This window comes from Leptodactylus fuscus, chromosome 6 (assembly GCF_031893055.1).
Source record: "Leptodactylus fuscus isolate aLepFus1 chromosome 6, aLepFus1.hap2, whole genome shotgun sequence".
NCBI classification, from domain to species: domain Eukaryota; kingdom Metazoa; phylum Chordata; class Amphibia; order Anura; family Leptodactylidae; genus Leptodactylus; species Leptodactylus fuscus.
Window position 1 is genome coordinate 97,878,627 of NC_134270.1, and position 144,179 is coordinate 98,022,805.

Here is a 144,179-nt window from a genome sequence, read left to right on the forward strand (position 1 = left end):
TCTGCCCTCAGATTCATGTCCTCTCCATCTCTGCCCCCAGATTCATGTCCCCACATCTCTGCCCCCAGATTCATGTCCCTCCATCTCTGCCTCAGATTCATGTCCCACATCTCTGCCCCCAGATTCATGTCCCTCCATCTCTGCCCCCCAAATCATGTCCTCTCCATCTCTGCCCCCAGATTCATGTCCCCCATCTCTGCCCCCAGATTCATGTCCCCCATCTCTGCCCCCAGATTCATGTCCCCACATCTCTGCCCCCAGATTCATGTCCCTCCATCTCTGCCCCCAGATTCATGTCCCCCATCTCTGCCCCCAGATTCATGTCCCCCATCTCTGCCCTCAGATTCATGTCCCTCCATCTCTGCCCCCAGATTCATGTCCCCCATCTCTGCCCTCAGATTCATGTCCCTCCATCTCTGCCCCCAAATTCATGTCCTCTCCATCTCTGCCCCCAGATTCATGTCCCCCAACTCTGCCCCCAGATTCATGTCCCCCATCTCTGCCCCCAGATTCATGTCCCCCATCTCTGCCCTCAGATTCATGTCCCTCCATCTCTGCCCCCAGATTCATGTCCCCCATCTCTGCCCTCAGATTCATGTCCCTCCATCTCTGCCCCCAAATTCATGTCCTCTCCATCTCTGCCCCCAGATTCATGTCCCCCATCTCTGCCCCCAGATTCATGTCCCCCATCTCTGCCCCCAGATTCATGTCCCCACATCTCTGCCCCCAGATTCATGTCCCTCCATCTCTGCCCCCAGATTCATGTGTCCCATCTCTTCCCCCAGATTCATGTCCCCCATATCTGCCCTCAGATTCATGTCCCTCCATCTCTGCCCCCAGATTCATGTCCCCCATCTCTGCCCCAGATTCATGTCCCCCATCTCTGCCCTCAGATTCATGTCCTCTCCATCTCTGCCCCCAGATTCATGTCCCCCATCTCTGCCCCCAGTTTCATGTCCACTCCATCTCTGCCCCCAGATTCATGTCCCCATCTCTACCCTCAGATTCATGTCCTCTCCATCTCTGCCCCCAGATTCATGTCCCCCATCTCTACCCAGAGACTCATGTCCCCCATCTCTGCCCCCAGATTCATGTCCCCACATCTCTGTCCCCAGATTCATGTCCCCCATCTCTGCCCCCAGATTCATGTCCCCCATCTCTGCCCTCAGATTCATGTCCCTCCATCTCTGCCCCCAGATTCATGTCCCCCATCTCTGCCCCAGATTCATGTCCTCCATCTCTGCCCTCAGATTCACGTCCTCTCCATCTCTGCCCCCAGATTCATGTCCCCCATCTCTGCCCCCAGTTTCATGTCCACTCCATCTCTGCCCCCAGATTCATGTCCCCCATCTCTGCCCTCAGATTCAAGTCCTCTCCATCTCTGCCCCCAGATTCATGTCCCTCCATCTCTGCCCCCAGATTCATGTCCCCGATCTCTGCCCCCAGATTCATGTCCCCCATCTCTGCCCTCAGATTCATGTCTATCCATCTCTGCCCCCAGATTCATGTCCCCCATCTCTGCCCCAGATTCATGTCCCCCATCTCTGCCCTCAGATTCATGTCCTCTCCATCTCTGCCCCCAGATTCATGTCCCCCATCTCTGCCCCCAGTTTCATGTCCACTCCATCTCTGCCCCCAGATTCATGTCCCCCATCTCTGCCCTCAGATTCATGTCCCTCCATCTCTGCCCTCACATTCATGTCCCCCATCTCTGCCCCAGATTCATGTCCCCCATCTCTGCCCTCAGATTCATGTCCTCTCCATCTCTGCCCCCAGATTCATGTCTCCCATCTCTGCCCCCAGTTTCATGTCCACCCCATCTCTGCCCCCAGATTAATGTCCCCCATCTCTGCCCTCAGATTCATGTCCTCTCCATCTCTGCCCCCAGATTCATGTCCCCACATCTCTGCCCCCAGATTCATGTCCCTCCATCTCTGCCCCAGATTCATGTCCCACATCTCTGCCCCCAGATTCATGTCCCTCCATCTCTGCCCCCAAATTCATGACCTCTCCATCTCTGCCCCCAGATTCATGTCCCCATCTCTGCCCCCAGATTCATGTCCCCATCTCTGCCCCCAGATTCATGTCCCCACATCTCTGCCCCCCAGATTCATGTCCCTCCATCTCTGCCCCCAGATTCATGTCCCCCATCTCTGCCCCCAGATTCATGTCCCCCATCTCTGCCCTCAGATTCATGTCCCTCCATCTCTGCCCCCAGATTCATGTCCCCCATCTCTGCCCCAGATTCATGTCCCCCATCTCTGCCCTCAGATTCATGTCCTCTCCATCTCTGCCCGCAGATTCATGTCCCCCATCTCTGCCCCCAGTTTCATGTCCACTCCATCTCTGCCCCCAGATTCATGTCCCACATCTCTGCCCTCAGATTCATGTCCTCTCCATCTCTGCCCCCAGATTCATGTCCCCACATCTCTGCCCCCAGATTCATGTCCCTCCATCTCTGCCCCAGATTCATGTCCCACATCTCTGCCCCCAGATTCATGTCCCTCCATCTCTGCCCCCAGATTCATGTCCTCTCCATCTCTGCCCCCAGATTCATGTCCCTCCATCTCTGCCCCCAAATTCATGTCCTCCCCATCTCTGCCCCCAGATTCATGTCCCCCATCTCTGCCCCCAGATTCATGTCCCCCATCTCTGCCCCCAGATTCATGTCCCCACATCTCTGCCCCCAGATTCATGTCCCTCCATCTCTGCCCCCAGATTCATGTCCCCCATCTCTGCCCCCAGATTCATGTCCCCCATCTCTGCTTTCAGATTCATGTCCCTCCATCTCTGCCCCCAGATTCATGTCCCCCATCTCTGCCCCAGATTCATGTCCCCCATGTCTGCCCTCAGATTCATGTCCTCTCCATCTCTGCCCCCAGATTCATGTCCCCCATCTCTGCCCCCAGTTTCATGTCCACTCCATCTCTGCCCCCAGATTCATGTCCCCCATCTCTGCCCTCAGATTCATGTCCTCTCCATCTCTGCCCCCAGATTCATGTCCCCACATCTCTGCCCCCAGATTCATGTCCCTCCATCTCTGCCCCAGATTCATGTCCCACATCTCTGCCCCCAGATTCATGTCCCTCCATCTCTGCCCCCAAATTCATGTCCCTCCATCTCTGCCCCCAAATTCATGTCCTCTCCATCTCTGCTCCCAGATTCATGTCCCCCATCTCTGCCCCCAGATTCATGTCCCCCATCTCTGCCCCCAGATTCATGTCCCCATCTCTGCCCCCAGATTCATGTCCCCACATCTCTGCCCCCAGATTCATGTCCCTCCATCTCTGCCCCCAGATTCATGTCCCTCCATCTCTGCCCCAGATTCATGTCCCACATCTCTGCCCCCAGATTCATGTCCCTCCATCTCTGCCCCCAAATTCATGTCCTCTCCATCTCTGCCCCCAGATTCATGTCCCCCATCTCTGCCCCCAGATTCATGTCCCCCATCTCTGCCCCTAGTTTTATGTCGACTCCATCTCTGCTCCCAGATTCATGTCCCCCATCTCTGCCCTCAGATTCATGTCCTCTCCATCTCTGCCCCAGATTCATGTCCCCACATCTCTGCCCCCAGATTCATGTCCCTTCATCTCTGCCCCAGATTCATGTCCCCCATCTCTGCCCCCAGATTCATGTCCCCCATCTCTGCCCCAAGTTTCATGTCCACTCCATCTCTGCTCCCAGATTCATGTCCCCACATCTCTGCCCCCAGATTCATGTCCCTCCATCTCTGCCCCCAGATTCATGTCCCACATCTCTGCCCCCAGATTCATGTCCCTCCATCTCTGCCCCCAAATTCATGTCCTCTCCATCTCTGCCCTCAGATTTATGTCCCTCCATCTCTGCCCCCAGATTAATGTCCCCCATCTCTTCCCCAGATTCATGTCCCCCATCTCTGCCCTCAGATTCATGTCCTCTCCATCTCTGCCCCCAGATTCATGTCCCCCATCTCTGCCCCCAGTTTCATGTCCACTCCATCTCTGCCCCCAGATTCATGTCCCCATCTCTGCCCTCAGGTTCATGTCCTCTCCATCTCTGCCCCCAGATTCATGTCCCCACATCTCTGCCCCCAGATTCATGTCCCTCCATCTCTGCCCCAGATTCATGTCCCACATCTCTGCCCCCAGATTCATGTCCTCTCCATCTCTGCCCCCAGATTCATGTCCCTCCATCTCTGCCCCCAAATTCATGTCCTCTCCATCTCTGCCCCCAGATTCATGTCCCTCCATCTCTGCCCCCAAATTCATGTCCTCTCCATCTCTGCCCCCAGATTAATGTCCCCCATCTCTGCCCTCAGATTCATGTCCTCTCCATCTCTGCCCCAGATTCATGTCCCCACATCTCTGCCCCCAGATTCATGTCCCCCATCTCTGCCCCTGATTCATGTTCCCCATCTCTGCCCTCAGATTCATGTCCTCTCCATCTCTGCCCCCAGATTCATGTCCCCCATCTCTGCCCCCAGTTTCATGTCCACTCCATCTCTGCCCCCAGATTCATGTCCCCCATATCTGCCCTCAGATTCATGTCCTCTCCATCTCTGCCCCCAGATTCATGTCCCCACATCTCTGCCCCCAGATTCATGTCCCTCCATCTCTGCCTCAGATTCATGTCCCACATCTCTGCCCCCAGATTCATGTCCCTCCATCTCTGCCCCCCAAATCATGTCCTCTCCATCTCTGCCCCCAGATTCATGTCCCCCATCTCTGCCCCCAGATTCATGTCCCCCATCTCTGCCCCCAGATTCATGTCCCCACATCTCTGCCCCCAGATTCATGTCCCTCCATCTCTGCCCCCAGATTCATGTCCCCCATCTCTGCCCCCAGATTCATGTCCCCCATCTCTGCCCTCGGATTCATGTCCCTCCATCTCTGCCCCCAGATTCATGTCCCCCATCTCTGCCCTCAGATTCATGTCCCTCCATCTCTGCCCCCAAATTCATGTCCTCTCCATCTCTGCCCCCAGATTCATGTCCCCCAACTCTGCCCCCAGATTCATGTCCCCCATCTCTGCCCCCAGATTCATGTCCCCCATCTCTGCCCTCAGATTCATGTCCCTCCATCTCTGCCCCCAGATTCATGTCCCCCATCTCTGCCCTCAGATTCATGTCCCTCCATCTCTGCCCCCAAATTCATGTCCTCTCCATCTCTGCCCCCAGATTCATGTCCCCCATCTCTGCCCCCAGATTCATGTCCCCCATCTCTGCCCCCAGATTCATGTCCCCACATCTCTGCCCCCAGATTCATGTCCCTCCATCTCTGCCCCCAGATTCATGTCCCCCATCTCTGCCCCCAGATTCATGTCCCCCATATCTGCCCTCAGATTCATGTCCCTCCATCTCTGCCCCCAGATTCATGTCCCCCATCTCTGCCCCAGATTCATGTCCCCCATCTCTGCCCTCAGATTCATGTCCTCTCCATCTCTGCCCCCAGATTCATGTCCTCTCCATCTCTGCCCCCAGATTCATGTCCCCCATCTCTGCCCCCAGTTTCATGTCCACTCCATCTCTGCCCCCAGATTCATGTCCCCATCTCTTCCCCCAGATTCATGTCCCCCATCTCTGCCCTCAGATTCATGTCTTCTCCATCTCTGCCCCCAGATTCATGTCCCCACATCTCTGCCCCCAGATTCATGTCCCTGCATCTCTGCCCCAGATTCATGTCCCACATCTCTGCCCCCAGATTCATGTCCCTCCATCTCTGCCCCCAAATTCATGTCCTCTCCATCTCTGCCCCCAGATTCATGTCCCCCATCTCTGCCCCCAGATTCATGTCCCCCATCTCTGCCCCCAGATTCATGTCCCCACATCTCTGCCCCCAGATTCATGTCCCCCATCTCTGCCCCCAGATTCATGTCCCCCATCTCTGCCCCCAGATTCATGTCCCCCATCTCTGCCCTCAGATTCATGTCCCTCCATCTCTGCCCCCAGATTCATGTCCCCCATCTCTGCCCCCAGATTCATGTCCCCCATCTCTGCCCTCAGATTCATGTCCCTCCATCTCTGCCCCCAGATTCATGTCCCCCATCTCTGCCCCAGATTCATGTCCCGCATCTCTGCCCTCAGATCCATGTCCTCTCCATCTCTGCCCCCAGATTCATGTCCCCCATCTCTGCCCCCAGTTTCATGTCCACTCCATCTCTGCCCCCAGATTCATGTCCCCCATCTCTGCCCTCAGATTCATGTCTTCTCCATCTCTGCCCCCAGATTCATGTCCCCACATCTCTGCCCCCAGATTCATGTCCCTCCATCTCTGCCCCAGATTCATGTCCCACATCTCTGCCCCCAGATTCATGTCCCTCCATCTCTGCCCCCAAATTCATGTCCTCTCCATCTCTGCCCCCAGATTCATGTCCCCCATCTCTGCCCCCAGATTCATGTCCCCCATCTCTGCCCCCAGATTCATGTCCCCACATCTCTGCCCCCAGATTCATGTCCCTCCATCTCTGCCCCCAGATTCATGTCCCCCATCTCTGCCCCCAGATTCATGTCCCCCATCTCTGCTTTCAGATTCATGTCCCTCCATCTCTGCCCCCAGATTCATGTCCCCCATCTCTGCCCCAGATTCATGTCCCCCATGTCTGCCCTCAGATTCATGTCCTCTCCATCTCTGCCCCCAGATTCATGTCCCCCATCTCTGCCCCCAGTTTCATGTCCACTCCATCTCTGCCCCCAGATTCATGTCCCCCATCTCTGCCCTCAGATTCATGTCCTCTCCATCTCTGCCCCCAGATTCATGTCCCCACATCTCTGCCCCCAGATTCATGTCCCTCCATCTCTGCCCCAGATTCATGTCCCACATCTCTGCCCCCAGATTCATGTCCCTCCATCTCTGCCCCCAAATTCATGTCCCTCCATCTCTGCCCCCAAATTCATGTCCTCTCCATCTCTGCTCCCAGATTCATGTCCCCCATCTCTGCCCCCAGATTCATGTCCCCCATCTCTGCCCCCAGATTCATGTCCCCATCTCTGCCCCCAGATTCATGTCCCCACATCTCTGCCCCCAGATTCATGTCCCTCCATCTCTGCCCCCAGATTCATGTCCCTCCATCTCTGCCCCAGATTCATGTCCCACATCTCTGCCCCCAGATTCATGTCCCTCCATCTCTGCCCCCAAATTCATGTCCTCTCCATCTCTGCCCCCAGATTCATGTCCCCCATCTCTGCCCCCAGATTCATGTCCCCCATCTCTGCCCCTAGTTTTATGTCGACTCCATCTCTGCTCCCAGATTCATGTCCCCCATCTCTGCCCTCAGATTCATGTCCTCTCCATCTCTGCCCCAGATTCATGTCCCCACATCTCTGCCCCCAGATTCATGTCCCTCCATCTCTGCCCCAGATTCATGTCCCCCATCTCTGCCCCCAGATTCATGTCCCCCATCTCTGCCCCAAGTTTCATGTCCACTCCATCTCTGCTCCCAGATTCATGTCCCCACATCTCTGCCCCCAGATTCATGTCCCTCCATCTCTGCCCCCAGATTCATGTCCCACATCTCTGCCCCCAGATTCATGTCCCTCCATCTCTGCCCCCAAATTCATGTCCTCTCCATCTCTGCCCTCAGATTTATGTCCCTCCATCTCTGCCCCCAGATTAATGTCCCCCATCTCTTCCCCAGATTCATGTCCCCCATCTCTGCCCTCAGATTCATGTCCTCTCCATCTCTGCCCCCAGATTCATGTCCCCCATCTCTGCCCCCAGTTTCATGTCCACTCCATCTCTGCCCCCAGATTCATGTCCCCATCTCTGCCCTCAGGTTCATGTCCTCTCCATCTCTGCCCCCAGATTCATGTCCCCACATCTCTGCCCCCAGATTCATGTCCCACATCTCTGCCCCCAGATTCATGTCCTCTCCATCTCTGCCCCCAGATTCATGTCCCTCCATCTCTGCCCCCAAATTCATGTCCTCTCCATCTCTGCCCCCAGATTAATGTCCCCCATCTCTGCCCTCAGATTCATGTCCTCTCCATCTCTGCCCCAGATTCATGTCCCCACATCTCTGCCCCCAGATTCATGTCCCCCTTCTCTGCCCCTGATTCATTTTCCCCATCTCTGCCCTCAGATTCATGTCCTCTCCATCTCTGCCCCCAGATTCATGTCCCCCATCTCTGCCCCCAGTTTCATGTCCACTCCATCTCTGCCCCCAGATTCATGTCCCCCATATCTGCCCTCAGATTCATGTCCTCTCCATCTCTGCCCCCAGATTCATGTCCCCACATCTCTGCCCCCAGATTCATGTCCCTCCATCTCTGCCTCAGATTCATGTCCCACATCTCTGCCCCCAGATTCATGTCCCTCCATCTCTGCCCCCCAAATCATGTCCTCTCCATCTCTGCCCCCAGATTCATGTCCCCCATCTCTGCCCCCAGATTCATGTCCCCCATCTCTGCCCCCAGATTCATGTCCCCACATCTCTGCCCCCAGATTCATGTCCCTCCATCTCTGCCCCCAGATTCATGTCCCCCATCTCTGCCCCCAGATTCATGTCCCCCATCTCTGCCCTCAGATTCATGTCCCTCCATCTCTGCCCCCAGATTCATGTCCCCCATCTCTGCCCTCAGATTCATGTCCCTCCATCTCTGCCCCCAAATTCATGTCCTCTCCATCTCTGCCCCCAGATTCATGTCCCCCAACTCTGCCCCCAGATTCATGTCCCCCATCTCTGCCCCCAGATTCATGTCCCCCATCTCTGCCCTCAGATTCATGTCCCTCCATCTCTGCCCCCAGATTCATGTCCCCCATCTCTGCCCTCAGATTCATGTCCCTCCATCTCTGCCCCCAAATTCATGTCCTCTCCATCTCTGCCCCCAGATTCATGTCCCCCATCTCTGCCCCCAGATTCATGTCCCCCATCTCTGCCCTCAGATTCATGTCCCCACATCTCTGCCCCCAGATTCATGTCCCTCCATCTCTGCCCCCAGATTCATGTCCCCCATCTCTGCCCCCAGATTCATGTCCCCCATATCTGCCCTCAGATTCATGTCCCTCCATCTCTGCCCTCAGATTCATGTCCCCCATCTCTGCCCCAGATTCATGTCCCCCATCTCTGCCCTCAGATTCATGTCCTCTCCATCTCTGCCCCCAGATTCATGTCCTCTCCATCTCTGCCCCCAGATTCATGTCCCCCATCTCTGCCCCCAGTTTCATGTCCACTCCATCTCTGCCCCCAGATTCATGTCCCCATCTCTGCCCCCAGATTCATGTCCCCCATCTCTGCCCTCAGATTCATGTCTTCTCCATCTCTGCCCCCAGATTCATGTCCCCACATCTCTGCCCCCAGATTCATGTCCCTCCATCTCTGCCCCAGATTCATGTCCCACATCTCTGCCCCCAGATTCATGTCCCTCCATCTCTGCCCCCAAATTCATGTCCTCTCCATCTCTGCCCCCAGATTCATGTCCCCCATCTCTGCCCCCAGATTCATGTCCCCCATCTCTGCCCCCAGATTCATGTCCCCACATCTCTGCCCCCAGATTCATGTCCCTCCATCTCTGCCCCCAGATTCATGTCCCCAATCTCTGCCCCCAGATTCATGTCCCCCATCTCTGCTTTCAGATTCATGTCCCTCCATCTCTGCCCCCAGATTCATGTCCCCCATCTCTGCCCCAGATTCATGTCCCCCATGTCTGCCCTCAGATTCATGTCCTCTCCATCTCTGCCCCCAGATTCATGTCCCCCATCTCTGCCCCCAGTTTCATGTCCACTCCATCTCTGCCCCCAGATTCATGTCCCCCATCTCTGCCCTCAGATTCATGTCCTCTCCATCTCTGCCCCCAGATTCATGTCCCCACATCTCTGCCCCCAGATTCATGTCCCTCCATCTCTGCCCCAGATTCATGTCCCACATCTCTGCCCCCAGATTCATGTCCCTCCATCTCTGCCCCCAAATTCATGTCCCTCCATCTCTGCCCCCAAATTCATGTCCTCTCCATCTCTGCTCCCAGATTCATGTCCCCCATCTCTGCCCCCAGATTCATGTCCCCCATCTCTGCCCCCAGATTCATGTCCCCATCTCTGCCCCCAGATTCATGTCCCCACATCTCTGCCCCCAGATTCATGTCCCTCCATCTCTGCCCCCAGATTCATGTCCCTCCATCTCTGCCCCAGATTCATGTCCCACATCTCTGCCCCCAGATTCATGTCCCTCCATCTCTGCCCCCAAATTCATGTCCTCTCCATCTCTGCCCCCAGATTCATGTCCCCCATCTCTGCCCCCAGATTCATGTCCCCCATCTCTGCCCCTAGTTTCATGTCGACTCCATCTCTGCTCCCAGATTCATGTCCCCCATCTCTGCCCTCAGATTCATGTCCTATCCATCTCTGCCCCAGATTCATGTCCCCACATCTCTGCCCCCAGATTCATGTCCCTCCATCTCTGCCCCAGATTCATGTCCCCCATCTCTGCCCCCAGATTCATGTCCCCCATCTCTGCCCCAAGTTTCATGTCCACTCCATCTCTGCTCCCAGATTCATGTCCCCACATCTCTGCCCCCAGATTCATGTCCCTCCATCTCTGCCCCCAGATTCATGTCCCCCATCTCTGCCCCCAGATTCATGTCCCCCATCTCTGCCCTCAGATTCATGTCCCTCCATCTCTGCCCCCAGATTCATGTCCCCCATCTCTGCCCTCAGATTCATGTCCCTCCATCTCTGCCCCCAAATTCATGTCCTCTCCATCTCTGCCCCCAGATTCATGTCCCCCATCTCTGCCCCAGATTCATGTCCCCCATCTCTGCCCCCAGATTCATGTCCCCATCTCTGCCCCCAGATTCATGTCCCCCATCTCTGCCCTCAGATTCATGTCCCTCCATCTCTGCCCCCAGATTCATGTCCCCCATCTCTGCCCCTGATTCATGTTACCCATCTCTGCCCTCAGATTCATGTCCTCTCCATCTCTGCCCCCAGATTCATGTCCCCCATCTCTGCCCCCAGTTTCATGTCCACTCCATCTCTGCCCCCAGATTCATGTCCCCCATATCTGCCCTCAGATTCATGTCCTCTCCATCTCTGCCCCCAGATTCATATCCCCACATCTCTGCCCCCAGATTCATGTCCCTCCATCTCTGCCTCAGATTCATGTCCCACATCTCTGCCCCCAGATTCATGTCCCTCCATCTCTGCCCCCAAAATCATGTCCTCTCCATCTCTGCCCCCAGATTCATGTCCCCCATCTCTGCCCCCAGATTCATGTCCCCCATCTCTGCCCCCAGATTCATGTCCCCACATCTCTGCCCCCAGATTCATGTCCCTCCATCTCTGCCCCCAGATTCATGTCCCCCATCTCTGCCCCCAGATTCATGTTCCCCATCTCTGCCCTCAGATTCATGTCCCTCCATCTCTGCCCCCAGATTCATGTCTCCCATCTCTGCCCTCAGATTCATGTCCTCCATCTCTGCCCCCAAATTCATGTCCTCTCCATCTCTGCCCCCAGATTCATGTCCCCCAACTCTGCCCCCAGATTCATGTCCCCCATCTCTGCCCCAGATTCATGTCCCTCCATCTCTGCCCCAGATTCATGTCCCCCATCTCTGCCCCAGATTCATGTCCCCCATCTCTGCCCTCAGATTCATGTCCTCTCCATCTCTGCCCCCAGATTCATGTCCCCCATCTCTGCCCCCAGTTTCATGTCCCACTCCATCTCTGCCCCCAGATTCATGTCCCCATCTCTGCCCTCAGATTCATGTCCTCTCCATCTCTGCCCCCAGATTCATGTCCCCACATCTCTGCCCCCAGATTCATGTCCCTCCATCTCTGCCCCAGATTCATGTCCCACATCTCTGCCCCAGATTCATGTCCTCCATCTCTGCCCCAAATTCATGTCCTCTCCATCTCTGCCCCCAGATTCATGTCCCCATCTCTACCCCCAGATTCATGTCCCCCATCTCTGCCGCCAGATTCATGTCCCCACATCTCTGTCCCCAGATTCATGTCCCCCATCTCTGCCCCCAGATTCATGTCCCCCATCTCTGCCCTCAGATTCATGTCCCTCCATCTCTGCCCCCAGATTCATGTCCCCCATCTCTGCCCCAGATTCATGTCCTCCATCTCTGCCCTCAGATTCACGTCCTCTCCATCTCTGCCCCCAGATTCATGTCCCCCATCTCTGCCCCCAGTTTCATGTCCACTCCATCTCTGCCCCCAGATTCATGTCCCCCATCTCTGCCCTCAGATTCATGTCCTCTCCATCTCTGCCCCCAGATTCATGTCCCTCCATCTCTGCCCCCAGATTCATGTCCCCGATCTCTGCCCCCAGATTCATGTCCCCCATCTCTGCCCTCAGATTCATGTCTATCCATCTCTGCCCCCAGATTCATGTCCCCCATCTCTGCCCCAGATTCATGTCCCCCATCTCTGCCCTCAGATTCATGTCCTCTCCATCTCTGCCCCAGATTCATGTCCCCCATCTCTGCCCCCAGTTTCATGTCCACTCCATCTCTGCCCCCAGATTCATGTCCCCCATCTCTGCCCTCAGATTCATGTCCTCCATCTCTGCCCCAGATTCATGTCCCCCATCTCTGCCCAAGATTCATGTCCCCCATCTCTGCCCTCAGATTCATGTCCTCTCCATCTCTGCCCCCAGATTCATGTCCCCCATCTCTGCCCCAGTTTCATGTCCACCCCATCTCTGCCCCAGATTAATGTCCCCCATCTCTGCCCTCAGATCATGTCCTCTCCATCTCTGCCCCCAGATTCATGTCCCCACATCTCTGCCCCCAGATTCATGTCCCTCCATCTCTGCCCCAGATTCATGTCCACATCTCTGCCCCAGATTCATGTCCCTCCATCTCTGCCCCAGATTCATGTCCCCATCTCTGCCCCCAGTTTCATGTCCACTCCATCTCTGCCCCCAGATTCATGTCCCCATCTCTGCCCTCAGATTCATGTCCTCTCCATCTCTGCCCCCAGAGTCATGTCCCCACATCTCTGCCCCCAGATTCATGTCCCTCCATCTCTGCCCCAGATTCATGTCCCACATCTCTGCCCCCAGATTCATGTCCCTCCATCTCTGCCCCCAATTCATGTCCTCTCCATCTCTGCCCCCAGATTCATGTCCCCCATCTCTACCCCAGATTCATGTCCCCCATCTCTGCCGCCAGATTCATGTCCCCACATCTCTGTCCCCAGATTCATGTCCCCCATCTCTGCCCCAGATTCATGTCCCCCATCTCTGCCCTCAGATTCATGTCCCTCCATCTCTGCCCCCAGATTCATGTCCCCCATCTCTGCCCCAGATTCATGTCCTCCATCTCTGCCCTCAGATTCACGTCCTCTCCATCTCTGCCCCCAGATTCATGTCCCCCATCTCTGCCCCAGTTTCATGTCCACTCCATCTCTGCCCCCAGATTCATGTCCCCCATCTCTGCCCTCAGATTCATGTCCTCTCCATCTCTGCCCCCAGATTCATGTCCCTCATCTCTGCCCCCAGATTCATGTCCCCGATCTCTGCCCCCAGATTCATGTCCCCCATCTCTGCCCTCAGATTCATGTCTATCCATCTCTGCCCCCAGATTCATGTCCCCCATCTCTGCCCCAGATTCATGTCCCCCATCTCTGCCCTCAGATTCATGTCCTCTCCATCTCTGCCCCCAGATTCATGTCCCCCATCTCTGCCCCCAGTTCATGTCCACTCCATCTCTGCCCCAGATTCATGTCCCCCATCTCTGCCCTCAGATTCATGTCCCTCCATCTCTGCCCCCAGATTCATGTCCCCCATCTCTGCCCCAGATTAATGTCCCCCATCTCTGCCCTCAGATTCATGTCCTCTCCATCTCTGCCCCCAGATTCATGTCCCCCATCTCTGCCCCCAGTTTCATGTCCACCCATCTCTGCCCCAGATTAATGTCCCCCATCTCTGCCCTCAGATTCATGTCCTCTCCATCTCTGCCCCCAGATTCATGTCCCCACATCTCTGCCCCCAGATTCATGTCCCTCCATCTCTGCCCCAGATTCATGTCCCACATCTCTGCCCCCAGATTCATGTCCCTCCATCTCTGCCCCCAAATTCATGACCTCTCCATCTCTGCCCCAGATTCATGTCCCCATCTCTGCCCCCAGATTCATGTCCCATCTCTGCCCCCAGATTCATGTCCCCACATCTCTGCCCCCCAGATTCATGTCCCTCCATCTCTGCCCCAGATTCATGTCCCCCATCTCTGCCCCCAGATTCATGTCCCCATCTCTGCCCTCAGATTCATGTCCCTCCATCTCTGCCCCCAGATTCATGTCCCCCATCTCTGCCCCAGATTCATGTCCCCCATCTCTGCCCTCAGATTCATGTCCTCTCCATCTCTGCCCGCAGATTCATGTCCCCCATCTCTGCCCCCAGATTCATGTCCCACATCTCTGCCCCCAGATTCATGTCCCCCATCTCTGACCCCAGATTCATGTCCCCCATCTCTGCCCCCAGATTCATGTCCCCACATCTCTGCCCCAGATTCATGTCCCTCCATCTCTGCCCCCAGATTCATGTCCCCCATCTCTGCCCCCAGATTCATGTCCCCCATCTCTGCCCTCAGATTCATGTCCCTCAACTCTGCCCCCAGATTCATGTCCCCCATCTCTGCCCCAGATTCATGTCCCCATCTCTGCCCTCAGATTCATGTCCCTCCATCTCTGCCCCCAGATTCATGTCCCCCATCTCTGCCCCAGATTTATGTCCCGCATCTCTGCCCTCAGATCCATGTCCTCTCCATCTCTGCCCCCAGATTCATGTCCCCCACCTCTGCCCCCAGTTTCATGTCCACTCCATCTCTGCCCCCAGATTCATGTCCCCACATCTCTGCCCCCAGATTCATGTCCCTCCATCTCTGCCCCAGATTCATGTCCCACATCTCTGCCCCCAGATTCATGTCCCTCCATCTCTGCCCCCAAATTCATGTCCCTCCATCTCTGCCCCCAAATTCATGTCCTCTCCATCTCTGCTCCCAGATTCATGTCCCCCATCTCTGCCCCCAGATTCATGTCCCCCATCTCTGCCCCCAGATTCATGTCCCCATCTCTGCCCCCAGATTCATGTCCCACATCTCTGCCCCCAGATTCATGTCCCTCCATCTCTGCCCCAGATTTATGTCCCTCATCTCTGCCCCCAGATTCATGTCCCACATCTCTGCCCCCAGATCATGTCCCTCCATCTCTGCCCCCAATTCATGTCCTCTCCATCTCTGCCCCCAGATTCATGTCCCCCATCTCTGCCCCCAGATTCATGTCCCCCATCTCTGCCCCTAGTTTCATGTCGACTCCATCTCTGCTCCCAGATTCATGTCCCCCATCTCTGCCCTCAGATTCATGTCCTCTCCATCTCTGCCCCAGATTCATGTCCCCACATCTCTGCCCCAGATTCATGTCCCTCCATCTCTGCCCCAGATTCATGTCCCCCATCTCTGCCCCAGATTCATGTCCCCCATCTCTGCCCAAGTTTCATGTCCACTCATCTCTGCTCCCAGATTCATGTCCCCACATCTCTGCCCCCAGATTCATGTCCCTCCATCTCTGCCCCCAGATTCATGTCCCCCCATCTCTGCCCCCAGATTCATGTCCCCCATCTCTGCCCTCAGATTCATGTCCCTCCATCTCTGCCCCCAGATTCATGTCCCCCATCTCTGCCCTCAGATTCATGTCCCTCCATCTCTGCCCCCAAATTCATGTCCTCTCCATCTCTGCCCCAGATTCATGTCCCCTATCTCTGCCCCAGATTCATGTCCCCCATCTCTGCCCCAGATTCATGTCCCACATCTCTGCCCTCAGATTCATGTCCCTCCATCTCTGCCCCCAGATTCATGTCCCCCATCTCTGCCCTCAGATTCATGTCCCTCCATCTCTGCCCCCAGATTCATGTCCCCCATCTCTGCCCCAAGATTCATGTCCCCACATCTCTGCCCCCAGATTCATGTCCCGCATCTCTGCCCCCAGATTCATGTCCCCATCTCTGCCCCCAGATTCATGTCCCCCATCTCTGCCTCAGATTCATGTCCTCCATCTCTGCCCCCAGATTCATGTCCCCCATCTCTGCCCCTGATTCATGTTCCCCATCTCTGCCCTCAGATTCATGTCCTCTCCATCTCTGCCCCCAGATTCATGTCCCCCATCTCTGCCCCCAGTTTCATGTCCACTCCATCTCTGCCCCCAGATTCATGTCCCCCATCTCTGCCCTCAGATTCATGTCCTCTCCATCTCTGCCCCAGATTCATGTCCCCACATCTCTGCCCCCAGATTCATGTCCTCCATCTCTGCCTCAGATTCATGTCCCACATCTCTGCCCCCAGATTCATGTCCCTCCATCTCTGCCCCCAAAATCATGTCCTCTCCATCTCTGCCCCAGATTCATGTCCCCCATCTCTGCCCCCAGATTCATGTCCCCCATCTCTGCCCCCAGATTCATGTCCCCACATCTCTGCCCCCAGATTCATGTCCCTCCATCTCTGCCCCCAGATTCATGTCCCCCATCTCTGCCCCCAGATTCATGTTCCCCATCTCTGCCCTCAGATTCATGTCCCTCCATCTCTGCCCCAGATTCATGTCCCCCATCTCTGCCCTCAGATTCATGTCCCTCCATCTCTGCCCCCAAATTCATGTCCTCTCCATCTCTGCCCCCAGATTCATGTCCCCCAACTCTGCCCCCAGATTCATGTCCCCCATCTCTGCCCCCAGATTCATGTCCCTCCATCTCTGCCCCCAGATTCATGTCCCCATCTCTGCCCAGATTCATGTCCCCCATATCTGCCCTCAGATTCATGTCCTCTCCATCTCTGCCCCCAGATTCATGTCCCCATCTCTGCCCCAGTTTCATGTCCACTCCATCTCTGCCCCCAGATTCATACAGTTTCATGTCCACTCCATCTCTGCCCCCAGATTCATGTCCCCATCTCTGCCCTCAGATTCATGTCCTCTCCATCTCTGCCCCCAGATTCATGTCCCCACATCTCTGCCCCCAGATTCATGTCCCTCCATCTCTGCCCCAGATTCATGTCCCACATCTCTGCCCCCAGATTCATGTCCCTCCATCTCTGCCCCCAAATTCATGTCCTCTCCATCTCTGCCCCCAGATTCATGTCCCCCATCTCTACCCCCAGATTCATGTCCCCCATCTCTGCCCCCAGATTCATGTCCCCACATCTCTGTCCCCAGATTCATGTCCCCCATCTCTGCCCCCAGATTCATGTCCCCCATCTCTGCCCTCAGATTCATGTCCCTCCATCTCTGCCCCCAGATTCATGTCCCCCATCTCTGCCCCAGATTCATGTCCTCCATCTCTGCCCTCAGATTCACGTCCTCTCCATCTCTGCCCCCAGATTCATGTCCCCCATCTCTGCCCCCAGTTTCATGTCCACTCCATCTCTGCCCCCAGATTCATGTCCCCCATCTCTGCCCTCAGATTCATGTCCTCTCCATCTCTGCCCCCAGATTCATGTCCCTCCATCTCTGCCCCCAGATTCATGTCCCCGATCTCTGCCCCCAGATTCATGTCCCCCATCTCTGCCCTCAGATTCATGTCTATCCATCTCTGCCCCCAGATTCATGTCCCCCATCTCTGCCCCAGATTCATGTCCCCCATCTCTGCCCTCAGATTCATGTCCTCTCCATCTCTGCCCCCAGATTCATGTCCCCCATCTCTGCCCCCAGTTTCATGTCCACTCCATCTCTGCCCCAGATTCATGTCCCCCATCTCTGCCCTCAGATTCATGTCCCTCCATCTCTGCCCCCAGATTCATGTCCCCCATCTCTGCCCCAGATTCATGTCCCCCATCTCTGCCCTCAGATTCATGTCCTCTCCATCTCTGCCCCCAGATTCATGTCCCCCATCTCTGCCCCCAGTTTCATGTCCACCCCATCTCTGCCCCCAGATTAATGTCCCCCATCTCTGCCCTCAGATTCATGTCCTCTCCATCTCTGCCCCCAGATTCATGTCCCCACGTCTCTGCCCCCAGATTCATGTCCCTCCATCTCTGCCCCAGATTCATGTCCCACATCTCTGCCCCCAGATTCATGTCCCTCCATCTCTGCCCCCAAATTCATGACCTCTCCATCTCTGCCCCCAGATTCATGTCCCCATCTCTGCCCCCAGATTCATGTCCCCATCTCTGCCCCCAGATTCATGTCCCCACATCTCTGCCCCCCAGATTCATGTCCCTCCATCTCTGCCCCCAGATTCATGTCCCCCATCTCTGCCCCCAGATTCATGTCCCCCATCTCTGCCCTCAGATTCATGTCCCTCCATCTCTGCCCCCAGATTCATGTCCCCCATCTCTGCCCCAGATTCATGTCCCCCATCTCTGCCCTCAGATTCATGTCCTCTCCATCTCTGCCCGCAGATTCATGTCCCCCATCTCTGCCCCCAGTTTCATGTCCACTCCATCTCTGCCCCCAGATTCATGTCCCACATCTCTGCCCTCAGATTCATGTCCTCTCCATCTCTGCCCCCAGATTCATGTCCCCACATCTCTGCCCCCAGATTCATGTCCCTCCATCTCTGCCCCAGATTCATGTCCCACATCTCTGCCCCCAGATTCATGTCCCTCCATCTCTGCCCCCAGATTCATGTCCTCTCCATCTCTGCCCCCAGATTCATGTCCCCCATCTCTGCCCCCAGATTCATGTCCCCCATCTCTGCCCCCAGATTCATGTCCCCACATCTCTGCCCCCAGATTCATGTCACTCCATCTCTGCCCCCAGATTCATGTCCCCCATCTCTGCCCCCAGATTCATGTCCCCCATCTCTGCCCTCAGATTCATGTCCCTCCATCTCTGCCCCCAGATTCATGTCCCCCATCTCTGCCCCCAGATTCATGTCCCCCATCTCTGCCCTCAGATTCATGTCCCTCCATCTCTGCCCCCAGATTCATGTCCCCCATCTCTGCCCCAGATTCATGTCCCGCATCTCTGCCCTCAGATCCATGTCCTCTCCATCTCTGCCCCCAGATTCATGTCCCCCACCTCTGCCCCCAGTTTCATGTCCACTCCATCTCTGCCCCCAGATTCATGTCCCCCATCTCTGCCCTCAGATTCATGTCTTCTCCATCTCTGCCCCCAGATTCTAGTCCCCACATCTCTGCCCCCAGATTCATGTCCCTCCATCTCTGCCCCAGATTCATGTCCCACATCTCTGCCCCCAGATTCATGTCCCTCCATCTCTGCCCCCAAATTCATGTCCTCTCCATCTCTGCCCCCAGATTCATGTCCCCCATCTCTGCCCCCAGATTCATGTCCCCCATCTCTGCCCCCAGATTCATGTCCCCACATCTCTGCCCCCAGATTCATGTCCCTCCATCTCTGCCCCCAGATTCATGTCCCCCATCTCTGCCCCCAGATTCATGTCCCCCATCTCTGCTTTCAGATTCATGTCCCTCCATCTCTGCCCCAGATTCATGTCCCACATCTCTGCCCCCAGATTCATGTCCCTCCATCTCTGCCCCCAAATTCATGTCCTCTCCATCTCTGCCCTCAGATTCATGTCCCTCCATCTCTGCCCCCAGATTCATGTCCCCCATCTCTGCCCTCAGATTCATGTCCTCTCCATCTCTGCCCCCAGATTCATGTCCCCCATCTCTGCCCCCAGTTTCATGTCCACTCCATCTCTGCCCCCAGATTCATGTCCCCCATCTCTGCCCTCAGGTTCATGTCCTCTCCATCTCTGCCCCCAGATTCATGTCCCCACATCTCTGCCCCCAGATTCATGTCCCTCCATCTCTGCCCCAGATTCATGTCCCACATCTCTGCCCCCAGATTCATGTCCTCTCCATCTCTGCCCCCAGATTCATGTCCCTCCATCTCTGCCCCCAAATTCATGTCCTCTCCATCTCTGCCCCCAGATTAATGTCCCCCATCTCTGCCCTCAGATTCATGTCCTCTCCATCTCTGCCCCAGATTCATGTCCCCACATCTCTGCCCCCAGATTCATGTCCCCCATCTCTGCCCCTGATTCATGTTCCCCATCTCTGCCCTCAGATTCATGTCCTCTCCATCTCTGCCCCCAGATTCATGTCCCCCATCTCTGCCCCCAGTTTCATGTCCACTCCATCTCTGCCCCCAGATTCATGTCCCCCATATCTGCCCTCAGATTCATGTCCTCTCCATCTCTGCCCCCAGATTCATGTCCCCACATCTCTGCCCCCAGATTCATGTCCCTCCATCTCTGCCTCAGATTCATGTCCCACATCTCTGCCCCCAGATTCATGTCCCTCCATCTCTGCCCCCCAAATCATGTCCTCTCCATCTCTGCCCCCAGATTCATGTCCCCCATCTCTGCCCCCAGATTCATGTCCCCACATCTCTGCCCCCAGATTCATGTCCCTCCATCTCTGCCCCCAGATTCATGTCCCCCATCTCTGCCCCCAGATTCATGTCCCCCATCTCTGCCCTCAGATTCATGTCCCTCCATCTCTGCCCCCAGATTCATGTCCCCCATCTCTGCCCTCAGATTCATGTCCCTCCATCTCTGCCCCCAAATTCATGTCCTCTCCATCTCTGCCCCCAGATTCATGTCCCCCAACTCTGCCCCCAGATTCATGTCCCCCATCTCTGCCCCCAGATTCATGTCCCCCATCTCTGCCCTCAGATTCATGTCCCTCCATCTCTGCCCCCAGATTCATGTCCCTCCATCTCTGCCCCCAGATTCATGTCCCCCATCTCTGCCCTCAGATTCATGTCCCTCCATCTCTGCCCCCAAATTCATGTCCTCTCCATCTCTGCCCCCAGATTCATGTCCCCCATCTCTGCCCCCAGATTCATGTCCCCCATCTCTGCCCCCAGATTCATGTCCCCACATCTCTGCCCCCAGATTCATGTCCCTCCATCTCTGCCCCCAGATTCATGTCCCCCATCTCTGCCCCCAGATTCATGTCCCCCATATCTGCCCTCAGATTCATGTCCCTCCATCTCTGCCCCCAGATTCATGTCCCCCATCTCTGCCCCAGATTCATGTCCCCCATCTCTGCCCTCAGATTCATGTCCTCTCCATCTCTGCCCCCAGATTCATGTCCCCCATCTCTGCCCCCAGTTTCATGTCCACTCCATCTCTGCCCCCAGATTCATGTCCCCATCTCTACCCTCAGATTCATGTCCTCTCCATCTCTGCCCCCAGATTCATGTCCCCCATCTCTACCCCCAGATTCATGTCCCCCATCTCTGCCCCCAGATTCATGTCCCCACATCTCTGTCCCCAGATTCATGTCCCCCATCTCTGCCCCCAGATTCATGTCCCCCATCTCTGCCCTCAGATTCATGTCCCTCCATCTCTGCCCCCAGATTCATGTCCCCCATCTCTGCCCCAGATTCATGTCCTCCATCTCTGCCCTCAGATTCACGTCCTCTCCATCTCTGCCCCCAGATTCATGTCCCCCATCTCTGCCCCCAGTTTCATGTCCACTCCATCTCTGCCCCCAGATTCATGTCCCCCATCTCTGCCCTCAGATTCATGTCCTCTCCATCTCTGCCCCCAGATTCATGTCCCTCCATCTCTGCCCCCAGATTCATGTCCCCGATCTCTGCCCCCAGATTCATGTCCCCCATCTCTGCCCTCAGATTCATGTCTATCCATCTCTGCCCCCAGATTCATGTCCCCCATCTCTGCCCCAGATTCATGTCCCCCATCTCTGCCCTCAGATTCATGTCCTCTCCATCTCTGCCCCCAGATTCATGTCCCCCATCTCTGCCCCCAGTTTCATGTCCACTCCATCTCTGCCCCCAGATTCATGTCCCCCATCTCTGCCCTCAGATTCATGTTCCTCCATCTCTGCCCCCACATTCATGTCCCCCATCTCTGCCCCAGATTCATGTCCCCCATCTCTGCCCTCAGATTCATGTCCTCTCCATCTCTGCCCTCAGATTCATGTCTCCCATCTCTGCCCCCAGTTTCATGTCCACCCCATCTCTGCCCCCAGATTAATGTCCCCCATCTCTGCCCTCAGATTCATGTCCTCTCCATCTCTGCCCCCAGATTCATGTTTCCACATCTCTGCCCCCAGATTCATGTCCCTCCATCTCTGCCCCAGATTCATGTCCCACATCTCTGCCCCCAGATTCATGTCCCTCCATCTCTGCCCCCAAATTCATGACCTCTCCATCTCTGCCCCCAGATTCATGTCCCCATCTCTGCCCCCAGATTCATGTCCCCATCTCTGCCCCCAGATTCATGTCCCCACATCTCTGCCCCCCAGATTCATGTCCCTCCATCTCTGCCCCCAGATTCATGTCCCCCATCTCTGCCCCCAGATTCATGTCCCCCATCTCTGCCCTCAGATTCATGTCCCTCCATCTCTGCCCCCAGATTCATGTCCCCCATCTCTGCCCCAGATTCATGTCCCCCATCTCTGCCCTCAGATTCATGTCCTCTCCATCTCTGCCCCCAGATTCATGTCCCCCATCTCTGCCCCCAGTTTCATGTCCACTCCATCTCTGCCCCCAGATTCATGTCCCACATCTCTGCCCTCAGATTCATGTCCTCTCCATCTCTGCCCCCAGATTCATGTCCCCACATCTCTGCCCCCAGATTCATGTCCCTCCATCTCTGCCCCAGATTCATGTCCCACATCTCTGCCCCCAGATTCATGTCCCTCCATCTCTGCCCCCAGATTCATGTCCTCTCCATCTCTGCCCCCAGATTCATGTCCCCCATCTCTGCCCCCAGATTCATGTCCCCCATCTCTGCCCCCAGATTCATGTCCCCACATCTCTGCCCCCAGATTCATGTCCCTCCATCTCTGCCCCCAGATTCATGTCCCCCATCTCTGCCCCCAGATTCATGTCCCCCATCTCTGCCCTCAGATTCATGTCCCTCCATCTCTGCCCCCAGATTCATGTCCCCCATCTCTGCCCCCAGATTCATGTCCCCCATCTCTGCCCTCAGATTCATGTCCCTCCATCTCTGCCCCCAGATTCATGTCCCCCATCTCTGCCCCAGATTCATGTCCTGCATCTCTGCCCTCAGATCCATGTCCTCTCCATCTCTGCCCCCAGATTCATGTCCCCCATCTCTGCCCCCAGTTTCATGTCCACTCCATCTCTGCCCCCAGATTCATGTCCCCCATCTCTGCCCTCAGATTCATGTCTTCTCCATCTCTGCCCCCAGATTCATGTCCCCACATCTCTGCCCCCAGATTCATGTCCCTCCATCTCTGCCCCAGATTCATGTCCCACATCTCTGCCCCCAGATTCATGTCCCTCCATCTCTGCCCCCAAATTCATGTCCTCTCCATCTCTGCCCCCAGATTCATGTCCCCCATCTCTGCCCCCAGATTCATGTCCCCCATCTCTGCCCCCAGATTCATGTCCCCACATCTCTGCCCCCAGATTCATGTCCCTCCATCTCTGCCCCCAGATTCATGTCCCCGATCTCTGCCCCCAGATTCATGTCCCCCATCTCTGCTTTCAGATTCATGTCCCTCCATCTCTGCCCCCAGATTCATGTCCCCCATCTCTGCCCCAGATTCATGTCCCCCATGTCTGCCCTCAGATTCATGTCCTCTCCATCTCTGCCCCCAGATTCATGTCCCCCATCTCTGCCCCCAGTTTCATGTCCACTCCATCTCTGCCCCCAGATTCATGTCCCCCATCTCTGCCCTCAGATTCATGTCCTCTCCATCTCTGCCCCCAGATTCATGTCCCCACATCTCTGCCCCCAGATTCATGTCCCTCCATCTCTGCCCCAGATTCATGTCCCACATCTCTGCCCCCAGATTCATGTCCCTCCATCTCTGCCCCCAAATTCATGTCCCTCCATCTCTGCCCCCAAATTCATGTCCTCTCCATCTCTGCTCCCAGATTCATGTCCCCCATCTCTGCCCCCAGATTCATGTCCCCCATCTCTGCCCCCAGATTCATGTCCCCATCTCTGCCCCCAGATTCATGTCCCCACATCTCTGCCCCCAGATTCATGTCCCTCCATCTCTGCCCCCAGATTCATGTCCCTCCATCTCTGCCCCAGATTCATGTCCCACATCTCTGCCCCCAGATTCATGTCCCTCCATCTCTGCCCCCAAATTCATGTCCTCTCCATCTCTGCCCCCAGATTCATGTCCCCCATCTCTGCCCCCAAATTCATGTCCCCCATCTCTGCCCCTAGTTTCATGTCGACTCCATCTCTGCTCCCAGATTCATGTCCCCCATCTCTGCTCTCAGATTCATGTCCTCTCCATCTCTGCCCCAGATTCATGTCCCCACATCTCTGCCCCCAGATTCATGTCCCTCCATCTCTGCCCCAGATTCATGTCCCCCATCTCTGCCCCCAGATTCATGTCCCCCATCTCTGCCCCAAGTTTCATGTCCACTCCATCTCTGCTCACAGATTCATGTCCCCATCTCTGCCCCCAGATTCATGTCCCCACATCTCTGCCCCCCAGATTCATGTCCCTCCATCTCTGCCCCCAGATTCATGTCCCCCATCTCTGCCCCCAGATTCATGTCCCCCATCTCTGCCCTCAGATTCATGTCCCTCCATCTCTGCCCCCAGATTCATGTCCCCCATCTCTGCCCCAGATTCATGTCCCCCATCTCTGCCCTCAGATTCATGTCCTCTCCATCTCTGCCCGCAGATTCATGTCCCCCATCTCTGCCCCCAGTTTCATGTCCACTCCATCTCTGCCCCCAGTTTCATGTCCACTCCATCTCTGCCCCCAGATTCATGTCCCCATCTCTGCCCACAGATTCATGTCCTCTCCATCTCTGCCCCCAGATTCATGTCCCCACATCTCTGCCCCCAGATTCATGTCCCTCCATCTCTGCCCCAGATTCATGTCCCACATCTCTGCCCCCAGATTCATGTCCCTCCATCTCTGCCCCCAGATTCATGTCCCTCCATCTCTGCCCCCAGATTCATGTCCCCCATCTCTGCCCCCAGATTCATGTCCCCCATCTCTGCCCTCAGATTCATGTCCTCTCCATCTCTGCCCCCAGATTCATGTCCCCACATCTCTGCCCCCAGATTCATGTCCCTCCATCTCTGCCCCCAGATTCATGTCCCCCATCTCTGCCCCCAGATTCATGTCCCCCATCTCTGCCCCCAGATTCATGTCCCTCCATCTCTGCCCCCAGATTCATGTCCCCCATCTCTGCCCTCAGATTCATGTCCCTCCATCTCTGCCCCCAGATTCATGTCCCCCATCTCTGCCCTCAGATTCATGTCCCTCCATCTCTGCCCCCAGATTCATGTCCCCCATCTCTGCCCCCAGATTCATGTCCCTCCATCTCTGCCCCCAGATTCATGTCCTCTCCATCTCTGCCCCCAGATTCATGTCCCCCATCTCTGCCCCCAGATTCATGTCCCCCATCTCTGCCCCCAGATTCATGTCCCCACATCTCTGCCCCCAGATTCATGTCCCTCCATCTCTGCCCCCAGATTCATGTCCCCCATCTCTGCCCCCAGATTCATGTCCCCCATCTCTGCCCTCAGATTCATGTCCCTCCATCTCTGCCCCCAGATTCATGTCCCCCATCTCTGCCCCAGATTCATGTCCCCCATCTCTGCCCTCAGATTCATGTCCTCTCCATCTCTGCCCCCAGATTCATGTCCCCCATCTCTGCCCCCAGTTTCATGTCCACTCCATCTCTGCCCCCAGATTCATGTCCCCCATCTCTGCCCCCAGATTCATGTCCCCCATCTCTGCCCTCAGATTCATGTCCTCTCCATCTCTGCCCCCAGATTCATGTCCCCACATCTCTGCCCCAGATTCATGTCCCTCCATCTCTGCCCCAGATTCATGTCCCTCCATCTCTGCCCCCAGATTCATGTCCCTCCATCTCTGCCCCCAAATTCATGTCCTCTCCATCTCTGCCCCCAGATTCATGTCCCGCATCTCTGCCCCCAGATTCATGTCCCCCATCTCTGCCCCCAGATTCATGTCCCCACATCTCTGCCCCCAGATTCATGTCCCTCCATCTCTGCCCCCAGATTCATGTCCCCCATCTCTGCCCCCAGATTCATGTCCCCCATCTCTGCTTTCAGATTCATGTCCCTCCATCTCTGCCCCCAGATTCATGTCCCCCATCTCTGCCCCAGATTCATGTCCCCCATGTCTGCCCTCAGATTAATGTCCTCTCCATCTCTGCCCCCAGATTCATGTCCCCCATCTCTGCCCCCAGTTTCATGTCCACTCCATCTCTGCCCCCAGATTCATGTCCCCCATCTCTGCCCTCAGATTCATGTCCTCTCCATCTCTGCCCCCAGATTCATGTCCCCACATCTCTGCCCCCAGATTCATGTCCCTCCATCTCTGCCCCAGATTCATGTCCCACATCTCTGCCCCCAGATTCATGTCCCTCCATCTCTGCCCCCAAATTCATGTCCCTCCATCTCTGCCCCAGATTCATGTCCCACATCTCTGCCCCCAGATTCATGTCCCTCCATCTCTGCCCCCAAATTCATGTCCTCTCCATCTCTGCCCCCAGATTCATGTCCCCCATCTCTGCCCCCAGATTCATGTCCCCCATCTCTGCCCCTAGTTTCATGTCGACTCCATCTCTGCTCCCAGATTCATGTCCCCCATCTCTGCCCTCAGATTCATGTCCTCTCCATCTCTGCCCCAGATTCATGTCCCCACATCTCTGCCCCCAGATTCATGTCCCTCCATCTCTGCCCCAGATTCATGTCCCCCATCTCTGCCACCAGATTCATGTCCCCCATCTCTGCCCCAAGTTTCATGTCCACTCCATCTCTGCTCCCAGATTCATGTCCCCACATCTCTGCCCACAGATTCATGTCCCTCCATCTCTGCCCCCAGATTCATGTCCCTCCATCTCTGCCCCAGATTCATGTCCCACATCTCTGCCCCCAGATTCATGTCCCTCCATCTCTGCCCCCAAATTCATGTCCTCTCCATCTCTGCCCTCAGATTTATGTCCCTCCATCTCTGCCCCCAGATTAATGTCCCCCATCTCTTCCCCAGATTCATGTCCCCCATCTCTGCCCTCAGATTCATGTCCTCTCCATCTCTGCCCCCAGATTCATGTCCCCCATCTCTGCCCCCAGTTTCATGTCCACTCCATCTCTGCCCCCAGATTCATGTCCCCATCTCTGCCCTCAGGTTCATGTCCTCTCCATCTCCGCCCCCAGATTCATGTCCCCACATCTCTGCCCCCAGATTCATGTCCCTCCATCTCTGCCCCAGATTCATGTCCCACATCTCTGCCCCCAGATTCATGTCCTCTCCATATCTGCCCCCAGATTCATGTCCCTCCATCTCTGCCCCCAAATTCATGTCCTCTCCATCTCTGCCCCCAGATTAATGTCCCCCATCTCTGCCCTCAGATTCATGTCCTCTCCATCTCTGCCCCAGATTCATGTCCCCACATCTCTGCCCCCAGATTCATGTCCCCCATCTCTGCCCCTGATTCATGTTCCCCATCTCTGCCCTCAGATTCATGTCCTCTCCATCTCTGCCCCCAGATTCATGTCCCCCATCTCTGCCCCCAGTTTCATGTCCACTCCATCTCTGCCCCCAGATTCATGTCCCCCATATCTGCCCTCAGATTCATGTCCTCTCCATCTCTGCCCCCAGATTCATGTCCCCACATCTCTGCCCCCAGATTCATGTCCCTCCATCTCTGCCTCAGATTCATGTCCCACATCTCTGCCCCCAGATTCATGTCCCTCCATCTCTGCCCCCCAAATCATGTCCTCTCCATCTCTGCCCCCAGATTCATGTCCCCCATCTCTGCCCCCAGATTCATGTCCCCCATCTCTGCCCCCAGATTCATGTCCCCACATCTCTGCCCCCAGATTCATGTCCCTCCATCTCTGCCCCCAGATTCATGTCCCCCATCTCTGCCCCCAGATTCATGTCCCCCATCTCTGCCCTCAGATTCATGTCCCTCCATCTCTGCCCCCAGATTCATGTCCCCCATCTCTGCCCTCAGATTCATGTCCCTCCATCTCTGCCCCCAAATTCATGTCCTCTCCATCTCTGCCCCCAGATTCATGTCCCCCAACTCTGCCCCCAGATTCATGTCCCCCATCTCTGCCCCCAGATTCATGTCCCCCATCTCTGCCCTCAGATTCATGTCCCTCCATCTCTGCCCCCAGATTCATGTCCCCCATCTCTGCCCTCAGATTCATGTCCCTCCATCTCTGCCCCCAAATTCATGTCCTCTCCATCTCTGCCCCCAGATTCATGTCCCCCATCTCTGCCCCCAGATTCATGTCCCCCATCTCTGCCCCCAGATTCATGTCCCCACATCTCTGCCCCCAGATTCATGTCTCTCCATCTCTGCCCCCAGATTCATGTCCCCCATCTCTGCCCCCAGATTCATGTCCCCCATATCTGCCCTCAGATTCATGTCCCTCCATCTCTGCCCCCAGATTCATGTCCCCCATCTCTGCCCCAGATTCATGTCCCCCATCTCTGCCCTCAGATTCATGTCCTCTCCATCTCTGCCCCCAGATTCATGTCCCCCATCTCTGCCCCCAGTTTCATGTCCACTCCATCTCTGCCCCCAGATTCATGTCCCCATCTCTGCCCTCAGATTCATGTCCTCTCCATCTCTGCCCCCAGATTCATGTCCCCACATCTCTGCCCCCAGATTCATGTCCCTCCATCTCTGCCCCAGATTCATGTCCCACATCTCTGCCCCCAGATTCATGTCCCTCCATCTCTGCCCCCAAATTCATGTCCTCTCCATCTCTGCCCCCAGATTCATGTCCCCCATCTATACCCCCAGATTCATGTCCCCCATCTCTGCCCCCAGATTCATGTCCCCACATCTCTGTCCCCAGATTCATGTCCCCCATCTCTGCCCCCAGATTCATGTCCCCCATCTCTGCCCTCAGATTCATGTCCCTCCATCTCTGCCCCCAGATTCATGTCCCCCATCTCTGCCCCAGATTCATGTCCTCCATCTCTGCCCTCAGATTCACGTCCTCTCCATCTCTGCCCCCAGATTCATGTCCCCCATCTCTGCCCCCAGTTTCATGTCCACTCCATCTCTGCCCCCAGATTCATGTCCCCCATCTCTGCCCTCAGATTCATGTCCTCTCCATCTCTGCCCCCAGATTCATGTCCCTCCATCTCTGCCCCCAGATTCATGTCCCCGATCTCTGCCCCCAGATTCATGTCCCCCATCTCTGCCCTCAGATTCATGTCTATCCATCTCTGCCCCCAGATTCATGTCCCCCATCTCTGCCCCAGATTCATGTCCCCCATCTCTGCCCTCAGATTCATGTCCTCTCCATCTCTGCCCCCAGATTCATGTCCCCCATCTCTGCCCCCAGTTTCATGTCCACTCCATCTCTGCCCCCAGATTTATGTCCCCCATCTCTGCCCTCAGATTCATGTCCCTCCATCTCTGCCCCCACATTCATGTCCCACATCTCTGCCCCAGATTCATGTCCCCCATCTCTGCCCTCAGATTCATGTCCTCTCCATCTCTGCCCCCAGATTCATGTCTCCCATCTCTTCCCCCAGTTTCATGTCCACCCCATCTCTGCCCCCAGATTAATGTCCCCCATCTCTGCCCTCAGATTCATGTTCTCTCCATCTCTGCCCCCAGATTCATGTCCCCACATCTCTGCCCCCAGATTCATGTCCCTCCATCTCTGCCCCAGATTCATGTCCCACATCTCTGCCCCCAGATTCATGTCCCTCCATCTCTGCCCCCAAATTCATGACCTCTCCATCTCTGCCCCCAGATTCATGTCCCCATCTCTACCCCCAGATTCATGTCCCCATCTCTGCCCCCAGATTCATGTCCCCACATCTCTGCCCCCCAGATTCATGTCCCTCCATCTCTGCCCCCAGATTCATGTCCCCCATCTCTGCCCCCAGATTCATGTCCCCCATCTCTGCCCTCAGATTCATGTCCCTCCATCTCTGCCCCCAGATTCATGTCCCTCATCTCTGCCCCAGATTCATGTCCCCCATCTCTGCCCTCAGATTCATGTCCTCTCCATCTCTGCCCGCAGATTCATGTCCCCCATCTCTGCCCCCAGTTTCATGTCCACTCCATCTCTGCCCCCAGATTCATGTCCCACATCTCTGCCCTCAGATTCATGTCCTCTCCTTCTCTGCCCCCAGATTCATGTCCCCACATCTCTGCCCCCAGATTCATGTCCCTCCATCTCTGCCCCAGATTCATGTCCCACATCTCTGCCCCCAGATTCATGTCCCTCCATCTCTGCCCCCAGATTCATGTCCTCTCCATCTCTGCCCCCAGATTCATGTCCCCCATCTCTGCCCCCAGATTTATGTCCCCCATCTCTGCCCCCAGATTCATGTCCCCACATCTCTGCCCCCAGATTCATGTCCCCCATCTCTGCCCCCAGATTCATGTCCCCCATCTCTGCCCCCAGATTCATGTCCCCCATCTCTGCCCTCAGATTCATGTCCCTCCATCTCTGCCCCCAGATTCATGTCCCCCATCTCTGCCCCCAGATTCATGTCCCCCATCTCTGCCCTCAGATTCATGTCCCTCCATCTCTGCCCCCAGATTCATGTCCCCCATCTCTGCCCCAGATTCATGTCCCGCATCTCTGCCCTCAGATCCATGTCCTCTCCATCTCTGCCCCCAGATTCATGTCCCCCATCTCTGCCCCCAGTTTCATGTCCACTCCATCTCTGCCCCCAGATTCATGTCCCCCATCTCTGCCCTCAGATTCATGTCTTCTCCATCTCTGCCCCCAGATTCATGTCCCCACATCTCTGCCCCCAGATTCATGTCCCTCCATCTCTGCCCCAGATTCATGTCCCACATCTCTGCCCCCAGATTCATGTCCCTCCATCTCTGCCCCCAAATTCATGTCCTCTCCATCTCTGCCCCCAGATTCATGTCCCCCATCTCTGCCCCCAGATTCATGTCCCCCATCTCTGCCCCCAGATTCATGTCCCCACATCTCTGCCCCCAGATTCATGTCCCTCCATCTCTGCCCCCAGATTCATGTCCCCCATCTCTGCCCCCAGATTCATGTCCCCCATCTCTGCTTTCAGATTCATGTCCCTCCATCTCTGCCCCCAGATTCATGTCCCCCATCTCTGCCCCAGATTCATGTCCCCCATGTCTGCCCTCAGATTCATGTCCTCTCCATCTCTGCCCCCAGATTCATGTCCCCCATCTATGCCCCCAGTTTCATGTCCACTCCATCTCTGCCCCCAGATTCATGTCCCCCATCTCTGCCCTCAGATTCATGTCCTCTCCATCTCTGCCCCCAGATTCATGTCCCCACATCTCTGCCCCCAGATTCATGTCAATCCATCTCTGCCCCAGATTCATGTCCCACATCTCTGCCCCCAGATTCATGTCCCTCCATCTCTGCCCCCAAATTCATGTCCCTACATCTCTGCCCCCAAATTCATGTCCCCACATCTCTGCCCCCAGATTCATGTCCCCATCTCTGCCCCCAGATTCATGTCCCCACATCTCTGCCCCCAGATTCATGTCCCTCCATCTCTGCCCCCAGATTCATGTCCCTCCATCTCTGCCCCAGATTCATGTCCCCCATCTCTGCCCCCAGATTCATGTCCCCCATCTCTGCCCCTAGTTTCATGTCGACTCCATCTCTGCTCCCAGATTCATGTCCCCCATCTCTGCCCTCAGATTCATGTCCTCTCCATCTCTGCCCCAGATTCATGTCCCCACATCTCTGCCCCAGATTCATGTCCCTCAATCTCTGCCCCAGATTCATGTCCCCCATCTCTGCCCCCAGATTCATGTCCCCCATCTCTGCCCCAAGTTTCATGTCCACTCCATCTCTGCTCCCAGATTCATGTCCCCACATCTCTGCCCCCAGATTCATGTCCCTCCATCTCTGCCCCCAGATTCATGTCCCTCCATCTCTGCCCCAGATTCATGTCCCACATCTCTGCCCCCAGATTCATGTCCCTCCATCTCTGCCCCCAAATTCATGTCCTCTCCATCTCTGCCCTCAGATTCATGTCCCTCCATCTCTGCCCCCAGATTAATGTCCCTCATCTCTTCCCCAGATTCATGTCCCCCATCTCTGCCCTCAGATTCATGTCCTCTCCATCTCTGCCCCCAGATTCATGTCCCCCATCTCTGCCCCCAGTTTCATGTCCACTCCATCTCTGCCCCCAGATTCATGTCCCCATCTCTGCCCTCAGGTTCATGTCCTCTCCATCTCTGCCCCCAGATTCATGTCCCCACATCTCTGCCCCCAGATTCATGTCCCTCCATCTCTGCCCCAGATTCATGTCCCACATCTCTGCCCCCAGATTCATGTCCTCTCCATCTCTGCCCCCAGATTCATGTCCCTCCATCTCTGCCCCCAAATTCATGTCCTCTCCATCTCTGCCCCCAGATTAATGTCCCCCATCTCTGCCCTCAGATTCATGTCCTCTCCATCTCTGCCCCAGATTCATGTCCCCACATCTCTGCCCCCAGATTCATGTCCCTCCATCTCTGACCCAGATTCATGTCCCACATCTCTGCCCCTAGATTCATGTCCCTCCATCTCTGCCCCCAAATTCATGTCCTCTCCATCTCTGCCCCCAGATTCATGTCCCCCATCTCTGCCCCCAGATTCATGTCCCCCATCTCTTCCCCCAGATTCATGTCCCCACATCTCTGCCCCCAGATTCATGTCCCTCCATCTCTGCCCCCAGATTCATGTCCCCCATCTCTGCCCCCAGATTCATGTCCCCCATCTCTGCCCTCAGATTCATGTCCCTCCATCTCTGCCCCCAGATTCATGTCCCCCATCTCTGCCCCAGATTCATTTCCCCCATCTCTGCCCTCAGATTCATGTCCTCTCCATCTCTGCCCCCAGATTCATGTCCCCCATCTCTGCCCCCAGATTCATGTCCACTCCATCTCTGCCCCCAGATTCATGTCCCCCATCTCTGCCCTCAGATTCATGTCCTCTCCATCTCTGCCCCCAGATTCATGTCCCCACATCTCTGCCCCCAGATTCATGTCCCTCCATCTCTACCCCAGATTCATGTCCCCCATCTCTGCCCCCAGATTCATGTCCCCCATCTCTGCCCTCAGATTCATGTCCCTCCATCTCTGCCCCCAGATTCATGTCCCCCATCTCTGCCCCAGATTCATGTCCCCCATCACTGCCCTCAGATTCATGTCCTCTCCATCTCTGCCCCCAGATTCATGTCCCCCATCTCTGCCCCCAGTTTCATGTCCACTCCATCTCTGCCCCCAGATTCATGTCCCCCATCTCTGCCCTCAGATTCATGTCCTCTCCATCTCTGCCCCCAGATTCATGTCCCCACATCTCTGCCCCCAGATTCATGTCCCTCCATCTCTGCCCCAGATTCATGTCCCACATCTCTTCCCCCAGATTTATGTCCTCTCCATCTCTGCCCCCAGATTCATGTCCCTCCATCTCTGCCCCCAAATTCATGTCCCTCCATCTCTGCCCCCAGATTCATGTCCCCCATCTCTGCCCCAGATTCATGTCCCGCATCTCTGCCCTCAGATCCATGTCCTCTCCATCTCTGCCCCCAGATTCATGTCCCCCATCTCTGCCCCCAGTTTCATGTCCACTCCATCTCTGCCCCCAGATTCATGTCCCCCATCTCTGCCCTCAGATTCATGTCTTCTCTCTCTGCCTCCAGATTCATGTCCCCACATCTCTGCCCCCAGATTCATGTATCTCCATCTCTGCCCCAGATTCATGTCCCACATCTCTGCCCCCAGATTCATGTCCCTCCACCTCTGCCCCCAAATTCATGTCCTCTCCATCTCTGCCCCCAGATTCATGTCCCCCATCTCTGCCCCCAGATTCATGTCCCCCATCTCTGCCCCCAGATTCATGTCCCCACATCTCTGCCCCCAGATTCATGTCCCTCCATCTCTGCCCCCAGATTCATGTCCCCCATCTCTGCCCCCAGATTCATGTCCCCCATCTCTGCTTTCAGATTCATGTCCCTCCATCTCTGCCCCCAGATTCATGTCCCCCATCTCTGGCCCAGATTCATGTCCCCCATGTCTGCCCTCAGATTCATGTCCTCTCCATCTCTGCCCCCAGATTCATGTCCCCCATCTCTGCCCCCAGTTTCATGTCCACTCCATCTCTGCCCCCAGATTCATGTCCCCCATCTCTGCCCTCAGATTCATGTCCTCTCCATCTCTGCCCCCAGATTCATGTCCCCACATCTCTGCCCCCAGATTCATGTCCCTCCATCTCTGCCCCAGATTCATGTCCCACATCTCTGCCCCCAGATTCATGTCCCTCCATCTCTGCCCCCAATTCATGTCCCTCCATCTCTGCCCCCAAATTCATGTCCTCTCCATCTCTGCCCCCAGATTCATGTCCCCCATCTCTGCCCCCAGATTCATGTCCCCCATCTCTGCCCCCAGATTCATGTCCCCATCTCTGCCCCCAGATTCATGTCCCCACATCTCTGCCCCCAGATTCATGTCCCTCCATCTCTGCCCCCAAATTCATGTCCTCTCCATCTCTGCCCCCAGATTCATGTCCCTCCATCTCTGCCCCCAGATTCATGTCCCACATCTCTGCCCCCAGATTCATGTCCCTCCATCTCTGCCCCCCAAATTCATGTCCTCTCCATCTCTGCCCCCAGATTCATGTCCCCCATCTCTGCCCCCAGATTCATGTCCCCCATCTCTGCCCCTAGTTTCATGTCCACTCCATCTCTGCTCCCAGATTCATGTCCCCCATCTCTGCCCTCAGATTCATGTCCTCTCCATCTCTGCCCCAGATTCATGTCCCCACATCTCTGCCCCCAGATTCATGTCCCTCCATCTCTGCCCCAGATTCATGTCCCACAGCTCTGCCCCCAGATTCATGTCCCCCATCTCTGCCCCTAGTTTCATGTCCACTCCATCTCTGCTCCCAGATTCATGTCCCCACATCTCTGCCCCCAGATTCATGTCCCTCCATCTCTGCCCCCAAATTCATGTCCTCTCCATCTCTGCCCCCAGATTCATGTCCCTCCATCTCTGCCCCAGATTCATGTCCCACATCTCTGCCCCCAGATTCATGTCCCTCCATCTCTGCCCCCAAATTCATGTCCTCTCCATCTCTGCCCTCAGATTCATGTCCCTCCATCTCTGCCCCCAGATTAATGTCCCCCATCTCTTCCCCAGATTCATGTCCCCCATCTCTGCCCTCAGATTCATGTCCTCTCCATCTCTGCCCCCAGATTCATGTCCCCCATCTCTGCCCCCAGTTTCATGTCCACTCCATCTCTGCCCCCAGATTCATGTCCCCCATCTCTGCCCTCAGGTTCATGTCCTCTCCATCTCTGCCCCCAGATTCATGTCCCCACATCTCTGCCCCCAGATTCATGTCCCTCCATCTCTGCCCCCAAATTCATGTCCTCTCCATCTCTGCCCCCAGATTCATGTCCCTCCATCTCTGCCCCAGATTCATGTCCCACATCTCTGCCCCCAGATTCATGTCCCTCCATATCTGCCCCCAAATTCATGTCCTTTCCATCTCTGCCCCCAGATTCATGTCCCCCATCTCTGCCCCCAGATTCATGTCCCCCATCTCTGCCCCTAGTTTCATGTCGACTCCATCTCTGCTCCCAGATTCATGTCCCCCATCTCTGCCCTCAGATTCATGTCCTCTCCATCTCTGCCCCAGATTCATGTCCCCACATCTCTGCCCCCAGATTCATGTCCCTCCATCTCTGCCCCAGAATTATGTCCCCCATCTCTGCCCCCAGATTCATGTCCCCCATCTCTGCCCCAAGTTTCATGTCCACTCCATCTCTGCTCCCAGATTCATGTCCCCACATCTCTGCCCCCAGATTCATGTCCCTCCATCTCTGCCCCCAGATTCATGTCCCTCCATCTCTGCCCCAGATTCATGTCCCACATCTCTGCCCCCAGATTCATGTCCCTCCATCTCTGCCCCCAAATTCATGTCCTCTCCATCTCTGCCCTCAGATTCATGTCCCTCCATCTCTGCCCCCAGATTAATGTACCCCATCTCTTCCCCAGATTCATGTCCCCCATCTCTGCCCTCAGATTCATGTCCTCTCCATCTCTGCCCCCAGATTCATGTCCCCCATCTCTGCCCCCAGTTTCATGTCCACTCCATCTCTGCCCCCAGATTCATGTCCCCATCTCTGCCCTCAGGTTCATGTCCTCTCCATCTCTGCCCCCAGATTCATGTCCCCACATCTCTGCCCCAGATTCATTTCCCACATCTCTGCCCCCAGATTCATGTCCTCTCCATCTCTGCCCCCAGATTCATGTCCCTCCATCTCTGCCCCCAAATTCATGTCCTCTCCATCTCTGCCCCCAGATTAATGTCCCCCATCTCTGCCCTCAGATTCATGTCCTCTCCATCTCTGCCCCAGATTCATGTCCCCACATCTCTGCCCCCAGATTCATGTCCCCCATCTCTGCCCCTGATTCATGTTCCCCATCTCTGCCCTCAGATTCATGTCCTCTCCATCTCTGCCCCCAGATTCATGTCCCCCATCTCTGCCCCCAGTTTCATGTCCACTCCATCTCTGCCCCCAGATTCATGTCCCCCATATCTGCCCTCAGATTCTTGTCCTCTCCATCTCTGCCCCCAGATTCATGTCCCCACATCTCTGCCCCCAGATTCATGTCCCTCCATCTCTGCCTCAGATTCATGTCCCACATCTCTGCCCCCAGATTCATGTCCCTCCATCTCTGCCCCCAAATTCATGTCCTCTCCATCTCTGCCCCCAGATTCATGTCCCTCCATCTCTGCCCCAGATTCATGTCCCACATCTCTGCCCCCAGATTCATGTCCCTCCATATCTGCCCCCAAATTCATGTCCTTTCCATCTCTGCCCCCAGATTCATGTCCCCCATCTCTGCCCCCAGATTCATGTCCCCCATCTCTGCCCCTAGTTTCATGTCGACTCCATCTCTGCTCCCAGATTCATGTCCCCCATCTCTGCCCTCAGATTCATGTCCTCTCCATCTCTGCCCCAGATTCATGTCCCCACATCTCTGCCCCCAGATTCATGTCCCTCCATCTCTGCCCCAGATTCATGTCCCCCATCTCTGCCCCCAGATTCATGTCCCCCATCTCTGCCCCAAGTTTCATGTCCACTCCATCTCTGCTCCCAGATTCATGTCCCCACATCTCTGCCCCCAGATTCATGTCCCTCCATCTCTGCCCCCAGATTCATGTCCCTCCATCTCTGCCCCAGATTCATGTCCCACATCTCTGCCCCCAGATTCATGTCCCTCCATCTCTGCCCCCAAATTCATGTCCTCTCCATCTCTGCCCTCAGATTCATGTCCCTCCATCTCTGCCCCCAGATTAATGTACCCCATCTCTTCCCCAGATTCATGTCCCCCATCTCTGCCCTCAGATTCATGTCCTCTCCATCTCTGCCCCCAGATTCATGTCCCCCATCTCTGCCCCCAGTTTCATGTCCACTCCATCTCTGCCCCCAGATTCATGTCCCCATCTCTGCCCTCAGGTTCATGTCCTCTCCATCTCTGCCCCCAGATTCATGTCCCCACATCTCTGCCCCAGATTCATTTCCCACATCTCTGCCCCCAGATTCATGTCCTCTCCATCTCTGCCCCCAGATTCATGTCCCTCCATCTCTGCCCCCAAATTCATGTCCTCTCCATCTCTGCCCCCAGATTAATGTCCCCCATCTCTGCCCTCAGATTCATGTCCTCTCCATCTCTGCCCCAGATTCATGTCCCCACATCTCTGCCCCCAGATTCATGTCCCCCATCTCTGCCCCTGATTCATGTTCCCCATCTCTGCCCTCAGATTCATGTCCTCTCCATCTCTGCCCCCAGATTCATGTCCCCCATCTCTGCCCCCAGTTTCATGTCCACTCCATCTCTGCCCCCAGATTCATGTCCCCCATATCTGCCCTCAGATTCTTGTCCTCTCCATCTCTGCCCCCAGATTCATGTCCCCACATCTCTGCCCCCAGATTCATGTCCCTCCATCTCTGCCTCAGATTCATGTCCCACATCTCTGCCCCCAGATTCATGTCCCTCCATCTCTGCCCCCAAATTCATGTCCTCTCCATCTCTGCCCCCAGATTCATGTCCCTCCATCTCTGCCCCAGATTCATGTCCCACATCTCTGCCCCCAGATTCATGTCCCTCCATATCTGCCCCCAAATTCATGTCCTTTCCATCTCTGCCCCCAGATTCATGTCCCCCATCTCTGCCCCCAGATTCATGTCCCCCATCTCTGCCCCTAGTTTCATGTCGACTCCATCTCTGCTCCCAGATTCATGTCCCCCATCTCTGCCCTCAGATTCATGTTCTCTCCATCTCTGCCCCAGATTCATGTCCCCACATCTCTGCCCCCAGATTCATGTCCCTCCATCTCTGCCCCAGATTCATGTCCCCCATCTCTGCCCCCAGATTCATGTCCCCCATCTCTGCCCCAAGTTTCATGTCCACTCCATCTCTGCTCCCAGATTCATGTCCCCACATCTCTGCCCCCAGATTCATGTCCCTCCATCTCTGCCCCCAGATTCATGTCCCTCCATCTCTGCCCCAGATTCATGTCCCACATCTCTGCCCCCAGATTCATGTCCCTCCATCTCTGCCCCCAAATTCATGTCCTCTCCATCTCTGCCCTCAGATTCATGTCCCTCCATCTCTGCCCCCAGATTAATGTACCCCATCTCTTCCCCAGATTCATGTCCCCCATCTCTGCCCTCAGATTCATGTCCTCTCCATCTCTGCCCCCAGATTCATGTCCCCCATCTCTGCCCCCAGTTTCATGTCCACTCCATCTCTGCCCCCAGATTCATGTCCCCATCTCTGCCCTCAGGTTCATGTCCTCTCCATCTCTGCCCCCAGATTCATGTCCCCACATCTCTGCCCCAGATTCATTTCCCACATCTCTGCCCCCAGATTCATGTCCTCTCCATCTCTGCCCCCAGATTCATGTCCCTCCATCTCTGCCCCCAAATTCATGTCCTCTCCATCTCTGCCCCCCAGATTAATGTCCCCCATCTCTGCCCTCAGATTCATGTCCTCTCCATCTCTGCCCCAGATTCATGTCCCCACATCTCTGCCCCCAGATTCATGTCCCCCATCTCTGCCCCTGATTCATGTTCCCCATCTCTGCCCTCAGATTCATGTCCTCTCCATCTCTGCCCCCAGATTCATGTCCCCCATCTCTGCCCCCAGTTTCATGTCCACTCCATCTCTGCCCCCAGATTCATGTCCCCCATATCTGCCCTCAGATTCTTGTCCTCTCCATCTCTGCCCCCAGATTCATGTCCCCACATCTCTGCCCCCAGATTCATGTCCCTCCATCTCTGCCTCAGATTCATGTCCCACATCTCTGCCCCCAGATTCATGTCCCTCCATCTCTGCCCCCCAAATCATGTCCTCTCCATCTCTGCCCCCAGATTCATGTCCCCCATCTCTGCCCCCAGATTCATGTCCCCCATCTCTGCCCCCAGATACATGTCCCCACATCTCTGCCCCCAGATTCATGTCCCTCCATCTCTGCCCCCAGATTCATGTCCCCCATCTCTGCCCCCAGATTCATGTCCCCCATCTCTGCCCTCAGATTCATGTCCCTCCATCTCTGCCCCCAGATTCATGTCCCCCATCTCTGCCCTCAGATTCATGTCCCTCCATCTCTGCCCCCAAATTCATGTCCTCTCCATCTCTGCCCCCAGATTCATGTCCCCCAACTCTGCCCCCAGATTCATGTCCCCCATCTCTTCCCCCAGATTCTTGTCCCCCATCTCTGCCCTCAGATTCATGTCCCTCCATCTCTGCCCCCAGATTCATGTCCCCCATCTCTGCCCTCAGATTCATGTCCCTCCATCTCTGCCCCCAAATTCATGTCCTCTCCATCTCTGCCCCCAGATTCATGTCCCCCATCTCTGCCCCCAGATTCATGTCCCCCATCTCTGCCCCCAGATTCATGTCCCCACATCTCTGCCCCCAGATTCATGTCCCTCCATCTCTGCCCCCAGATTCATGTTCCCCATCTCTGCCCCCAGATTCATGTCCCCCATATCTGCCCTCAGATTCATGTCCCTCCATCTCTGCCCCCAGATTCATGTCCCCCATCTCTGCCCCAGATTCATGTCCCCCATCTCTGCCCTCAGATTCATGTCCTCTCCATCTCTGCCCCCAGATTCATGTCCCCCATCTCTGCCCCCAGTTTCATGTCCACTCCATCTCTGCCCCCAGATTCATGTCCCCATCTCTGCCCTCAGATTCATGTCCTCTCCATCTCTGCCCCCAGATTCATGTCCCCACATCTCTGCCCCCAGATTCATGTCCCTCCATCTCTGCCCCAGATTCATGTCCCACATCTCTGCCCCCAGATTCATGTCCCTCCATCTCTGCCCCCAAATTCATGTCCTCTCCATCTCTGCCCCCAGATTCATGTCCCCCATCTCTACCCCCAGATTCATGTCCCCCATCTCTGCCCCCAGATTCATGTCCCCACATCTCTGTCCCCAGATTCATGTCCCCCATCTCTGCCCCCAGATTCATGACCCCCATCTCTGCCCTCAGATTCATGTCCCTCCATCTCTGCCCCCAGATTCATGTCCCCCATCTCTGCCCCAGATTCATGTCCTCCATCTCTGCCCTCAGATTCACGTCCTCTCCATCTCTGCCCCCAGATTCATGTCCCCCATCTCTGCCCCCAGTTTCATGTCCACTCCATCTCTTCCCCCAGATTCATGTCCCCCATCTCTGCCCTCAGATTCATGTCCTCTCTATCTCTGCCCCCAGATTCATGTCCCTCCATCTCTGCCCCCAGATTCATGTCCCCGATCTCTGCCCCCAGATTCATGTCCCCCATCTCTGCCCTCAGATTCATGTCTATCCATCTCTGCCCCCAGATTCATGTCCCCCATCTCTGCCCCAGATTCATGTCCCCCATCTCTGCCCTCAGATTCATGTCCTCTCCATCTCTGCCCCCAGATTCATGTCCCCCATCTCTGCCCCCAGTTTCATGTCCACTCCATCTCTGCCCCCAGATTCATGTCCCCCATCTCTGCCCTCAGATTCATGTCCCTCCATCTCTGCCCCCACATTCATGTCCCCCATCTCTGCCCCAGATTCATGTCCCCCATCTCTGCCCTCAGATTCATGTCCTCTCCATCTCTGCCCCCAGATTCATGTCTCCCATCTCTGCCCCCAGTTTCATGTCCACCCCATCTCTGCCCCCAGATTAATGTCCCCCATCTCTGCCCTCAGATTCATGTCCTCTCCATCTCTGCCCCCAGATTCATGTCCCCACATCTCTGCCCCCAGATTCATGTCCCTCCATCTCTGCCCCAGATTCATGTCCCACATCTCTGCCCCCAGATTCATGTCCCTCCATCTCTGCCCCCAAATTCATGACCTCTCCATCTCTGCCCCCAGATTCATGTCCCCATCTCTGCCCCCAGATTCATGTCCCCATCTCTGCCCCCAGATTCATGTCCCCACATCTCTGCCCCCCAGATTCATGTCCCCCATCTCTGCCCTCAGATTCATGTCCCTCCATCTCTGCCCCCACATTCATGTCCCCCATCTCTGCCCCAGATTCATGTCCCCCATCTCTGCCCTCAGATTCATGTCCTCTCCATCTCTGCCCGCAGAATCATGTCCCCCATCTCTGCCCCCAGTTTCATGTCCACTCCATCTCTGCCCCCAGATTCATGTCCCACATCTCTGCCCTCAGATTCATGTCCTCTCCATCTCTGCCCCCAGATTCATGTCCCCACATCTCTGCCCCCAGATTCATGTCCCTCCATCTCTGCCCCAGATTCATGTCCCACATCTCTGCCCCCAGATTCATGTCCCTCCATCTCTGCCCCCAGATTCATGTCCTCTCCATCTCTGCCCCCAGATTCATGTCCCCCATCTCTGCCCCCAGATTCATGTCCCCCATCTCTGCCCCCAGATTCATGTCCCCACATCTCTGCCCCCAGATTCATGTCCCTCCATCTCTGCCCCCAGATTCATGTCCCCCATCTCTGCCCCCAGATTCATGTCCCCCATCTCTGCCCTCAGATTCATGTCCCTCCATCTCTGCCCCGAGATTCATGTCCCCCATCTCTGCCCCCAGATTCATGTCCCCCATCTCTGCCCTCAGATTCATGTCCCTCCATCTCTGCCCCCAGATTCATGTCCCCCATCTCTGCCCCAGATTCATGTCCCGCATCTCTGCCCTCAGATCCATGTCCTCTCCATCTCTGCCCCCAGATTCATGTCCCCATCTCTGCCCCCAGTTTCATGTCCACTCCATCTCTGCCCCCAGATTCATGTCCCCCATCTCTGCCCTCAGATTCATGTCTTCTCCATCTCTGCCCTCAGATTCATGTCCCCACATCTCTGCCCCCAGATTCATGTCCCTCCATCTCTGCCCCAGATTCATGTCCCACATCTCTGCCCCCAGATTCATGTCCCTCCATCTCTGCCCCCAAATTCATGTCCTCTCCATCTCTGCCCCCAGATTCATGTCCCCCATCTCTGCCCCCAGATTCATGTCCCCCATCTCTGCCCCCAGATTCATGTCCCCACATCTCTGCCCCCAGATTCATGTCCCTCCATCTCTGCCCCCAGATTCATGTTCCCCATCTCTGCCCCCAGATTCATGTCCCCCATCTCTGCTTTCAGATTCATGTCCCTCCATCTCTGCCCCCAGATTCATGTCCCCATCTCTGCCCTCAGATTCATGTCCTCTCCATCTCTGCCCCCAGATTCATGTCCCCACATCTCTGCCCCCAGATTCTTATCCCTCCATCTCTGCCCCAGATTCATGTCCCACATCTCTGCCCCCAGATTCATGTCCCTCCATCTCTGCCCCCAAATTCATGTCCTCTCCATCTCTGCCCCCAGATTCATGTCCCCCATCTCTACCCCCAGATTCATGTCCCCCATCTCTGCCCCCAGATTCATGTCCCCACATCTCTGTCCCCAGATTCATGTCCCCCATCTCTGCCCCCAGATTCATTACCCCCATCTCTGCCCTCAGATTCATGTCCCTCCATCTCTGCCCCCAGATTCATGTCCCCCATCTCTGCCCCAGATTCATGTCCTCCATCTCTGCCCTCAGATTCACGTCCTCTCCATCTCTGCCCCCAGATTCATGTCCCCCATCTCTGCCCCCAGTTTCATGTCCACTCCATCTCTGCCCCCAGATTCATGTCCCCCATCTCTGCCCTCAGATTCATGTCCTCTCCATCTCTGCCCCCAGATTCATGTCCCTCCATCTCTGCCCCCAGATTCATGTCCCCGATCTCTGCCCCCAGATTCATGTCCCCCATCTCTGCCCTCAGATTCATGTCCTCTCCATCTCTGCCCCCAGATTCATGTCCCCCATCTCTGCCCCAGATTCATGTCCCCCATCTCTGCCCTCAGATTCATGTCCTCTCCATCTCTGCCCCCAGATTCATGTCCCCCATCTCTGCCCCCAGTTTCATGTCCACTCCATCTCTGCCCCCAGATTCATGTCCCCCATCTCTGCCCTCAGATTCATGTCCCTCCATCTCTGCCCCCACATTCATGTCCCCCATCTCTGCCCCAGATTCATGTCCCCCATCTCTGCCCTCAGATTCATGTCCTCTCCATCTCTGCCCCCAGATTCATGTCTCCCATCTCTGCCCCCAGTTTCATGTCCACCCCATCTCTGCCCCCAGATTAATGTCCCCCATCTCTGCCCTCAGATTCATGTCCTCTCCATCTCTGCCCCCAAATTCATGTCCCCACATCTCTGCCCCCAGATTCATGTCCCTCCATCTCTGCCCCAGATTCATGTCCCACATCTCTGCCCCCAGATTCATGTCCCTCCATCTCTGCCCCCAAATTCATGACCTCTCCATCTCTGCCCCCAGATTCATGTCCCCATCTCTGCCCCCAGATTCATGTCCCCATCTCTGCCCCCAGATTCATGTCCCTACATCTCTGCCCCCCAGATTCATGTCCCTCCATCTCTGCCCCCAGATTCATGTACCCCATCTCTGCCCCCAGATTCATGTCCCCCATCTCTGCCCTCAGATTCATGTCCCTCCATCTCTGCCCCCAGATTCATGTTCCCCATCTCTGCCCCAGATTCATGTCCCCCATCTCTGCCCTCAGATTCATGTCCTCTCCTTCTCTGCCCGCAGATTCATGTCCCCCATCTCTGCCCCCAGTTTCATGTCCACTCCATCTCTGCCCCCAGATTCATGTCCCACATCTCTGCCCTCAGATTCATGTCCTCTCCATCTCTGCCCCCAGATTCATGTCCCCACATCTCTGCCCCCAGATTCATGTCCCTCCATCTCTGCCCCAGATTCATGTCCCACATCTCTGCCCCCAGATTCATGTCCCTCCATCTCTGCCCCCAGATTCATGTCCTCTACATCTCTGCCCCCAGATTCATGTCCCCCATCTCTGCCCCCAGATTCATGTCCCCCATCTCTGCCCCCAGATTCATGTCCCCACATCTCTGCCCCCAGATTCATGTCCCTCCATCTCTGCCCCCAGATTCATGTCCCCCATCTCTGCCCCCAGATTCATGTCCCCCATCTCTGCCCTCAGATTCATGTCCCTCCATCTCTGCCCCCAGATTCATGTCCCCCATCTCTGCCCCCAGATTCATGTCCCCCATCTCTGCCCTCAGATTCATGTCCCTCCATCTCTGCCCCCAGATTCATGTCCCCCATCTCTGCCCCAGATTCATGTCCCGCATCTCTGCCCTCAGATCCATGTCCTCTCCATCTCTGCCCCCAGATTCATGTCCCCCATCTCTGCCCCCAGTTTCATGTCCACTCCATCTCTGCCCCCAGATTCATGTCCCCCATCTCTGCCCTCAGATTCATGTCTTCTCCATCTCTGCCCTCAGATTCATGTCCCCACATCTCTGCCCCCAGATTCATGTCCCTCCATCTCTGCCCCAGATTCATGTCCCACATCTCTGCCCCCAGATTCATGTCCCTCCATCTCTGCCCCCAAATTCATGTCCTCTCCATCTCTGCCCCCAGATTCATGTCCCCCATCTCTGCCCCCAGATTCATGTCCCCCATCTCTGCCCCAAGATTCATGTCCCCACATCTCTGCCCCCAGATTCATGTCCCTCCATCTCTGCCCCCAGATTCATGTCCCCCATCTCTGCCCCCAGATTCATGTCCCCCATCTCTGCTTTCAGATTCATGTCCCTCCATCTCTGCCCCCAGATTCATGTCCCCCATCTCTGCCCCAGATTCATGTCCCCCATGTCTGCCCTCAGATTCATGTCCTCTCCATCTCTGCCCCCAGATTCATGTCCCCCATCTCTGCCCCCAGTTTCATGTCCACTCCATCTCTGCCCCCAGATTCATGTCCCCCATCTCTGCCCTCAGATTCATGTCCTCTCCATCTCTGCCCCCAGATTCATGTCCCCACATCTCTGTCCCCAGATTCATGTCCCCCATCTCTGCCCCCAGATTCATTACCCCCATCTCTGCCCTCAGATTCATGTCCCTCCATCTCTGCCCCCAGATTCATGTCCCCCATCTCTGCCCCAGATTCATGTCCTCCATCTCTGCCCTCAGATTCACGTCCTCTCCATCTCTGCCCCCAGATTCATGTCCCCCATCTCTGCCCCCAGTTTCATGTCCACTCCATCTCTGCCCCCAGATTCATGTCCCCCATCTCTGCCCTCAGATTCATGTCCTCTCCATCTCTGCCCCCAGATTCATGTCCCTCCATCTCTGCCCCCAGATTCATGTCCCCGATCTCTGCCCCCAGATTCATGTCCCCCATCTCTGCCCTCAGATTCATGTCCTCTCCATCTCTGCCCCCAGATTCATGTCCCCCATCTCTGCCCCAGATTCATGTCCCCCATCTCTGCCCTCAGATTCATGTCCTCTCCATCTCTGCCCCCAGATTCATGTCCCCCATCTCTGCCCCCAGTTTCATGTCCACTCCATCTCTGCCCCCAGATTCATGTCCCCCATCTCTGCCCTCAGATTCATGTCCCTCCATCTCTGCCCCCACATTCATGTCCCCCATCTCTGCCCCAGATTCATGTCCCCCATCTCTGCCCTCAGATTCATGTCCTCTCCATCTCTGCCCCCAGATTCATGTCTCCCATCTCTGCCCCCAGTTTCATGTCCACCCCATCTCTGCCCCCAGATTAATGTCCCCCATCTCTGCCCTCAGATTCATGTCCTCTCCATCTCTGCCCCCAAATTCATGTCCCCACATCTCTGCCCCCAGATTCATGTCCCTCCATCTCTGCCCCAGATTCATGTCCCACATCTCTGCCCCCAGATTCATGTCCCTCCATCTCTGCCCCCAAATTCATGACCTCTCCATCTCTGCCCCCAGATTCATGTCCCCATCTCTGCCCCCAGATTCATGTCCCCATCTCTGCCCCCAGATTCATGTCCCTACATCTCTGCCCCCCAGATTCATGTCCCTCCATCTCTGCCCCCAGATTCATGTCCCCCATCTCTGCCCCCAGATTCATGTCCCCCATCTCTGCCCTCAGATTCATGTCCCTCCATCTCTGCCCCCAGATTCATGTTCCCCATCTCTGCCCCAGATTCATGTCCCCCATCTCTGCCCTCAGATTCATGTCCTCTCCTTCTCTGCCCGCAGATTCATGTCCCCCATCTCTGCCCCCAGTTTCATGTCCACTCCATCTCTGCCCCCAGATTCATGTCCCACATCTCTGCCCTCAGATTCATGTCCTCTCCATCTCTGCCCCCAGATTCATGTCCCCACATCTCTGCCCCCAGATTCATGTCCCTCCATCTCTGCCCCAGATTCATGTCCCACATCTCTGCCCCCAGATTCATGTCCCTCCATCTCTGCCCCCAGATTCATGTCCTCTACATCTCTGCCCCCAGATTCATGTCCCCCATCTCTGCCCCCAGATTCATGTCCCCCATCTCTGCCCCCAGATTCATGTCCCCACATCTCTGCCCCCAGATTCATGTCCCTCCATCTCTGCCCCCAGATTCATGTCCCCCATCTCTGCCCCCAGATTCATGTCCCCCATCTCTGCCCTCAGATTCATGTCCCTCCATCTCTGCCCCCAGATTCATGTCCCCCATCTCTGCCCCCAGATTCATGTCCCCCATCTCTGCCCTCAGATTCATGTCCCTCCATCTCTGCCCCCAGATTCATGTCCCCCATCTCTGCCCCAGATTCATGTCCCGCATCTCTGCCCTCAGATCCATGTCCTCTCCATCTCTGCCCCCAGATTCATGTCCCCCATCTCTGCCCCCAGTTTCATGTCCACTCCATCTCTGCCCCCAGATTCATGTCCCCCATCTCTGCCCTCAGATTCATGTCTTCTCCATCTCTGCCCTCAGATTCATGTCCCCACATCTCTGCCCCCAGATTCATGTCCCTCCATCTCTGCCCCAGATTCATGTCCCACATCTCTGCCCCCAGATTCATGTCCCTCCATCTCTGCCCCCAAATTCATGTCCTCTCCATCTCTGCCCCCAGATTCATGTCCCCCATCTCTGCCCCCAGATTCATGTCCCCCATCTCTGCCCCAAGATTCATGTCCCCACATCTCTGCCCCCAGATTCATGTCCCTCCATCTCTGCCCCCAGATTCATGTCCCCCATCTCTGCCCCCAGATTCATGTCCCCCATCTCTGCTTTCAGATTCATGTCCCTCCATCTCTGCCCCCAGATTCATGTCCCCCATCTCTGCCCCAGATTCATGTCCCCCATGTCTGCCCTCAGATTCATGTCCTCTCCATCTCTGCCCCCAGATTCATGTCCCCCATCTCTGCCCCCAGTTTCATGTCCACTCCATCTCTGCCCCCAGATTCATGTCCCCCATCTCTGCCCTCAGATTCATGTCCTCTCCATCTCTGCCCCCAGATTCATGTCCCCACATCTCTGCCCCCAGATTCATGTCCCTCCATCTCTGCCCCAGATTCATGTCCCACATCTCTGCCCCCAGATTCATGTCCCTCCATCTCTGCCCCCAAATTCATGTCCCTCCATCTCTGCCCCCAAATTCATGTCCTCTCCATCTCTGCCCCCAGATTCATGTCCCCCATCTCTGCCCCCAGATTCATGTCCCCCATCTCTGCCCCCAGATTCATGTCCCCATCTCTGCCCCCAGATTCATGTCCCCACATCTCTGCCCCCAGATTCAAGTCCCTCCATCTCTGCCCCCAAATTTATGTCCTCTCCATCTCTGCCCCCAGATTCATGTCCTCCATCTCTGCCCCAGATTCATGTCCCACATCTCTGCCCCAGATTCATGTCCCTCCATCTCTGCCCCCAAATTCATGTCCTCTCCATCTCTGCCCCAGATTCATGTCCCCCATCTCTGCCCCCAGATTCATGTCCCCCATCTCTGCCCCTAGTTCATGTCGACTCCATCTCTGCTCCCAGATTCATGTCCCCCATCTCTGCCCTCAGATTCATGTCCTCTCCATCTCTGCCCTAGATTCATGTCCCACATCTCTGCCCCCAGATTCATGTCCCTCCATCTCTGCCCCAGATTCATGTCCCCCATCTCTGCCCCCAGATTCATGTCCCCCATCTCTGCCCCAAGTTCATGTCCACTCCATCTCTGCTCCCAGATTCATGTCCCACATCTCTGCCCCAGATTCATGCTCCTCCATCTCTGCCCCCAGATTCATGTCCCTCCATCTCTGCCCCAGATTCATGTCCCACATCTCTGCCCCCAGATTCATGTCCTCTCCATCTCTGCCCCCAAATTCATGTCCTCTCCATCTCTGCCCTCAGATTCATGTCCCTCCATCTCTGCCCCCAGATTAATGTCCCCCATCTCTTCCCAGATTCATGTCCCCCATCTCTGCCCCTCAGTTTCATGTCCTCTCCATCTCTGCCCCCAGATTCATGTCCCCCATCTCTGCCCCCAGTTTCATGTCCACTCCATCTCTGCCCCCAGATTCATGTCCCCATCTCTGCCCTCAGGTTCATGTCCTCTCCATCTCTGCCCCCAGATTCATGTCCCCACATCTCTGCCCCCAGATTCATGTCCCTCCATCTCTGCCCCAGATTCATGTCCCACATCTCTGCCCCCAGATTCATGTCCTCTCCATCTCTGCCCCCGGATTCATGTCCCTCCATCTCTGCCCCCCAGATTAATGTCCCCCATCTCTGCCCTCAGATTCATGTCCTCTCCATCTCTGCCCCAGATTCATGTCCCCACATCTCTGCCCCCAGATTCATGTCCCCTCCATCTCTGCCCCAGATTCATGTCCACATCTCTGCCCCCTAGATTCATGTCCCTCCATCTCTGCCCCAAATTCATGTCCTCTCCATCTCTGCCCCCAGATTCATGTCCCCATCTCTGCCCCCAGATTCATGTCCCCATCTCTTCCCCCAGATTCATGTCCCCACATCTCTGCCCCCAGATTCATGTCCCTCCATCTCTGCCCCCAGATTCATGTCCCCATCTCTGCCCCAGATTCATGTCCCCCATCTCTGCCCTCAGATTCCATGTCCCTCCATCTCTGCCCCCAGATTCATGTCCCCCATCTCTGCCCCAGATTCATTTCCCCCATCTCTGCCCTCAGATTCATGTCCTCTCCATCTCTGCCCCAGATTCATGTCCCCATCTCTGCCCCCAGATTCATGTCCACTCCATCTCTGCCCCCAGATTCATGTCCCCCATCTCTGCCCTCAGATTCATGTCCTCTCCATCTCCTGCCCCCAGATTCATGTCCCCACATCTCTGCCCCCAGATTCATGTCCCTCCATCTCTGCCCCAGATTCATGTCCCACATCTCTTCCCCAAGATTTATGTCCTCTCCATCTCTGCCCCCAAAGAATTCATGTCCCTCCATCTCTGCCCCCCAAATTCATGTCCTCTCCATCTCTGCCCCCAGATTCATGTCCCCCATCTCTGCCCCCAGATTCATGTCCCCCATCTCTGCCCCCATATTCATGTCCCCACATCTCTGCCCCCAGATTCATGTCCCTCCATCTCTGCCCCCAAATTCATGTCCTCTCCATCTCTGCCCCCAGATTCATGTCCCCCATCTCTGCCCCCAGATTCATGTCCCCCATCTCTGCCCCCAGATTCATGTCCCCACATCTCTGCCCCCAGATTCATGTCCTTCCATCTCTGCCCCCAGATTCATGTCCCCATCTCTGCCCCAGATTCATGTCCCCATCTCTGCCCTCAGATTCATGTCCCTCCATCTCTGCCCCAGATTCATGTCCCCCATCTCTGCCCCAGATTCATGTCCCCCCATCTCTGCCCTCAGATTCATGTCCTCTCCATCTCTGCCCCCAGATTCATGTCCCCCATCTCTGCCCCCAGTTTCATGTCCACTCCATCTCTGCCCCCAGATTCAAGTCCCCCATCTCTGCCCTCAGATTCATGTCTCTCCATCTCTGCCCCTGATTCATGTCCCACATCTCTGCCCCCAGATTCATGTCCCTCCATCTCTGCCCCAGATTCATGTCCCACATCTCTCCCCCAGATTTCATGTCCTCTCCATCTCTGCCCCAGATTCATGTCCCTCCATCTCTGCCCCCCAAATTCATGTCCTCTCCATCTCTGCCCCCAGATTCATGTCCCCCCATCTCTGCCCCCAGATTCATGTCCCTCCATCTCTGCCCCCAGATTCATGTCCCCCATCTCTGCCCCAGATTCATGTCCCCGCATCTCTGCCCTCAGATCATGTCCTCTCCATCTCTGCCCCAGATTCATGTCCCCCATCTCTGCCCCCAGTTTCATGTTCCACTCCATCTCTGCCCCCAGATTCATGTCCCCCATCTCTGCCCTCAGATTCATGTCTCTCCATCTCTGCCCCCCAGATTCATGTCCCCAACATCTCTGCCCCCAGATTCATGTATCTCCATCTCTGCCCCAGATTCATGTCCCACATCTCTGCCCCCAGATTCATGTCCCTTCACCTCTGCCCCCAAATTCATGTCCTCTCCATCTCTGCCCCCCAGATTCATGTCCCCCATCTCTGCCCCCAGATTTCATGTCCCCACATCTCTGCCCCCAGATTCATGTCCCTCCATCTCTGCCCCCAGATTCATGTCCCCCATCTCTGCCCCCAGATTCATGTCCCCCATCTCTGCTTTCAGATTCATGTCCCTCCATCTCTGCCCCCAGATTCATGTCCCCCATCTCTGCCCCAGATTCATGTCCCCCATGTCTGCCCTCAGATTCATGTCCTCTCCATCTCTGCCCCCAGATTCATGTCCCCCATCTCTGCCCCCAGTTTCATGTCCACTCCATCTCTGCCCCCAGATTCATGTCCCCCATCTCTGCCCTCAGATTCATGTCCTCTCCATCTCTGCCCCCAGATTCATGTCCCCACATCTCTGCCCCCAGATTCATGTCCCTCCATCTCTGCCCCAGATTCATGTCCCACATCTCTGCCCCCAGATTCATGTCCCTCCATCTCTGCCCCCAAATTCATGTCCCTCCATCTCTGCCCCCAAATTCATGTCCTCTCCATCTCTGCCCCCAGATTCATGTCCCCCATCTCTGCCCCCAGATTCATGTCCCCCATCTCTGCCCCCAGATTCATGTCCCCATCTCTGCCCCCAGATTCATGTCCCCACATCTCTGCCCCCAGATTCATGTCCCTCCATCTCTGCCCCCAAATTCATGTCCTCTCCATCTCTGCCCCCAGATTCATGTCCCTCCATCTCTGCCCCAGATTCATGTCCCACATCTCTGCCCCTAGATTCATGTCCCTCCATCTCTGCCCCCAAATTCATGTCCTCTCCATCTCTGCCCCCAGATTCATGTCCCACATCTCTGCCCCCAGATTCATGTCCCCCATCTCTGCCCCTAGTTTCATGTCCACTCCATCTCTGCTCCCAGATTCATGTCCCCCATCTCTGCCCTCAGATTCATGTCCTCTCCATCTCTGCCCCAGATTCATGTCCCCACATCTCTGCCCCCAGATTCATGTCCCTCCATCTCTGCCCCAGATTCATGTCCCCCATCTCTGCCCCCAGATTCATGTCCCCCATCTCTGCCCCTAGTTTCATGTCCACTCCATCTCTGCTCCCAGATTAATGTCCCCACATCTCTGCCCCCAGATTCGTGTCCCTCCATCTCTGCCCCCAAATTCATGTCCTCTCCATCTCTGCCCCCAGATTCATGTCCCTCCATCTCTGCCCCAGATTCATGTCCCACATCTCTGCCCCCAGATTCATGTCCCTCCATCTCTGCCCCCAAATTCATGTCTCTCCATCTCTGCGCTCAGATTCATGTCCCTCCATCTCTGCCCCCAGATTAATGTCCCCCATCTCTTCCCCAGATTCATGTCCCCCATCTCTGCCCTCAGATTCATGTCCTCTCCATCTCTGCCCCCAGATTCATGTCCCCCATCTCTGCCCCCAGTTTCATGTCCACTCCATCTCTGCCCCCAGATTCATGTCCCCCATCTCTGCCCTCAGGTTCATGTCCTCTCCATCTCTGCCCCCAGATTCATGTCCCCACATCTCTGCCCCCAGATTCATGTCCCTCCATCTCTGCCCCAGATTCATGTCCCACATCTCTGCCCCCAGATTCATGTCCTCTCCATCTCTGCCCCCAGATTCATGTCCCTCCATCTCTGCCCCCAATTCATGTCCTCTCCATCTCTGCCCCCAGATTAATGTCCCCCATCTCTGCCCTCAGATTCATGTCCTCTCCATCTCTGCCCCAGATTCATGTCCCCACATCTCTGCCCCCAGATTCATGTCCCTCCATCTCTGCCCCAGATTCATGTCCCACATCTCTGCCCCTTGATTCATGTCCCTCCATCTCTGCCCCCAAATTCATGTCCTCTCCATCTCTGCCCCCAGATTCATGTCCCCCATCTCTGCCCCCAGATTCATGTCCCCCATCTCTGCCCCCAGATTCATGTCCCCACATCTCTGCCCCCAGATTCATGTCCCTCCATCTCTGCCCCCAGATTCTTGTCCCCCATCTCTGCCCCCAGATTCATGTCCCCCATCTCTGCCCTCAGATTCATGTACCTCCATCTCTGCCCCCAGATTCATGTCCCCCATCTCTGCCCCAGATTCATTTCCCCCATCTCTGCCCTCAGATTCATGTCCTCTCCATCTCTGCCCCCAGATTCATGTCCCCCATCTCTGCCCCCAGTTTCATGTCCACTCCATCTCTGCCCCCAGATTCATGTCCCCCATCTCTGCCCTCAGATTCATGTCCTCTCCATCTCTGCCCCCAGATTCATGTCCCCACATCTCTGCCCCCAGATTCATGTCCCTCCATCTCTGCCCCAGATTCATGTCCCACATCTCTTCCCCCAGATTTATGTCCTCTCCATCTCTGCCCCCAGATTCATGTCCCTCCATCTCTGCCCCCAAATTCATGTCCTCTCCATCTCTGCCCCCAGATTCATGTCCCCCATCTCTGCCCCCAGATTCATGTCCCCCATCTCTGCCCCCATATTCATGTCCCCACATCTCTGCCCCCAGATTCATGTCCCTCCATCTCTGCCCCCAAATTCATGTCCTCTCCATCTCTGCCCCCAGATTCATGTCCCCCATCTCTGCCCCCAGATTCATGTCCCCCATCTCTGCCCCCAGATTCATGTCCCCACATCTCTGCCCCCAGATTCATGTCCCTCCATCTCTGCCCCCAGATTCATGTCCCCCATCTCTGCCCCCAGATTCATGTCCCCCATCTCTGCCCTCAGATTCATGTCACTCCATCTCTGCCCCCAGATTCATGTCCCCCATCTCTGCCCCAGATTCATGTCCCCCATCTCTGCCCTCAGATTCATGTCCTCTCCAACTCTGCCCCCAGATTCATGTCCCCCATCTCTGCCCCCAGTTTCATGTCCACTCCATCTCTGCCCCCAGATTCATGTCCCCCATCTCTGCCCTCAGATTCATGTCCTCTCCATCTCTGCCCCCAGATTCATGTCCCCACATCTCTGCCCCCAGATTCATGTCCCTCCATCTCTGCCCCAGATTCATGTCCCACATCTCTTCCCCCAGATTTATGTCCTCTCCATCTCTGCCCCCAGATTCATGTCCCTCCATCTCTGCCCCCAAATTCATGTCCTCTCCATCTCTGCCCCCAGATTCATGTCCCCCATCTCTGCCCCCAGATTCATGTCCCCCATCTCTGCCCCCATATTCATGTCCCCACATCTCTGCCCCCAGATTCATGTCCCTCCATCTCTGCCCCCAAATTCATGTCCTCTCCATCTCTGCCCCCAGATTCATGTCCCCCATCTCTGCCCCCAGATTCATGTCCCCCATCTCTGCCCCCAGATTCATGTCCCCCATCTCTGCCCTCAGATTCATGTCCCTCCATCTCTGCCCCCAGATTCATGTCCCCCATCTCTGCCCCAGATTCATGTCCCCCATCTCTGCCCTCAGATTCATGTCCTCTCCATCTCTGCCCCCAGATTCATGTCCCCCATCTCTGCCCCCAGTTTCATGTCCACTCCATCTCTGCCCCCAGATTCATGTCCCCCATCTCTGCCCTCAGATTCATGTCCTCTCCATCTCTGCCCCCAGATTCATGTCCCCACATCTCTGCCCCCAGATTCATGTCCCTCCATCTCTGCCCCAGATTCATGTCCCACATCTCTTCCCCCAGATTTATGTCCTCTCCATCTCTGCCCCCAGATTCATGTCCCTCCATCTCTGCCCCCAAATTCATATCCTCTCCATCTCTGCCCCCAGATTCATGTCCCCCATCTCTGCCCCCAGATTCATGTCCCCCATCTCTGCCCCCATATTCATGTCCCCACATCTCTGCCCCCAGATTCATGTCCCTTCATCTCTGCCCCCAAATTCATGTCCTCTCCATCTCTGCCCCCAGATTCATGTCCCCCATCTCTGCCCCCAGATTCATGTCCCCCATCTCTGCCCCCAGATTCATGTCCCCACATCTCTGCCCCCAGATTCATGTCCCTCCATCTCTGCCCCCAGATTCATGTCCCCCATCTCTGCCCCCAGATTCATGTCCCCCATCTCTGCCCTCAGATTCATGTCCCTCCATCTCTGCCCCCAGATTCATGTCCCCATCTTTGCCCCAGATTCATGTCCCCCATCTCTGCCCTAAGATTCATGTCCTCTCCATCTCTGCCCCCAGATTCATGTCCCCCATCTCTGCCCCCAGTTTCATGTCCACTCCATCTCTGCCCCCAGATTCATGTCCCCCATCTCTGCCCTCAGATTCATGTCCTCTCCATCTCTGCCCCCAGATTCATGTCCCCACATCTCTGCCCCCAGATTCATGTCCCTCCATCTCTGCCCCAGATTCATGTCCCACATCTCTGCCCCCAGATTCATGTCCCTCCATCTCTGCCCCCAGATTCATGTCCCTCCATCTCTGCCCCAGATTCATGTCCCACATCTCTGCCCCTAGATTCATGTCCCCCATCTCTGCCCCCATATTCATGTCCCCACATCTCTGCCCCCAGATTCATGTCCCTTCATCTCTGCCCCCAAATTCATGTCCTCTCCATCTCTGCCCCCAGATTCATGTCCCCCATCTCTGCCCCCAGATTCATGTCCCCCATCTCTGCCCCCAGATTCATGTCCCCACATCTCTGCCCCCATATTCATGTCCCTCCATCTCTGCCCCCAGATTCATGTCCCCCATCTCTGCCCCCAGATTCATGTCCCCCATCTCTGCCCTCAGATTCATGTCCCTCCATCTCTGCCCCCAGATTCATGTCCCCCATCTCTGCCCCAGATTTATTTCCCCCATCTCTGCCCTCAGATTCATGTCCTCTCCATCTCTGCCCCCAGATTCATGTCCCCCATCTCTGCCCCCAGTTTCATGTCCACTCCATCTCTGCCCCCAGATTCATGTCCCCCATCTCTGCCCTCAGATTCATGTCCTCTCCATCTCTGCCCCCAGATTCATGTCCCCACATCTCTGCCCCCAGATTCATGTCCCTCCATCTCTGCCCCAGATTCATGTCCCACATCTCTTCCCCCAGATTTATGTCCTCTCCATCTCTGCCCCCAGATTCATGTCCCTCCATCTCTGCCCCCAAATTCATGTCCTCTCCATCTCTGCCCCCAGATTCATGTCCCCCATCTCTGCCTTCAGATTCATGTCCCCCATCTCTGCCCCCATATTCATGTCCCCACATCTCTGCCCCCAGATTCATGTCCCTCCATCTCTGCCCCCAAATTCATGTCCTCTCCATCTCTGCCCCCAGATTCATGTCCCCCATCTCTGCCCCCAGATTCATGTCCCCCATCTCTGCCCCCAGATTCATGTCCCCACATCTCTGCCCCCAGATTCATGTCCCTCCATCTCTGCCCCCAGATTCATGTCCCCCATCTCTGCCCCCAGATTCATGTCCCCCATCTCTGCCCTCAGATTCATGTCCCTCCATCTCTGCCCCCAGATTCATGTCCCCCATCTCTGCCCCAGATTCATGTCCCCCATCTCTGCCCTCAGATTCATGTCCTCTCCATCTCTGCCCCCAGATTCATGTCCCCCATCTCTGCCCCCAGTTTCATGTCCACTCCATCTCTGCCCCCAGATTCATGTCCCCCATCTCTGCCCTCAGATTCATGTCCTCTCCATCTCTGCCCCCAGATTCATGTCCCCACATCTCTGCCCCCAGATTCATGTCCCTCCATCTCTGCCCCAGATTCATGTCCCACATCTCTTTCCCCAGATTTATGTCCTCTCCATCTCTGCCCCCAGATTCATGTCCCTCCATCTCTGCCCCCAAATTCATGTCCTCTCCATCTCTGCCCCCAGATTCATGTCCCCCATCTCTGCCCCCAGATTCATGTCCCCCATCTCTGCCCCCATATTCATGTCCCCACATCTCTGCCCCCAGATTCATGTCCCTTCATCTCTGCCCCCAAATTCATGTCCTCTCCATCTCTGCCCCCAGATTCATGTCCCCCATCTCTGCCCCCAGATTCATGTCCCCCATCTCTGCCCCCAGATTCATGTCCCCACATCTCTGCCCCCAGATTCATGTCCCTCCATCTCTGCCCCCAGATTCATGTCCCCCATCTCTGCCCCCAGATTCATGTCCCCCATCTCTGCCCTCAGATTCATGTCCCTCCATCTCTGCCCCCAGATTCATGTCCCCCATCTCTGCCCCAGATTCATGTCCCCCATCTCTGCCCTCAGATTCATGTCCTCTCCATCTCTGCCCCCAGATTCATGTCCCCCATCTCTGCCCCCAGTTTCATGTCCACTCCATCTCTGCCCCCAGATTCATGTCCCCCATCTCTGCCCTCAGATTCATGTCCTCTCCATCTCTGCCCCCAGATTCATGTCCCCACATCTCTGCCCCCAGATTCATGTCCCTCCATCTCTGCCCCAGATTCATGTCCCACATCTCTTCCCCCAGATTTATGTCCTCTCCATCTCTGCCCCCAGATTCATGTCCCTCCATCTCTGCCCCCAAATTCATGTCCTCTCCATCTCTGCCCCCAGATTCATGTCCCCCATCTCTGCCCCCAGATTCATGTCCCCCATCTCTGCCCCCATATTCATGTCCCCACATCTCTGCCCCCAGATTCATGTCCCTTCATCTCTGCCCCCAAATTCATGTCCTCTCCATCTCTGCCCCCAGATTCATGTCCCCCATCTCTGCCCCCAGATTCATGTCCCCCATCTCTGCCCCCAGATTCATGTCCCACATCTCTGCCCCCAGATTCATGTCCCTCCATCTCTGCCCCCAAATTCATGTCCCTCCATCTCTGCCCCCAAATTCATGTCCTCTCCATCTCTGCCCCCAGATTCATGTCCCCCATCTCTGCCCCCAGATTCATGTCCCCCATCTCTGCCCCCAGATTCATGTCCCCATCTCTGCCCCCAGATTCATGTCCCCACATCTCTGCCCCCAGATTCATGTCCCTCCATCTCTGCCCCCAAATTCATGTCCTCTCCATCTCTGCCCCCAGATTCATGTCCCTCCATCTCTGCCCCAGATTCATGTCCCACATCTCTGCCCCCAGATTCATGTCCCTCCATCTCTGCCCCCAAATTCATGTCCTCTCCATCTCTGCCCCTAGTTTCATGTCCACTCCATCTCTGCTCCCAGATTCATGTCCCCCATCTCTGCCCTCAGATTCATGTCCTCTCCATCTCTGCCCCAGATTCATGTCCCCACATCTCTGCCCCCAGATTCATGTCCCTCCATCTCTGCCCCAGATTCATGTCCCCCATCTCTGCCCCCAGATTCATGTCCCCCATCTCTGCCCCTAGTTTCATGTCCACTCCATCTCTGCTCCCAGATTCATGTCCCCACATCTCTGCCCCCAGATTCATGTCCCTCCATCTCTGCCCCCAAATTCATGTCCTCTCCATCTCTGCCCCCAGATTCATGTCCCTCCATCTCTGCCCCAGATTCATGTCCCACATCTCTGCCCCCAGATTCATGTCCCTCCATCTCTGCCCCCAAATTCATGTCCTCTCCATCTCTGCCCTCAGATTCATGTCCCTCCATCTCTGCCCCCAGATTAATGTCCCCCATCTCTTCCCCAGATTCATGTCCCCCATCTCTGCCCTCAGATTCATGTCCTCTCCATCTCTGCCCCCAGATTCATGTCCCCCATCTCTGCCCCCAGTTTCATGTCCACTCCATCTCTGCCCCCAGATTCATGTCCCCCATCTCTGCCCTCAGGTTCATGTCCTCTCCATCTCTGCCCCCAGATTCATGTCCCCACATCTCTGCCCCCAGATTCATGTCCCTCCATCTCTGCCCCAGATTCATGTCCCACATCTCTGCCCCCAGATTCATGTCCTCTCCATCTCTGCCCCCAGATTCATGTCCCTCCATCTCTGCCCCCAAATTCATGTCCTCTCCATCTCTGCCCCCAGATTAATGTCCCCCATCTCTGCCCTCAGATTCATGTCCTCTCCATCTCTGCCCCAGATTCATGTCCCCACATCTCTGCTCCCAGATTCATGTCCCTCCATCTCTGCCCCAGATTCATGTCCCACATCTCTGCCCCTAGATTCATGTCCCTCCATCTCTGCCCCCAAATTCATGTCCTCTCCATCTCTGCCCCCAGATTCATGTCCCCCATCTCTGCCCCCAGATTCATGTCCCCCATCTCTGCCCCCAGATTCATGTCCCCACATCTCTGCCCCCAGATTCATGTCCCTCCATCTCTGCCCCCAGATTCATGTCCCCCATCTCTGCCCCCAGATTCATGTCCCCCATCTCTGCCCTCAGATTCATGTCCCTCCATCTCTGCCCCCAGATTCATGTCCCCCATCTCTGCCCCAGATTCATTTCCCCCATCTCTGCCCTCAGATTCATGTCCTCTCCATCTCTGCCCCCAGATTCATGTCCCCTATCTCTGCCCCCAGTTTCATGTCCACTCCATCTCTGCCCCCAGATTCATGTCCCCCATCTCTGCCCTCAGATTCATGTCCTCTCCATCTCTGCCCCCAGATTCATGTCCCCACATCTCTGCCCCCAGATTCATGTCCCTCCATCTCTGCCCCAGATTCATGTCCCACATCTCTTCCCCCAGATTTATGTCCTCTCCATCTCTGCCCCCAGATTCATGTCCCTCCATCTCTGCCCCCAAATTCATGTCCTCTCCATCTCTGTCCCCAGATTCATGTCCCCCATCTCTGCCCCCAGATTCATGTCCCCCATCTCTGCCCCCATATTCATGTCCCCACATCTCTGCCCCCAGATTCATGTCCCTCCATCTCTGCCCCCAAATTCATGTCCTCTCCATCTCTGCCCCCAGATTCATGTCCCCCATCTCTTCCCCCAGATTCATGTCCCCCATCTCTGCCCCCAGATTCATGTCCCCACATCTCTGCCCCCAGATTCATGTCCCTCCATCTCTGCCCCAGATTCATGTCCCCCATCTCTGCCCCCAGATTCATGTCCCCCATCTCTGCCCTCAGATTCATGTCACTCCATCTCTGCCCCCAGATTCATGTCCCCCATCTCTGCCCCAGATTCATGTCCCCCATCTCTGCCCTCAGATTCATGTCCTCTCCATCTCTGCCCCCAGATTCATGTCCCCCATCTCTGCCCCCAGTTTCATGTCCACTCCATCTCTGCCCCCAGATTCATGTCCCCCATCTTTGCCCTCAGATTCATGTCCTCTCCATCTCTGCCCCCAGATTCATGTCCCCACATCTCTGCCCCCAGATTCATGTCCCTCCATCTCTGCCCCAGATTCATGTCCCACATCTCTTCCCCCAGATTTATGTCCTCTCCATCTCTGCCCCCAGATTCATGTCCCTTTATCTCTGCCCCCAAATTCATGTCCTCTCCATCTCTGCCCCCAGATTCATGTCCCCCATCTCTGCCCCCAGATTCATGTCCCCCATCTCTGCCCCCATATTCATGTCCCCACATCTCTGCCCCCAGATTCATGTCCCTCCATCTCTGCCCCCAAATTCATGTCCTCTCCATCTCTGCCCCCAGATTCATGTCCCCCATCTCTGCCCCCAGATTCATGTCCCCCATCTCTGCCCCCAGATTCATGTCCCCACATCTCTGCCCCCAGATTCATGTCCCTCCATCTCTGCCCCCAGATTCATGTCCCCCATCTCTGCCCCCAGATTCATGTCCCCCATCTCTGCCCTCAGATTCATGTCCCTCCATCTCTGCCCCCAGATTCATGTCCCCCATCTCTGCCCCAGATTCATGTCCCCCATCTCTGCCCTCAGATTCATGTCCTCTCCATCTCTGCCCCCAGATTCATGTCCCCCATCTCTGCCCCCAGTTTCATGTCCACTCCATCTCTGCCCCCAGATTCATGTCCCCCATCTCTGCCCTCAGATTCATGTCCTCTCCATCTCTGCCCCCAGATTCATGTCCCCACATCTCTGCCCCCAGATTCATGTCCCTCCATCTCTGCCCCAGATTCATGTCCCACATCTCTTCCCCCAGATTTATGTCCTCTCCATCTCTGCCCCCAGATTCATGTCCCTCCATCTCTGCCCCCAAATTCATGTCCTCTCCATCTCTGCCCCCAGATTCATGTCCCCCATCTCTGCCCCCAGATTCATGTCCCCCATCTCTGCCCCCATATTCATGTCCCCACATCTCTGCCCCCAGATTCATGTCCCTTCATCTCTGCCCCCAAATTCATGTCCTCTCCATCTCTGCCCCCAGATTCATGTCCCCCATCTCTGCCCCCAGATTCATGTCCCCCATCTCTGCCCCCAGATTCATGTCCCCACATCTCTGCCCCCAGATTCATGTCCCTCCATCTCTGCCCCCAGATTCATGTCCCCCATCTCTGCCCCCAGATTCATGTCCCTCCATCTCTGCCCCCAGATTCATGTCCCTCCATCTCTGCCCCCAGATTCATGTCCCCCATCTTTGCCCCAGATTCATGTCCCCCATCTCTGCCCTCAGATTCATGTCCTCTCCATCTCTGCCCCCAGATTCATGTCCCCCATCTCTGCCCCCAGTTTCATGTCCACTCCATCTCTGCCCCCAGATTCATGTCCCCCATCTCTGCCCTCAGATTCATGTCCTCTCCATCTCTGCCCCCAGATTCATGTCCCCACATCTCTGCCCCCAGATTCATGTCCCTCCATCTCTGCCCCAGATTCATGTCCTCTCCATCTCTGCCCCCAGATTCATGTCCCTCCATCTCTGCCCCCAGATTCATGTCCCTCCATCTCTGCCCCAGATTCATGTCCCAGATCTCTGCCCCTAGATTCATGTCCCTCCATCTCTGCCCCCAGATTCATGTCCTCTCCATCTCTGCCCCCAGATTCATGTCCCCCATCTCTGCCCCCAGATTCATGTCCCCCATCTCTGCCTCCAGATTCATGTCCCCACATCTCTGCCCCCAGATTCATGTCCCTCCATCTCTGCCCCCAGATTCATGTCCCCCATCTCTGCCCCCAGATTCATGTCCCCCATCTCTGCCCTCAGATTCATGTCCCTCCATCTCTGCCCCCAGATTCATGTCCCCCATCTCTGCCCCAGATTCATTTCCCCCATCTCTGCCCTCAGATTCATGTCCTCTCCATCTCTGCCCCCAGATTCATGTCCCCCATCTCTGCCCCCAGTTTCATGTCCACTCCATCTCTGCCCCCAGATTCATGTCCCCCATCTCTGCCCTCAGATTCATGTCCTCTCCATCTCTGCCCCCAGATTCATGTCCCCACATCTCTGCCCCCAGATTCATGTCCCTCCATCTCTGCCCCAGATTCATGTCCCACATCTCTTCCCCCAGATTTATGTCCTCTCCATCTCTGCCCCCAGATTCATGTCCCTCCATCTCTGCCCCCAAATTCATGTCCTCTCCATCTCTGCCCCCAGATTCATGTCCCCCATCTCTGCCCCCAGATTCATGTCCCCCATCTCTGCCCCCATATTCATGTCCCCACATCTCTGCCCCCAGATTCATGTCCCTCCATCTCTGCCCCCAAATTCATGTCCTCTCCATCTCTGCCCCCAGATTCATGTCCCCCATCTCTGCCCCCAGATTCATGTCCCCCATCTCTGCCCCCAGATTCATGTCCCCACATCTCTGCCCCCAGATTCATGTCCCTCCATCTCTGCCCCCAGATTCATGTCCCCCATCTCTGCCCCCAGATTCATGTCCCCCATCTCTGCCCTCAGATTTATGTCACTCCATCTCTGCCCCCAGATTCATGTCCCCCATCTCTGCCCCAGATTCATGTCCCCCATCTCTGCCCTCAGATTCATGTCCTCTCCATCTCTGCCCCCAGATTCATGTCCCCCATCTCTGCCCCCAGTTTCATGTCCACTCCATCTCTGCCCCCAGATTCATGTCCCCCATCTCTGCCCTCAGATTCATGTCCTCTCCATCTCTGCCCCCAGATTCATGTCCCCACATCTCTGCCCCCAGATTCATGTCCCTCCATCTCTGCCCCAGATTCATGTCCCACATCTCTTCCCCCAGATTTATGTCCTCTCCATCTCTGCCCCCAGATTCATGTCCCTCCATCTCTGCCCCCAAATTCATATCCTCTCCATCTCTGCCCCCAGATTCATGTCCCCCATCTCTGCCCCCAGATTCATGTCCCCCATCTCTGCCCCCATATTCATGTCCCCACATCTCTGCCCCCAGATTCATGTCCCTCCATCTCTGCCCCCAAATTCATGTCCTCTCCATCTCTGCCCCCAGATTCATGTCCCCCATCTCTGCCCTCAGATTCATGTCCCTCCATCTCTGCCCCCAGATTCATGTCCCCCATCTCTGCCCCAGATTCATGTCCCCCATCTCTGCCCTCAGATTCATGTCCTCTCCATCTCTGCCCCAGATTCATGTCCCCCATCTCTGCCCCCAGTTTCATGTCCACTCCATCTCTGCCCCCAGATTCATGTCCCCCATCTCTGCCCTCAGATTCATGTCCTCTCCATCTCTGCCCCCAGATTCATGTCCCCACATCTCTGCCCCCAGATTCATGTCCCTCCATCTCTGCCCCAGATTCATGTCCCACATCTCTTCCCCCAGATTTATGTCCTCTCCATCTCTGCCCCCAGATTCATGTCCCTCCATCTCTGCCCCCAAATTCATGTCCTCTCCATCTCTGCCCCCAGATTCATGTCCCCCATCTCTGCCCCCAGATTCATGTCCCCCATCTCTGCCCCCATATTCATGTCCCCACATCTCTGCCCCCAGATTCATGTCCCTTCATCTCTGCCCCCAAATTCATGTCCTCTCCATCTCTGCCCCCAGATTCATGTCCCCCATCTCTGCCCCCAGATTCATGTCCCCCATCTCTGCCCCCAGATTCATGTCCCCACATCTCTGCCCCCAGATTCATGTCCCTCCATCTCTGCCCCCAGATTCATGTCCCCCATCTCTGCCCCCAGATTCATGTCCCCCATCTCTGCCCTCAGATTCATGTCCCTCCATCTCTGCCCCCAGATTCATGTCCCCCATCTTTGCCCCAGATTCATGTCCCCCATCTCTGCCCTCAGATTCATGTCCTCTCCATCTCTGCCCCCAGATTCATGTCCCCCATCTCTGCCCCCAGTTTCATGTCCACTCCATCTCTGCCCCCAGATTCATGTCCCCCATCTCTGCCCTCAGATTCATGTCCTCTCCATCTCTGCCCCCAGATTCATGTCCCCACATCTCTGCCCCCAGATTCATGTCCCTCCATCTCTGCCCCAGATTCATGTCCCACATCTCTGCCCCCAGATTCATGTCCCTCCATCTCTGCCCCCAAATTCATGTCCTCTCCATCTCTGCCCCCAGATTCATGTCCCCCATCTCTGCCCCCAGATTCATGTCCCCCATCTCTGCCCCCAGATTCATGTCCCCACATCTCTGCCCCCAGATTCATGTCCCTCCATCTCTGCCCCCAGATTCATGTCCCCCATCTCTGCCCCCAGATTCATGTCCCCCATCTCTGCCCCCAGATTCATGTCCCCACATCTCTGCCCCCAGATTCATGTCCCTCCATCTCTGCCCCCAGATTCATGTCCCCCATCTCTGCCCCCAGATTCATGTCCCCCATCTCTGCCCTCAGATTCATGTCCCTCCATCTCTGCCCCCAGATTCATGTCCCCCATCTCTGCCCCAGATTCATGTCCCCCATCTCTGCCCCCAGATTCATGTCCCTACATCTCTGCCCCCAGATTCATGTCCCTCCATCTCTGCCCTAAGATTCATGGCCTCTCCATCTCTGCCCCAGATTCATGTCCCACATCTCTGCCCCCAGATTCATGTCCCTCTATCTCTGCCCCCAAATTCATGTCCTCTCCATCTCTGCCCCCAGATTCATGTCCCCCATCTCTGCCCCCAGATTCATGTCCCCCATCTCTGCCCTCAGATTCATGTCCTCTCCATCTCTGCCCCCAGATTCATGTCCCCCATCTCTGCCCCCAGTTTCATGTCCAATCCATCTCTGCCCCCAGATTCATGTCCCTCCATCTCTGCCCCTAGATTCTTGTCCTCTCCATCTCTGCCCCCAGATTCATGTCCCACATCTCTGCCCCCAGTGTCATGCCGTCCTCTCCATCTCTGCCCCCAGTGTCATGCCGTCCTCTCCTTCATCTGCCCCCAGATTCACGTTCCACCTCCACATTAAACTTACCTTCTCCTCCGCTCCCTCGCCGCTCTCTGCCCGCCTCTCTCCCTGACATATGCGGCTGAAGCTGCTCGCGTGCTCGCTTCGCCGCTGCGTCTCTCTCTCGCTGACACATGTGGCTGAAGCGAGGAGCTGACCTGTGTCAGCTTCTCGCTTCGCCGCTGCCGCCGGCTCCTGGCTTGTACATCGCGTCTACAAGCCAGGAGCCAGCGGCAGCAGAAGCGAGGAGCTGACACAGGTCAGCTCCTCGCTTCAGCCGCATGTGTCAGCGAGAGAGAGACTCAGCGGCGAAGCGAGCACGCGAGCTGCTTCAGCCGCATGTGTCAGGGAGAGAGGCGGGCAGCGGCGAAGCGAGGAGCTGACCTGTGTCAGCTCCTTGCTTCAGCCGCATATGTGTTCAACTCAGATCTGCGTCCTCTGAACGCAGATCTGAGTTGAAATCGGGACATACCTCCCTCCAACCGGGACCGCGGGACATGTCACCCAAATCGTGACTGTCCCGCGGAAATCGGGACGGTTGGGAGGTATGAGTTTAGGTGTGTACTGTAAATACACAATGTGTTAATTTGTGTTTGTATATAGATTAATATATATAATGTCTATATAAGTGCTTAATGTCTATGTGCATATATAATGGGTATATGTGTACTGTATATATGCAGGTGTGTTGCTGTAGAGGTTGCAGAGGTAGCAATCACTACTGAGCTCTATACCCTGAGGAGGCCCCAGTCCCTATGCTGCATAAAAATACCATGCTTCCCAACCGTCCCGGATTCCGCGGGACATTCACGGATTCGGTGTCCTGTCCCGTGGTCCCGGTCGGCGGGAGGTATGTTCTGGTTTCAACTCATAGGCGCTGATGAGTTCAACACATATGCGAGTAAAGCAGGAGCTGTTACAGCTCAGCTTCTGCCTTACCGCTGCGCTCCGGCTTCTGTATGTGTAGGCGTGATGTGGTGACGTCACATCGCGCCTACAACTATGTGAGTGACCACGGAGAGAGCTGCGTGGGACTGTTGGAAGTGAGTATAAGTGTTTTTTTGTGTTAAACATTGAGGAGAACATAATGAAGGGGGCCCATGAAACTGGGGCAGATGAAGGGGGGGGGGGAATGGCATGACACTGGGGCAGATGAAGGGGGGATGGCATGAAACTGTGGGCAGAGACGGGGTACATGATACTGTGGGCAGAGATGGAGGACATGAAACTGTGGGCAGAGAAGGGGGGACATGAAACTGGGGACAGTGATGGAGGGGGGCATGAAATTGGGGGCAGAGATGGGGGGACATGAAACTGGGGGCAGAGATGGGGGGACATGAAACTGGGGACAGAGATGGAGGGGGGACATGAAACTGGGGACAGAGATGGAGTGGGCACATGAAACTAGGGACAAAGATGGGGGGACATGAAACTGGGGACAAAGATGGAGGGGGGACATGAAACTGGGGGCAGAGATGGAGGACATGAAACTGTGGGCAGAGATGGGGGGGACATGAAACTGGAGACAGAGATGGAGGGGGGCATGAAACTGGGGGCAGAGATGGAGGGACATGAAACTGGGGACAGAAATGGAGGGGGGACATGAAACTGGGGACAGAGATGGAGTGGGGACATAAAACTAGGGACAGAGATGGGGGACATGAAACTGGGGGCAGGTGAAGAGGTTATATGAAACTGGGGGAGAGATGGGGGGGTCATATAATTTATGGGTGACTGTAGGAGGATTATACTGTGTGGGAGCACATGAAAAATTAATGAGAACGGGCCGAGTCAACATAAAAGTGGGCGGAGCTAAATGATGCAAGGTATGTAAGAGCAGATTATTCTTCAGGCGGCCCTAAAGCTTCTGACTATGCCACTGTATATATGCCTACGTAATTTTTACTGTATATGCATAATACATACTTCACAACTTTCAAAGGACAGAATGAGGGAGAGAATATGTGGCAAGAGATGCATGCCATGTCAAATTTATCAGCCATGGCATCCGCAGCAAGATCAAGCAGTTTTTGAAGATGTTAAATACTGATTTCAAACGGATTTGCTAAATGCACATGTGAATTACCCCTCGTTCACGTCTGTGTTTGGTAATCCGTTTGTGGAGTCCGCATGGGGACCCCCTAACGGAATAACAAACGCATTGGATGCCCAAACGAATCATGTAGACATGAAAGTAGATTAAGTAGTACTTTTCTGTCCGCATGTTCCGCGGAGAGCTCACAGACCACCATTATAGTCTATGGGGTCCATGTACTTTCACTGCACACCGCTTGACAATGCGTTTGGTATTCCATTCGGGGAGGTCCCCATGCGGACTCCCCCGAACAGATTACCAATGCAGATATGAACGAGGTGTTAGACCAACATATGGAGGCTACCAGGTTTCCCTAGACTGACTAATACCATCTCCAATAACCACAGTATACCGAAGAAAGCTAGGGCAACAGCAGACTGAAAGAGGAAAACTTTGTAAAGGGATGACCAAGTAGCAGTAATAAATTAAAGGAACTAGACACCTCAACTTGCAGTGAACAACTTCCTTCTTCCAACTGCGCAAAGCTTGATATATAAAGAAATTATGCATCGCCTCCGACCAGCCAGGTAGTACACTTGTGCCAAAATCTTCCAGATCTGTAGAATCGACAGTGCCCCTCATTAAAGAACCAGAATGACCGCGTCTAGCGGTTTGTCTAGTGGTAGTGGGGAGAGATGAAGGAGTGGCGTTTGGGCAAGAAAGGGCTGCTATGACCTCCTCAATACATTTTAGTTGCTTTGGTGTCCCAACCAATCTCTGGTTTTAACGCTAGCCTCCTAAGAAATTCATCATAATTAGAGATGAACGAATACCGTTAGATTGAGTAGATATTCGATTGAATTTTAATGTATTTGACATATTCCATTCCAATCAAGTACCATGAAGTAAACGCAGTAAAAATTGGTATGCCCTCCCACCTTCCCTAGCGCATTTTTTTTAACCAATAACTGTGCAGGGAAGGTGGCACAGGAAGCAGGAAATCGTAGGCATCAAAAAAAAAAAAAAAATAGGAAAAAGTCATTGGCTGGCGAAATTAGCTGACCTCGGATTTATAAGAATAGTGTCAGCCATATTCGTGTCAGATGCAGTTTGGAGTTAGTTAGGGTGAGACATTGTGTTGAGGGTGAGAAAGATTGTAGCTTCTGCTAGGCAGGAAAACATTAACCAACAGCTCTTTGCAGAGCTACACTGCAGGAACAGTTTACACATTAGCCAGAACATGCCAAAGATGCCTCAGGGTAGCATCAAGAGACAGGGGCGGGCACGTGGACGTGGAAATCCAGCTGGAGATCCAGTCCACAGTCCAGGTACTGCAGAGGGGCTGCCAGTAGTGCCCCTCATCAGTAGCACAAGGGGGCGAAGATGTGGACGTGGAGATCCAGTCCACAGTCCAGCTACTGGAGAGAGGCTGCCAGCAGTGCCCCTTGTCAGTAGCCCAAGGGGGTTAGGATGAGGGGATCCAGGCCGCAGCAGCACGACTCCAATTATATACTGGAGAAGGGGCAACCAGCACTGCCACAACATCAAGCGGGGTGCAGTGTGTAGTGCTGACAAGGCCCGAGCACCAGGAACCTATACTAGGGTAGATAGCAGATAGAAAGATTATGAATGATAATCTGTTTTCCCTTAGCCCAAACAGCAGCACAACTGGGGTATTCCTGCCCCTATGAGCTGTTAGGACAGGTGGAATTTTTAATTACCTAACAGCTTTTGACCTCTATAAGAGGCCGGAAGACCTGCTCCTCCCTTGTGTTAGTAACAAGTATGATATACAGAGCAATCTATGCCAAGAGCTATACACACATACACAAAATCTGTACAATAGCACCTCTTAGGGAGGGAGCCTTGTGCTGCTGTTTGGGCTAAGGGAAAACAGATTATCATTCATAATCTTTCTTTCCCCCTACGCCCAAAAGCAGCACAACTGGGGATTTAGCAAGTATTATCTCCCCTAGGGCGGGACCTCCTGGCAGGCTGATGCCAAGACGGAGTGCCCAAATGCTGTAGCATCGGCCGTACGCCAGTCCAATCTGTAGTGTTTGGCAAAAGTCAGCTGTGAGCTCCAAGAGGCTGCAGCACATATCTGCTCTAGAGAGAGGAACCGTGTCTCTGCCCATGATGTCGCCACTGATCGGGTGGCATGGACTCGTAGGAAATCTGGAACAGGAAGATTCTGAGCCCGTAGGGAACAGCTGATAGCTTCTCTGATCCATCTAGACAGGGTTACCTTTGATGCTTTAGCGCCTCTATTGTGGCCAAACACATTAACCAGAAGATTCTCTGATCTTCGGAACGGTGCTGTACGATCCAGGTAGATACGTAGTGCTCTTACCAGATCCAGTGTGTGTAGCTTCTCCTCCTGCTCAGTGGCAGGGGAGGGAAAGAAGCCCGGTAGGGTGATCACTTGATTGGTGTTCTGAAGTGTGGGTACCTTCGGCAAGAATCCTGGGACGAACCTTAGCTGTACTCTGTCAGGAAAGAAAGTTATGAAAGGTTCGGAGGCTGCTAGAGCCTGCAATTCGCCAACCCTCTTGGCGGAGGTTATTGCCAACAGAAAGGTCACTTTAAATGACAGGTACTTCCAGTCCACTTCAGATAATGGTTCGAAGGGGGGCGCACATAGCCCTTGTAGAACCGCGGCCAGGTCCCACCTGGGGACAGGGGGCCGTACCTGGGGGCGGAGCCTGGCAGCCCCCCTAAGGAGCTGTTTGACAAGAGGATCTTGTGATAACCGTGTCTCCAGGAGAGCAGATAGAGCTGACACTTGAACCTTGAGGGTGGCAGGTGCTAGTCCTCTCTCCAAGCCGTTCTGTAAGAACTCTAGGACTGCATCTCTGTCTGGATCGCGGTGGCTGCCTGTACACCAATCTCGGAATATCCGGGCGATCCTTTGGTAGCTCTGATTGGTTGCCTCTGCTCTTGAATGGGCTAAGGTACTTAGCACTCCCTGGGACAATCCTCTGTCTGCGCGTATGGCGCGGTTAGCCTCCAGGCAGTGAGGTTGAATTTGTCTAGGCCCAGGCACGGCCGACTGTTCAGTGACACCAGGTTCCTGACTGGTGGAAGCCTCCAGTAGTTCCCGCGACTCATAAGGATAAGGTCGGTGAACCATGCCCTTTTTGGCCAGAACGGCATGATCACTATTGCCGAAGTCTGGTCCTGCCTGAGTTTCGCCAATACCTTCGGTATCATCGGGATGGGAGGGAACACGTATGCCAGTTCGAACCTCCATGGTATTGACAGGGCATCCACAGCCAAAGGGTTGTCTTCCCGGTACAGGGAGCAAAACCTTTCTACTTTGGCATTGTGTTGGGTGGCCATCAGATCCACCTCGGGGAGACCCCACCTCCTGGTCAGGTAGTGGAAGATGTCCTGGTTCAGGGACCATTCGCCTGCGGTCGGCCGGCCTCTGCTGAGTTGATCCGCTAGGATGTTCAGGCGGCCCTGGATATGTACCGCGGCCAGCTGGGAGAGGTTTTGTTCTGCCCAGGAGAAGATCAGGTTGGTGACTTGCATGAGCGAGGGGGACCTAGTTCCTCCCTGCTTGTTGATATAGTGGACTGTCGTCAGATTGTCTGATCTTACTTTGACCGCTTTCCCTCGTAGAAGTGGTGCAAATGACAGAAGGGCTCGATGAACTGCGGTAAGCTCGCGCCAGTTGGATGAGTGCGTCCTCTCCTGCTGATTCCATGTACCTTGAACCGGGGTCTCCCCCAGATGAGCTCCCCAGCCTGTGAGGGAGGCATCTGTAGTCAACAGGGTCCAGGCGGGCTGGACTGAGGACTTTCCATCTCGCAGATGGGTCCACCAGGGCAAGGTTTGCCGGGTGCTGATGGTTAACTGGATTGGCATCTGTAAACCTGAAGGACTGTGATTCCAGACTCTCAAGATCTCGTTCTGTAGAGGGTGCATATGCCATAGGGCCCAAGGAACTGCATCTAGGGCAGCGGACATCAATCCGGGGACCTTCATCGCCGTCCTGATGGTGACCTTCCGTGTGGAAGACAAATGATGTGCCGCCCGAGCAATTTTCCTTTTGCGAGGAGAGGGTAGAGAGACCGTCATGTTGAGAGAGTCTAGAATAAGTCCCAGGAACTGAACTCGTGTTGATGGCACCATCACTGACTTCTGCCAGTTTACCAGCCACCCCAGCTTGTCTAGTAGAGCTACGACGGTCTGCACCTGCGTGGTAAGAACCTCCTTTGAATGAGCCTTCAGAAGCCAGTCGTCCAGGTACTGGACTATGAATATGCCTTGAAGGCGCAGGGCGGCAGCGACCGGAGCTATGACCTTTGTGAAGGTGTGGGGGGCGGAGGATATGCCGAACGGGAGGGCTGCGAACTGGAAGTGCGCCTCTTTCCCCTGTATGTCTACGGCAATCCTTAGGAACTTTCGGTGTGCCAGAAAGATGGGTACGTGGAGGTAGGCGTCCTTCAGGTCCAGAGTGACGAAGTGATCTCCAGGGTGCATGAAAGGTAGTACTGACCTTATGGTTTCCATGCGAAACCGCAGCCTGCGGATGAAGTGATTCAGATACCTGAGATCGATGATCATACGCCACTCGCCTGATGGCTTGGGGACCAAGAAGACTGGAGAGTAGACGCCTGTGCCTTGTTCTGCGCGAGGAACCATCTCTAGCGCGGCCTTGTCCACGTACTCCTGAATCAATCTCTCCAGATGAAGTTGTTTGGGGCCCTGAAGAGGGCGGGTTCTTACCATCTTCTCTGGCAGCTGGGAAACAAAATAAATTTTATAACCTTCCTGGATCATCTGGATGACCCAGGGGTCCCGAATATTCTGCCGCCAGGCCTCCACATAGTGGGAAAGACGACCGCCCACCCCAGGGGAGGGGGGGGGAGTAGGAAGGGGGGGTGTACTGAGAGGGAATTAGAAGGGGGTATTCTTACGGCCACCAGATGAGCCCCGACCTCTTCCTTTCCCGGATCGCCGCTGGCCTCTGGTGCCTCTTCGAGTGCCTCTTCCTCGAAAGGAGGTACTCCGACCTTCAAGGGGCTGTGGCAGGTTCTTGCTCTTAGAGTCGGCCCAGCCTTCCATGATGTGGTCGAGCTCCCTTCCGAACAGCCGTCCGGGCTCAAAGGGGAGACCACAAAGGCTATTTTTGGAAGTAAGGTCAGCCTTCCAGGGCTTCAGCCATAGGGGTCGGCGAGCCACAGTAGCCAGTGCCATGGATCTAGCCGCCAGACGGGTCTGAAAATGGGTAGCTTCTGTCAGGTGATCCACCAACAGCGTGATGTCGGACACTGCCGCGAGGAGATCATCACGATCCACGCCGGAATCGATGTCCTTGGCCAGGGATGACAGTTCTGCGCGTAAGCCAGTTGCTACCTCATTCGCGACCATGCCCAAAGAGGCCTGGGCAGAGGCGGACGAATATACACACCTCAAAGATCCTTCGACTCGGCGATCCATGGGGTCCCTGAGGCCCGAGCCGTCCTCTGATGGAAGGATGGAGCGCCTTGATAACTTGGCCACGGCGACGTCCACCTTTGGCGGGGGACCCCACGCCTTTAGTTGACTCTCAGAGATGGGAAAAAGTGCCTTGAAGCGTGTGGATGGCGCAAAGGATCTCTCCGGGTGCCTCCATTCGCCCTCCATCAGGCGGAGCATCTCCGAAGAGGGCCTGAAGGTACGAGACCTACGGCTAGAGCCTTCCCCGCCTTCCCGGTCTCTGATTCTTAGGGTCTTGAATACTCTGGACATTTTGTCCAGGGGAAAAATCTCCTTCTCCTCCTCCGTACTAGAAGACGACTCCAATCCCTGAGGCGCAGCTTTTCCAGAGTCGGCAGGGACAATTCGCAATCCAGCCGTGGCCTCTTGGCCAGGGAGACGGCTTCCATTCTTTTCATGGAGTCCTGGACGTACCCCTTCACCCAGGACACCATCTCTCGCATGGGAGTTGTTTCAACAGAGGGGGCCCTGCACCCCTGACAGAAGCGATATTGGGAGTCATCAGGCAGCGGCACTCTACAAGAAGCGCACGCCAGATGCTTCCTTTTGGAAGTAGCCTTCCTTCTAGGCAGAACAGTGGAGGAAGAAGAAGACATTCTGAGGAGGAAGAAAGGATACACTAACTACTTACTGCACTCAGAGATGCAACTCTCCAACCTCCCTCCCCCAAACCTTAGTCAATGAAGACAGTTCTCCAGCACAGAAATTGACCAGGGAGCTTCACCAACTGATGTGCTTGCAACCGGAGCGACAAGCACTAACTGAAGCTCTAAGGGGACTTAAATAGGCCAGGGGTAGGGGCTACAATGGAGCCAGAATCTCATGAAAAAAAGGGGAGGGGAGAAGACAGGGGGAGGGGGATCTGACCCAGGTATGGTCCCCAGGACCGGGGGACCCCCCTCCCGAACTACCGTGCAATGCTCGTGTCTAGGGGTTGTTCTCTTCCCGTCCGCCGCGAGACCCGCATGTGTCAGCGAGAGAGAGAGACGCAGCGGCGAAGCGAGCACGCGAGCAGCTTCAGCCGCGTGTGTCAGGGAGAGAGGCGGGCAGCGGCGAAGCGAGGAGCTGACCTGTGTCAGCTCCTTATTTCAGCCGCATGTGTCAGCGAGAGAGGCGGCGAGGGAGCGGAGGAGAAGCTAAGTTTAATGTGGAGGTGGAACGTGAATCTGGGGGCAGATGAAGGAGAGGACGGCATGACATTGGGGCAGAGATGGGGGACATGAATCTGGGGGCAGAGATGGGGGACATGAATCTGGGGGCAGAGATGGAGAGGACATGAATCTGGGGGCAGAGATGGGGGACATGAATCTGGGGGCAGAGATGGAGGGACAGGAATCTGGGGCAGAGATGTGGGACATGAATCTGGGGGCAGAGATGGAGGGACAGGAATCTGGGGGCAGAGATGGGGGACATGAAACTGGGGGCAGAGATGTGGGGACATGAATCTGGGGGCAGAGATGGAGGGACAGGAATCTGGGGACAGAGATGTGGGACATGAATCTGGGGGCAGAGATGGGGGACATGAATCTGGGGGCAGAGATGGAGGGACAGGAATCTGGGGGCAGAGATGTGGGACATGAATCTGGGGGCAGAGATGGGGGGACATGAATCTTAGGGCATAGATGGGGGGACATGAATCTGGGGGCAGAGATGGAGAGGACATGAATCTGGGGGCAGATAAAGGGTGTATATGAAACTGGGGGAGAGATAGAGGGGGGACATATAATTTACGGGTGACTGTAGGAGGATTATACTGTGTGCGGGCACATGAAAAATTAACGAGTGGGCGGAGTCAACACAAAAGTGGGTGGGGCTAAATTTGCCGCGGCGCACTATGCGCGCCGCACATTTTGTCCCTCTTTCGGTTCTTCAAAAGTTGGGAGGTATGAAGTTGGCTAATAAAGTATCTTTATTTTTCTTCTAATTTTGGAATGCTGCCTTCTTGGATTTTTATTTAACAGTACTATAGTAATTATAGTCTTGTACATAGGGGGCAGTATTAGACAGTAGTCATTATATTCTTGTCCATAGAGGCCAGTTAAAATCCCAGAACATCTTTCAATTTCTGATTCTATTTAATGCATGATGGGAAGGATATTTAAATATAAAAGTGAACTAGGAAAACCTCTTTGTTGATATTAATATTAATTGGGGCTGCTATTTTTCAACATTTTTGCTATTAACACACATTTTCCTTTCTCTGATTCTTCACCTTCTCACTCCCTTCATATGGTAACCTGAATTATTATCTGGCAACACAGAGGTTAATTCCATCTTCATGGGCCGCAGCACATGAAGTTGAGATGACAGTGCAGAACACGTGAGAATTAACATTTTGGATGTGCATATATTGTAATAATGAAGTACAGTGATTCTTACTTAGAATAAAGCCAGTGGTTTGTACAATGCAATTTTTCCTGCATGAATTATATTTGAGAAAGATTTCATCAGTTTTGCCACAATTACCTGGAAATCTTATTCCTATTATTTATTCCATTTCATTGCAGAAATTTTAGCTTTGAAGAATCTAGGCCAAGAGTTCCCAAATGATGGAATTCACTGAATTTAGATTTTTTTTTTAAAGTTTCTGGATGTAACACCTAATAGCCCTCAGGGGTTAATATAAGATATTAGAGGAACAGTACATTCACGTCTTGCTCTACATATCTTTATAATGAGATATGGTATATAGGTTTATGTATGAATCTTATAGAAATAATAGCACAGATATACATTATATGACCAAAAGCATATACATCCTAAAATTTAATGGGGCAGATTTATTATGCCTTGGATGCCATTGGGTATAATGCATACAAAGTCGCAATTTTCTGCTTGAGCATGGTTTCAAACAAATTGCTACTTTTTAAAATGAGCGTGATCTTCGCCAATTTTGAGTCAGGCAGGGAGCAGGGCAAGATTTACAGAATGGCATGGATTTCCCCCCACGTGCACAGGCCGGCGGAGTGTATGCCTCATTTATGACAAGGTGCACCGTCTGCTGGCTTCAGGGCTATGGAAACTGGTGTGATTTATGCCAGTCATCATAGATATGCCCCATTGTGTTCAATTTTTTGAAGATTTCACTTTCCAACCACAGGTATCGATAGGGATGTAGTTCTTTCTATTTTGTGCTCTAGGGTCCTCATTGCTTTTCAGAAGGTATCATGGCATATTCTAGGTGTTCGGGTATTTCTGTATTTCCGAGGCTAGTATGCCTGAAGCCTCAGGACTATACGTCTAAATTTTTTCACTGCTTCAAGATTTACAAAAAAAAAGTGGCATTATTGCTAGTGCTTGTTCCCCTATCGAACGCTTGTCTCCTGCCCTATGGATAGATGAAAAATGTTCCATGTGTAAAACTTTGAATAAGAATTCCTGTAAAACTTTAAGCAATAAATCAACCTTATTAACAAAGCAACATTTCTAAATCTCCTCCTGTTTTGTGTATGCAGCTCTTAGATCTTATATAGTGCTAAATATCTCCAAGAGTGGAGTAAAGATTTTCTAGTTACGTGTCACACCACTCCCTCTGCTACCTATTCTTGAAAATCTATGAATAGTAGTAGAGGAAGCCAAAGGAGCTGAATAACGCATGACTGCCAGATCAGACTACATACATACCATAATCAAGGACTGGCAGGGACCATCAGAGCATTGGTGCTGGAGAGGGGAAAAGACAGCGGTGTACCAGAGGCATAACATGAAGCTCCTGAGCCCCAATGTAAAATCTGTATCAGGTCCCCAAACTCTACTGTATTGTTTATAGTAGGAAAAAGTACAAATTCTAGCAATACGCTTCCAAAAATATATGTGTGTTCAAGCAAAATGAACTGCTGTCATGCAAACAACGTCTTCGAAAAAAACGGTTTCCTTAGTCGTAGCCATTAGGGCCCCAATGGCTTCTAGACTTGGGTGCAACTGCGCCCCCACAAAATACTCTCCTACAAAATTTATTGCCACAGGGCCCATGACATTAGGGGCCCGGTGACAGCCGCTACCGCTGTGTTTTTTTTTTTTTTTAATAGGCCATTACTGGCTGGAGCTACTCCAGCCGGCAATGGGCCCTATATATATACCGATCCTGGCAGCGGCTGGGATTGGTAAGTGACGGTGCAGGCCCCACAAGCACTATTATACTCGGGGGTCTTTTCGGACCCCCAAATATAACGATCAGAGGCCCAGGAGAGGTAAGATAACATAAAAAACTGTGTTACTTACCTCTGCAGGCTCCGGGCAGGCTTCGGCCTACTTCGACGTCATATGACCTGCGACGCAGGGCCCTGGTCACATGACGTCCCGGAAGATGGCTGACAGCGACAGAGAATGCAGGGGAGTCGGGAGATAGGTAAGTAACAGTAGTTTGTTATGTTTGTATCCCTCTGGGTCTCCGATTATTATACTCTGGGGTCTGAAAAGTATAATCCCAAAGTCCCAAAGTATAATAATTGTTCATGTTTGCTCACAATGGGACATAATACTGTGTACTGGGGCCAGTATGGGGACATAATACTGTATACTGGGGCCAGTATGGGGACATAATACTGTGTACTGGGGCCAGTATGGGGACATAATACTGTTTACTGGGGCCAGTATGGGGACATAATACTGTATACTGGGGCCAGTATGGGGTATAATACTGTGTACTGGGGCCACTATGGGGACATAATACTGTTTACTGGGGCCAGTATGGGGACATAATACTGTATACTGGGGCCAGTATGGGGACATAATACTGTGTACTGGGGCCAGTATGGGGACATAATACTGTGTACTGGGGCCAGTATGGGGACATAATACTGTGTACTGGGGCCACTATGGGGTATAATACTGTGTACTGGGGCCAGTATGGGGACATAATACTGTGTACTGGGGCCAGTATGGGGACATAATACTGTATACTGGGGCCAGTATGGGGACATAATACTGTGTACTGGGGCCAGTATGGGGACATAATACTGTGTACTGGGGCCACTATGGGGTATAATACTGTGTACTGGGGCCACTATGGGGACATAATACTGTTTACTGGGGCCAGTATGGGGACATAATACTGTGTACTGGGGCCACTATGGGGACATAATACTGTATACTGGGGCCAGTATGGGGTATAATACTGTGTACTGGGGCCACTATGGGGACATAATACTGTTTACTGGGGCCAGTATGGGGACATAATACTGTATACTGGGGCCAGTATGGGGACATAATACTGTGTACTGGGGCCAGTATGGGGACATAATACTGTGTACTGGGGCCAGTATGGGGACATAATACTGTGTACTGGGGCCACTATGGGGTATAATACTGTGTACTGGGGCCAGTATGGGGACATAATACTGTGTACTGGGGCCAGTATGGGGACATAATACTGTATACTGGGGCCAGTATGGGGACATAATACTGTGTACTGGGGCCAGTATGGGGACATAATACTGTGTACTGGGGCCACTATGGGGTATAATACTGTGTACTGGGGCCACTATGGGGACATAATACTGTTTACTGGGGCCAGTATGGGGACATAATACTGTGTACTGGGGCCACTATGGGGACATAATACTGTGTACTGGGGCCACTATGGGGTATAATACTGTGTACTGGGGCCACTATGGGGACATAATACTGTTTACTGGGGCCAGTATGGGGACATAATACTGTGTACTGGGGCCACTATGGGGACATAATACTGTGTACTGGGGCCACTATGGGGACATAATACTGTTTACTGGGGCCAGTATGGGGACATAATACTGTGTACTGGGGCCAGTATGGGGACATAATACTGTGTACTGGGGCCACTATGGGGACATAATACTGTGTACTGGGAGCACTATGGGGTATAATACTGTGTACTGGGGCCACTATGGGGACATAATACTGTGTACTGGGGCCACTATGGGGACATAATACTGTGTACTGGGGCCAGTATGGGGACATAATACTGTGTACTGGGGCCAGTATGGGGACATAATACTGTGTACTGGGGCCAGTATGGGGACATAATAATGTGTACTGGGGCCACTATGGGGACATAATAATGTGTACTGGGGCCACTATGGGGACATAATACTGTGTACTGGGGCCACTATGGGGACATAATACTGTGTACTGGGGCCACTATGGGGACATAATACTGTGTACTGGGGCCAGTATGGGGACATAATACTGTGTACTGGGGCCAGTATGGGGACATAATAATGTGTACTGGGGCCACTATGGGGACATAATACTGTGTACTGGGGCCAGTATGGGGACATAATACTGTGTACTGGGGCCACTATGGGGACATAATACTGTGTACTGGGGCCAGTATGGGGACATAATAATGTGTACTGGGGCCACTATGGGGACATAATAATGTGTACTGGGGCCACAATGGGGACATAATAATGTGTACTGGGAGCATTATGGGGTATAATACTGTGTACTGGGGCCAGTATGGGGACATAATACTGTGTACTGGGGCCAGTATGGGGACATAATACTGTGTACTGGGAGCACTATGGGGACATAATACTGTGTGCAGGGGCCAATATGGGGTATTATAGTGTGCGCAGAAATGCGCGGGGGGGGGGGGGGGGGGCGGCGGCAGTAGGGGTCAGTTGGTTGAGGTCTTCAGGAGGGGCCCCATGTCAAAAGTTTGCCACAGGGCCCCGCCATTCCTAGTTACGCCACTGTTACTACCAGATATATTCATCATACTCTAAAACAACCCATTCATTCAAAATTATTTACAACATTTTTTTTCATTCTAAATGCATTACAGCAATAGAAAAAACTTCCTTTAGACTTGTGCCCCATATTGCAGAAATGCAGCTTTTTTGTTGTTGCAGATTTTGCTACAGTTTTTTGAGTCAAAGCCATAAATGGATTGAGCAGAAGGTAGAAGTATTTCCTATATAATTCCCAATCCTTTAGTAGCCATTCTTGGCTTTAGTGTAAAAAAAAACAAAAACAAAAAAAACAAAACAGCAAAAACTGCAACAAAAAAAGCTGCATTTCCAGAATTGAGGCCTCAACCTAAATTGTTATTCATTGCATTGCAGCAAGGCCTTTCATGTTTCTAACGCTATGGGCGAAGATGTACTGGAACATGATCTTTTTATATACATGGAACCTTTGTAATTGAGATGAGAACATTTTATAAAAGCTTAGCTTTAAACCCTTTTATTTCATTTTAATAACAATTGGCATGAGCTCTTCCCTCTCTCTGATTTCCCTCCTTGGTTTTAATTATTTTTCAGGCTAAGGCTAAGGCTGGGGTTTTTCGGTCCAGAACCTGAGGCAGAAGAACTGACAGGCTAACATTGATTTCCATGGGAGCCGTCTTTTTGGACAGTATTTTGAGGTGGATACGGCCTCAAAATCCTGACCAAAAAACCCTGTGTGAACTTACCCTTAGGGATAATAAAACCACTTTTGTGTGCTCTCCTAGAGTCTGATGAGTTGTCCACCGCCTTTTCTCAAGGACTCAACTATATATGCATAGTCTGATTACCTACACATATATAGTCAGAGTCTAATGATCATTAAATCCGGACTATTAGGCAGAGAATCTTCCTTTTCCAGAGATTATATTTTCTTGCATAAATGTAATTACATAGACAAATTGGAACTTTGTATAAGAGACAAAAAAAACCCCCTGAAAATAATCTTGGTAAAGTCATCAGGTGTGAGGATTTAATGAGGAGATGAATGCCGTAGAGTACACAACCGGGGAATATTTTCTTAGAAATGAAAAAGAATAATGGAAGCTCAATTAATACAGTTAGTTAATATTATTTAACCCCTTATTGAAATCTACTGCACATATGTCATGTCAGTTCTTTAAAGGGAATGTGTCTCCAGAATTTGGCCTATTGGTGAAATCGTGTTTTTATGTTTTTTAAGAATTTTGATGTTTGATCTTGAGATGTTGTTTTTAAATTTACATGTTATTGTCTATATTTTAAAAAAAATATTAGGAGTAGTTTTGATTTAGGTGACAGCTGGCCCAAAGGCCAGTGTAATGCTGGTGCTAATAACTGGAGGGTTAAGCAGAAGTGTGGTCAAGTCTGGTCCTAAGGTCAGGGGCAAGCAGAGGAGATCCAGAGTCGTAGGAAGCCAAAAGGTCATATAAGAAGTAGAATCAGAAACCAAGTCGAGATGGCAAAGCAAAATGTTAAAGCAAAACAATTGGAGGCCATTAGAAGATGCTCCACCCTCAGAAATGAAAAATATAACAACAAAACGTTATTCAGTACACAAAGTTAAAAAGATTTAAAAAAAAAAGAAAAAAAAAAAAAGCCTTCCACGGGTAAAGATTTGAGTTCCAAAGATCTCTAGTAATGTAGTATACGGAATGTGCAACGTCTTAGCTTAACCCCTTAAGGACCAGGCCATTTTTTGGTTTCGCATTTTCGTTTTTCCCTCCTCACATTTCAAGAGCCATAACTTTTTCATTTTTCAGTTCACAGAGTCACATGATAGCTTATTATTTGCGGGACAAATTGTACTTTGTAATGGCACCATTCAATATGCTGTGCAATGTACTGGGAAGCTGGAAAAAAAATCAGAATGAGGCGCAATTGGAGAAAAAATGCATTTGCGCCATTTTCTTATGGGTTTAATTTTTACAGCATTCACTGTTTGGTACAAATGACATGTTACCTGTGTTCTACGTGTCAGTACAAACGCGGTGATACCAAATTTATATAGTATTTGAAATTTTTTGATACTTTTAAAAAAATGATAAACTTTGCAAAATAGAAAAAAAAATTTGTGTCATCATGTTCTAACACCTGTAACTTTTTCATATTTCCATGTATGGAGCTGGTTGTGGTGTCTTTTTATGCGGGACAAGATGACGTTTCTATTGATACCATTTGGGGAAAGATCCGATGGTTTGATCACTTTTTATTCAATTTTTTATAGGAGGCAAAGTGTTGAAAAAAACGCTTTTTGGCTGTTTTTATTTTTTTTGCCGCTACGCCGTTCGCAGTACGGGATAAATGTTTTAATATTCTAATAGTTCAGGCATTTTGGAGCGCAGGGATACCTAATATGTTTATGTTTAATGTTCTTTAATTACTTTTATAGCTGATCTAGGGAAAGGGGGGTGATTTGAACTTTTATATTTTTTTATTTTTTTAATACTTTTAAAAACTTTTTTTTTTCTTCTGTTACATTTATGATCAGACCCCTTAGGTACCTTGAAACCTAGGGAGTCTGATCGCTCATACTATTCACTGCAATACTACAGTACTGCAGTGAATAGCAGAATCCCAGCACTTCTATTAGACGATGCCTCTGGCATCGTCTAATAGATCTAGTGCAGAGACAAGCCTGGAAGCCTTCAATAGGCTTCCGGCTGTCATAGCAACCGATCACCGCCCTCTTGTGACGTTCAGGAGGGCGGCGATCGGCGAAACATGGCGGCGCCCATGCCGCCTGCGCTGTTTACACGCTGCGGTCGCGTTTGACCGCAGTGTGTAAAGGGTTAACAGCAGCGATCGGCTCGGGCACCGACCGCTGCTGTTAGTGGCAGGTCCTGGCTGTATTATACAGCCGGCATCTGCCGTGTATGGAGCGAGCTCAGCGTGTGAGCTCGCTCCATACATCCCCATGCGACCCATGACGTACAGTTACGTCAAGGGTCGCTAAGGGGTTAACATGTTGATATCTATTTTTTTTGTTGTAGATTGTGAGCCCTATATAAGGCTCACAATGTACATTTTCACAGTATGTGTTTGGTAAGAAATCCACGTAAACACAGGGAGAACATACAAACTCCTGCAGATGCTGTCCATGGCAGGATTCAAATCCAGGACTCCAGCGTTGCAAGGCTGCAGTGCAAACCACTGAGCCACCATGCTGCTCATATGTTGAGGTCTATACCACTCTCCCTAAAGTGCTACCATATTAAACTCTGTGAAGAAAGTAAAGGAACAAATAAAGAAAAGTACATAAAATACATCATAAGACATAATTAATAATGTGTTTTAATACCACAATTGACAACAATTCATAGTTTGCATAAATATTATTCAAAGTTCAGCTATAAATATAAAGGAATGATGTGTACAGCGTGACCCAACTTATAAGAAAAATAACCTCAGCAACAAAAAATAGCTAATTCCTCTAAAAATCACATATAAATGAAACCTTAATTCACCATGGATAATGGCATATGCTGGTTCTATGTGTTACATAGCATGCACTAGACTACAAAATAAAGAAGACCCACAAATAAATATAGATATATGTACAGCACCTACCTGTGGTCAGCTAAACTCTACCGGACCCACCCATATCCTCATTAGGGCTTCCTCAGGGGATCATGACATACGTGCTGTATAACAAACCTGGTTATATATCCTCCAAACAAGGTCAACCGCCATTGGTTCATTAGAAATGGGCAAGTGCAGTTAACCCCTATCATGCATGCCAAAGTTTCCATGATCTCGCGAGTAGTTTGGATTCAGGGGCAGCTAGCCCAAAGGCTAAGATGGGAAGCCAAAAGGTCTTAGAGACAGGAGTAGAGACAGAAATCAAGCTAAGGTCAGAAAACGTAACATTAAGCAGGCATATACATGAAATGTTCTCAGGACCTGAATGTCTATACTAGTATCCATAAAGTTCCATATTCGTTACATAGACTGGTATTGCTTGTGAGTGACTGGGCAGGGATCTCAGGTATACTCATTATTCCTGCAAGTTGCAAGACCTGTTGTCAGGTCCTCTATAACAGCTTTTACTCTAACATCCCTGCTGTATTTCAATGGAGGAATTTTTGGCCTTTTATGCATCAATCATCCATGCAAGTTCTGCAGAACAGGTTGGGAATGGCCTCCTTGAATGAAGATGTCTATACTAGTATCCATAAAGTTCCATATTCGTTACATAGACTGGTATTGCTTGTGAGTGACTGGGCAGGGATCTCAGGTATACTCATTATTCCTGCAAGTTGCAAGACCTGTTGTCAGGTCCTCTATAACAGCTTTTACTCTAACATCCCTGCTGTATTTCAATGGAGGAATTTTTGGCCTTTTATGCATCAATCATCCATGAAGATTCTGCAGAACAGGTTGGGAATGGCCTCCTTGAATGAAGATGTTCAGCAATGATGTATGTTTAGAAGGAACAATTCACTGTTTGTCACCTTGTGTCACAGATGATAACAGTGTCAGCTCAGAATGGAAATGGCAGCAGGAGGGGAAGACATGACATGTAGGATAATCACTGCAGAAAGTGACAAGTGCAGGTACCAGAAAACCTGCTCAACAGTGGGCTCAGAGGGAAGAACAAAACAAGGGTGACATTGTCACTCCTGATGTCTTTGTTGACACAGTCCACACATATATCAAGTGTTGTGGAAAAAAGGAATCCACAACATGGCAGAAATGCCTCTAAGTATGACATCTATCAGTCTACAGAATCTATCTAGAGACATAATTGAAAGCTCAATTGGGCCTCAATGTAAAATAAGTATATTTAATATGTATTATCTATATTATTGTTGTCTTCTCATATTGTAGAATGGCCACTTGATTCCCAAGGGACCTGCACCAGCATAGCTACATCCCTACCACAATGCAATACTACTAGTTAAATGCTATTTAGTTTATGGGATATAATCACTAAATGGTTATTAAATGGTGATTAAATTATATTACCATACTATTAATAAAGAAAACACAATATACAAAGATCATTATTACCAATAACTCACAGGTCATGTCTTTTTAGTCACTTATTGTTCCTATATTTTCCATCTGAATTCCAAAAATTAGACCAGTGAATAAATAGAATATAGATTATCCAAAATAATACCAAATCCAATATAATCTCAATAGACCTGTTGTAAATTAATGTATAACCTTTAATAATGATTCAGATAAAATATCCTCCCAAAAAAGTAAAAAAACACATAAATTCAACCTGAACTAGAATAACCTGTTGTCAGCGTAATGGTACATATTATTCCATGGCGGCCTGGAACAATACAGTGATATAAATATAAACCAGGACTTACCGTGATTCAGAAGAAACCAATGTAACCGACAACAAATACCGGATGAATGAGGAGATCAAGCGCAGGTATATGCCAGCAACAATATGGCTATAAGGGACCCATAGATAGATATAATGTATCCCTGAACAACGCCCTGGACAGTCTGGTATACCCTATAAGCCTAACCCAGGGCCACCGCCCTAGACGGCGTGTGCCCCAGACTGGAACCTGACCCTGAAGCAGCAGTCCCTATACTCACCCTCTCCAGTAATAAAAAGTTAATGACAACAGGGGCAATATGAAAGGTATCTTATTTAAATTCAAGAAAAACAAACTCTACTTTTATTCATACATGTAATGCCGATATGCATGTTTCGCTAAACTCATCAAAGGATTAAGTTAGGACCCTTCTCCAACTGGAAGCGCATCGGGAGAACAACTTATCACCACCAAGTAACACGCTGGCCCCCCTTATCTGTAACTGGCCTGTGAGTTGGATGAGTTAGTTGAGTATTCTTGGCCTAACTGTGGCATCACCACCACAACTACTACTCCCATTCGTTGCAGCAACGATCTCTCTTCTTGTCTCACACAAACTATTAGGGAGGGTTCACACGGTGTAACGTGCCGCGTGATATGGCACATCTACGCCGCGGGAGCTTTTGCGGGCTGTACACGCTCCCATTGATTTCAATGGTAGCGGGGATCGTATGCGCCGCGCTATTTTGCGGCCGTGATTTTGCGGCCGCAAAATCACGGCCGCAAAATAGCGCGGCACGTTACACCGTGTGAACCCTCCCTTACCACTCCATACAGACTGCGTTCCATGCCCCCCTTTTCACAGACTGCTCACCTCCAGACAGGCTTCTCTCTATGTCCTATCAATATCATAGACTGCATCTTATGTTCCTGTATTACAGAGTTCTCCTCTTCCCAGGGGCCACACAGTGGCTCAGTGGTTAGCACTGCAGCCTTGCAGTGCTGGAGTCCTAGTGTTCAAATCCCGCCAAGGGCATAAAACCATCTGCAAGGAGTTTGTATGTTCTCCCCGTGTTTGCATGGATTTCCATCCCATAGTCCAAAGACATACTGATAGGGAAAAATGTACATTGTGAACTCCATGTGGGGCTCACAGTCTACATTTAAAAAAAAAAAGAATTCTCCTCTTCCCATATCCCTGACTCCTCCTTATTCTATCACAGACTGCTCCTCCATCCGCACACAGCTCCATATGTCCCTCTATTGGAAAGCAACATGGAATTATTAATAATATATATTATGTATGTACAGCTGCCTAGTGATGAGCAATGTTTATGAACATGGCGTGTTTTTGATGTGTGCTTTGTAAGAGCCATAAAAATAATCTCTTTTTTGGGATAGATGACTATGGACATCTTTATCGATGAGAAAATGGAGATCATCTCTGTATTTGGAACAATTGTTGGAGGTAAACATGCACTTCTCTATCAATAATATCAATGAAAGTCACTCATGTGCTTGGAATGAATAGCTATTGTTTTATTAGGGGCACAAACACAAGGCATTCTCCTGGGCATATACTGACATATGAGAATGATAGGTATGATCCTGGGATAAGAAAGTCATTGCTAACGGATTTATTCTTATCGCAAGAGTGCCATCCTAAGACGTCAAGGACTACTATGACAACAATTCCCATAGCGTGTTACTAAAACCTGATCGGAGAGATATACTCTAGTAGGACGGAGGATACCGTTAGAATCCTGTGTATTTTGCTAATCTACCACCAGTGGCTGCTATTTCTCTCACTCTGAAATATTCTTGCACTTCCACTCCTCACCACTGGAGGAGGATTGCCTTAACAATGATGACCGATCTGTACCAATGTGAAGCCATCTTGTTTTCTGCTTGGGCTTATTTATACCCTTGAGACAGCACAGCCTTTACTTGAGTATTGTGACTTGTTCTGGTTTCCTGCTCCTCAGAACTGTCTTTCTTTCCCAAACTATTTCTACTCCTTGCTGTATTACCCTTGATATATATACTTCAAGCCGCACCTCGGACTACTACCCTTCAGTACCTTTCTGTTCCTGGCTTATTCCATCTGGCCACCGGATTCCAGCCGTGTATACCAGTATCATAAGGGGGCATTCACACAAGGCAAAATGGCGCTGTTTATGTCGCCAAATTTACTGCGCATTTTTTAAAAAAGTGTCCCATTAATTTTAATGGGTGCCGCTCGCTTTTTTTCTATGAGCGCAATTTACTACACGGTCACTTTTGCCGCGCGGTAAATTCCAGGCGTAGAAAAAAGCGAGCAGCACCCATTGAAATCAATGGGAAGCTGTTTTTAATGCATGGTAAATTCGGCGCCATGAACAGAGCCATTTTGCCCTGTGTTAATGCCCTCTAACAGGGTGTGTGTGATTCCTCAAACACAAATTTATATCTTTACAGCAGTATATTTAATTATGCTTTGTATTCTTCCCAAGGACATTGAGGGAATAGTGCCTATGTGCTTTACTATTTTATTTTTTTGTTAACTTTTCTTTAAAGAAGACTTTTCATGTCCTATTACATTGCTGGTATTATATACTGCTAGAAAGCAGATTCAGCCCTATGTCAGCTGCGCCGGTAGGTTCCCTGGTGCTAGAGACATTGGTGCCATTAGTTTTAGCAGTTATATCCACCACTGGCAGAAGGGCAGGCCTTACAGCTCAGCGTCATCGATATCTCTGGCACCAGGGCGCATCCCGGCAAAGCTAACAGTATGCTGAATTTAGTGCAATGTCTGCTTTCTAATAATATATAATTCCACTGATTTCATACGACATAGATATGGACTTTGCATCATTCAAAGGATATTCCAGGATAGGATACCTATCAGAGAGGCATACCCTCTCTCTTCCATGTAAGTTGCAGATGCAGAACACATGAAACCTATACATACATTCCCATATACCTGGGCAGTTTTTTCTTCCACCATAATCATTGGCTAGAATATGAACTCATATTTAGGGCTCTAGCATACAGCTCAGCCAATGCATCAGTGGTATTTATCTGCTTTTGAAGGCAACATTTTGGTTTGGTTTCAGTGTATCTAATCCTTTATTGTTAAGACATTTATTTTATTTAGTAATATAATATATATTTTCTAAAGTAATAAAAGAACAAATTAACCAATTATCATTTCCACTTAGAATTTTTGTAATTACTGAAAATATTCGGCTTCTTAGGCTAGAGAATGTATTTGCTAGGAAGCTGTATTAGCTTGAGAATTTCCATTAAGCCACAATGTAAATTCCACAGGCTCCGCCGCTGTTGATCTTTGATCATGATTATGAATACCATGTACTCTGGATAGATGCAAAGGCAATAATACAAAAAGAGATAAAACCAGATTTAGGATGCAAGCCACTTTCATTCATTTTTCTTCTCTGGAAATGTTTGTTTAAAGGGACCACTCAGTCTCTATACTGACACCTTTATGGTCTCCTTTTTTTTGGGAAGAATATGCAAATCTGTCTTCCATGATGTAATTAGGAAGTCAGAAGCTGCCCTCATTGTTGCAAACCAATAGAGGGCGCTCACTGGAATGTGCAAGCCTGTCTTCCCTGATGTAGTTAGGATGACAGAATTCCAGTGAAATAACCCAATAAAGGCTGCTCCCTTTAGCATCATGCCCGACCTTCCAAGAGGCCTTTATTTTGCAATGATGCTGGGATTATTACCAGGTATAGTCTCTCAATCGAGGACGGCCGTTTCGATGTACTTGCATCTCATCAGCTCGATGTAGAGAGGACTATAACCTGGTAGAGGTGAGAGGCTCTCCTCTCCGGTCTCCTTTGTTGTCATTTTTCTTCTAGAGCACCCACAGAATTTGATCAAATCAAACCCAAAAGAAATTTCAGGACACTCATCAGGAAATATATTGTCTATCAGGTTTGACTTTGAGGTCTGGTTCAATATACACATAGCTTTAATACGTGCTAACCAGAGGGCAAACCAGGGGTAAAATGAGAGTGCTACAGGCCGTGGGCTGGGACAAGCAGCAATTTGCACCTTATGTAGAACCTTCCGCAACTCCCTTTTATTGTATTGACTATTTGTCTGTCTCCACTGTATTTCTAGCATTGTATTCATGAATCCGGAACATTAAAATAAACAGTGCTTACTATGACTTACTATTCTACTTATTTGCCTATTTTCGAATAACATTTAACCCCTTTCCGACATCCGCTGTAATAGTACAGTGATGCCGGGAAGGACGTCCCGCAACCGCCATAGTACTACGGCGGCTGCATGGTACACACACAGAACCTGTGTGCGCACCATGCCCTGAGAGTGTCAGCCGTATGTTATGGCTGACAATGCCCTGTAACACCCGTGGTCAGAACCGGATCAAACATGACCGCCGGCATCTCAGGGGTTTTGGTATATAATAGTGATCGGCACCCCCCGTGCCGGTGTTGGTAGTGGGCAGCCCGGGGGTCTGATCAGTGACCCCGGGTCTGCCCCATCATTTCCCCCTCCACGTACCTGGTTGATCCTGCCAAAATAGAAGCTGTCATCCCCGTGCGTGTGCACGGGGCTGAGAGCTTCCTGTACACTGCAATACATGTGTATTGCAGCGTACATCTAGTTAAGCAGAGATCAGAAGATCACTGCTTCAATCCCCCATGGAGACAGAAAAAAAAGTTGTAAAATTAAAAAATAGAAAAAAAAATTACATATTTGGTATAACCGCGTCCGTAATAACCTGAACAATAAAATTAAACAATTATTTAACCCGAACGGCGAACATCATAAAAAAAAACATAGAAAACTGCACAAAATAATGATTATTCACCACCTTTGCCTTACAAAATGTTCAATAAAAAGTAATCAAATGGTCAGATGAAAACTAAAATGGTACCAATAAAAAGCAGAGGTCATCCCGCAAAAAATAAGCCTTCAACCAACTCTGTCTACTGAAAAATAAAAATGTTATGCTTTTCAGAAGATGGCAAAGCAAAAATAATTGATTTTTTCCCCTAAATTGAATTTTATTCTGCACAAATAGCAATGCATTAATAATATAAATGAGGTATCGCCATAATCGTACAGACCCGCAGAATAAAGGTAACGTTACTTATGCTGTACGCTGCATGGGAAAAAAAATAAATGCTAAAAAGAAATGCTAGTATTGATGTTTCTTTTTACATCCCACCCAGAAAGAGTTAATAAAATGTAGTCAATAAGTTACAAGCACCCCAAAATGGTGGCATTGAAAAGTACATCTAATACCGCAAACACCCAGCTCTCATATGGCCACATTGCCAGAAAATAAAAATAAAAATCTAGCTTGTACAATGTGAAGACAAAAAACCCAAAATTCGCCAAATCATTAGGAAATAAGTGGCTGCGACTAGAAGGAAATGTATAAGCTGTGCGAGCGTTTTCAGGGGACTCCCCATATTTAGAGCTTATGAGAGATAATACACCAGCGCTGATCCCCCAGAATGCCCCTCTTCCCCGTCCGTGTCATAGGAGCTAGTGGGAAAATAGAATGGGATTTGGTGTACTCAATTTATTCTGCACAGCTTACACATTCAATTTGGGGTTACTAATGCTCACTACATCACTTGAGAAATTCTTTGAGGGGTGCGGTTTTCAAAATGTGGTCACTTTCTAGAGGTTTCCACTGTTTTGACACCTCAAGGGCTTTGTAAATGCGACATGGTTCCTGAAACTGATCACAGCCAGATCTGCCCTCTAAAAGCTCCTTGGCGCGCCTTCCCTTCTGCGTCTCGCTGTGCGTCCATATATTAGTTTACACCCACAAGTGGGGTACTATGGTAGTCGGGAGAACTTGCATAACAAATTGTGGGATGCGTTTTCTCCTTTAACCCCTTGTGTGCAAATTCTAGGGCTAAACGAAAATATTAGTAAAATAAAATCAAATTTGAAAATGTCACCTCCATTTTGTCTTAATTCCTGTTAAACACTTATAGGGTTAAATTACTAGGTATATGTTGTTTTGGCTTATTTAAGGGGTGCAGTTTTGAAAATGGGGTGATTTATGGGGGTTTTAATACAAGGGTCTTTCAAAACCCCTTCAGAACTGGATTAGTCCCTTAAAAAATGGGTTTTGGAAATTTCTTGAAAATTTTGAATATTGTTGTTTCACTTGTAAATCTTATAATGTCCGTAAAAAATAAAAGGGTGACTAAAGTTTGATGCCGACATAAAGCAGAGATCTGGGACATGAGATTTAGGATATAATTTTGGCGGTCTGACTATCTGTATGCAATGCACATCATTTCAAACTTTATAAAATGCATATTTTTCAAAATTTCCACCAAATTTCCTATTTTTTCATAATTAAACACAAAACACATCAACCAAAATTTACTACTAACATGAAGTACAATGTGTTACGAAAAAACAATCTCAAAATCACTTTGTTAGGTTAAAGCATTCCAAAGTTATTGCCACATAAAGTGAAACATGTCAGTCTTGAAAAATCGAGCTTGGCCAGGAAGTCAAAAAGTGTCATCGGCGGGAAGGGGTTAAAAGCAGTAGTAGTTGTAATAGTAAGCAGGCCTCTGCCCTTGTGGTTGCAATCTATGGATTGGCATGGAACGGATCTGCAATTGGAAGCATTTCAGAAACCTTTCAGCTTGAGATACAGTGACAGGAGCTGTAATGTAATGTTAAACATAATCTTTTGGAACACAATATTCTGTGCTTGACAAGTGGATTGTGCAGCGTTTATTAAGTCATAAGTCACAAGTGTGCGGGATTCACAAAGCGATTTACGACACAAAACCCATAGGTAATTGATATAGAAAGCCACAAAATCTAAACACTGAGGTCTTTGTCTTGTGTGAAAAATTGTTCTGCATTAAAAATGGGATTTAGACAGGAGTTTGCTGTCAGTGTAGATGCTGCAAACCATAACGGACGGCCACGGAACGAAGATTTTCAATTGAAGCAGAGATCTGGTCCTTTTATGTGTTTGTGCTTAACATTCTGATCAAGTTGTAAGGATTGTTATTTACATTTTTGGAATTGCTTTGCTGAGTTAACTACAAGAAACAATTACTTTCTATCACATGAGTACAAAGTCCTAGCTCGGCATTTTGTCTCTATGCTGTTTCCTTTAATTATTGAGAGGACAAGTAGATGGATGGTGCAAGCAAAAAGCCAGTGGTTCATATGAAGTGTACTGTGACAATATGTTAAAGGGACCAAAGAAGAACTTCCTTAGTTATCACACACTTGTTTACTGACAGCGTAGTTCTAATGCAACTTAACACACGCCACAATCGCCCCTAATATACAATATATGTATACACACACGTGGACAAAATTGTTGGTACCCCTCGTTTAATGAGAGAAAAACCCACAATGGTCACAGAAATAACTTGCACCAATGGAAGAACAAAAGGACGGCGCTCTCAGGTCCAAAGGAATTTATTCAAAAAGAAGATTGCACAACGCAAAAACAGTTGCCGCGTTTCGGGTCGGAACCCTTTATCAAGTGCGTAACTAGTTAAAAACAATAAATATAGTATATGTATAAAAAACATGAATATACAAAGACATAATTTAAAAAACAGATTAGCTTGTCAAAGAAAAAAACAACAGACCACGACGTTATTAGGCAAGAAAATCATTTACCTATAAACCCAGAACCTATAAACAAATCCAAGGTATATCATATGAATTCTGAATTAAGCTCAGGTGATGTATTACACATCATTAGTCATAGACAAACTATTATATATTGATCATATTATTCATACTCGAGATAACTATAGATCCTTAACATCCCATATGTTCAGTGACTATTATTATATTTCATTAGAACAAGATTCCAGCAATAATATTGTCTTACCTTCACTAATCGAGCTTCACTCAAGCTAGGAAGAAATAAACTCTATCCGGAGCGCCTCGGCCTATTTAACCGTACCGCTCCATGTGCCACTTCCGGAGGAAAAAGATGTGGTCCAAGCTGGAACGCATGCTCATTAGCTAGATGTTACGAGCCTTTGTGCAAATTTTTTCGGCGGAATATTCTATCACCACAAGAGCACGGGCACTCCGCCCGCACCAGAGAAACCAACAGTACGGGCTAAGAAAAAACGGTGGTACGACCTATCAAGAGTCGTATAGCTAAGTATGCAAATGTGAATAAAAAATAAAATAAAAGGAAGTCATGCGGTTCAACCTGGAACGCATGAACTTCTGCGCATGCGTAAAAGGACAATCTGCTATACGAGTCATCTAAAAGAATTCATAGTGATGATATTTGCCTAGGACGTAACATAAAAGTTTAGAAAATGATTCTAATTAGAAAACATAAAAATCTATATGATTACATTCCTAAAAATATATATATATAAATATAGCCCACCATGTTCATGATATACTCGATATTGGTACATTAAATTTCTATCTGACTATTATACAAATTAAAAATGAAAAATAAATTGAATTTAAATAGTTTAAAACATGCATTTCAACCAATTATATAGGCCCTTCCCTAAAAATACACCTTTTAGTTAACAGTATACATTAAGAATGACCAAAAGGATTATACAAGGTAACTCATCTGTTTACATCCTCAGTTGCGATATTTAGGCCCGCTGGTTGTAATGTATTAAATTTAAACATCCAGAACATCTCTTTTTTATTTAGCTTACTCAGTCTATCACTATTACCCGGGGGAACCCAGTCAATTGGTGTTACCAAAAATCCGCTGAAGCTTTTGTTGTGATGTTCAGCTGCATGTCGCGACACACTATGTTTCATGTAACCGTTTGTGACATTCGAGCGATGCTTGTTGATACGCTCGCTTAATTGTCTAGATGTTCTGCCTATATATTGGAGGCCACACGGGCATTCCAATAAATATATTACAAATGACGAAGTACAATCAAGATGGTATTTTAATCTAAAAATTTCGTTGGTAGTGAAGCTACTAATCTCACATACTTTATTTCTAATTGATCTGCAGCACTTGCATCTATTACGGTTACAACGGAAACTCCCTCCGGAGGAGGTATTAGTTGTTACGGAGGTTGTATTGGATGACCGTAATTTACTGGGCGCTAGAATACTTTTGAGCGTTCGTGCCCTTCTAAAGGTGAATTTGGGTCTTATAGGAAGAACCTTTTTAAGAAAAGGGTCATTCTGTAGGACTGGCCAATGTCTCATAATAATATCTTTGATCTGTTGATGAGATGAACTAAAGGCCGTTATGAAATTCAGTTCATACTCATTAGTTTTCACGGATTGTCTTGGAGCAAGACATTCCTGTTGGTTGAGTCCGCTTGCTCTATGGTATGCAGCTTCAATCATTTTAACAGGGTACCCTTTTTCTCGGAATCTCCCTGTGAGAATGTTGCTTTGAAGTTGGAAATCTGTATCCCTTGTACAGTTTCGCCGTATACGGCAAAACTGTCCATAGGGAACATTTTGCTTCCACTTTCTATAGTGAAGACTATGGAAGTCTAGCAGACTATTACAATCCACAGTCTTAAAAAATGTTTTTGTATAGATCTTACCCTCTTCACCTGTTAGTACTAGATCCAAAAATTCAATTGATTTTGAGTCCGATTTCCCTGATAGATGGATGCCATAGGTATTAGAATTCAAATGTTGGGTAAATAAATCGAAGGATACTGCCGGGCCATCCCAAATAAAGATAAGATCGTCAATATATCTTTTAAAATAAACTAGATTGTTAGACCAACGATGGCTACCATATATCCATTCTTTTTCAAAAATGCCCATGAAAAGGTTAGCGTAACTGGGGGCCATCCTTGTCCCCATCGCAGAATGGGGAAATAATACAGAAATAACTTGAACCTGACAAAAGTAATAATAAATAAAAAAATTCTATGAAAATGAACAAATGAAAGTCAGACATTGCTTTACAACCATGCTTCAACAGAATTTTTAAAAAATAACACTCATGAAACAGGCCTGGACAGAAATGATGGTTCCCTTAACTTAGTATTTTGTTGCACAACCTTTTGAGGTATTTTGGCCCCCTCCTCATGAGAAAACTGCTCCAGTTGTCCAAAGATGCTCAATAGGATTTAGGTCAGGGCTCATAGAAGGCCACTTCAGAAATAGTTCAATGATTTTTTCCTGGCATTCTTGGGTGCTTTTAGCTGTGTGTTTTGGGTCATTATCCTGTTGCAAGACCCATGAACAGCGACTGAGACCAAGCTTTCTGACAATGGGCAGCACATTTCTCTCTAGAATCTCTTGATAGTCTTGAGATTTCATTGTACCCTGCACAGATTCAAGACACCCTGTGCCAGATGCAGCAAAGAAGCCCCAGAACATAACAGAGCATCCTACATGTTTCACAGTAGGGACAGTGTTCTTGTCAATATATGCTTCATTTTTCTGTCTGTGAACATAGAGCTGATGTGGCTTGCCAAAAAGTTCGATTTTTGTCTCATCTGGCCATAGGACATTCTCCCAGAAGCTTTGTGGCTTGTCAACATGTAGTTTGGTTATCACTTTTGTCAGATTCAAGTTATTTCTGTGAATATTGTAGGTTTTTTCTTTCATTAAATGAGGGGTAACCAACAATTTTGTCCACATGTGTATATTGTGGGGAGCTTAGCTCGGTAGAAGCAGTGATGCGGACCCAAACAAAACAGCAAAACAGGGACACAAAATGTGCAGCAAACTGGTTTATTTAGAAAAAAAAACAGGAAAATAAATAAATCTTAACTTCAGGCACAAAATAAACAAAACAAAACACAGCCTAAGGGTGCTTTCACACTACGTAAACGGCAGCTTATTCTGAACGTAAAACACGTTCAGAATCAGCGGCGTATAAAGCAGTTCCATTCATTTCTATGGGAGCCGGCATACGAGCGCTCCCCATAGAAATGAATGGGCTGCTTCTTTCACTGCGAGCAGTCCCATTGAAGTGAATGGGAAGTGCCGGCGTGTACGGCTTGGCATGAGCAGAGCTAGCCGTACACGCGGGCACTCCCCCATTCACTTCAATGGGACTGCTCGTAGTGAAAAAAGCAGCCCATTCATTTCTATGGGGAGCGCTCGTATGCCGGCTCCTATAGAAATGAATGGAACTGCTTTATACGCCGCTTATTCTGAACGTGTTTTACGTTCAGAATAAGTTGCCGTTTACGTAGTGTGAATGCACCCTATGGGTTTGTTTCAGGCCTCAAAATTCACTTGAAAAAACACCTCCCATTCATTTCAATGGAAGTCACTAGCAATTTTTTCCTCTAGCATTTTTTTTTTTTTAGCTAGCAGAAAAAAAAGTGACATGACCAATGGATTCTGCCTGGAAAAACCCATTGAAGTGAAGGGGAGGCGGAAAAAACGTGATGTGGTTTTAGAAGCAGTTTTTGCAAAAACCCATAGTGTTTTTGTAAAGAAGTTTCAGGTTCCAGGTTCATACTCTATGCTGGAGCAAAAAAAAACGCGACGAAAACTGTACGAAAAAAAACGCATCATGTAAAAACAACACATCAAAAAAATTTCCTAATTCCTGAAGCAGATTTTTTCAGCTAGCAAAAAACTCCATGTGAACATATACTAATTTTGGCATAAACAAAATAAATACCTGCTTGTCTGAACCACTAGCTGAACAGAATGGATAACCTAACTATACAAGTGGCTTACTTTCAGCCACATGAACATAACAATCGCAATATATTCTCACTGGACTCACGGTTACAGGACAGAACCACACACCTCCTTACACTTTATGGAACTGCACTGCAATACAAGGGCTGCAGCCTTTTCTGGCTCAGTAATGAGCCAAGGATCTACATCTGGGCTGAGGCCTACTCCAGATCCCCCCTGACCACACATATGTCAGAAACCTCGGGCTGATAGATCTGGACTCCAGCATTCTGCCTGTCACCTCCTCATAATATATATTATACAATATTACTGCCTCCTATGTACCAGAATACAGCTGCTGTAATACTGGCCTCGATGATCAAGAATATAATTAGTGTAATAAAGCCCCCTATGTACAGAAATACAGTTAGGGCCAGAAATATTTGGACAGTGACACAAGTTTTGTTATTTTAGCTGTTTACTAAAACATGTTCAGAAATACAATTATATATATAATATGGCTGAAAGTGCACACTCCCAGCTGCAATATGAGAGTTTCCACATCCAAATCGGAGAAAGGGTTTAGGAATCATAGCTCTGTAATGCATAGCCTCCTCTTTTTCAAGGGACCAAAAGTAATTGGACAATGCACTCTAAGGGCTGCAATTAACTCTGAAGGCGTCTTTTCTCTCGTAAACCTGTAATCAATGAAGTAGTTAAAAGGTCTGGGGTTGATTCCAGGTGTGTGGTTTTGCATTTGGAAGCTGTTGCTGTGACCAGACAACATGCGATCAAAGGAACTCTCAATTGAGGTGAAGCAGAACATCCTGAGGCTGAAAAAAAGAAAAAATCCATCAGAGAGATAGCAGACATGCTTGGAGTAGCAAAATCAACAGTCGGGTACATTCTAAGAAAAAAGGAATTGACTGGTGAGCTTGGGAACTCAAAAAGGCCTGGGCGTCCATGGATGACAACAGTGGTGGATGATCGCCGCATACTTTCTTTGGTCAAGAAGAACCCGTTCACAACATCAACTGAAGTCCAGAACACTCTCAGTGAAGTAGGTGTATCTGTTTCTAAGTCAACAGTAAAGAGAAGACTCCATGAAAGTAAATACAAAGGGTTCACATCTAGATGCAAACCATTCATCAATTCCAAAAATAGACAGGCCAGAGTTAAATTTGCTGAAAAACACCTCAAGAAGCCAGCTCAGTTCTGGAAAAGTATTCTATGGACAGATGAGACAAAGATCAACCTGTACCAGAATGATGGGAAGAAAAAAGTTTGGAGAAGAAAGGGAACGGCACATGATCCAAGGCACACCACATCCTCTGTAAAACATGGTGGAGGAAACGTGATGGCATGGGCATGCATGGCTTTCAATGGCACTGGGTCACTTGTGTTTATTGATGACATAACAGCAGACAAGAGTAGCCGGATGAATTCTGAAGTGTACCAGGATATACTTTCAGCCCAGATTCAGCCAAATGCTGCCAAGTTGATCGGACGGCGCTTCATAGTACAGATGGACAATGACCCCAAGCATACAGCCAAAGCTACCCAGGAGTTCATGAGTGCAAAAAAGTGGAACATTCTGCAATGGCCAAGTCAATCACCAGATCTTAACCCAATTGAGCATGCATTTCACTTGCTCAAATCCAGAATTAAGGCGGAAAGACCCACAAACAAGCAAGACCTGAAGGCTGTGGCTGTAAAGGCCTGGCAAAGCATTAAGAAGGAGGAAACCCAGCGTTTGGTGATGTCCATGGGTTTCAGACTTAAGGCAGTGATTGCCTCCAAAGGATTTGCAACAAAATATTGAAAATAAAAATATTTTGTTTGGGTTATGTTTATTTGTCCAATTACTTTTGAGCTCCTAAAATGTGGAGTGTTTGTAAAGAAATGTGTACAATTCCTACATTTTCTATCAGATATTTTTGTTCAACCCTTCAAATTAAACGTTACAATCTGCACTTGAATTCTGTTGTAGAGGTTTCATTTCAAATCCAATGTGGTGGCATGCAGAGCCCAACTCGTGAAAATTGTGTCACTGTCCAAATATTTCTGGCCCTAACTGTATAAGCACTGTAAAACTGCCCCATGTGGAAAAGAATAAAATGTATACAATACTGCTCTGATGTACAGTATAAGAACATAACTAGTATAATACTACGTCCTATGTACAAGAATATAACTAACATATTACTGTTCCCTATGTATCAGAATATAACCTCTACAATACTGCCACCTATGTTCAAGACTTTATGTATCTGACTCAGGAGGATTTTTTTAATTGCTTTTGTGTTCCTGGAGACATGCCGTATATCACATTATTATATTTTGGATCTTCTTTTTACGGGCTTTGTCTTCAGGAGGTTTCGTCGATGGAGAAGCCAGTAATTCATGGAGAATGTTTTGCCCTCGGACACTCTTCCTGGTTTTATTTTCCAGTTGCAGACAACTAATTGGGATCTTGCGGAGGTTTCTCTCGTCCACTCCCGGCAGGTGACTGATGGTTGTCGCAGGTGGGTTTTTGATGATTTGGTAGCTGGAGTGCTGCAGTTTTCTGTCACGGCGCTCTGTGTAGGTGGATGAAAGATGCTGCAGAACAGAAGTAAAGTCTATTGTGTAAGTGAAATGTGTCACTCAGTTTAATGGCTAAGGGGAAGTGAAAAATAACAAGAATTTACATTCTGTCTGTAACATTTAAAGAAGCAAAAACTAACAATCAGAAACACAGGATCTGGCATGTGGAAATGACATTTTATTCTTGAAAATAAGCAAATTTAACTCCCACACATAAAATACAAAGCTGTGTGCACTTAAAGAAACTATTTTTAAGTATATATTGTGACACTTGTACAGGATTGGTTGTGGAAGGGAGATATATTTCTTCCAGATTTCTGTCCTATGTGAAGTAGCAGACAGAAACGCTCACCTACTTGTTAATTAATTAGTTAACTGAGAGAGGGCGGGTATTTACAAGAAACTAGGAGGGCAGTTCTCTCTCTGCCTAGGGACACAGTCTGTGTGAGACACATATCAACAAAAGTTTGCTGGATGTTGTTTTTGTTTTCAAGCTGACAGGGAGAAGCTCTTCAGCTGCTAGCTATCGTTGTATGTTAGTAAGTGCTGGACAGGCAAGGATTTTGTTTTGTTGTTATTTAGTTTTATTTTCTTTATATTTGCTACCATATCAATAAAACCTGACCCAGTTTCAGCTTACACCTATTTGCTGCTGTTTAGCCTGGATTTAATGAAACAGACACCTTGACCCCAGAAAATCACATTGTCTGATTTTGTAAGAATTTATTTGCAAATTATGGTGGAAAATAAGTATTTGGTCAGTAACAAAATTTCATGTCAATACTTTGTTATATGTCCTTTGTTGGCAATGACAGAGGTCAAACGTTTTCTGTAAGTCTTCAGAAGGTTGGCACACACTGTTGTTGGTATGTTGGCCCATTCCTCCATGCAGATCTCCTCTAGAGCAGTGATGTTTTGGGGCTGTCGCTTGGCAACACGGACTTTCAACTCCCTCCAAAGGTTTTCTATAGGGTTGAGATCTGGAGACTGGCTAGGCCACTCCAGGACCTTGACATGCTTCTTACAAAGCCACTCCTTCGTTGCCCTGGCGGTGTGCTTTGGATCATTGTCATGTTGAAAGACCCAGCCACGTTTCATCTTCAATGCCCTTGCTGATGGAAGGAGGTTTGCACTCAAAATCTCACGATACATGGCCCCATTCATTCTTTCATGTACCCGGATCAGTCGTCCTGGCCCCTTTGCAGAGAAACAGCCCCAAAGCATGATGTTTCCACCCCCATGCTTTACAGTAGGTATGGTGTTTGATGGATGCAACTCAGTATTCTTTTTCCTCCAAACACAAAAAGTTGTGTTTCTACCAAACTGTTCCAGTTTGGTTTCATCAGACCATAGGACATTCTCCCAATACTCTTCTGGATCATCCAAATGCTCTCTAGCAAACTTCAGATGGGCCCGGACATGTACTGGCTTAAGCAGTGGGACGCGTCTGGCACTGCAGGATCTGAGTCCCTGGCGGCGTAGTGTGTTACTGATGGCAGGCTTTGTAACATTGGTCCCAGCTCTCTTCAGTTCATTCACTAGGTCCCCCCGCATGGTTCTGGGATTTTTGCTCACCGTTCTTGTGATCATTTTGACCCCACGGGGTGAGATTTTGCGTGGAGCCCCAGATCGTGGGAGATTATCAGTGGTCTTGTATGTCTTCTATTTTCTAATTATTGCTCCCACAGTTGATTTCTTCAATCCAAGCTGGATGCCTATTGCAGATTCAGTCTTCCCAGCCTGGCGCAGGGCTACAATTTTGTTTCTGGTGTCCTTTGACAGCTCTTTGGTCTTCACCATAGTGGAGTTTGGAGTCTGACAGTTTGAGGGTGTGCACAGGTGTCTTTTTATACTGATAACAAGTTTAAACAGGTGCCATTACTACAGGTAATGAGTGGAGGAAAGAGGCGACTCTTACAGAAGAAGTTACAGGTCTGTGAGAGCCAGAAATCTTGATTGTTTGTAGGTGATCAAATACTTATTTTCCACCATAATTTGCAAATAAATTCTTACAAAATCAGACAATGTGATTTTCTGGATTTGTTTTCTCCTTTTGTCTCTCATAGTTGAGGTCTACCTATGATGTAAATTGCAGACGCCTCTCATCTTTTTAAGTGGTGGAACTTGCACTATTGGTGACTGACTAAATACTTTTTTGCCCCACTGTATATATCTATCTATATATTACATGTTGCATGTGTTCAGGGTAGGATTAGACAACGACATTCCATTATTATTTTCCTGGGAGTGGCACCACTCTTATCTATTGGCAATATCTAGTACTGCAGTTCAACCTTTTTCAATTGAAGATTATGGGCTACACTAACCCAAGGGCAAGAACAATACTATTGATTATACCCTGCTATGTCCATATGCCCTGTTAGGTTAGTATGGATGGCCTTCTCTTAGGATCCTTCTCAGTGATGCCCATCCCAGCAGACCTGAGCTTCCTATTTATTACATGGACCATATTATACTAGATTTTCCTGGCGGAGACCACCAAAATGTCTGCTCAGAGAAGGTACACGGCCAGACCTGCACCAATTATATTAACAGCTTCAAAATTAAAATTTTTGTCTCTTACGAAAAACTCATCAGCTATAGTCTGCAGGAAACCCCCAGCTGTAATCTGTTCACAGGTAAAAAAAAAATGTAGAGGAATTTCAGATGGTCTACAGTGATCTGATATAATCTCTGAACAGCTTTACATAGATCATTGGGGATCAGATGTTATGTGAAAGGACCCTGTAATGATCATCTGTAATCTGTAAGTAATTGAAAAGGAATTTCCCATAATCAGATGTAATTTGCAGAGACTACCAATGATGAGCTGTAATCTTCAGGAATCCTCTGTCTTTCAGTGACTAGATACAATCCACAGAGACTCCCAATAAACTTGATCAGATGTTATCTACAGGAAAACTCAGTGATCATAAGTAGACTATAGGGACAGGGCCTTTCGGCCAGAGACTCTGGGCCAGTCCGCCACACGTCTGAACTACCATTGTCAGGGTCGAATTCGACACTACGGGTCAATCAGTCAGATCCAAATTAGTAAGCGCATGTGTGTGCACCGTCGCCTTAAGCAATGAATCAGACTCAAGCTGCTTCAAAACTTCTCAGCTTATGCTCTCTTATCCTCGGCTAGCAGCACTGAACTAAGTTTATTTCACGTCACACATACAGTGGGGCAAAAAAGTCTTTATTCAGTCACCAATAGTGCAAGTTCCACCACTTAAAAAGATGAGAGGCGTCTGTAATTTACATCATAGGTAGACCTCAACTATGAGAGACAAAATGAGAAAACAAATCCAGAAAATCACATTGTCTGATTTTGTAAGAATTTATTTGCAAATGATGGTGGAAAATAAGTATTTGGTCACCTACAAACAATCAAGATTTCTGGCTCTCACAGACCTGTAACTTCTTCTTTAACCCCTTCCCGACATGCGCTTTAATAGTACGGCGCATGTCGGGTCTGTAACTATGGCGACCACCCGGGAGCCGGGCGGCCGCCATAGCCGCCGGGTGTCTACTGCTTTAAGCAGTAGACAACCGGCTCTAATGCCTCCGATCGGTCCCCGGACCGATCGGAGGCATTAACCCCTCCGGCGCCGCGGTCAAAGGCGCCGGAGGCGCCATTTTCCCGGTGGCGCATGGGCACTGCCATTTTGGCCGGGATCGCCGGCTCCTGGAGCATGCTCCAGGGCTGACGTCCCGTTGCCATGACAGCCGGGAGCCTTGTACAGGCTCCCAGGCTTGTCTACAAATCCTCTCTTTTGCAGGCTGGTCTATGCAGCCTGCAAAAGAAAGGATGCTTTTTTGCAATGCATTGCAATGCATTAGCATTGTAATGCATTGCATTAGTGATCAGACCCCCTGGGGTTCAACACCCCTAGGGGGTATAATAAATGCAAAAAAAAATTAAAAAAAAGTTAAAAAAAATATTAAAAAATATAAAAAGAATTAAAAGTTCAAATCACCCCCCCTTTCCCTAGAACACATATAAAAGTAGTTAAAAACTGTGAAACATATACATGTTAGGTATCCCCGCATCCGAAATCGCCCGCTCTACAAATCTATAAAAATATTTTTCCTGTTCGGTAAACGCCGTAGCAGGAAAAATAGTCGAAAGTGCCAAACCGCCATTTTTTCACTGTTTTGATTCTGATAAAAATTTGAATAAAAAGTGATCAAAGCAATAACATTTCCCGAAAATGGTAGAACTAAAAAGTACACCCGGCCCCACAAAAAAAGACACCCTATGCATCCCCGTACACTTACGTATAAAAAAGTTACGGCCGTCGGAATATGGCGACTTTTAGAAAAAAATTTTTTTAACACAGATTTGGAATTTTTTTTAGGGGTCAAAATGTAAATAAAACCATATAAATTTGGTATCCCTGGAACCGTAGCGAAACACAGAATATAGGGGACATGTCATTGTGGCTGCACAGTGAACGCCGTAAAACCATAGCCCGTAATAAAGTCGCAGAAATGCATTTTTTCTTCAAATCCACCCCATTCTGAATTTTTTTCCTGCTTCCCAGTACATTATATAGAATAATTAATGCTAGCATCATGAAGAAAAATTTGTCCCGCAAAAATTAAGACCTCATATGGCTCTGGGAGCGGAGAAATAAAACAGTTATGGGGTTTAGAAGGAGGGGAGTCAAAAACGAAAAACGAAAATCAAAAAATGCCATCGGCGGGAAGGGGTTAAGAGTCTCCTCTTTCCTCCACTCATTACCTGTAGTAATGGCACCTGTTTAAACTTGTTATCAGTATAAAAAGACACCTGTGCACACCCTCAAACAGTCAGACTCCAAACTTCACTATGGTGAAGACCAAAGAGCTGTCAAAGGACACCAGAAACAAAATTGTAGCCCTGCACCAGGCTGGGAAGACTGAATCTGCAATAGGCAACCAGCTTGAATTGAAGAAATCAACTGTGGGAGCAATAATTAGAAAATAGAAGACATACAAGACCACTGATAATCTCCCTCGATCTGGGGCTCCACGCAAAATCTCACCCCGTGGGGTCAAATTGATCACAAGAACAGTGAGCAAAAATCCCAGAACCACGCGGGGGGACCTAGTGAATGAACTGCAGAGAGCTGGGACCAATGTAACAAAGCCTACCATCAGTAACACACTACGCCGCCAAGGACTCAGATCCTGCAGTGCCAGACGTGTCCCACTGCTTAAGCCAGTACATGTCCGGGCCCGTCTGAAGTTTGCTAGAGAGCATTTGGATGATCCAGAAGAGTATTGGGAGAATGTCCTATGGTCTGATGAAACCAAACTGGAACAGTTTGGTAGAAACACAACTTTTCGTGTTTGGAGGAAAAAGAATACTGAGTTACATCCATCAAACACCATACCTACTGTAACGCATGGGGGTGGAAACATCATGCTTTAGGGCTGTTTCTCTGCAAAGGGGCCAGGACGACTGATACGGGTACATGAAAGAATGAATGGGGCCATGTATTGTGAGATTTTTTGTGCAAACCTCCTTCCATCAGCAAGGGCATTGAAGATGAAACGTGGCTGGGTCTTTCAACATGACAATGATCCAAAGCACACCGCCAGGGCAACGAAGGAGTGGCTTTGTAAGAAGCATGTCAAGGTCCTGGAGTGGCCTAGCCAGTCTCCAGATCTCAACCCTATAGAAAACCTTTGGAGGGAGTTGAAAGTCCGTGTTGCCAAGCGACAGCCCCAAAACATCACTGCTCTAGAGGAGATCTGCATGGAGGAATGGGCCAACATACCAACAACAGTGAGTGCCAACCTTGTGAAGACTTACAGAAAACGTTTGACCTCTGTCATTGCCAACAAAGGATATATAACAAAGTATTGACATGAAATTTTGTTACTGACCAAATATTTATTTTCCACCATAATTTGCAAATAAATTCTTACAAAATCAGACAATGTGATTTTCTGGATTTGTTTTCTCATTTTGTCTCTCATAGTTGAGGTCTACCTATGATGTAAATTACAGACACCTCTCATCTTTTTAAGTGGTGGAACTTGCACTATTGGTGACTGACTAAATACTTTTTTGCCCCACTGTAGTTATACAGGAAAGGAAAAGAAAGGGTTAATGCATAATATAACATGAAATTCTTCATATGATTGGTTCTGGTGCGTGACGCACAGCAAGTTGTAGTCCTGGTTACAATCTAAAGAATTTAGCAAAACATAAGAATCGTCGCCATCTTATAATACATTCTTTATTCCAAAGCTGATAGTCTTTAGTTTTAAAGGAAAATTAGTATTTCAACATAAATCCAGTAGCAATGCATCAGCAATTGTGACTTCAGATTTAACACCATGAGTGTGGAGGACCAATGTTTGGCAATCAAACCAATTAGCGGGTCACTGCTGTACCCTGGACCATACCCGAGGGGGCAGGGCCCTTGCCTTTAGTGCTCCTGCAAAAGAGCCCCCGGCTCCCATCCTCACAGAGGGAGCGTGGCTCGCCAAATTCCCAGAAAGAGAGGAGTAGCAGCAGTGGTGGTTCCATCCCCCCCCCTTCCCAATTCCTATCCTTTGCTAGGGGCTATCTGGTTAAACCTTCCAGTAGCATATGCTTGTTTTAAAGATTAAATAAAATAAATTTTTTGAGAGAAGTCCTCAGTAGTTGATACCTTTTTTAATGGCTAACTCAAAAAGTTTTTTGATGACATATCGAGCTTTCGGGACTACTATAAAGGTCCCTTCATCAGGATGGTATAACACAATGTCTGAAGGTAGGCATATATATACAGAGAAATGGAGTGTTAGATGCAAAATAGATGGAAAACAGAACATAAACAGTTTTTTTAAAAAAAAACACATATATATCAGTTCGCAGGAAAGTTCTCTGGGTTTATGGCTTCTTTGATCAGTGACTGGTGTCTAGTGGTTATAAAAGGCCATAAAACCCTGGGCCCTGTTTAAACCTTGTTGGAGAGTGTTAAAGTTCACCATAAGTTTAACCTCCCATATGAGGCGATCTTTTCTGCTCTTGAAATTCCCTCAGTACCAGGATCTTCATATCCTGGGTCATATTATGATTTTCATTGCAGAAGTGTTTTGGCACAGGGAGGTCCAGTCTCTGTTCTCTAATCATATGTCTGTGTGAGTTTATCCTCATACTAAGTGACTGTCCTGTCTCACCTACATACAGGCCCTCAGGACACTTAGTACACAATATCAAATATTTAAAGATTAAGTCATGCATGTGTAAGTACACAGGGACTATACAGTGAAACTGCGAATGGCTCATTAAATCAGTCATGGTTCCTTTGATCGCTCCACCTGTTAATTGGATAACTATGAGAATTCTAGAGTTAATATGTGAAAATATCAGTGTTAGGATTCTGCCTTGTGTACCGTGTGTACTGGAATCAGGTGCCCTGAAGCAAGATGGCGGGAAGGGCTTCGCTGAACTAAGTTTCCTGTTTCCTGCAGCTGGGCTGGACTCCTGGTCACATGCCTCTGGTCACATGCCTTTTAAGGGGCGTGGTATCTTCTGCACATTGCTTGTGTATTCCGTTGGAGTTTCCTCTGGCTGACCTCAAGCTCCTAGAGCTGGCTTTATCCCGCTGGTTCCCCAATCCTGCTGGGTCTTGCAGTCCACCTCAGGATCATCTCTACTTGCTGCTGTACCCCTGCTGGGCTCCCTGACTCAGTCACCTGACTACACGTCCTTCAGCTTAGCTGCTGCACCTGGCGACTCCGCTGCCCGCACGGAAGTGCGAAAGGTCTGCGCCTGCTGTCGCTGAAGACCCCGGTGCCTATTCGTCCACCTGGTCCGCTCTCCGGGATTCCCGTCCACCGACAGACTCTATCTGCCCTGACCTCCATTTGACCTCTGCCTGGTTACGCACCGCCTTCCCGCTCTCAGCCGGCCCTCACTGTCTGCTTGTCTATCCTGTGTCAAATTTGCAATAAAGGATTGAAACCGGACCACTGGCCTCCTGCGTATCCACTCATATCGTGACAGGATACACAAGCCATCATGGAGGTCGTCACACTTCAGTCCCTAGACGCTCGCCTGAAACAGGTGAGCAGTCTCACGCAGACGCTGGCTACGGAAGTCCAGGACGTCAAGAAGCACCTGGCTCTCCTGGAGGTACAGGTCAACCAAAATGCGCAGCAGATTGGAACTGCTTTACAGGACTTAAGCGCTCGTACTCAGGCGTTGGAACATCACGTTTCCAGTGACCCCACTACGCCTCCAGCACCTATTTCGCCTAAGTTGCCCCCGTTTCGCTTTAGCGGCGATCGGGACAAGTTCAGGGGCTTCATCAATCAATGCCATTTATATTTCGGCACTCATGAAGCACAATTTCCCACAGATCACTCTAAGGTGCTGTGCATAATAATGTTACTAACCCACAAGGCCATCGCTTGGGCTAACCCCCTTATTGAGACAGACGACGATCGACTCAACAACTTTGATCAGTTTGTAGCCGCCATGACACAGATGTTTGATGACCCCCACCGGAGGGCTACGGCAGAAACCACCTTATTGGCGCTCAAACAGGGTAGACGTCCGGTTATCGATTATGTCATGGAGTTCCGGAGATGGGCGGTGGATACCACGTGGGACGCCAATGCCCAACTTCCGTTGTTCCGTAAGGGCTTATCAGGAGCTATGAAAGATGAATTGGCCCAGGCCGAGGCTCCTGACAATTTGTATGACTTCATTAATCATTGTGTCCGGATTGACGCCCGGATGTCGGAGTGCCGGCTGGAGAGATGGAAGGCTCTAAATCGCAGTAGTGACCCATCCTCATGGGCTTTCCCAAGGGAGGTTACTAGCAAGCCTTCCCAGCGGCCAGAGGCCGAACCCATGCTGGTCAACTCCTTGCAACATCGCGAGAGGAATGACCGCCGAGAGCACCGGCTGCGGGAGAAACTTTGTCTGTACTGCGGTGATCCCAGTCACATGTTATTGAACTGTCCTATACGACCTCCTAAAATGGTAGCCGCGGTAGCTGATCACGAGTTATCAGATGAGGAGTCTGTCAGTTCAGATCAGAATCTACCATTAAACGCAATTATTCAGACTGTTTCCTCTATGCTGCCTCCTCCTCGGCTCGGGAACAAGAGAACGCATTGCCTTGTGTCCATCCGCATTAAGAAGGGATCTGACTGGTTGGAGACATCGGCCATGATTGATTCCGGGGCCAGTGGAAATTTCATGGACTCCACATTTGCCGCTCAGAATAAGATTGGGATCAAGAAAAGACAGGCTCCTGTATTAATGGAGACGGTAGACGGTTCCCCCCTAGCTTCGGGTCCAGTGGATCTAGAAACAGAACCTTTACAGATCTACATCCCACCGGAACATAAGGAGACGCTGTCCTTCATGTTGATTACATCTCCTCACTTCCCCATCATTTTTGGGCTCCCCTGGCTTCAGGCGCATAATCCCTCAATTAACTGGGGAACAGGGCAGGTGACCTTTCCAACGCTGCCCCTAGTGAATGCAGCAGCTACTGAGGTACCGGCTGCCGAGTTAAATACTGCTGGTGTTCTCCCCCCGGAGTATGCGGACTTCGCAGATGTCTGTGATAAGACCAGGGCAGACTCTCTGCCTCCGCATCGGCCGTATGACTGCCCCATTGAATTGCTACCTGGAGCGGCTATTCCATTTGGACATATTTACCCGCTTGCGGGGCCGGAATTAGAGGCCTTGAAAGTTTACATCGAGGAGAATTTGGGCAAGGGATTCATCCGTCCTTCCTCGTCCCCGGCTGGGGCCCCGATATTTTTTGTCAAGAAGAAGGACGGTCCTTAAGACCGTGCATTGATTACAGAGACCTTAATAAGGTGATGGTACGTAACCGATATCTGTTACCCCTGATTCCCGAACTTCTAGAGAGGGTCCGGCATGCCAAGATCTTTACCAAACTAGACCTCCGGGGGGCTTACAATTTGCTACGCATCCGACCGGGGATGAATGGAAGACCGCATTTCGCTCCCGCTATGGGCACTTTGAGTATTTAGTGATGCCATTCGGACTATGTAACGCGCCGGCCACATTTCAGCATTTGGCCAATGACATTTTTTGAGACTTACTGGACCGTTTCGTCATCATCTACCTGGACGATATCCTGATTTTTTCCGATTCCATTGCCGATCATCAGGAGCATGTCAAGACGGTCTTGAGGCGCCTCCGGGAGAACAAGTTGTATATTAAATTGGAGAAATGTGACTTCCACACGACTAAAGTTCAATTCCTGAGCTATATCCTTTCACCTCAAGGTATTAGCATGGACGATAGCAAGGTCCAAGCTGTGCTCAACTGGCCGGTTCCCAAATCCATCAAGGAGATTCAGCGGTTCATTGGCTTTGCCAATTTCTATAGACGCTTTATTAAGAACTTTTCGGAAATTGTGGCCCCTATCACTAAACTGACAAGAAAAGCAGCATCTTTTAGCTGGACTCCACAAGCCCAGGAGGCCTTTGACAGACTTAAGGACAAGTTCACATCGGCACCAGTATTGGTACACCCTGACCCGGCTCGCCCTTTCATAGTCGAGGTGGATGCCTCCGATTCAGCTGTCAGAGCCATACTGTCCCAGAGGGTCGGGGAGAAGGAGTTGTTGCATCCCTGTGCTTTCTACTCCCGGCAACTTTCTGCGGCGGAACAGAATTATGATATCGGGAATAAAGAACTGTTAGCTATCATTTCGGCCTTTAAGGAGTGGAGGCACCTTCTGCAAGGGACCTCTCAGCAGATTATTGTGTTAACAGACCACCGGAATTTAGAATTTGTGCGGTCCGCCAGGTGTTTGTCTCCCCGGCAGGCGCTTATTTTTGACTCGTTTTAATTTCTTGATTTTTTACAGGCCAGGCTCGCGGAACGGGAAGGCGGATGCCTTGTCCCGTATGTTTGCAGAGGGAGCCACAGCAGAGGTCCCTACGAGGACGATTGTTCCAGATTCTAATTTTGTGGCGGTGTTGCATGATCGGGACCTGTTGAACAACATTAAGGAGGCATACAAGACGGACCCCTTCCTTGCTCAGCCATCTACGGACGTGTCATTAAGGTTCAAGAACCACGTATGGATGGTGGGGCAGCGCCTGTATGTTCCAGAAGGGGCACGCTTGAAGGTCTTGAAATTTCTTCATGATTCCAGGTTGGCCGGGCATACGGGAACTCAGAAGACGCAAGAGCTGGTCGGGCGATTCTTCTGGTGGCCGGAACTCCTAGGGGACGTTAAGAAGTATGTCCAATCCTGTGAAGTGTGTGCCAGGAACAAGGTGCCACGATCCGCACCTACGGGCCTTCTACAACCCCTGCCGGTCCCTTCACGTCCTTGGGGGTCTATATCTATGGACTTCATTGTGGAGCTTCCAGTTTCCAAGGGGAGGAACACGATCCTCATGGTGGTGGACCGTCTGACGAAGGCGGCACATTTCATTCCTTGCACAGCGCTACCATCAGCCAAAGAGACAGCGGATTTAGTTGTAGAAAATGTGTTTCGCCTGCATGGAGTCCCGGACGACATAATTTCTGATCGGGGGGTCCAGTTCACCGCAAGGTTCTGGCGGGCTTTCTGTGCAGCTCTTGGAATTCAGGTACAACTATCTTCTGCCTTCCACCCGCAGACCAACGGACAGACAGAATGGACGAACCAGACGTTGGAGCAGTACTTACGTTGTTATATTTCACAGCTGCAAGATGACTGGGTCCAGCTACTACCTTTAGCAGAGTTCTGTTATAACAATACACAGAGTTCTTCCACGAAGACGTCGCCATTTTATGCGAACTTGGGATATCATCCAAAGGTCGTGCCGAGACTGACTGTGGTCCGGTTCCCGCTGTTTCGGAGAGGGTGGCTACATTGCAGCAGGAGCTGGAGGTCCTGAAACAAACACTGTTTGCAGCCCAGGAACGTTACAAGAGAGCAGCAGATCGACACCGGCGACCAGCCCCGACGTTCAAGGTGGGCGATGCAGTCTGGCTTTCCACCAAGAACTTAAAACTCAAGGTCCCATCGAGGAAGTTGGCTCAAAAATTAATGGGTCCCTACAGGGTTGTGGCTCTAGTGGGTGCGGCGGCTTGTCGATTACGGCTACCGAAGACAATAAAGATTCATCCGGTATTCCACATTTCCTTACTGAAGACCGTAGTTCCGAATCCTTTTCCTGGACGTACACCTGCTCCACCGGGTCCGGTCGAAGTGGAGGGCCAGGAGCACTTTCTGGTAGAGAAGATCGTGGATTCCAGAATATTTCGGAACAGGCTGCAGTATTTGATCAAGTGGCAAGGATACCCGTCTGAAGACAACTCCTGGGAGCCACCAGCCAACATCAACGCCCCTCGTCTGATCGCTCAGTTCCATCAGAGGTACCCTAGGAAGCCAGGTCCTGGGCCGTCCAGAGGCCGTCCTTAGGGTGGGAGTACTGTTAGGATTCTGCCTTGTGTACTGTGTGTACTAGAATCAGGTGCCCTGAAGCAAGATGGCGGGAAGGGCTTCGCTGAACTAAGTTTCCTGTTTCCTGCAGCTGGGCTGGACTCCTGGTCACATGCCTCTGGTCACATGCCTTTTAAGGGGCGTGGTATCTTCTGCACATTGCTTGTGTATTCCGTTGGAGTTTCCTCTGGCTGACCTCAAGCTCCTAGAGCTGGCTTTATCCCGCTGGTTCCCCAATCCTGCTGGGTCTTGCAGTCCACCTCAGGATCATCTCTACTTGCTGCTGTACCCCTGCTGGGCTCCCTGACTCAGTCACCTGACTACACGTCCTTCAGCTTAGCTGCTGCACCTGGCGACTCTGCTGCCCGCACGGAAGTGCGAAAGGTCTGCGCCTGCTGTCGCTGAAGACCCCGGTGCCTATTCGTCCACCTGGTCCACTCTCCGGGATTCCCGTCCACCGACAGACTCTATCTGCCCTGACCTCCATTTGACCTCTGCCTGGTTACGCACCGCCTTCCCGCTCTCAGCCGGCCCTCACTGTCTGCTTGTCTATCCTGTGTCAGATTTGCAATAAAGGATTGAAACCAGACCACTGGCCTCCTGCGTATCCACTCATATCGTGACAATCACTGATCAAATTTTATCTGTACAGACCCAAGGTATATCAGTGATGGAAGTGATCATCATCTCCGCTGTGCCACCACATATATTTAAAAAGTAGTTTAAATTATTTTTAGAATTTTTTGCAATATTTGTATTTTTTGGGATCAAAGAGCACATTATTTAAATATAATAATAAAAACTAAGAGCTTTATCTTTAATGATGTTCCAATAAACTCAAGATGAAGATTTGGCTCCAGATTAATCATCAACAATTAAAACTGGAACACTGAACCCTCAGGACTTCTTTCCGCAAGTGTATTGTGTATTTGATGAGTAGCTTCTTATAAGATGTGTCACAACTTTATACCATTGATTTACATCAAGTTTCCTCTGTTGAGTAGAAATTCAATTTTTGTGTGTGACTTTTTTTTAAGAAACTTTGATAAAGTTAAAAACTAGAGATGAGCGAACACTGTTCGGAACAGCCGTTCTGAACAGCACGCTCACAGCACGCTCCCATAGAAATGAATGGAAGCGGCCGGCACGCAGGGGGTTAAGCGGCCGGCCGCCGGCAAAGTCTGCGTGCCAGGTGCTTCCATTAATTTCTATGGGAGCAGGCTGTTCGGATCGGCTCATCTGAACAGTGTTTGCTCATTTCTATTAAAAACTAATAACTTTTATGTTTAGGATTGCTACATTATACAAAATGTATGTGTAATTAATAGAGATGAGTGAACAGTAAAGTGTTTGATATTCGATATTCGTTTCGAGTAGCCACTCAATATTCGACTACTCAAATCGAATATCAAATCCTATTATAGTCTATGGGGGGAAAATGCTCGTTTCAGGGGTAGGCAACATTCGATCAAACTACACTTACCAAGTCCGCGAGTGAGGGTCGGGCTGCATCCTCCGAGAAGTCTTCTCCTTGCAGCGTCACTGCGGCATCTTCTGGCTCTGAATTCACTCTGCCAGGCATCGGGCCTGGGCAGAGCCGACTGCGCATGCCCGCACTACAAGAAAATGGCCGCTTACAGTCAAAGCGGCCATTTTCTTGTAGCGCGGGCATGCGCAGTCGGCTCTGCCCAGGTCCGATGCCTGGCAGAGTGAATTCAGAGCTGGAAGACGCCGCGGGGAAGCTGCACGGAGAAGACTTCTAAAGGTAGGAGAAGAACCAGCGTTGATTGGCCGACTGTATAGCATTCGGCCAATCAATGCTGGTTCTGCATTGAACTTTTCCATTCGAATAGCGAATGGTACTCGATCGAGTATGAGTATTTCAAATACCGTAGTATTCGATCGAATACCTACTCGATCGAATACTACTCGCTCATCTCTAGTAATTAAATGTATAGTATATTAAAGAGAACCTTTTGTTATGACAGACCTATTATAATAAATGAGAATTCTGAAGACAATCAAGTTTTTTTTTTTTTTTTTTAATATTTCCTACCCACTTAATAACATGGTACAAAAACAAACATTTTCCTAAATGACAATACTAATGTAAGTAACTGTTACTTGTAGGAACAATTACATTTGGGGGGGGGGAGTGCAATTCCTAATTCAGTGAAAGTAACTGATGTTATTACATGATTCTTTCCAATTAATCAATTTATCAACTGTGATAAGGATCATGTCGGAGCCTGTGACCCTTGTTTTTGACTGTAAGGGTGAATTCACACTGAGTAAATGCTAGCTTATTCTGAACGTAAAACACGTTCAGAATAAGCGGCGTCTAAAGCAGCTCCATTCATTTCTATGGGAGCGGGGATACGAGCGCTCCCCATAGAAATGAATGGGCTGCTTCTTTCACTGCGAGCAGTCCCATTGAAGTGAATGGGGAGTGCCGGCGTATACGGCAAGCTCTGCTCATGCCGGAGCGTACACGCCGGCACTCCCCATTCACTTCAATGGGACTGCACGGAGTGAAAGAAGCAGCCCATTCATTTCTATGGGGAGCGCTCATATGCCGGCCGGCTCCCATAGAAATGAATGGAGCTGCTTTAGACGCCGCTTATTCTGAACGTGTTTTACGTTCAGAATAAGCTAGCGTTTACTCAGTGTGAATTCACCCTAAGACCAGGCCCCACATTGCAAAAACGCAGTGTTTTCCAGCACAGCAAAAAATACTGCATTTTACAATACATGCAAATTGGGTGGTACTATGGCTAATCCCATTCACAAATTACAGAAAAAAAATCTGCAGCGGAAAAGCTGTAATTGCAGAAATATCGCAGAAGAAAACTCTGCGAGTGCGTAATAAAAAACGCTATGGGAAAAAATGTTATGTGTTTATGCCGCAGTCTGTTCTGTATTGTTTTTTTTTTTTTTTGTTTTTTTTCTGTGGCTAAAAATGGCAAATCTGCAACAAAAAAACACTATGTTTCCACAACCTAAGGCCAGTTGCAGACAACCATGTTGCAACCAGCCTGCCGTGCTTCCATGTCTCCTTTCATTAAATGAATAGGAGCCAAGGAAGCACAGGTCACAAATTAGGACAGGAATAGGACCTGTTCTATATTTTGTGGCTTGGACTGTTGGCCCATGCAAAGGACTGCGAAATTCACGGTCGTGTGTCTGGGCCAGTAGAAAAGAATGGGTTAGTGTGCTATCTGTGAAATACACAGACAGCACAATGACCCACAACATTGGTAGTCTGCAAGGGGCCTAAGGAATAAATTAAATGGTTTGACCATAGCTGTCAATCCCCACTTCAACACTCACTATAGTACTATCCAGCAAACTAAACTGGACAGTGAGAGCAATAGCTCTCAAGGGGACAACAATCAAGTGACTTGAGGACAAAGGACTAAACCAGTCCTTTGTATAGCTAAAATGATGGTTTAGCAACATAACTCTACTTTGTATTTATTAGGTGCTATATACAGTATATATATACATATATATATATATATATATATATATATATATATATATATATATATATATATATATTACATAATTAAACCTTTTTCTTTTTCATTTTAGAATACACTTCCACCACTACAGATGGTCAGGCCAGAACATCACCTTGGTGTCTTTGGTGAGGACCCTGATGAAAAAGTTTAAGAAGTCCTGGGCTACACAATAGTCTATTCCATGGGACATGCATCAGAGGCAGCTCAGGGTGTGCATTGAGAAAATTACATAAAAAGAAGCAAAAAATTGGAGCATAAACAGTAAAGTAAGTATTTTCAAAGTTAACTTTTAATACAGATGTAAACTGTCAAGTTACACTTTCCATTTGTTAATGCAATTTATACCCTGAGATCTCAAGTGACATTTTGTTTTCAGTATCTGTGAACTGAACATCTGTACCAGAAATGTAGGAAAGCTGCCAGGTATCGCCACTACAGAGTGCTAATACACAACAGCCGCATGTTATTTCACATTCCATGTGCCAGAGAAGCAGCAGCTGCCACAGTTGTCCCTTACATAAGCGAAGTGATAGGTTTGGATTGAAAATGTTGGTATACATTGTAATAATAGACTTGCGTTAGATAGGTATTTTCACAATGAAAGAGGTCCAGCATTCAATGCATTCAATGCATACTGTATGTAAATATAGTATATGTAAAGCCCATAAGCTCCTGCATAGACATGCCTATCATCTTACTGTATTCTGTGCTATATAAAGTGGTAACCTTCTAAGCTAAACCTAGTGGCAGCAGCAGGCTAAAAGAATTTTTATCATCTAACTCTTATCTGCGCAGTAAAGATTAATTAAAAAATTAAGCTATAAAGATTAATGTTAAAAAAATAAGCAGCGCAGAATTCCTGCATATAAAAACATCCTGGCGTTAAAGTGGAAGAATAATGGCATTCGCTATAGGCAAGATAGACATTTTTAGGGCTGTTCCATTTTTAGCTATCTTGTGGTAAGTGATTGCAAAATCTCTGATAATATTAGCAGCTTTCCATGACATCTCATAGTACCTCAAATTTGTAAAACAAAAATTTAAGCTGCTTGTTCAGAAGCGCCATGTAAGGAGAAGAGGATAATAATAATAATAATAAATTTTATTTATATAGCGCCAACATATTCCGCAGCGCTGTACAATTTGTAGGGTTCAAATCCAGACAGAAAGATACATTACAAAGAAAATCATTTCACACAATGGGACTGAGGGCCCTGCTCACAAGAGCTTACAATCTATAAGGTAGAGGGGGTGACACAAGAGGTAGCAGGGGCGGCATTGCTTATGCAGAGGTCAGACACTTTTGTAATAGAGGTGACTGTCATTGCATAAACATAAGACTTTATGAGCAGTTGACAGTCGTGTCCTGTAACATGTGGATGGAGCTTGGACAGAAAGTTATCCTTAGATGACATCATATCATGTGGGGAAGTGTGGGAGCGGAGACAGAGGAGGGTTAAGGGTTTACGTTAGACATTGTGATAGGCCTGTCTGAAAAGATGCGTCTTTAGTTTGCGTTTGAAACTGTAGAAATTGGGAGTTAATCTGATTGTCCGGGGTAGAGCATTCCAGAGAAGTGGTGCAGCTCGGGAGAAGTCTTGTATACGAGCGTGGGAGGTTCTGATAATAGAGGATGTAAGTGTTAGGTCATTGAGTGAGCGGAGAGCACGGGTTGGGCGGTAGACAGAGAAGAGGGAGGCAATGTAGGGAGGGGCGGCATTATGGAGAGCTTTGTGGATGAGAGTGATAACTTTATATTTTATTCTATAATGAATAGGCAGCCAGTGTAGTGACTGGCACAGACCAGAGGCATCGCTGTAGCGTCTAGCCTGATAGATGAGCCTGGCCGCTGCATTCAGAATAGATTGTAGAGGGGAGAGTTTAGTGAGGGGAAGACCGATTAGTAAGGAGTTACAGTAGTCAAGGCGAGAATGAATCAGAGAGAGAATAAGTGTCTTTAGTGTATCTCTGGTAAGGAAAGGGCATATTCTGGAGATGTTTTTGAGGTGGAGGTGACATGAACGTGCGAGTGATTCAATATGAGGGGTGAAGGAAAGGTCTGCATCAAACATGACCCTGAGGCAGCAGGCCTGCTGCCTAGGAGTTATAGTAAGGCCTGAGACTGCAATGGATATATCAGGGACAGATCTATTAGATGGTGGAAACAGTAGTAGTTCAGTCTTGGAGAGATTTAGTTTCAGATAGAGTGAGGACATGATATTTGAGACAGCAGAGAGACAGTTGCTAGTGTTCTGTATGAGTGCAGGGGTGATGTCCCGGGAAGATGTGTATAATTGGGTGTCATCAGCATAAAGATGGTACCTGAAGCCAAATCTGGTGATGGTTTGTCCAATGGGGGCTGTGTAGAGAGAAAAGAGCAGGGGGCCTAGGACCGAGCCCTGAGGAACCCAAACAGCAAGGGAAAGCGGGGAGGAAACAGAGCCCGCAAATGATACACTGAAAGTGCGGTCTGAGAGATAAGAGGAGAACCAGGAGAGCGCAGTGTCATTGAGGCCAACTGAGCGGAGCATAGTGAGGAGGAGATGATGATCAACAGTGTCAAAGGCTGCAGAGAGGTCCAGAAGAATAAGAAGAGAGAAGTCACCATTGGATTTAGCCATTAGGAGATCATTGGAGACTTTTGTGAGAGCCGTTTCAGTAGAGTGCAGAGCACGGAAACCAGATTGTAAGGGGTCAAGCAGAGAGTTAGCAGAGAGATAGCGGATTAGACAAGAATAGACCAGGCGTTCCAAGAGTTTAGAGATGAAGGGGAGGTTAGAGATGGGTCGATAGTTAGCAGCACAGGATGGGTCCAGGGAGGGTTTTTTCAACAGCGGAGTTATAACAGCATGCTTGAAGGAGGATGGGAAGATTCCAGAAGAGAGAGAGAGGTTAAATATTTTAGTAAGGTAAGTTGTGACAGCAGGGGACAGAGATTGGAGAAGGTGTGAGGGGAAGGGATCACTACTGCAGGTTGTAGGGTGAGATGAAGAAAGTAGTTGGGAGACTTCCTCTTCTGTAACAGGTTCAAAAGATGAGAATGGACAGGCTGAAGTGCGGTTGATGAGGTTATCAATGCCACCTGGGGCTTGGACAGTAATTTCCTGACGGATCTTGTCAATTTTATAATGGAAATAAGTGGCAAGGTCATCGGCACTAAGGTCTACAACTTAAATGTAAAAAAAAAAAAAAAAGTACATTGTGATCCCTATATGGGGCTCACAATCTACACTTAAAAAAAAAATTAAAAATGAGTGAAATCCGTGCAAACCTCATAGCTTGAAAGTAGACTTCCTGCATTATCTATTTGGTAAAAGGAAAATGTTTGTTTTGGTACCGTGTTAAAACGTCATATTCTGTCATCATTATGAGTTAGCCATTAAAAAAGGTATCACCTACTGAAGAAAGAAGCTCAGAGGAAGCTTTGAAACGTCATATTCTGTCATCATTATGAGTTAGCCATTAAAAAAGGTATCACCTACTGAAGACTTGCAAAGTTTTTTTGTTTTTTATGTATTATCTATGACAGTTTTCTGGCATAAATGATATTACATCTAGTGATAGTATATCTTCAACACAACCCCTTTATAGGAAAGTGGCGTGGGTGGTTCAAAAACACCAGTTGTAACAATTTGTCTTTGAATTTTAATGAATTATATTTTTTTAAATGTAGATTGTGAGCCCCACATAGAGCTCACAATGTACTTTTTTTTTCTCCCCCTATCAGTATGTCTTTGGAATATGGGATGGAAATCCATGCAAACATGGGGAGAACATACAAACTCCTTGCAGATGTTTTTTTGCCCTTAGCCCTTAGCCCTTGAACATCAGAACCCAGTGCTGCAAGGCTGCAGTGCTAACCACTGAGCCACTGTTTGACCCAGCCTATATGAATATCCACAACCAGTATGGGGATGTTCAGGTACAAGGCTTGTGGCTCCATTGTTCTGGAAATTGGGTTCTCCCAGTATACGGACCAATTTAATGGTAAATTATATGTACTTTTCTTATACTGACATATATAAAGTCATGCTCTGGATTCATACTGTTGTGGACAATGTTTTCCTGTCTCTGATTCTCAGTTGTTTATATACTGTATAATATTAATAATAACTAAATTTTCCTTACTTTTGACTGCTACTGCGCTGCTGTAAATGAGACTTTTGCTTGTCTACTTCATCATTTGCTCTGTCAGGTATTCTCCAAAATTCGACTTGGTACTGGTTCACAATAAAATGTTTCTTTGTATGCCTGCTAAAAGCTCCGGCTTGGATATCCATCAAATCTATTCCATTTGTATTATATAATGCATTCTGTTCTAAGAAGAGAAAATAACTGGAATGATTCAATGTTGGATTTTTATTAGTATGCAATCAATTGCTGCAGCATGGAGAGTGTATGAGTCGCATTTGAAAGGTATTATGGAAACATGAGAGCCTGGAGCCAGAGCTGCGATGTTCTCTGCTGCTTTACTACACTGGACAGAGAATAATGGATTCAGGAAATGAAACTTTTTTTCCCCTTTATTACAAAATCTTTCCCCCCCTACCTCAGGCATAAGGCAACGGAATGCATAGTCTTTTCTCTTTTTAGGATTACTATGAACATTAACGCAAATTTTCTGCACAGTTTGGAAAAAGTTATTGTAAGGCAGAAAATATTTTGTCAATGACATGCAAAGAATAGAATAAAAAACATAATACGATTATTCTATTGTATAATGTGATTGGGCGGGGGAGGGATTTGCTGTTACCTGTAGCGTATAGTTGCAGTGTGAAAGATAACAACTTTTATAATGTGGTGTGCAGCTGCTTCATTCTTTTCTTCCGACTCTATCTTATTTTCTGTAATGAAATCTCCTTGTCCATGGAGAGAGTTATATGACTTTAACATAGCATTCTCCCCTCGACAGGAAACCGATGCTAACAATGATAGTCCTTAGTGGCCATTACAATAGACTACTTTTAAAGGGGTTGTCTCATGGGCAAATGGATGCCTTAAAGGGATGCTTAGGAACCTCCTCCATTAGTCACGATCTGAGTTGAGCTGTCTGTAAACTGTATGACTTGGAACTTTCAAGCCGATGGTAATCTTTTAATATTTATTTCTTCTGCAGCAATAATAGTTGATCTATGGAACGCGTGGATGCCACATATGCAGTAATGAGCTGATTTGGTTCCTTTGTTCTGGCTCTTCTTGTATCCTGTTTGCATAAAACTGCCCATAGACCAAAGTATAATTTGCAACCAAGGTGCAAAGGTACGTGACTGCTGGACACATGGACAGCTGCCTTCTTGGGTACAACAAAAGTTCAGATACGTGAACACTCAACTAGTTGGATCCTTGTTCCCCTAAAGGCAGATGTCAGAGGTTATCTGAGGACTTCCAAACTACTTAGGTTCTGAATTTGTCCTAACATGAGTTAATATGATGGGAACCACCTCTGTGCACCTCTGATCTCAGGACATAGTGAGCTTTGGAAGCTTTGGATTAGATCTTTTTTTGCCCTTATAATTCTTGCTGTATGAGGAGTGTGCAGAGCTTAGATACAGTCGACTACACTTTCAGCCTTCTTTTTACCTTGCGTCTATCCTGCTTTCATTTCTATTATCTCCATGTTTTTACAATTGTATTTTCAATTGTCAGCTGAGACGGTTCATTACTCCGTATTGTGCAGGAGGATATTCGAGAGAGGACTACATTACCCCGGATGAATGCATGTCTTGACCGTCTCTCTCTTGTTTCCCCTCAATGAGTCAAGCTCAAGAGATTTCTGTTTAGCAGGTTAGACGGTGAGATTCAGGCACAATATGAATGTTGGCAGCTGGCAGAAGACCTGTTGTAATTTGTAGGAACAGCTGTAGAAATACCAGATGTTCCTCGTACTTGGCATTCAGGAAGCTTCCTGAATTAACAGGGGAATACATGGTAACAGGAAATTAATATAAACATGAATATCTCATAATTCCACCTAATGAACTAAAAATGAACAAATTCTGCTCCTATTACACCATACTCATTTTGAGGCTGCTAAAGGGTCCGTTAGAAGAATTATGTCCATGTGGATGTGTAAAGGTCACTAATTAATTAATCCCGGTTGTATGAATTAGGACTATGTCAGAAACGTGTTGGCGTGGAAAATAGGACAATTAGTGTGGACAAGCCCAATACACTATAGAGTAGTCTCAGCGCATGAAACCAAGCAGATGTAGTGACAGAAATAAAATAATGAAAACAGTCTTCTTATGGTCATTAATGTAATTTCCAAATATTATCCAACATATATAAGTATATGTCAAAAGAATATCGAACCCCATTATTGTCTATGGGGAAAAACCGTTCGTTTCAGGGGAAACCCAAATTCGACTCAGAAGGGTCACCAAGTCCACTATGACACCTCAGCAAATGAGGACAACACCTCTGCAATGCAACTGGGACAGCAGGGGAAGTGTGCCTGGGGGCATCTAACAAGCACAAGTCACAGTTTTATCCCAACATCACAGCCTATCAACTACACACTTTCCACACTCAAACCCAAATGTTATGCTAAAGAAACATTACCAAGCACCCCTTTAAATCACGTTGCCCAAGACAACCACAGATGGAATAGGCAATGGGAAATCCAACAGTACCCACCCTTAACTGTCATTGTGTATGTGTGTGATGTGGTAAGACCTTCAAAAATTCACTTTTTTAGCCCTTAACGTGAGCCCTTCCAAATTAAGTTAGGGGCCCTTAAGTTGAGCTACCAGCAGAGATTGAGGCCCCCTTGAGGTGACTTCAGCCTTTTACCAGCAGAGTTTTAGGCCCTTTAATTTAGTTCAACCTTCCATCAGCAGAGTTTTTACCCTTTGGGTGAGTTGAGCCTTGCACCAGCAGACTGTTAGCCCCTTTAAAATTGTTAGCCCCTAAAACAGTGGTTCCAGAACCATCACTCTCATTGTGTGGGATTGATGCAGTGGATTGGACTGAGGACCCAGACATTGACCTTGATTGTGATTGGGAAATTGATAACATTTTGGCATCAAGTCCTGGGGGTAAATTTTATTTAGAGGACCACAAAGGTGGAGAATTGGCTGCAACCACTACTACCGGTAATGGTCCCCTAATATCGCACTCTACATTACCTCTACAGGGTTCTGATCAGGTATTAATAGTCCAAACCACATGCTCCAGTACTTTAGATGTAGATCAGAAACCACTTTTCCTTCGAAGACTAGATTTAACCAAGCTTCATCATCATCATCATCATCATCCTGCTGAGATGGAGCCACTAAAGCAGGGGTAGGGAACCTTTGGCTCTCCAGCTGCTGTGAAACTACCACTCCCAGCATGCTCCATTCACTTCCATGGCAGTTCCAAGAACAGCAAAGCAAGTATGCATGCTGGGAGTTGTAGTTTTGCAACAGCTGGAGAGCCGTACGTTCCCTACCCCTGCACTAAAGGAAACCTTGCCAACCAAGGCATGTTCTGGAGCTGCGACTGAGCCAAATCTAAACACAGAGTCCTTTGGAACTGAACAAAATTCACCAGCAGTGTTTTTGGCCCTTGGAGTGAGTAGAGCCTTGCAACAGCAGTGTTTTTGGCCCTTGAGGTTAGTTTAGTCTTGCACCAGCAGTGTTTTTGGCCCTTGGAGTGAGTAGAGTATTGCACCAGCAGTGTTTTTGGCCCTTGCGCTGAGTTGAGCCTTGCACCAGCAGTGTATTTGGCCCTTGAAGTTAGTTGAGCCTTGCACCAGCAGTATTTTTGGCCCTTGGAGTGAGTAGAGCCTTGCACCAGCAGTGTTTTTGGCCCTTGGAGTGAGCAGAGCCTTGCGCCAGCAGTGTTTTTGGCCCTTGGAGTGAGTAGAGTATTGCAACAGCAGTGTTTTTGGCCCTTGAGGTGAGTTAAGCCTTTAAACAGCAGTATTTTTTGACCTTCAGGTGAGTTGAGCTATGCACCAGCAGTGTATTATTTCTTGGCCCTTGGGTGACTAGAGCCATGCAGCAGCAGTGTTTTATTTTTTGGCCCTTGGGGGAGCCCTAAAAAATTATTTTGCAGGCCCTTGGGCTGGAGCCCTAAAAAATTGCTTTGCAAGCCCTTGGGGGTATCCATGAAAAATTAATTAATTTTTTTTAAAAATTAAAGTTTTTTAACAATTACGTTAGGGTGAAGGGGCTGGGGTTGGAGGAGGAGGAGGAGGATAAGTGAATTGGGTGCTGGCAGCCCCTCTCCAGTACTTGGACTGTGGACTTGATACCCAGCTGGATATCCAAGTCCTCGCCCACGTCCTCGCCCACGTCCCCTGCTGCTACCGATGAGGAGCACGGCTGGTAGCCCCTCTCCAGTACCTGGACTGTGGACTGGATACCCAGCTGGATATCCACGTCCGTGTCCTTGCCCACGTCCTCTGCTGCTACCCTGCTGCATAATTGGCAAGTTCACTGTATGTTTCTCACATTGAGATCAAGCTCTCCCTATCACTCCAAAATGAAAATTAGATGAAGATGGCCAACACTATTCTTATGTATCAGAGGTCACATGTTTTCGGCAGCCAATGGGTTTTTCCATTTTTTTTTCAATGCCTACGTTGTCGTAGTTCCTGTCCCACCTCCCCTGCACAGTTATTGCTGCAAAAAACGCGCCAGTGAAGGTGAGAGGGGATACAAATTTTTACTGCGTTTGCCGTGTGTTATTCGATTTGAATCAAATATATCGAACAGCCTGAATACCATATGACCATCCGCAATAGTAATGTATAGAATCTCACATAGATGACAATACACTTGTATTGCCGTCTATGGGACTTGCAATCAAATGATTGCAGGTTCAAGTCCCTGGGGGGGAGGGGGGCAATAAATGAGAGAAAAAGAAAAAAGTTTTAAAAAATAAAATAAATAAAGGTACTTTTCAGTTATCGGGCCACTAAGAGACATAATACTGAGTGCAGGGGCCACTAATGGACATAATACTGTGTGCAGGGGCCACTAATGGACATAATACTGTGTGCAGGGGCCACTAAGGGACAGCGCGCAGGAATGCGGAGGAGGGAGTCGGTCGACGTCTTCGGTGTCGGTCAGGGAGGGGAGGGCCATGTCAAAAGTTCGCCACGGGGCCCCGCCATTCCTAGTTACACCACTGCCTACACCGTGGCTTGCTCCTTCACCAAAATCTTGCATATGTGCTGACTATAATGAGCGTTTTCCCAATATCACCTTTAGTACTGTGTATGCCCTAATAGCTCCATCGCCAGTTCATGCACAGTACTAAGTTAAGATAAGATAAAATAATCCCTTAATAGTCCCACAGAGGGGAAATTTCAGTATGTTATAGCAGCATAGTAATACAGATACAGGATAATACACAGTAATATATTACGGAAGTAGACACACATATGCTGAGAAGAGAAGATATACTAGGAGTCCACAGCAGCTAAGGAGGAGAAGAAAGAAAGAAGGAAGACTTCAGAATCATTTAGTTTTCTGGGCAGAGTGATCTTCACTTGGTCTGATGTAGATTATGTAGCCTGATCATGGTTGGGAGGAAGAACTTGCGATAGTGCTCCTTCTCACACTTGGTGTGAAGCAGACGGTCACTTACAGTGCTGCCAAGTGCCATCAAGGTCTCATACATGCGGTGGGATTTGTTATCCCGCATGGAGCTCAACACGTACAGTATCCCTGGTTGATATACTGCTCCCCCAGCAGGCCACACCAAAGAAGATGGCTGAAGCAACCACAGAGTTGAAAAAGGCACTAAGAAGTGGCCCCTGGACTCCAAAGGCCCTCAGCCTCCTGAGCAGGTAGAGTTTGCTGTGACCCTTTCTGTGCAGTGCCTGCAGGTGATCAGCCCAGTCTAGTTTATTATTGAAGAGCACACCCAGGTACTTATAGATCTTGACTATCTCAATGCATGTCCCTTGGATCTCCACCGGGATCAGAGCACTTCTCCGTTTACTAAAGTCCACCACCATATCCTTGGTCTTCCGGGCATTAATCCTGAGGTGGTTCAGCTGGCATTATTCAACAAAATCCTGGTTTAACTCTCTGTATTCCCTATTGTCACCATCAGTGATGAGGCCTACTATTGCAGAGTCATCAGAGTACTTCTGTAATTAACAGCTGGATGAGTTGTGCCTAAAGTCAGCGGTGTACAGTATGAAAAGATATGGGGCAAGAACTGCACCTTGTGGTGCCCCCGTACTACAGATCACAGTGTTAGACACACAGTCCCGGGCTCTCACACATTGAGGTCAGTTTGTGAGGTAGTCTAGGATCCAGTTGGACAGGTGGTGGTATACTCCACCAAGGTTCAGCTTCTCCCTCAATAGCCCTGGCTGAATGGTGTTGATCGCACTGGAGAAATCAAAGAACATTATTCTCACAGTGTTCACAAGTTTTTCCAGTGAGAGAGAGAGCAGTGTAAAGAAGGTGGATGATCTACCCCAATTGACGGCCGATAGGTAAACTGGAGGGGGTCCAGAGCGGAGCGTGTAGGTGTGTCAGGACCAGTCTCTCTAGGACCTTCATCAGGTGGGATGTTAGTGCTACAGGTCGGTAGTCATTGTAGCCCATCGGGTTGGGTTTCTTTGGGACTGGTACCACACAAGATATAATGGGGGATGATACAACCATAGAGTACTACACATGTGTGAAAGATAGTAGTGAGGCAGCTGTGATGCGACCATAGCACACAGGGCTGTCAGCTGGAATTTTTAGCCCAATGCCCCAACAGTATAATGCTCCAAATGGTATGTAATGCTCTACAGTGCCCTGCACAGTATAATATGCACCATATGGGCCCCACACAGTATAATATCCTACACAGTGTCCGTACATTCTCTTATGGGCAAGGGCCTTCCTGTAGCTTGTACCACTTATAGGCAGGGACCTCTCTTTGATATATTGTCAGCATTTCTGTGTAGGAACTTTTCTCCTGTAGAGTGCAAGTTCTTACAAGCAGGACCCTAACTCCTGTAAATTGTGCACAATCCTCTTTCCTGTAGATTGTCAGTTCTTCTTGGTAAAGACCTTTCTCTTGTAGATTGTGATCTCCTATTGGCAGGTCCTCCTTTTTGTAGATTAACATCTCTTATTCAAAGAGACCTCTATGTTGTAGAGTAATGACTGGCTCCTTTCTCCTGTACATTATCAACTCTTCTGGGCAGGAATCTCTGTTCTGCAGAGTCTTCTCTATTGCAATTCTAAGCTCTTATAGGCAGCATTCTCTCTCCTGTAAATTGTCAGTTTTTAGGCAATGTTTCCTCTCTTTTTATTTCCAAAATTGAGTTTAGATACAAAAAGTTTCATCACTTCCATCTCTAACTTTCCTAATTATTTGTCTTTTTCCTTAAAAAGTGCAATTACAGCACTTTAAATGAGAATATTGAAGACAAATCATTTTTTTTTTTAAATTAGTTTGCAAATATCTTTGATACATGAATGAATGTAACAATGTGTCTCAACGTCTCTCCAAATTACTTTGTCTCAATTTTGTCACATGCACACATCCCAATCAGGTACCTTTGTTCTTGCGTGACAACGCACGCAGCGAGTAATTAAACAGACAATTCTTCCCATGCCTGAAATGAAGACGTTAAGATCTTGACAATTACAGTCATTCCTTTGCCCCTGATCCTTATTTTCAGTAAAAATTGATGACTGAAAAAGGTCTGGAATTACAAAAACTTCTCTCCGGTGATGGAATCTCAAGAGAACAGCATCAAAGATGAATAAGATGTGACTAATCAGCGCCACCGCTGGCCCATTGTTCATCTTTTGTTAAATTTCGAAGGGATGTTTCTTAGAAATAGGAGTTAATTGGATGACAAAAAATAATAATGAAAAGCTAAAAATGTGATTATTGCTCCTCGGAGAAGAGCCTTGGAATGGAGATCCCACAGCAGAAGATCGGCAAATGCAGGACCTAATTAAGTCAAATTAGAAAATCTTAACAGGGGAATTAAATAGAAGCTTAGGGTCCAATTCAGGATAATAAATTACTGTGTCTTTCATGTTCAACAAATCACCACCTAGAAGCAATATTTCTTTAAACTGTATTTTTCTCTTGTACTACAATATGTTAATGCAAAGGTTATAGAAGTCATGTTTCTATTGAACACAATTTTTTCTATTTCTTAAAGAACACACAAGGAAGGTGACTGCTTATTGCAAACATTAAAATCTCCACCAGTCATTAAAATAATTGTGTACTCTTGATACCAGACCTACCATAATACTGATCCCCTCACCAACCGCTCTTCAGACTGTCCATTCTCATCTGTTGCACCTGTTACAGAAGAGGAAGTCTCTCAGCTACTTTCTTCATCTCGCCCTACAACCTGCAGTAGTGATCCCTTCCCCTCACACCTTCTCCAATCTGTCGCCTGCTGTCACGACTTACCTTACTAAAATATTTAACCTCTCTCTTCTAGAATTTTCCCATCCTCCTTCAAGCATGTTGTTATAACCCCGCTATTGAAAAAACCCTCCCTGGACCCGTCTTGTGCTGCTAACTATTGACCCGTCTCTAACCTCCACTTCATCTCTAAAATCTTGGAATGCCTGTTGTATTCTCATTTAATCTGCTATCTCTCTGCTAACTCTCTGCTTGACCCCTTACAATCTGGTTTCCGTGCTCTGCACTCTACTGAAACGGCCCTCACAAAAGTCTCCAATGATCTCCTAACGGCTAAATCTAAAGGTGACTTCTCTCTTCTTATTCTTCTGAACCTCTCTGCAGCTTTTGACACTGTTGACCATCAACTCCTCCTCACTATGCTCCGCTCAGTCGGCCTCATGGACACTGCGCTCTCCTGGTTCTCCTCTCATCTCTCAGACCGCACGTTTAGTGTATCATTTGCAGGCTCTGTTTCTGTCCCTCTTTCCCTTGCTGTTGGGGTTCCTCAGGGCTCGGTCCTAGGCCCCCTGCTCTTTTCTCTATGCACAGCCCCCATTGGACAAACCATCACCAGATTTGGAACCATCTTTATGCTGATGACATCCAATTATACACATCTTCCCGTGAGATCACCCCTGCACTAATACAGAACACCAGCGACTGTCTTTCTGCTGTCTCAAATATCATGTCTTGGCTCTATCTAAAGCTAAATATCTCTAAGACTGAACTACTACTGCTTTCACCATCTAATAGATCTGTCCCTGATATATCCATTACAGTCTCAGACCTTACTATAACTCCTAGGCAGCATGCCCGCTGCCTCGGGGTCATATTCGACGTAGACCTTTCCTTCACTCCCCATATTGAATCACTTGCATGCTCTTGTCACCTCCACCTCAAAAAAATCTCCAGAATACACCCTTTCCTTACCAGAGATACATTAAAGACACATTGTCTCTCTGATTCATTCTTGCCTTGACTACTGTAATTCCTTACTAATCGGTCTTCCCCTCACTAAACTCTCCCCTCTACAATCTATTCTGAATGCAGCGGCCAGGCTCATCTATCAGTCTAGACGCTACAGAGATGCCTCTGGTCTGTGCCAGTCGCTACATTGGCTGCCTATTCATTATAGAATAAAATATAAAGTTATCACCCTCATCCACAAGGCTCTCCATAATGCTGCACCTCCCTACATTTCCTCCCTCATCTCTGTCTACCACCCAACCCGTGTTCTCCGTTCACTCAATGACCTAACACTTACCTCCTCTATCATCAGAACCTCCCACGCTCGTATACAAGACTTCTCCCGAGCTGCACCACTTCTCTGGAATGCTCTACCCCGGACAATCAGATTAACTCCCAATTTCTACAGTTTCAAACGCAAAGTAAAGACACATCTTTTCAGACAGGCCTATCACAATTCCTAATGTAAACCCTTCCGTACTGTCATTAGAATCCCCAAAATCTAACCCTCCTCTGTTCCTGCTCCCACATTACCCCACATGATATGATGCCATTTCAGGCTAACTCTATATGTCCAAGCACCATCCACATGTTAAAGATCACGACTAGTGACGGCTCATAAAGTTTTATGTTTGTGTAATGAGACTCACCTCTATTACAAAATCGTCTGATCTCTGCATAAGCAATGCCACCCTGCTACCTCTTGTGTCACCCCTTCTACCGAATAGATTGTAAGCTCTTGCGAGCAGGGCCCTCAGTCCCATTGTGTGAAATTACTTTCTTTGTAATGTATCTGTCTGTCTGTAACCCTACTAATTGTACAGCGCTGCGGAATATGTTGCGCAGATGCCAGAGTTATCATTTGCCAGAGTTATCATTTAAGATGCCAGAATTATAATATAACATCAGCCAATGTGAGAAACCCGGCACATTTTAAGTCTGTATTGTCTAAGTTTGCACTTACTGAACTCTCATACAGCATTCCTTTTTCAGACCTGTCAAGTTCAGTTTATAAAAATGTATTGACTCCCTCTAATGAAGCGTTCTCCTTTAAGGAGAATGGTTGTACTAATGAAATGATTATAGGATTCCTCAGCTGATCGGGGGCGAGTGGCCGGCTTCACTCATTTTCCTTATCTTTTTACTTCATTTTATAAAAGAACTGATTACTTTAAAAGACGTGATCAAAGATAGCGGGAGCAGACGGCTGACATTTCTGTTCTCATAATAAGTAATTTGTGTAATAAAGCTTGGAGGAAATTGAACTTGTCACTATGTTAAGTGCATTTCTCTCATCGAACGGAGTCTATGAAACGGGGAAGAAATTGCGGCTGAATTCCCTGTGATTTCAAATGCAATTTGTCTCACTTTCCTCTGCTTAATAAAACAAACAACAAAACAGACAATTTCATTTACTTCACATTCATTCCGGATTGTTCTTCCTCGTCTCTCTGCATGGACTCCCACGTGCAACTGCTATTGGGCAATCGTCTCGCGTTACAGCTGAAAGCTCCAAAATTGTTCCTTTGTTTTTTGATCAAATATCAAATATTTCTTTTTATAAAAAAACACCCCAAAACATAAGATAACATTTAGTAAAAGCTGCATAATGACCCGTAAACCACATCACTGGACTTCATCTCTGATCCCAGCTATTCTATTCTTACTGTAAGAGTGACATATTGATCACAAACTCCTCCTCTATTGGCCTCACAGTCAGTGCATTTTCTTGGTTCTCCTCATGTCTCTCAAATGGCACTTTTAGTGTATCATTTGCAGGCTCTGTTTCTTCCCCTTGCCATTGGGGTTCCTCAGGGCTCGGTCCTAGGTTCCCTGCTCTTCTCTCTCTACACAGCCTCTATTGGACAAACCATCACCAGATTTGGCTTCTAGTACCATCATTATGCTGATGATACCCAACTTTATATCTCATCCCGTGACATCACCCCTGAACTAATACAGGACATCAGTGACTGTCTCAAATATCATGTCTTTCCTTTATTTGAAACTGAATCTCAAAAAGACTGAACTACTGCTGTTTCCAACATCTACTAACAGACCTGTCCTTGATATCTCTATTTTAGTCTCTAATCTTACTCTAATAACTCCTAGGCAATATGCCCGCTGCGTCTGGGTTATGTTTGTCTGAAACCTTTCCTTCATCCCATCATATCCAATCACTTGTGTGCTCATTTCATCCACACTTCAAAAACATCTCCAGAATCCACCTGTTCCTTATTATGGAAACATTAAAGACCCTTATGCACTCTCCCCTCTACAATCCATTCTGAATGCAGTGGCTATACTCATCTGTCTAAATCAGGGATAGGGAACCTTTGGCTCTCCAGCTGCTGTGAAACTACAACTCCCATCATGCTCCATTCACTTCCATGGGAGTTCCCAGAACAGCAGAGCCAGTATGCATGCTGGGAGTTGTAGTTTTGCAACAGCTGGAGAGCCGTACATTCCCTACCCCTGGTCTAAATGCTCTAGCGATGGCTCACTACAATGGCTGCCTATTCAATACAGAATACAATATAAACTTATCACCTTCATTCACAATGTTCTACATAATGCTGCACCTCCCTACATTTCCTCCCTCATCTCTGTCTATCACCCAACCCCTACCTTCCATTTAGTCAATAACCTAAGACTAGCATTCTCTATTATTAGAGCCTCCCTCTCCCGTGTCCAAGACTTCTCCCAAATTGCACCACTTCTCTGGAATGCTCTATTCTGGACAATCAAATTAACCCCCAATTTCTACAGCTTCAAGCACAAACTATAGAGACATCTTTTCAGACAGGCCTATCCCAATTCCTAATCTAAACCCTTCTGCAGTTAGAATCCCTAAAACTAACGCTACACTGTTCATGCTCCCTCATTACCTCACAGGACATAATGCCTTTTTTTTTTTTTTACATTATTATTTTTCTTACATGTACATTGTGAGCCCAACATAGCACTCACAATGTACATTTTTCCCTATCAGTATGGAATATGGGATGGAAAGCCACACAAACACAGAGATAACATACAAACTCTTTGCAGATGGTTTTTTGCCCTTGGCGGGATTTGAACACCAGGACTCCAGCACTGCAAGGCTGCAGTGCTAAACACTGAGCCACCATGTGGCCCCTAGGACATAATGCCTTATCAGTGTGTAATCTTATATGTCCGGACAAGATCTGCACGTAAAAGGACATTGACTGGTGATGGCTCATATAGCTTTTTTATATGTGTATTGAAAATAACCTTTATCACAAAAATGAGGAGGGCCCTCAATCCCATTGCGTGAATTGACTATTACTCTGTAATGTCTCATTTTCTCTGTATTTGAACTTATGATTTGTAATGTGCTACAAAATATGTTGGTGCTATATAGATAAAATGTTTTATGTGAGCTGGCCGGCTGTATAAGCTGACCGACCCTTGACCAGCTGTGCTCTGTACTGCTGGGTTCCCCTCCTCCCTCCCTCAGCTGGCTTTGGAGTTTGCCAGCTTCCGGGAGGGAGCCCCCAGATAGTTTAGAAATTTCGGTGCTGGGTGGGGACTTCCTCTTGAATCCCCATCAGCGCCGAAGTAAGTCGTTTCCCACCCTGTTTGGATGTGGCAAGTTGATTTTTTCTTGTTTGTGTTTATTTATTTATCTTGTTGTCAGGTGTCACAGCGGCATATTGGCAGGTTCTTATCCCCTTTCAGTGGTAGAGGATCTGACACATGCACAACACAGACAAGGTGGCTGGCATTTGGTGACGTATCATACAAGTGGTCATGGGGTAGCAAGGTTCTGCTTATATGTTCATCATTATTTAATAAAGCTGTGGCCGAGCCCCACAAATATTACCCAACATATGGCTTTGTCGTTATTCTAAACTGTTAATGTTTGGTTGCGGGAGGGAGGTGTCACCATGGGTCCCAGTATGGTTGGTCTTATTATCTGTTGTTGTTTTCTCTGGGATCTCTTAACTACTGTATGACCACTATATGAAACCCTGTGCTTTATAGAACTCTGGAGAAATTTTAACATACAGGACTATACATTTCTTTAAAGAAGACATCCCTTTAATTTAATTAGATGGATATTGAGACTTGGATGAAGAAGTCTAGATAGTCCTCAAGCCATGATGTAGAAATTACTGATAAGGTGATCCTCAGGTCCGAATGAGGTGTAGCATTTCTTGCAAGTGTCTGAACATGTGGTGAAAGTTAAAGAGGTTCTGTATTGGTCATTCCCTATATAATGTGCATACATCATAGAGCATAGACTATTTGGGTGGCAATACGGGAGAACTGCTTTACATTTATAGCACAGCCATGAATCATGCAACATGAGGATAATAATGTCACCCATGAGAATCCTCAGCAATAGTGCCATATCTTGTCCCAAGCTGATGACACTAGTCCATTTACACACATTATTGATCGGCTTTTACGTGTCTAATTTCATAGGTTGGTCAGGTTTTATGAATGGCCTTCCATCTTTTCACACACATGTTGTTGTTTTTATTGATAATGCTATTATTGTAACACACCCGTCCCAACAATCCATCAGGCTAATCCAGCACTGTTAATATAATTTATGGGGGATGCGCACTGATCTCAAATCAGCTGGGAAGATATGAGAAATATAAAAGCTAGAAGGAAATATGATGGAGGAGTCTCGCTGAATATGGAAGTCAGGCAGCTGCTGGCATTTGTGAGTAATTACCTCAATTAATAACACATTGGATGACAATGTTGTGTCCCCGCAGTTGAAGTTGTCCACGTTGCTCAATAAAACTGTGCCATAGACTGGAAGACGAAGCCTGGAAGATGCTGCACAGCCTTTATTGACATCTGTACAAGACTAATGACTTTATGCCGGTAGAATTTCATTTAGCGGTTCATGCCAATAAATCAAAAATAAATGTCAGGTGCTGAGATAATAACTGTGTAGACAGGGTGGGGCGGGGGATTGTGCAGGCTCCAAAGTGCTTTGTAGTCTTTTTAAATCTGTTTTCTCACAATCCCTAATACTCCAGCTCAGTTAAGTCCTAAGAAATCGTTCACCCGTTTTATGAACAGAATGTCAGAACTACTGTACAATAAAGACTTACGTACTTGTAGCAGAATAGAGGAGTACAACAAAATATTATTGAGCTTTTTATATCATTTAAGGCCTACAGTTGGGCAGTATCCCCCATGACAATTATTAGAGATTTTCATCAAATATCTGTTCTCTGTGTAAACTCTGCACACTTACCACACACACACACATACACACACATACCACGCACACACACACACATACATACATACACATACACACACACATGCACACACCGCACACACACACACACACATACCACACACACATACATACACACACACGTACATACACATACACACATACCACACACACATACGCATGCACACACACACATACCACACACATACACATACGCATGCACACACATACACACACCACACACACATACCACACACACACACACACACACACACACACACATACTTTTTAAAACAATGCACCCAAAATGGTTATGTTTGTTAAAGAACCAACCGGCCTATAACCTTAATTGACATATGAGACCACAGAATTATCATTGAATTCATATCTAAAGATATTTTAAAGGGGATCTGTCAGCAGTAAATTGGTTATATACCTGTAGTGGTGATTCTATGGTTTCCAAATATACAGTACATTTGGAGTCCTATTTTCATGTAAGTCACTGTTTAATACATATCCAAACAAGGGGAAATATGCTTGCCTCTGAATCTAAAGCTAACATCAAGGCACACCCTTATAAACTGCATATAAATAAAATACCTATTTAGATGAAAACCTGACTCCAAAGCTGAATAACGGGTGTATTTGGAAACTGTAGAACCACCTCTACAAGGTACTGTGACTAGGTTTATAACAAATTAACTATTGACAGACATCATTTAATTCTCTTGTTAGGGGATTCATTTGCCTAAATGTCTAATAAGTCATAAGCAAAAAGTTATCAGTATTGATGGGATCTATATACATAGCATTCCAAATTATTATGCAAATCAGATTTCAGTGTCATAAAGATGTTTTACGATTACACTCATGGCTGGTTCTGTGTCTCAGGGCTCACTGATATCAATCTCAAACACCTGTGATAATTAGTGTATCAGGTGGGCCCAATTAAATGAAACTTACTTAAGGAGGATGTTCCACATTATTAAGCAGGCAACAGATTTAAATCAAGGGAAAGAAAAGGATCTCTCTGCAGCCAAGAAGAGTCAAACAGTGCAATACTTTAACCAACGTATTAAAACTTCAGATATTTCATGAAAACTTTAAGCATTTTTTTTCTTTTTGTAGATTGTGAGCCCCATATAGAGATCACAATGTACATTTTTTTCCTATCAGTATGTCTTTGGAGTATGGGAGGAAATCCACACAAGCACGGGGAGAACATAAAAGCTCCTTGCAGATGTTGTTCCTGGCGGTATTCAAACCCAGGCCTCTAGCACTGTAAGGCTACAGTGCTAACCACTAAGCCACCGTGTTGCCCCAACTTTAAGCGTTTTGTACTGTGAAGAGATTTGTGGCTGATTCAGAGTACAGACAGGTTCTTGCAGATAAATAATAATGTGGAATAATGAGGAAGGTCTCTGTCAGACAAGTTCATCAGATTAAGGGAGCAGCTGCTAAAATAGCAGAAGAGTCGATAGACAAATCCACTTACCTGCACAAATCCGCTGCCGCTTCCCGTCTGTTCTCTTCTCGCCTCTTCTCGGTCCGTGCGCGCCCCTAGCTCCCAGGTTAGTGTTACAGACCTAGGAAGAAGGCAGGGCTTGTGGCTTAGGAGAGTGTGGGCAGGTATTGTACCCGCCCACACTCTCCTAAGCCACAACAAGCCCCGCCTACTCCCAGCATCAGTAACACTAGCTTGGGAGGCGGGGGCACATACGGTGCTCTGTAGACATGCACAGTAGAAAGAAGAGGAGCGACAGCAGCGTGGATCGGCAGAGGCAGCGCTTCTGTACAGGTAAGTGGACAGCAGGGGGGACTTAAGTAGCCGGGGGATTTTTTAATCACTACACAGCGTGGAGTCTAAAAATTAAAGCTTTAAATTTTTGGATTCCACGCTGTGTAGTGAATAGGATTGTTTTTAAAATCTGATCTCCGATTATTTAAAAAATCCCATTGACTTGCATTGGGATGGGAATTGGGATCGGGTTCGAATGGAAAATGATCGGAAATTGGATTTTAAAAACGATCCTGAAATCTCAACATTGGCTCAACCCTACCTAACTCACTGGCTACTATCGGCATAGAAGATGAGAAACTCATGATGTGGCCACCATGCTCCCTGACCTCAGCCATATTGAGAATTTTGGAGTATCTTCAAGCAAAAGATCTATGAGTGTGGGAGTAAGTTCACATCAAAACAGCAGCTCTGGGAGGCTATTTTGACATCCTGCAAAGAAATCAAGCACAAACTATCCAAAAACTCAATTGGTGCAAGAGTTGTGAAGGTGTTGTCAAAGAAGGGGGTCCTATGTTAACATGTAAGTTGGCCTCTTAAGATGTTTTTGATTTAAATTGCTAAAATGTCATTGTGATGTTTGGCCAATAAAATGTGATTTTATACGCTAATGGTTGAAGATTTGTGTTTTATGCTGACTGTAATTTGTATCAACTATTTAGAAAAATCGAATCTAATTTGCATAATAATTTGGGACACGGTGAAATAATATAATACCATAGCATGGCTGTATTCTGGGGTTATTGGTAGTTTGTTACCATAAAAACACACAGGCCTTCATAGGATATGTAGACACAAACTAATATCTTAGTTACATTGCTCTTGAATTTACTATACTATATGAGGTTGTTTATATGATATTTAGGCTCAGGCCTTACAAAGCAAGTCAAAGCCAAAAAACACTGTGGAAAAGATCGCAGCAGAACTGCATCACAGTTTCTTCCGCAGCATTTTTCACAGAAAGTCTGCAGAGTTTTCCTCTATCTGCTTTTATTATACTGATATGGAATCTCATCCACTTTGCAGGCACTGTAAAATGCAGAATTTTTGCAACACGGGGCCCGGCCTTAAACTGACCTCTAAATCAAAGCTTTCTTTTACCTTCCATTCCTCTGGTAATTTCCTTGCTTAATCCGCTGTATTCTTAGCCTCTGGCAAGGAGTGAAGCCACCTCGCTCTAATAGTGATTTGTACCTGCTCTTTAATTAATTCCTTCCCCATGCCGAGTAAATAACGTTGGCTTCCTTCCATGTCTAGAAACTGAGACAGATCTATATGTATCGTCCTTATCCTGATCGCATTACTATAGACGGGATTCCTAAGTCTATACCTTTTTATCACTCAGTAAAACAATGTGTCATTTGTTTAGCTGATGTTAATATTGGTCAGAGAAGAAGCAAAAACCTAGTTGTGCCGAGATGAGTGTGCAAAAGGATAAACACTCCTTCAAGGATGTAGTCAAACTAACTTCTATTAATAGTAAGGACAAGCAATGAGGTTTATCAATAACAGACATGAGAGTGACTATACCTTAGTGTATTCCACTGCCACTGCCTATGCAGAATACAGACTCTAATAAGGAGTAGAAGACCCTAGTATACTCTTTGGGTAAGTAGTGACACAAGAGGGATTTCATTCCAGAGTGTTCATGGGTTAGGGATCGGGCAAATAGCAGTATTGTGAAATCATCATACCTAAACAAAATAATACCACACACAAGGTAATATTATAATTGCTGTGACAACATGAGTTGCAGTCCATTATGGAATATTATGATGGTTAGGCCGCATGACATGTCTGGCTGAGTGAGTGGCAGTACATTATGAAATAGTGGGATAAGCTGGCCCACAAGAGATATTCAGTGGCATCAGCCGGAGGTGTGTGAAAATCCTCATGGATACCTTTTTGATTCATTTTGCCACAAGTAATTTTTTCCACAATAACAGTGGACAGTTTGGTCCTCCTAGGTGTTACAACATCACCAACAGCACTAAACATTCTTCTAGTCATTGTGCTTGAGGCTGGACAAGATAAAACTCCCATGTCCGCCTCCATAATGACTGACTGTGGTGATGAGCAGGGTGCTTCCGCTGTAGCTTGGGGAAGCACGTCCCATCATCAAAGAACCTGTCCTCTTACTCATAAGAATCTAAGATGTATTGGTATATAAACCAAATGTCATCTTTTGGCTCAAAAGTTGATCCACTCTGCTCTGAGCACAGGAACAAGCCCTTAAAGGGGTTGTCGAGGGTAAACTGATGATTAACCCCTAAACTAAACTCCCACCTAACTTGTAATTTACTTCAATTTAAAAAAAATATAGTTACTAGAGATGCGCGAGTAGTGAAATATTCAATATTCGTTTTGCGTAGCCCCTCAATATTTGACTATTCATCCGAATATCGAATCCCATTATAGTCTATGGGGAAAAATGCTTTGTTTCAGGGGAAACCACAATTCGACTAAGGAGAGTCACCAAGTCCACAATGACACCCCAAGAAATGATGCCAACAACTCTGGAATGTAACTGGGACAGCAGGGGAAGCATGTCTGGGGGCATCTAACATGCCCAAGTCACAGTATTACCCTACTATCACAGCCTATCAACTAGACACTCCAAACTCAATATGGAAAGTGGAAAAATACTTGGAAACCTTCTTTTTTCTACATAAATATGGACAGAAATACAAATTTAAAGCTAAAAAAAATTAGCATGCACCCCTTTAAATCACGTTGCCCATGACAACCACAGATGGCATAGGCAATGGAAAATCCCAAAGCCCCCACCCTTAACTGTCATTGTTTATGTGTGTGTGATGTGGTGAGACCTCCAAAAAGTACTTTTCTGGCCCTTCACGTGAACCCTTCCAAATTAAGTTAGAGGCCCTTAAGCTGAGCTACCAACAGAGATTGAGGCCCTTGAGGTGACTTGAGCCTTTTACCAGCATAGTTTTAGGACCTTTAAGTTAGTTCCGCCTTGCAGCAACAGAGTTGAGCCTTTAACCAATGGAGATTTAGTTTTTGGCCCTTGAGGTGAGTTGAGCCTTTAACCCCTTCCCGCCTATGGCATTTTTTGATTTTCGTTTTTCGTTTTTGACTCTCCTCCTTCTAAACCCCATAACTTTTTATTTCTCCGCTCCCAGAGCCATATGAGGTCTTAATTTTTGCCATATGAGGACAAATTTTTCTTCATGATGCCACCATTAATTATTCTATACAATGTACTGGGAAGCAGGAAAAAAAAATCAGAATGGGGTGGATTTGAAGAAAAAATGCATTTCTGCAAATTTCTTACGGGCTTTGGTTTTACGATGTTCACTGTGCAGCCAAAATGACATGTCCCCTGTATTCTGTGTTTCGGTACGGTTCCAGGGATACCAATTTTATATGGTTTTATTTACATTTTGACCCCTTTAAAAAATCCAAAACTGTGTTAAAATTTTTTTTTTTTTAAACTCGCCATATTCCGACAGCTGTAACTTTTTTATACGTCAGTGTACGGGGATACATATTGCGTCTTTTTTTGCGGGGACGGGTGTACTTTTTAGTTCTACCATTTTCAGGAAATGTTATTGCTTTGATCACTTTTTATTAAAATTTTTATCAGAATTAAAACTGTGAAAAAACAACGGTTTGGCACTTTTGACTATTTTTCCTGCTACCAAACATGAAAAATATTTTTATAGATTTGTAGAGCGGGCGATTTCGGACTCGGGGGATACCGAAAATGTATGTGTTTCACAGTTTTTAACTACTTTTATATGTGTTCTAGGGAAAGGGGGGTGATTTGAATTTTTAATACTTTAATATTTTTTATATCACCGGCAAAATGGTGGTGCCTTTGACCGTGGTGCCGGAGGGGTTAATGCCTCTGATCAGTCCAGGGACCAATCGGAGGCATTAGAGCTGGTTGTCTACTGCTTAAAGTAGTAGACACCCGGTGGGTATGGCGGCCGCCCGGCTCCTGGGCGGTCGCCATAGTTACAGACCCGACATGCGCTGTACTATTACGGTGCATGTTGGGAAGGGGTTAAACTGTAGAGATTTGATTTTTGGCCCTTGAGGTGAGTTGAGCCTTTAAACAGCCTTGTTTTTAGCCCTTGGTGTGAGTTAAGCCTTGCACCAGCAGAGTTTTTGGTCCTTGGGGTGAGTTGAGCCTTTTTTTTTTTTTTTTTCCAATTCTGATTTTATTTAATTTTAAACAATTTACAGCATATACATATAAACAGCTGTTCACATCTGTGAGATCAACAATAAGGACTGTTCAACAAAGATGAAACAATACAATTAACAATAACAATGAGATAACACTGTAAACATTGTCATTAAGTTGCATATATTTAAATGAATAGAAAATGGGTCGGAAATATGGGGATACATGTACAGTGATGAGTGTGTTCAATCGGGGGGGGGGGAGGGAGACAGAAGAGTAGTGAGGGAAGAAATATTCGATATGTAGATCAGCTAGCGTTTGCAATCTAATTAAGTATGATAGGACCACCATTTGTCCCAAGTTTGAGTATATATATGATGGGTCTGGGTTCTCCATCTAATAAGTTCTTCGAATCTGGCGATTTGGAAGCATTTCTCTTTCCATTGCGACAGGGATGGGACTTCAGTCTGCAGCCAATATAGTGGTATTAGGGACTTTGGAGCTTCAAGAAGAATAGTGATTAGGTTCGACTTAGCAGGTTTGTATCCTAGACAGGGTTTTGAGAGTAGTACCTCGCTAGGAGACAGGTCGACTTTCTTTTTCATGACTTTGGATAAGTACTGTTGGACAGAAGTCCAAATCTTCATTATTGGTTTACAGGTCCACCACGTATGTAATTGGGTGCCAGGGTGGTCCTTGCACCTCCAACAACGATCTGAATTTGCTAATTTGTGTTGTGCTAACCAGGAGGGTGTCCTGTACCAACGTGCTAACAATTTGAAGTGAGATTCTTGTAGACGTACACACGTCGAAAATCCGTGTGAATGCTTTAGTATGTCATCAAGTTCTTGTTTGGTAAAAGTAGTACCCAAGTCACGTTCCCTAGAGTGTATATAGGATGGTTTCGTGAAATCTTTTGTTCCTGCCAACAACTTTTTACAAAGTGCTATTTTCCTAGACATAGGTGAATTAGATATAAGATGGGATTCAAAAGCGGTAAGAGGCCTGGTGACAGGGCCTAATTTAGACAATGAAGAAGTAGATGTCTGGTATTGCAATTCATGCAGAAAATTTAAGTTGTGGTTTGGGTGCTTATCTAGTAAATCTTTGAGCTTAACAAAGGCACCTCCCTTGTGTAGATCCTTAATCATGAAGGGATCTATGAATTTCCAAAGTTCAGAAGTTTGTTTTTGTTTTGGACAGAGTATAAAGGGAATTAATTTCGCTGGACATAATGGGGAAAATTTGTGAGAAAATTTTTCTTTAAACTTAAGCCAAGTTTCGCACGGCCCCTTGAGGAGTAAGTCAAAATCTGGATTCATTAAGGCAGTTTTATCAGGTAACCAGAGGAGCTTTGAGAAAATGTCCCCATGGGACGACGAAGCTAGGTTAGCAGAAGAAGTCTTGGTTAATGGTTTAACATAGTTCATCCATCTGGACAATTGAACAGCTAAATAATATTGATACATATCAGGTGCAGCTATACCTCCTTCTCCCTTGTTTCGTGTGAGAAAGCTGTACCCTAGTCTAGGTGCTTTAGATTTCCAAAGATATTTTGAAAAAAGGGACTTAAGGGACTGAAAATATGAGGGTGGAAGAGCTATAGGAATCATCTGCATGGTGTATAAAATACGAGGTACAATATAGGTCTGCAAAAGATTTCTTCTACCTATCCACGAAATGAAGGGTAGGTCGTACTCTGCTAGCAATCTTTTGACGTCAGCCAAAAGTGGTGTAAAATTGGCCGAGAATAAGTTTTTGGGATTCGGAGTGATGTAAACACCAAGATATTTAATGGCATCATTTTTCCAAGCAAAGGCTGTTTGAGTCTTCAATAGTGCAACTTCATCTACTGGTATAGAAATATTGAGGATTTCAGATTTTGAGATATTCATCTTGTAGTTGGAGATTTCTCTATATTCTGCAATAACTTTAGTCAGTTCTTCTAGGCCTGTACTGGGGTTTGAAATTAATAATAATATATCATCTGCAAAAGCAAGCGATTGTAGCCTAGTATCTTTATGTTCAAATCCCTTAATAAGGTCATTTTGGTGAATAGAAATCAGGAGGGGTTCAAGGGTTAAAATAAAAAGGGATGGGGAGAGTGGGCAGCCCAGGCGTGTGCCATTAGTAATGTTGAAATAATCTGAAAGAGATCCATTTACTTTTAATCTAGCGTGTGGTTGGGAGTAGAGTGACATTATAGCAGAAATAAATTTTTTGGGGAAATTAAATTCGTTTAACGTGGCAGTTATGAAGTTCCAATTTACTCAGTCAAACGCCTTTTCGGCGTCTACACTAAGTAGCAGAAGTGGGCGTTTAAATTTCTTTACAATGGAAATGGCGTGTAATAATCGGGTAGTGTTGTCCTTCCCTTCCCTAGTTTTGACAAAGCCGACTTGTTCATCATTTATAATAGAGTATGTTTTGAATTCTCAAAGCCAAAATTTTGGCCCAAATTTTTAGGTCCAAATTTAATAATGAGATGGGGCGATAGCTGGAGTAAGTTTCAGTAAGCTATAAGTTTCAGATTTTGCAATGTGGAGTGTAAAAAGCCAATGGCTTTCTGAGAAATGGCTGACTTTCCATTGGGCGTGTCTATTACAGGGTTCAAAGTCAAATTTATGTCCCCTCCAGCAATAACATCACCCTCAGCAAAGTGTGAGAGTTCCTGTAATGCTGCAGCTAGCCATGGGACTTGCTTCTGATTTGGGGAGTAAAAATTTGCAAGTGTCAAAGGTCTTGTGGCTAATCGTCCCTTGAGAAAAATATACCTGCCTTCAGTATCTATAAGTTTACCTGTCACCTCAAAGGGAACGGAATTTTTAATAGCTATAGCTACTCCTTTTGCCGCCGCTTCAGGAGAACATGAGTAGAACACTGTGAGTAGCACGAATTTGGTGGTTTAGGTATTTTCCCTTCTTTGAATCTGGTTTCCTGTAACATCAAAATATCTGTATGTAATTTTTTAGCAATTTGGAGTATCCCATGTCTCTTTTGCGGGGAATTCATTGCTTTCACATTGAAAGTGGTTACTCCCAACTCGGCAATTTGCTGTTTAATTGCGCCACCAGACATCATAGCGAATAATCTAAGTCGAACCTGTCTCCTGCGAAACCCTCACAAAGGTCTGTATTTAAGAGAAGAATTGGGGGGGGGGGGGGGGGAAGAAGGGGGGGGGAATAATAAAGGAGTAAACAATATATGCAGTCAGACAATATTCCTTATAGGGGTACTCCCACGTCGCATACTTACCGGTCTTCGTTTCTGTGAATTCTTCTGTCTTCCGGCTTTGTCTCATCCTTTGTGGTCGGGGTCACATATGCAAAGCCAAGCGGCAAGATGCCGCCGGCCCTGCGTGCGCGCTCATAGACCGTCTAGCCTTGTGAAGGCTAGACTGGTGTATGAGCGCGCAAGCTTGGCTTTGCATATGTGACCCCGAGCGGAATAACAACATCGCTTCTGCCGCTGCTGGCTTCATGCAGGGCAGAAGCATAGCGATGTTGCTGTCTCACCTGTGCCGGCGTAGTCCCCAGCATCCGCCTCTCTATTACAGCGGATGCCGGGGACAGTTAGACGCCGGCACAAGTGAAACCAGCAACATCGCTATGCTTCTGCCTTGCATGAAGCAAGCAGAAGCGATGCTGCTATTCCGCAACTCCGCCCCCCCCCCCTCCCCCGGAATAGCAGCATCGCTTCTGCTTGCTTCATGCAAGGCAGAAGCATAGCGATGTTGCTGGCTTCACCTATGCCAGCGTCTAACAGTGTATCAGTGTATTGGCGGCCCCTTCCCCCAAAGAATAAACTACCCCCCCCCCCCCCGTCTCGCTCCCGTGTACTTAGCCCCTCCTCCCTCCCCCCTGAGAGCAGGCTGACACATCACTTGACTCAGGAGCAGCTAGGTCAGGGCTGTGGACACAAAAAAATGAATAAAGTGATATAGTGCACAAACAAAGGAGTTCTGCTGAAGCAATGTATTTAGGAAAAGTCTTACATTCACATTTACAAGCAGTATAGATAGGATCCTTGTGACAGGACAACCCCTTTAATTTCAGAGTCTTGTAGATGTAGGGTCCAAATATAATGACAAAACAATAAACAAACGATCAACAAGTGAACTATGAGTGGGGACGAGATATGGGTCCTGATCGGTATATGACCCTCTGCTCCCCGCACTAAGTAGTAGTAACAAATCATAACTAAAACCTTAACCAACGGGCAGTTATGGTAAAAAGAGCAATTGTGGGCAAAACAATATAATTGCAAAAGAGGCTAGACTCACACAACATATTACCAGAGTCCATCACTGGAGAATTTGTCTAAACTTTGCCAGGGCCTTCCTGGCCTTCGGTGAACGATGCCTGTTATTCGATTGCCACGTGGGTAATGTCGGCAACTCCGGAATCTCGCCACAATCTGCTGAGGGCAACCAAGAAGGGATCTCAATCGGGTCGATATCAAGAAATGTCCATACCGCACGGAGATCCTTGGGAGTGTGCACGGTAATTCGCTTTCCTCCATGTAATATGGCAATCCCAAACGGGTACATCCACACATACTGTATATTGCGGCTTCTAAGAATATCCAGCAACGGTTTCAGTAATCTGCATTTAGCAAGAATGGACGGGGCAATGTCCTGATAAATGGAGATCTCTTGTTCACCTAGTAGGATTTTGTCTTTATCTCTCGCCGCAGCTAATATCATTTGAGTGTCCAAATAGGAGAGCAGCCCACACAATACATCCCTAGGTGGGTCTCCCTGTTTAGGTTTTGGGCGGAGTGCTCGGTGGATGCGCTCTACTACAATTAAAGCAGCTCTCTCTGCACCTAGTAGGTCTTGAAAAAGCTCAGACGCCATTTTAGGTAGTTGTTCTGGGGTATAGGACTCAGGGATGCCTTTAATGCGGATATTGCGCCTTCTGTTTCTATTTTCCTGATCTTCAACCAGGGTTAAAGATCTATCAATAAGCTCTCTGTGATAATGCATTTGATCAGTGAGAGAGTCAGAGTATTCCTTTACTGAGGAGTAGGAGTCCTCTAAAGCTTGTACTCTGCAGCCCATAGCTTGCATATCACTCCTAATCTCCTTTAATTCTGCCAGAATTGGGGTTAGTGCTTTAGAAAGTGTCTTTTGAAAGAATGTGCGTAAGCCCGCATCTGAGTGCTCACCTTCTGTTACACTTTCAGGGTCCGACTCATCCCCTACGTCCTCCTCGCGTCTGTGTGCCGGCGCCATCTTAGAAGCGGCTGCGGGAGAAGGTAAATTTTTCTTTTTAAGGAAGCGTTGTA